At 36.1% G+C, this 140,670-nt stretch overlaps 13 protein-coding genes across 30 annotated transcripts; 7 read left to right on the top strand and 6 right to left on the bottom strand.

The window, feature by feature from the left end:
• Positions 1–25,529: 25,529 nt before the first annotated feature.
• Positions 25,530–31,493, top strand: LOC112289065 (uncharacterized). Of its 2 annotated transcripts, none has more exons than XM_024534018.3 (17): positions 25,530–26,106; positions 26,582–26,699; positions 26,789–26,976; positions 27,089–27,196; positions 27,331–27,395; positions 27,602–27,707; positions 27,841–28,071; positions 28,207–28,335; positions 28,479–28,546; positions 28,817–28,850; positions 28,991–29,075; positions 29,471–29,538; positions 29,723–29,836; positions 30,097–30,132; positions 30,257–30,343; positions 30,626–30,717; positions 30,963–31,493. In XM_024534018.3, exons 1-17 carry the CDS (start codon positions 25,837–25,839, stop codon positions 31,057–31,059), a joined length of 1,896 nt encoding a protein of 631 aa, XP_024389786.1. In that variant the 5' UTR covers positions 25,530–25,836; the 3' UTR covers positions 31,060–31,493. The 2 variants fall into 2 exon arrangements, with proteins under 2 accessions (XP_024389786.1, XP_024389785.1); XM_024534017.2 differs by having other exon boundaries at positions 25,547–26,106; positions 27,086–27,196.
• Positions 31,494–41,856: 10,363 nt separating this feature from the next.
• LOC112289107 (uncharacterized) lies at positions 41,857–45,576 on the bottom strand. Of its 2 annotated transcripts, none has more exons than XM_073537099.2 (6): positions 45,486–45,576; positions 44,394–44,661; positions 43,723–44,008; positions 43,299–43,492; positions 42,911–43,098; positions 41,857–42,745 (listed from the first exon to the last, which is right to left on the bottom strand). In XM_073537099.2, the coding sequence occupies exons 2-6, from the start codon at positions 44,498–44,500 to the stop codon at positions 42,414–42,416; spliced, it is 1,107 nt and encodes a 368-aa protein (XP_073393200.1). In that variant the 5' UTR covers positions 44,501–44,661; positions 45,486–45,576; the 3' UTR covers positions 41,857–42,413. The 2 variants fall into 2 exon arrangements, with proteins under 2 accessions (XP_073393200.1, XP_073393199.1); XM_073537098.2 differs by having other exon boundaries at positions 44,394–44,645.
• A 2,263-nt stretch (positions 45,577–47,839) lies between these two features.
• Positions 47,840–51,023, bottom strand: LOC112288609 (uncharacterized). 2 transcript variants are annotated; one of them, XM_024532973.3, is made up of 6 exons: positions 50,891–51,023; positions 50,606–50,789; positions 50,274–50,407; positions 49,038–49,088; positions 48,472–48,566; positions 47,840–48,220 (listed from the first exon to the last, which is right to left on the bottom strand). In XM_024532973.3, exons 2-6 carry the CDS (start codon positions 50,748–50,750, stop codon positions 48,130–48,132), a joined length of 516 nt encoding a protein of 171 aa, XP_024388741.1. In that variant the 5' UTR covers positions 50,751–50,789; positions 50,891–51,023; the 3' UTR covers positions 47,840–48,129. The 2 variants fall into 2 exon arrangements, with proteins under 2 accessions (XP_024388741.1, XP_024388744.1); XM_024532976.3 differs by lacking the exon at positions 49,038–49,088.
• Positions 51,024–57,430: 6,407 nt separating this feature from the next.
• On the top strand, positions 57,431–65,280 carry LOC112288251 (fatty acyl-CoA reductase 2, chloroplastic). 3 transcript variants are annotated; one of them, XM_090254404.1, is made up of 12 exons: positions 57,435–57,782; positions 58,344–59,789; positions 59,980–60,083; positions 60,505–60,704; positions 60,948–61,048; positions 61,344–61,578; positions 61,744–61,905; positions 62,008–62,089; positions 62,310–62,576; positions 62,871–63,001; positions 63,734–63,913; positions 64,581–65,280. In XM_090254404.1, the coding sequence occupies exons 2-11, from the start codon at positions 58,763–58,765 to the stop codon at positions 63,897–63,899; spliced, it is 2,475 nt and encodes an 824-aa protein (XP_090110530.1). In that variant the 5' UTR covers positions 57,435–57,782; positions 58,344–58,762; the 3' UTR covers positions 63,900–63,913; positions 64,581–65,280. The 3 variants fall into 3 exon arrangements, with proteins under 3 accessions (XP_024388030.1, XP_090110530.1, XP_024388031.1); XM_024532262.3 differs by lacking the exon at positions 64,581–65,280 and having other exon boundaries at positions 57,431–57,782; positions 58,360–59,789; positions 63,734–64,482; XM_024532263.3 differs by lacking the exon at positions 64,581–65,280 and having other exon boundaries at positions 63,734–64,482.
• Positions 65,281–66,641: 1,361 nt separating this feature from the next.
• Positions 66,642–68,398, top strand: LOC112288241 (small ribosomal subunit protein uS3x). The gene is made up of 6 exons (XM_024532236.3): positions 66,642–66,749; positions 66,899–67,046; positions 67,174–67,345; positions 67,482–67,536; positions 67,875–68,006; positions 68,142–68,398. Exons 1-6 carry the CDS (start codon positions 66,720–66,722, stop codon positions 68,295–68,297), a joined length of 693 nt encoding a protein of 230 aa, XP_024388004.1. The 5' UTR covers positions 66,642–66,719; the 3' UTR covers positions 68,298–68,398.
• A 5,493-nt stretch (positions 68,399–73,891) lies between these two features.
• Positions 73,892–79,140, bottom strand: LOC112289056 (uncharacterized). 5 transcript variants are annotated; one of them, XR_016505609.1, is made up of 5 exons: positions 78,872–79,140; positions 76,934–77,319; positions 74,910–76,772; positions 74,619–74,699; positions 73,892–74,520 (listed from the first exon to the last, which is right to left on the bottom strand). XR_016505609.1 is itself a non-coding variant. In XM_090254403.1 (5 exons), the coding sequence occupies exons 2-4, from the start codon at positions 77,246–77,248 to the stop codon at positions 74,648–74,650; spliced, it is 2,184 nt and encodes a 727-aa protein (XP_090110529.1). In that variant the 5' UTR covers positions 77,249–77,319; positions 78,872–79,140; the 3' UTR covers positions 73,892–74,520; positions 74,619–74,647. The 5 variants fall into 5 exon arrangements, 4 of the variants coding, with proteins under 4 accessions (XP_090110529.1, XP_024389761.1, XP_024389762.1 ...); XM_090254403.1 differs by having other exon boundaries at positions 74,619–74,653; XM_024533993.3 differs by lacking the exon at positions 73,892–74,520 and having other exon boundaries at positions 74,543–74,699.
• Positions 79,141–79,687: 547 nt separating this feature from the next.
• On the top strand, positions 79,688–87,872 carry LOC112288464 (uncharacterized). Of its 2 annotated transcripts, none has more exons than XM_024532651.3 (14): positions 79,688–80,696; positions 80,905–81,026; positions 81,158–81,414; positions 81,669–81,795; positions 82,259–82,327; positions 82,702–82,851; positions 83,041–83,142; positions 83,484–83,851; positions 83,995–84,132; positions 84,323–85,489; positions 85,705–85,990; positions 86,143–86,484; positions 86,632–87,065; positions 87,429–87,872. In XM_024532651.3, exons 1-14 carry the CDS (start codon positions 79,829–79,831, stop codon positions 87,478–87,480), a joined length of 4,482 nt encoding a protein of 1,493 aa, XP_024388419.1. In that variant the 5' UTR covers positions 79,688–79,828; the 3' UTR covers positions 87,481–87,872. The 2 variants fall into 2 exon arrangements, with proteins under 2 accessions (XP_024388419.1, XP_024388420.1); XM_024532652.3 differs by having other exon boundaries at positions 87,282–87,872.
• Positions 87,873–88,691: 819 nt separating this feature from the next.
• Positions 88,692–94,539, bottom strand: LOC112288465 (sodium-dependent phosphate transport protein 1, chloroplastic). The gene is made up of 11 exons (XM_024532653.3): positions 94,316–94,539; positions 92,937–93,460; positions 92,438–92,545; positions 91,784–91,939; positions 91,312–91,527; positions 90,819–91,028; positions 90,488–90,625; positions 90,170–90,271; positions 89,895–89,960; positions 89,548–89,632; positions 88,692–89,003 (listed from the first exon to the last, which is right to left on the bottom strand). Exons 1-11 carry the CDS (start codon positions 94,377–94,379, stop codon positions 88,906–88,908), a joined length of 1,767 nt encoding a protein of 588 aa, XP_024388421.1. The 5' UTR covers positions 94,380–94,539; the 3' UTR covers positions 88,692–88,905.
• A 939-nt stretch (positions 94,540–95,478) lies between these two features.
• LOC112288466 (mediator of RNA polymerase II transcription subunit 6) lies at positions 95,479–98,706 on the bottom strand. Of its 6 annotated transcripts, none has more exons than XM_024532661.3 (6): positions 98,464–98,706; positions 97,170–97,418; positions 96,805–96,979; positions 96,601–96,670; positions 96,085–96,221; positions 95,479–95,797 (listed from the first exon to the last, which is right to left on the bottom strand). In XM_024532661.3, exons 2-6 carry the CDS (start codon positions 97,367–97,369, stop codon positions 95,618–95,620), a joined length of 762 nt encoding a protein of 253 aa, XP_024388429.1. In that variant the 5' UTR covers positions 97,370–97,418; positions 98,464–98,706; the 3' UTR covers positions 95,479–95,617. The 6 variants fall into 6 exon arrangements, with proteins under 6 accessions (XP_024388429.1, XP_024388426.1, XP_024388425.1 ...); XM_024532658.2 differs by having other exon boundaries at positions 98,460–98,596; XM_024532657.3 differs by lacking the exon at positions 98,464–98,706 and adding an exon at positions 97,968–98,321.
• Positions 98,707–102,414: 3,708 nt separating this feature from the next.
• LOC112288551 (uncharacterized) lies at positions 102,415–110,529 on the top strand. Of its 2 annotated transcripts, XM_024532822.3 has the most exons (4): positions 102,415–102,547; positions 102,765–103,229; positions 104,363–104,734; positions 105,274–110,529. In XM_024532822.3, the coding sequence occupies exons 2-4, from the start codon at positions 103,110–103,112 to the stop codon at positions 109,783–109,785; spliced, it is 5,004 nt and encodes a 1,667-aa protein (XP_024388590.1). In that variant the 5' UTR covers positions 102,415–102,547; positions 102,765–103,109; the 3' UTR covers positions 109,786–110,529. The 2 variants fall into 2 exon arrangements, with proteins under 2 accessions (XP_024388590.1, XP_090110527.1); XM_090254401.1 differs by lacking the exon at positions 102,765–103,229 and having other exon boundaries at positions 102,428–102,547.
• A 999-nt stretch (positions 110,530–111,528) lies between these two features.
• LOC112288552 (uncharacterized) lies at positions 111,529–114,608 on the top strand. Its single transcript, XM_024532823.3, has 7 exons — positions 111,529–112,027; positions 112,241–112,330; positions 112,662–112,742; positions 113,176–113,307; positions 113,432–113,653; positions 113,880–113,972; positions 114,268–114,608. The coding sequence occupies exons 1-7, from the start codon at positions 111,692–111,694 to the stop codon at positions 114,427–114,429; spliced, it is 1,116 nt and encodes a 371-aa protein (XP_024388591.1). The 5' UTR covers positions 111,529–111,691; the 3' UTR covers positions 114,430–114,608.
• Positions 114,609–131,105: 16,497 nt separating this feature from the next.
• Positions 131,106–134,525, bottom strand: LOC112288892 (SUN domain-containing protein 2). The gene is made up of 3 exons (XM_024533601.3): positions 133,193–134,525; positions 132,283–132,867; positions 131,106–131,970 (listed from the first exon to the last, which is right to left on the bottom strand). Exons 1-3 carry the CDS (start codon positions 133,778–133,780, stop codon positions 131,674–131,676), a joined length of 1,470 nt encoding a protein of 489 aa, XP_024389369.1. The 5' UTR covers positions 133,781–134,525; the 3' UTR covers positions 131,106–131,673.
• Positions 134,526–135,526: 1,001 nt separating this feature from the next.
• Positions 135,527–137,769, top strand: LOC112288274 (gamma carbonic anhydrase 2, mitochondrial). Of its 2 annotated transcripts, XM_024532303.3 has the most exons (6): positions 135,527–135,692; positions 135,836–135,877; positions 136,045–136,188; positions 136,761–136,886; positions 137,096–137,247; positions 137,413–137,769. In XM_024532303.3, the coding sequence occupies exons 1-6, from the start codon at positions 135,578–135,580 to the stop codon at positions 137,680–137,682; spliced, it is 849 nt and encodes a 282-aa protein (XP_024388071.1). In that variant the 5' UTR covers positions 135,527–135,577; the 3' UTR covers positions 137,683–137,769. The 2 variants fall into 2 exon arrangements, with proteins under 2 accessions (XP_024388071.1, XP_024388072.1); XM_024532304.3 differs by lacking the exon at positions 135,836–135,877.
• The last annotated feature ends 2,901 nt before the right edge of the window (positions 137,770–140,670 follow it).

Raw genomic sequence — 140,670 nt, 5'->3', positions numbered from 1 at the left:
AAAAACTTCTCGAGAAGCGTAGATTTTGATTTAAAATAATGACACGAGGTAATCCATAGTGATGAAAGATAATATCAAAGAAGACTTATATAAATATTAGAGTATTAATATCCAAGCACATCGCAACCAAGTGAAGTTGCTTTGAGAGTCCATTCACAAAGACGGTAACTATGGTATGATTATGAGGCATCTTTGGCAAGTATGTAATGAGATCTATAGTCACCTGCTTCGAACATGCCACATGTAGCAGAATTGGCTGCAATAGTTCAAGAAATGTTACATTATGTACTTTATTATATTGACATGATTTATAGGAGCGTACAAAGGCTCAAACATCATGATTCAACCTTATCCAAAATCATGTCCTTGAGATCCATTCTAGAGTCTTCTCTTGTCTTAGATGTCCAAATATTGGGATGTCATGTCACTCTTGAAGTATGCGTGTTTGAAATTTAGCATTATCATGTATATAAATTTGCTTCTTAAAATAAAATAAGTCAACATTAAGAGTGTAATTTTAATATAGTATATTATCCACCTTTAGGTGATCACTAATCATCTTAAAATAAGCATCCTAATGTATAGCTTCTTTCCATTTTGCCTCTTTGGTTAGATTTGAAATGACATTACTAATAGTAGTGACTTTTGCCTTATCTCTCAATTTGTCCTTCAAGTCTGGTCTCTGCGATAAGTTGTCTAACTCACTATGTTGTCACCTTTGCTTGTACTTAAGTTAGATATCAAAAGCTGCAACTGTTCTTCTCAATGATGATGTCGTAATTTCATATTTTTTCAGATATAAATCATGTAACAAGGATCAATGGTCAGTCTGAATAACCACTAGCTTCTCCAATAGATAGTGTTGCCACACCTTTGTGGCATGTACAATTGTTAATTGCTCTTGAACATATGCAGAGTAATTACAGTCTATTCTTTTGAGCTTGCATGATTCATTCATTACAAGTTGAAGGCTTCTACCAAAGTCTTGTTGAAGGACCGCTCCAATAGCAAAGTCTGAAGCATCAATGTTAAGCGTATAAGAAAGATTAGGATCATATGATTGGAATATTGAAGTACTAATGAGTGCCTCCCTCAACTTCTCAAACTCGTTTTGTTGCTCCAGTTTCAATTTAAATGGAACACCTTTCTTTAATAGATCTATCAATGAGGGAGCAATGTGAACAAATTGTTGAACAAAATGGTGATAATATCTAATAAGGCCTAAAAACAAGAAAACTTAGAAGCATCTTTAGAGGTTGGTCAATCCTCTACTGCTTTTATTTTATCTTGTTCTATATGTATGCCTTTGAAGGACACCACGTACTCCAAAAAGGTGACTTCCGACTTTCAAAGTTCATATTTTGATTGCTTGTAATAGAAGTGACTATTTTGTAGCCAACATAGCACATCTCGTAGGTTTTGCTTATGCTCTTAAGAAATTTTACTATATACTAGAATATTATCAATAAAGGCAACTTCTCACGGCCATAATCATGTAAGCTAATAATTACATATAGAAATAGGTAGAAGTAAGTAAAAGTAGATAAAAGTAAGTTAATTCTATAATATTTAATATAGAAGCTTCCTAGAAACTTCCTAGATGCTGCTTTGACTTCATAGGTGTCTTTAATTGACTTTTTGGATTAGAAACATAGTCAACAAGTTGGCCATGTACCACACATGTTGTTAGCTTGAAGATCAAGCTAACTATGTGGCCCACACGTAGAAAAACTTACCTTGTAAGTCAAGGCATGTGTCCTACAAAGTCAACACATATTAAAGGTCCTATAGAACGTCGCCACGTAGCCCCTAGTTAGATAGTATATATAGAGACAAGAGTGAAGGCTTCTTCACTCTTGTCAACTCCTTTCTTGCTTCTAGTCCAAGTTCAAGAGTCTTTAGTTTCTTGTCTTGTGGCAATAGCCATTCTAGTTTCCTTTTAATATACCTACTTGTTTATATTTTGACTTATTATATCGAGATAGCCTTTTGGTGTATATTTTCTCTCATCGAGTCTTTGTCCTTGACAGATTCACAAGAGTACACTTACAATATCAGAGCTTTGTTTTTTCTTAAGTAAGAGTGGATTACCCCTTTCTCTTGACAAGACATAAGCGTATTAGAAGTTTGCGGATTACCCACTTCTAAACTGATATTGTTCTTAGTATCTTCTTTGTTATCAAGTCTTTCTTTTCTTTTGTCTTGAGCAATATCAAACAAATTTTTCTTCTTAGTGTCATTATGGCAGTGCTTATTGAAATGAAGAGTACAATGGCACAAATGCAAGAGCAAATGAGGGAGTTAATGCTTGCGATGCATCAACTCAATTCACCAACACAGGAAAGAACAAGAATAGCAGAAAGTGGAGATATAGAGATGATCGGAGCTGCTTCAACATCTACAACAAATCACGTTCCTTCTCCAATTGTACAACACCCTATAAGCACTAGAGAACCAAGAATTGCCTTACCTGAGAAATTTGATGGTACGAGATCAAAGTTTCGAGGGTTCATCAATCAAGTACAATTGGCAATTGAACTTCAACTGCAAAGCTATCCAACTCCAGGATCACAAGTCAGATTTATTGGCACTCTACTTTCTGGTTTTGCATTATCGTGGTTTTCGTCTTTTCTTGAACAACGAAATCCAATATTGGACAATTTGGAAGCTTTTTTAGCGGAGTTTCGATCTATGTATGGTGAACACGATGCAACTCGTGTTGCAACAAATAAGATCCGAATTCTGCGACAAGAAAATCGCTCAGTAACAGTATATGCTTCACAATTTCGACAACTTGCAATTGACATCAAGTGGGATGATGCTGCACTCATCAGTCAATTTCTTTATGGATTGTAATACGAAGTAAAGAAATTGATGCTCAACTTACCTGATCCTCAAACTTTGAGTCAAGTAATCGATTTTGCGGTAAAATGTGATAATCAACTTTTCGAATTTCGATCCGAGAATCATTCACAGGAACCTCAACGTTATTACTCAATGGCAACATCAATATCTTTGCCAAACGTACATTCAGAAGTAGAAGACATGCAAATTGACGCGGTACGTTTTAAACCCCTAACTGAGCAAGAAAAGATTCGTCGTCGTCAAGAAGGATTATGTTTATATTGCGGAGAACCTAAGCACACTGCTCAACATTGTCCAAAGAAATGACGCAACTATAAAATGAGGGGTATGACGATCAAAGAAGACAACATGTCGGAAAACGGATTCGTCCAGCTACAATAGGGACCGTGCAGCTGGAACCTTGTACAATTCCTAATGAAGGTCCTATCCTCTCCTCAAAACTCCTCCTTGTTTTATAATAGACTTATATTTAGGACCTAAGAATTACAAAGCCTCTGCTTTATTAGATTCGGGAGCCTCAGCATGTTTTTTAGATGAACAATTTGTTAAAAGTCGTAAAATACCCTTTGTACAGAAACCTAAACCAGTACATGTAGAAGTCATAGATGGTCGTCCTTTGTCTTCTGGAGATGTCACTCATGAAACTCATCCTATAAAAGTAACAATAGACGGTCATGATAGCTACATAGCTTTTAACATAATTAAATCTCCGTCCAATCCAGTTATTTTAGGTTTATCCTGGCTAGAAAAATATAACCCTCGAATAGATTGGAATTCACGTAAACTTGACTTTTTCCAAAGCGTTATTAATAGTTCTACCAACCAAGTAAAAAATTATAAGTCTAGTATAGTAAAACCCGTACTGATAGGTGCAAAAGCATTTATACACGCAGCAAAAGAAGGATCAACTTTTGCTATTTATGCTGCACCTATTTCTGAAAACGTAAAGACTTCAATTGGCATTCCAAGTCAATATCAGGAGTATCAAGACGTTTTTGAGAAAAAGAATGCAGATATTCTTCCTGAGCATCGCCCATATGATTATTCAATCGACCTCAAGGAAGGAACTCAGCCACCATTTGGACCAATTTACAGTTTATTGCAAGATGAGATGGCTGAACTCAAGACATATATTGATGAGAATTTAGCGAAGAATTTTATACGCCATTCAAAATCTCCAGCAGGAGCTCCAATTCTATTCGTAAAGAAAAAAGATGGATCTTTACGAATGTGTGTTGATTATCGAGGACTCAACAAGATCACAATCAAGAACAGGTATCCATTACCTTTGATATCAGGACTCCTTGACCAGTTGAATCAAGCTAAGATCTATACAAAAATAGATCTAAGAGGAGCATATAATCTAGTACGGATCAAAGAAGGAGATGAATGGAAGACTGCGTTTCGAACCAGGTATGGACTTTTCGAATATAATGTCATGCCCTTTGGACTCACGAATGCACCAGCTGCTTTTCAACATCTCATGAATGATGTATTTCGTGAATTCTTAGACAATTTTGTCGTCTGCTACCTAGACGATATCCTGATCTATTCTAAGAACGTCGAAGAACATGAAATACATGTTTGTCAAGTATTACAAAAACTTAGAGATGCAGGATTGTACGCCAAGATGGAAAAGTGTGTATTTCACACTACTCAAGTTGACTTTTTAGGATACATCATTTCAAATGATGGTCTCATGATGGATTCTAAGAAAGTCCAAACAATCATGGATTGGAAGATTCCAAGGACAGTAAGAGATGTCCAATGTTTCTTGGGATTTGCCAATTACTATCGGATCTTCATCAAAGATTTCTCACGAGTTGCAGATCCACTTACACGCTTGACTAGTAAAGATAAATTCCAATGGAATCAAAAAGCGGAAGCAGCATTTGAAGCCTTGAAGACATCGTTTGTCTTTGCACCAGTCTTATATCGTGTTGATTTTTCCAAGGCATTTTTTATGGAAACAGATGCATCAGATTTTGCCTTGGGTGCAGTTTTATCACAAATGGGAATAGATGACAAACTTCATCCGATAGCTTTTCATTCAAGAAAATTCTCAGCAGCCGAGATCAATTATGAGATCCACGATAAAGAACTTCTTGCGATCGTGGATTCCTTTCAAGAATGGCGTCATTATCTAGAAGGTGCTTCTAGTCCAGTCACTGTGTATACAGATCACAAGAACCTCGAGTATTTCATGTCAGCACGCGTGTTGAATCGTCGTCAAGCTCATTGGAGTATGTCTTTGTTAAGATTCGAGTTCATTATCACTTATCGGCCAGGAAAACAACAAGGTTTGTCTGATGCCCTATCTAGACGTTCTTATTTTGCACCAAAAGAAGGAGATGCAGCTTTTGAGCAATAAAGAACGGTCCTCTTGAAACCAGAGCAATTTCATCTCCGAGCAATGAAATCAACATTGACTGTTAATTCAACTTTTCTCAAGCAAATCCAGTCCAGTATGTCCTCAGACCCTCTTATTTATGATATCGAGAATAATTCTTCCAAGTCTCATGATCCTTCTAAGTTCGAGTTCAAGAATAATCTATTATATTTTGAAGGACGCCTATATGTTCCAGAAGGAGAAGCACGTTTACGTGTTCTTCAAGCACGTCATGACTTTCCAGCAGCAGGGCACTTTGGATATAATAAGACTTTGGAACTCATATCAAGAGATTTTTGGTGGCCACAAATGTGGAAGTCAGTCAAAGACTTTGTACAATCATGTGATATTTGTTCAAGATCAAAAATTCTTATCATCGACCTTACGGACTTCTTCAGCCATTACCTATACCAGAACAACCATAGTCTTCTGTTTCTATGGATTTCATCACAGATCTTCCAAGCTCAAGATCTTATGATTCTATATTTCTGATAGTAGATCGTTTCACCAAGATGGCACATTTTGTGCCATGTACAAAATCTATCACAGGTGAAGAAACAGCTAAGCTTTTCATTGATAATATCTATCGCTATCATGGATTACCTAAAGATATCATATCGGATAGGGGAACTCAATTTGTGTCAAGATTTTGGAGGACCCTTTTCAAGATTTTAAAAGTGGACATAAAGCTATCTTTGGCTTTCCATTCTCAAACTAATGGACAAATAGAGTGCGTAAACCAAGTCTTGGAGCAATATTTAAGGTGTACTATCAACTACCAACAAGATGATTGGACAACCCTTCTGCCATTGGCAGAGTTTGCTTATAATAATACGGTACATTCTTCCATGCAACAAACACCTTTCTTTGCCAATTATGGCTATCATCCACGACTTGATACTTTTGATTTTTCAAAAGTTGATAATCCTGCAGCAGAAGATATGGCAAATCGGTTGTCAGAGTTACATGCAATAATGAAGACGCAATTGAAGGAAGCTCAAGAATGGCAAAAGATAAATGCAGATCTATATCGTAAGGAGCAACCACAACTCAACGTGGGTGATAAGGTATGGCTACTTCATCGCAATATCAAGACTACTCGACCTTGTGACAAGTTGGACTATCGTAGGCTTGGCTCCTTTTCTGTTTCTGAACAGATCAACCCAGTTGCATATCTGTTACATCTACCGGAGTCAATGAAGATCCATCCTGTATTCCACGTGTCTCTTCTTGAACCATATAAGACAGTGGATATACAAGGAAGAAGACAAATGCCACCGCCTCCTATAGAAGTAGATAATAATGAAGAATTTGAGGTGGAAGAGATATTAGACTCAAGGCGACGCCGAAATAAGTTGAAATATCTTGTTCATTGGCGTGGATATGATATTAGTGAACGCACATGGGAGCCATCCAGAAATCTAGGAAATGCATCAGCTAAAGTCAAAGTTTTTCATCAATGACATCCATCAAAACCAAGATGAAAATCTTTCTTATAAAAGAGACAAGATTTAGGCAAGATAACATTCAATTTCCTATCCTTGTTTGTAACTTCTTTGCATTTGTGACGCTAATTAGATGGAGAGCCAACAACCAGCGGATTCAACTCAAGAACCTTCGTTTGCTGACCTATCGGACGAGACTTTACGATTGTCACAACCTTCAAGACGACGCAATCGAGATGAAGATCTTCAAGAACGACATGTTCTTCCTCGAACAGATGGTGAAATACAACGCGTTTGGTATCACGATTTGGGAAGGGACTCTCGATGTTTGGTGATTTTGCTAGAGGTAGGAACAACTCCTGATGGTGTTCCGAATATTCTATTCGAAGGAAGTTACGAAGGCCTCAACAATGATCAAATAACTGGGTGGTCTTCCCGCCCTGGTATGGGACACTACCGATGGTTGAGAGGCCCTATCAATCATCTTCGAAGAGAACAGAGATCAGAGTATGTGGCGAATACAATTCGTCGCATCATAGATTTCCTCAACATATGATGACCGCTCCTCGTGGAACTCGTCTCTAGAAGGGGGGGTAATGTCACGGCCATAATCATGTAAGCTAATAATTACATATAGAAATAGGTAGAAGTAAGTAAAAATAGATAAAAGTAAGTTAATTCTATAATATTTAATATAGAAGCTTCCTAGAAACTTCCTAGATGCTACTTTGATTTCATAGGTGTCTTTAATTGAATTTTTGGATTAAAAACGTGGTCAACAAGTTGGCCATGTGCCACACATGTTGTTAGCTTGAAGATCAAGCTAACTATGTGGCCCACACGTAGAAAAACTTGCCTTGTAAGTCAAGGCATGTGTCCTACAAAGTCAACACATATTAGAGGTCCTATAGAACGTCGCCACGTAGCCCCTAGTTAGATAGTATATATAGAGACAAGAGTGAAGGCTTCTTCACTCTTGTCAACTCCTTTCTTGCTTCTAGTCCAAGTTCAAGAGTCTTTAGTTTCTTGTCTTGTGGCAATAGCCATTCCAGTTTCCTTTTAATATACCTACTTGTTTATATTTTGACTTATTATATCGAGATAGCCTTTTGGTGTATATTTTCCCTCATCGAGTCTTTGTCCTTGACACAACTACATACTTATCCAAAAGGTCTTGAAACAATCTATTCATGTGACTTATGAAAGAAGTTGGAGCATTGATCAAGCCAAAGGATAAAATCAGCCATTCAAAATCTCTATAGCACATACAAAATGCTATCTTTTTCACATTCTCTTTTGCAGTAGGTATTTGCAAATAGCCATTTCAAAGTTTCTATTTAGTAAAGATGGTCACACCTCAAAGTTCGTCAAAAAGATCATCCATGTGTGAAAATAGATATGCATTTTCAATAGTCTGCTTATTCAGACCCAAATCATCAATGCAAAAGCAAAGTCCGCCATCTTTCTTAGGTGCAAAGAGTACAAGTGCTCTCTATAGTGATGTACTTTTTCAAATGAGGCCTCTCTCCAAGAATTTGTCTAATATCTTCCATAGTTCTTCAAGTTCTTTTGGTGCTAGGCGATAAATTGGTCAATTTGTTGATTTGACTCCAAGCAATAGTTCTATTTAAAAAGAGGGACCTTAATTGGGAGGTATGCTATTAGGTAGGTCAGTTAAAAAGACATCTTGATATTCTTGTATGAGTTGTTCTACCTATTCTATTCTTTTGATTGTCTTTTCTACCACTGACGCAGGATTTGGAACTACCATATATACCGATTACTCATGTTATAGTTGCTTCTTTATAAAAGTCGTCCCTATAAGTAAGTCTTTAATTATAGGCTGTCTTTCCTCTTCACTTGATGTAGAGGTACAAAGTGTCATCTTGCATCTTCTATCTTTAAAAAAGATTGTCCTTGTTATTTAATTAACTTTTTTATTTTCCGTCTCTAAGCATGGTATATCAAAGATAATATCATACCTTAGCTTTGTTATCTTGAATCTCTCTTAAGATATAGGTGTTTGTCAATCTCAAGGTTTTTTCTTCACATGTCTCACTCAATATGTTCTCTCAGTCATTTGCAAGATATATATTTCCTCCTTTAATTTCCTTTGTTTTAATTCCAAGCCAATTGGTAATTTTAGTTGAGATGCAATTTTCTATAAAGCCACAATCTATAAGCACTCGATATAGTTGTTCTCTTAATAGTCCTATTAGATGCATCGATTGACTCTTTTTATAGTTATCCAAGGCTATACCATTTGTCTCTGAGAGATAGAAGCTATCTCTAATATTAACCCTTGGCACCTTTATTGAGGAGCCTTATTTTTTTACTCTGACTCATTATTGGCTTGGTGAGTTTCAAGACTATAAACCCACCTTATCTTGCAAGTACTTGAAATTTAAAATTTTGAACAACCTCCAATCTGATGGCCCGGCTTCCAACAATAGAAATATAATCATTTTTGTACCAATATTTGTCGTCTTTGTAGTGTCAATGATCCTTATAAGGCATAAATCTCTATTGGCATTGGTTGTTGTGCCAGAATATTAGATAGCAACATAAGACTTTGTGCTATAGGTTGTGCTCTATGATTTTTGAAATCTATAGCATTGACCCTCTTTGTAATCCAAATTACCTCTGCAAATATTTGTGATTCCTTAACTCTACCTATCGCTAGACTCCAAATTTCAAACCTTATAGAAATCGATCCATCATCTTTGCCTCTCAAAAATATTGTTAATTTAAAAACATAAGGACTTCAATCTGAAAACATAATCTTGCATTGATCTAGCTTATGTAAGATTTTCTAATTGATTGCATCCTATCTTTTCTACATTGATGGATCAAAATTGATTCTTAAATTTGGTCTCAAATTCCTCACAATTACAAAATCCACCTTGAGCTCGACAACTTCGAACTTGATGTCACCACCAAATGGCTGCTGCATCTCTCAAATAGCTAGCTGTATATATAATTCTTTTAGTAGTATTTGCCCTACATAGTTGAAGCTATTGTCGAATGTTGAAGAGCCATTGACATACATCTTCTTATTTTGAAGTTTTGGAATATGTACTAGACTTATTCAATTTCAACCTAGCACATTTCGACTCCCTTGTCTTCAAGGCTTCTATTTGCCCTTGCAAAATAACTATCTGGCCTAATAGATGCTATATTTGAGCCTCCATCTAGGATTACTCTACCATATCTCCCATCCTCTAATTCCTCTGCTGGACTCTACTATTCTAATGTCTTTTCACCTCCTAGTTGACTTTTTAAGAATAGCTTATAGTAGCATTGATACAATATCCACTGTAACCACAACAACTGACCTTGGACAAGATATTGACTATTGATACACTATCAAAAGTAAATAGTCAAACACTTCCTCTCATACCAATAAAACAAGAATAGACTATCTCAAAAAATCCAAGATCATTCAATCTATAACAACATAAAGCCTCATCACAAAATAAGACAAAACAGACAAGAACAAAATTGAACAAAATTAAACAGAGTAGGACATGGAAGACAAAACTGAGTTAAAAAAAAAACAGAATAGAATGGATCTAAATAGAAAGATGCAAAACCAAATTTTTCTAAGAAAAAAGGTCCAAAGCCATATTTGACCATATGCTCCAAATACCCTGGCCAGTCTTATTTGTACTTTGTCTTACCATCCTAGACTTTCTAGAATATTCTTAGGTAGTACGTTTCACTTAGATAACTACCTTAAATTCTTTTTTAGAAGATTCTATGGTAAATCCTATTAAAATAACTGACCTAAATTCTTTCTAGAATATTCTATAATGAATCCTACTTAGTCTATTTATTTAACTCCAATTCTAGAAACTTCCATGGTTTTAATATTGATATAATTACCTTATCTATATCATATTACAAATAGCCATTCTAGTTTCTTTTTAATATATATATATATATATATATATATATATATATCTTTTATTTCTATTTTATCATCTTTCTTTGAAAAAAAATATCATTTGTTTATTTGCCTTCATTGAATTTTTATCTTTGATATTATTTTAGATTTATTATAATTAAAAAATTATTTTAAAGATTATACTTTTCTAATAATTCATACAAAAATAGATTTATGAAGAGCTCTAATCATAGATTGCAAAGAGGTCGCTTAACTATATGCAGTGCCCACTATACCATGCTATTGCATTTGAATCCTAAGCCAAAGGCAATTTATCACATGCAATTGCCACTTTTTATCCTCTCTTTGGCTTTTATGTAAGACAACTTGTACTATAGGGAGCTGCTGGATGTGTTGCTGAATTTGTCAAAACATCATGTTCTGAGGGATTGTAGGTTAGAGATTTGTAGAATGATGGTGGATACATTTTGGATGAGATGGGTGTATTAATTATAGAGAGTCATTTGGAAAAACTCCATGTATAATTTTGAGAGGTTGAGGTTCTTTTCTAGATGAATCCGTATTGTTGTCATGGAAAGTGTGAGCCAAATGAAGCTATTTTTGTAAATCAAAGAATATTTTTTAAATTCAAATATAATACAATACAATATAATACAAATAAAAAGAAATATAATACATAATAGAACTTTTAGGTATGAAGTAAAATAAGTGAATCCATGCTATTTTCACAAATAATATACAAAAAATAGTTAATTTTATTTAAGGAAGTACTTGTGAAAATATTTAAAAAATATTAAATTATAATAAAAAATCATAAAAGTATGTTAAAACATTCAAAGATATATTAAATTCAATAAATAAATAAATTAAAATACAAAATCCAAAAAATAAATTACTAATATTTATCTAATTAAAAATTTTGGAAAAATAATATTTAGCATGGAATTTAAATTTTTATTTTTAAAAAAAAGAATCTTAAGAGAATGGAAAGAAGTACATTAAGAGAGTGCTACATAAAGATGACTATGGAAAAAATGAATTGTTGTAAATCCAAACTAACATGCTTCATTGATTGTCATTGAAATTTTTTTATTGTTATTGTAAATGTAAGACAAATTGGAAATTTCTTTTTCTTTAGAATAAACAAAAGTTTTTTTTTTGTAGAAGTTAATGTAATCTCTAGAATAAACACCAAGTTTCTACAAAATTTTCCTCCAAGAATTCTTGCTTCAAGAACTTAATCCATTAGTTGTATAATTACTAATTTGATTCCATTGCAAAGTCCTTCGCAAGGAATAATATTTCTTAGTAGTATCACCATAGTCTCAATCTTAAGACAAAGCCTTCATTTGGGTATTTTAGATGAATTAAGCGATTTGATGAATTCGATTAGATAAATATTATTGTTATTGATACCATCTTCAATAACAACTTCATTAGCACTTAGATATTCTTATTTTTCTTTGAAAAATATGTCTATAATTTTCTCATTAATATCCTCTATATCATCATTTTGTACAGATATAATAATTTTATTTCTAAAAAAAGTATCATTTGCTACACTATCTTCTACCAATTTTGGATGAACAACATCCACTAAGGACATAAATTGTTGATAAAAAATCATGTGATGAAGAAGCATAACTATATTATCAAGCAATAAGTTTGTACCATTTTCAATTTGATAATTGAAAAATAAAAATATTATTCAATAATAATACAACCACAAAGAATTCAAATGCACCACCATCTATATAGATAATGTGTGTGTGCATTTTATACCTAAAGAAGCAAATTGACAAACTAAATATCTGCTTGAAGTACTCTTGAATTTACCTTCATGTTTTCTTTTAATATATAGATTTTTATTTGAGGCCAAAGTGTTGAACATAGAAAAGATGTTGCTAATATTTCTTCTCAAGTTCCTTTCAAAATTACTTGCAATATTTAGCAAAAATCTCTACCAAAAACTATTGTAGTTCTTCTAAATAGGTGATCAATATCACAAATGTCTCTAAAGGAACAATCAATTGCCTTAAGACAATAATGATGTTGTAGTGAAAGTTCATTCCAAATAATAAGCAAAGTTTGGCAAATAAATTTAGCATATTTGAAATTCTTAGTAATTAAATGAAAAGAGTCTTTATTAAAATTTAGTAGAATTTTGAATGTAGAAAGGACAAGTCTTCCTTTTTTAAGTAGCAATGTGATAATTCTCGATGATGCAACACATATAACAATCTTTTGTATCAATCAAAGTGTAGTTGCCAAAGTATTGTAGACAAATATCTTATTAATTCCTGCATGTACATTTAGAAAAAACATGCATCCATGTTCTTCCATTATAAAAGCCACAATATCATCATATGCATTTTTTTTTTCCAAGTTTTAATTGTAGAACATATTTCTCCAAATTTGCTTCTAATTATTAAATTTCTTATGTTCTTTTTTCAGCAATAAATTGATTTCCATTAACTATTACATTCCAATTGTTTCTTGATAATGGCATTAAAAGAAACTATGTAAGCATTCTATAGGAGTCTTGCGAAATCTTATCTAGTAAAAAGAGTCCAAAATCTTTAATCTATTCTTTTGTTGGATTACTAATTCCATGTTTTCTTTGCAAACAAGCATTGAGATCATCCAAGATGCTTATCCAAAATATTTTTTATAAATTTAATGAATTTAGAATATTTTTATATAATAGAAAAATAAAAAATAACAACCTCAATTAAGATCTATTTTCTATTCTTGATGCTTCTTCCAAACATTGTTGCTACTTTCTATCATCTTCAAATAATTCTAAAGCTGCACATATACTTTTAAATGTTGGATGGAAAATTCTATGAATAGACTTTAAGTACTCAAATGATTGTGGACTTTTAATATGGATTAATAGAAGTATTAAATAATATCTTCCTTTCATTTTAGGATTTGTAAAATATAATCTTTCAATAGCAAATCCACATTTTTTTAGCGCAGTCGTATTACGTATTGTTTTGCTCAGGAATGCACCAGGCACTTAGCTGTGGAAGGTGAGATTATGTTTCACAAGTAGCTAAAAAATCCTAATAGGTTTCATCCATGCGAGAAGAATATAATCTGAATTTCAATTCAAAAGTGCTTAAAACACTCTTCTTAGTAGTCTTAACCATACATAAATCCCAATTACCTTGTTACTTTCATATTTAAGCAATTTAGATTTTTTCTTGTAAACCCCAATCCTAATCAGTGAGCTTTAAGAAGCTGTAATATCCAATCCAACTGTCCACTTGATGTGGAATTTTGCATGCAATTGTCAATGCAAGTCTTCTAAATTCTCAAGAATTTTTAGCCCAATCCAACTTACAGATTATGAGAAAACCTCCAAAAATTGCACCAATGTTACTTGGATGCTAACTTGAAAAGTAAAGCAAATTATTTCTCCTTCTCCAACCATTAACTTTGTCTCAAAATTTGTGTGTAGCTTGATCTTTAAGTCTTCTAACACCATGTTAATTTTCACTATAATCCGACTGATAGATCTTTAGATATCATAGAAACCCTACCCAACCTCAAACTGCCACCTTCTGAAACCCTCTTGTCCTAAAAACTAGATATCTCTAAACCACTTCATTAGATTATCACAAATTTTTTTTAACACTTAGAAAATCTAATAATCCAAACAATATCAAATTTTTCAACTATAGATGTCATGCCAATTGCATGAACTAGCCAAAATTGCAAGCCCTAATTATATTATATAAAACCCAAATCACTGATACAAACCTTGACTTTGAACATCAATTGCTAATCCTTCCAAAACCTTCTCATAACAATTCTTATGTCTTTAGAAAGAACTTCAAGCTAGCTCTCAAACCCTAACCTCGGATCATTGATTGAAACCTTATTTTGCCCTAGGCCATCATTTTAGTGGTCAGAGGTCTGATTTCAACCATATCTCACAAACGGTCGACCCCTGGGTATCAATCTATCTTATCTTAAGGATTTTTTAGCCCAACCCTACTCTCAACTTAATCTTAGTACCAACTATACTAATTATTTACCTTTTCTAACTTGATTTCATCAATTTATGATCTTTCTAAGGTAGTAGAAGAGTCTCTACAACCTAGAAGGTAAAATTACTAACTAACCTTCAACCTTCTAATTATTAAGATAAGAAAATAACCTAAGAGGCTTTTATAAAGGCCATGTTTAGATACCTCAAATTATAATTAAACTAAGATAATTAGATATTAATTAGAAATCCAATTTTAATTGTAATTTCTTTATATAGTCATATTACATCACGACAGTGCCTACATCCTTCTTGTCTTATGCCAAACAAAATATTATAGAAATTTCTAGTATATGTATTTTCTTGCCACTGCAATTGCTATACATGTCTCAAAAAATGAATTTAATATTGTCTTAGGTCTTTCAACATGTTTTCAAATTCCAGATGCTTTATTATTTGGATTATATACTATTTGATATATTTTTGGAAGATGAACACTTAAATAAATAATATTTGGTATTTCTTCATGGATCTACATGCTAAAAAGTTTCCAAGTTGCCTCCGAAGATGTAATGTATCTTTCATCCAAATATTGTTTGATCTCATCTTATTGGTTTTTAAATTACATTGTAATATAATCATGGTCTTAATAGATGTATTTGTAGATATACTTGACAGTACAAATAGATGCACATATCTAAGTATTAATATGACAATTATACTTTTGAGATAGTTTTGGACAAAATGAAACAACATCCTTGTTATCAACAACCATTCTTTGAACTTCAAATGTTCTTCTATCATTTTTTTGTTGATATTGAAGATATCCATTGGCATCCATTGTTGTTTCTTTCACAAATATCTTTAGATACCTTTATGTAGAACAATTGTCTTCCATGCAAGATACTTGAGGATTTTGCATTCTATATGGACCAAGTACCATGCATTGTAGAATAACTTCAAATAGCTCTTCATCATTGATTTTATCTGAAAATTCTATAAAACCATACAATTTACATTTCCAGTGCATCTAATCTTCTTTTTTCTATCCAAAGAAATCAAGATGTGCATATGAGGTAGACTTCTCTTTTAAAACTTAATAGTATAAATATATATAATAAGATGACCAAAGACAACTCCTTTCTTTATATCTTCCATAATTACATGTCTCTTAATCTCAAATGTATAGGCAATCAAATTTAGCCAATCACTTTCTTGTTTTCCTTGAAGCAATTCATTTTGGATTTTGGACCATCTTGGATTTATTGTCACTATCATAAAAATATCAGAATGTTGATAAAACCTTATAATTGCCATAGAATCTTGAAGTATTTGTATTATATGTCTTGTAATTCTAATATGTGATGATGGAATTAAGATTCTATGTCCTAAATTATTTAATTCATATCATCCTTTTTCATGTCCAATACTTTAATGACTTATAATAGCATCTACCAATCCTTGGTATAAATCAGCACATAAATTTCTTTAATTGTAACATAAATATTGCAAACGTGATTGCTCAGTTGTGGCCCATCCATAATCATAAATTCTTGTAATAGCTTTTTTTCATGCAAAATTGTGAAATACTTGGTAGGCCTTAAAAAAAGTTGATAAGCAAAATAATCCATTTATGTAAGGCTATTGCCATTCTAATTCTCTCATCTAACACCACTTCTTTCTTCAATAATATCCACCACTATATTTTGTGCTATTAGATAAAGACACTATCTAAGGATTCTATGTAGAAAAAAAAGAACATAGTAGAGGAACAAATAAGCAAGATGAGCATCATAAATTCTTTCTAATAGTCTATTACTACATAGGCAAATAATAATATCACAAAGTGCATTATGCTCCAATCCATCTCTAAGAAATATAATAGTAATTTCTTCAAAAGTAGTAGAAAGATTATATTGACGTCTATGACTTTCATTCATGAAGTGCAAAAAAACAACAAGATTTACTTCTATTACTCCTTCATTCTACGCTTGAGATAGTATTTCATGTGCTTGCCCATATAATTCAATAAATGGATTACTTTTCTTCAAAACTTTTCTAATTTTTTACATAGTTTGATTTAATAAATCACAATTACAATCCATTCTTTTATCTTGTGTAAATGATGCATTGTGGATATAGAATTGTGCATAAGTTGGATCGATGCCTTCTTTTAGTAAGAATACTCTAGCTAAATGGTGCAACTCTCTATTTATTCTAAAACTACATGGAGCATTTCTTTGAAGTACAAATCAATCAATATTTGCACCTAACAATGTAAATGCATATGCAGTATTGTACTAATAGATATTTTCTTGGAACTCCCTTGCTCTTGCATCTTGGTTCTCAAATAAGTATCTCAAAAGCAAAGGTGGAGAAGGTAGAGATGGTAAAGAAACTTTTCTTTGATGACAACATTATCCAAATAATGGCAACTTCTTTAGTAACAAGGCTAAATGATCATCAAACCAATATAATGTGTTACAATGAGGATACGAAACATTCATCCTTCCTAAATTATGTATGGCTTCAATACTTGTAATTATTTTAGCTTGTCTTTGTATTCTCTCATGTTTCCTACATTGTTATTAAGCAATTGCTCTTTGATTCATTCTTAAAGTTGGACAATTCTTAACATTACAGGCTCCACCAAACAATTGGAATAAGCTTATAAGTATAAAAATTGTACCTCCATAAAATTCCAATAAAATCTTGGTACTTAAGTATTTTAGCAAAATTTGATAGTACTTGTAAAATAAAATTGAGACCATATAGCTTAATTAATCAAATTATAATACCTTAATACTTTAAAAAAAATATTCTAAATCTAAGCACCCCTAAAAATTATAATTAGATAAATTTTTTACAACTTGCTATAACAAAAAGCTTAAATTTTCCAAATTTTTATATTTTCTAAATCAAAATAAAGAAATAAAATAATAAAAATTTAATTATTTATTAAAAATATATAATTATTTATTTATTTTATTTGTATACATAAATAGATAAATATATATATATTTATACATATTAAATTGAATATAAAAATTTTCATATAAAAACAAGAAATGAAATTCCTACAATTTCATTTTTATACAACAATTCTTGTTGTAGTTGACAATACTCCTATAATTCTAAGAAAAATTAGTTGCTTAAGAATTTTGTTTAAAATGAAGATATAATATGAAATGTAATATAATAAATATAATATAAAAACTATAAAAACTATAAAAATTATAAATATGACTATAAAGATAAAAAAAACTATAAAAAAATTAACTATAAAGATAAGAACTATTAATATAAAACTATAAAATGATAAAATGATTTTGAAATTCTTTTATAAACCTATGTTTAACAATGATATCCTAGCTTTTGTTATAGAAAAGAGAAAGATGATAGACAAAGGATGTGAAATTCGTGTAATATAGAATCAAAAAAGTCAAATACAAAATTCTTCTATTTATAATGGCTTGTGAAAAGTTGTCATTGTTTCTTTTTAGTCTTTATGCCTATACTTAAGAGTACTAAAAAATAAATATTGCTCAAATTTTTCTTGCTTTGGAGGCAAGACGACTCAAAATATCCAACCTACAATGAAACTTGATGTTGATTGTAATAAAGACAAAGCCCAAATTTGAGTGTTTGATCTTACAATCATCAAATCAAAGGCAGTGTAAAAGTAGCTTTGGGCATAACAACGGTTTTGGATGTATGCCAGATCCCATGTACTATGCAAGTATCATTTAGACTAACTTGCTTTGATTCCTAGTTACTAAAAAATCCTTTAAAACAAAAAACTAAAACTGAAATAAAAATAAAAATAAAAACTAAAAATAATAACTTATAAACTTTAAAAAATAATAAAAAAAAATTAATTTTAATATTATCTTAAAAATAAAATAATAAATAGTTTTTGAAAATAAAAAATTTAAAAATCTAGTTTTATGCAAAAAACTTTAGTTCAATCCACATTTCACCAGTCCAACAACAAATCCAAACATCAAACCAAAAAAAAGAAAAAACAAAGAACACACAAACAAACAAACAAACTCAAAAAGCTAAACAAAAAAAAAAAAAAAAAAAAAAAAAAAAACACTATATCATAAAAACAACTGATTCAATGCAACATCATTGTTGAAAGCATTACAAAAAAATAAAATTACATTTTGCATTCATGCAAGTTCTAAAACAAAATCCTACAAACAATTCAGTTTTACACACATACATACAATCCAACAATATACAGATAGATTATGTCAATATAGATTATGTCATAGAAGTATGGAATCTTTTTATAAATGTGGCTTGAGCACCATGCTTTCTCAATTGGATTTGATTGTCTGCTTCAATAAAGCTCAGGAAATGGGCTACAATCACTAAACTACATATCAATTTCACTTGTTATTATATACAATGTGCTTACAAAAACCAGGTCTAGGTTTTTTGCTATTCACCCCAGTATTTCAGCAATATCTTAGCAATATATTTCACTGCAATACTCACCCCAATATTTCATTGAAATATTTCAGCAATATATTTCAGCAGTATTTTTACCACATCATATGATAATATTCTTGGGATGAGTACCAAGGATATCATAAAATCTCTTGTTTAATACAATGCTCTTTTAGTCCATCACGAATCCAAGCATTAATATCATAAAATATTTGTTGATTTGTTAGATAGAATTAGAACTCCAGCCTCCTCAAAGAAATATGCGTGCAATTTAAAGTTGATTATAGTTCCTGATCCCCAATATTTTGAAGCAGCAAGATTATAAGCCCACACTAATGCTTCTTCCTCGTCGTAAGCCCCTGGTGGGATAACAAAAAAACTTTAGTGCACAATTACAACCTTCCAAAAGCATTTCAAGCTAATCCAAAATGAAATTCTTTTGAAATTTTGAATGCAAAGCACAATGATATTTTGTAATTCATAAATTCAACAAAACACCAAAGTTCAAAAAAAAAAAAAAAAAAAAAAAAAAAGAAAAAGAAAAAAAGAAACAAAAAATAAATAAATAAATAAAAAATGACAAACTTTTGTGCTGTCCATAGGATTATAATAATTTGTATATAGCATAAATTCAAACAACTTGCTGAGCCTTCTCCTATGTACTATACTCGCACAGGCTAGATGCGGATTGAAAATTATCAGGATACACAGAATACATTGCTCTTATCCGAAACACAAAACTTAAACACATGCTGAGCCTCCCTCGATGTATTTGCCTTCCCAGTGCCTATATGATTACAATATGAAGTGCATAAATTCGAGGAGGAAAAAATCAGTGTAAAATGCCATGATAAATGCCATGTAGAATTCCTTGATCAACTATAAAATGAAGTGATGAATTCTAAAAGAGGTTGTGAACTCCACAAAACATGAACCTTTTTGATGAAAACAAAGAGGGGTGCATGCAATGAAGAAAAGCCACCACTTGTCTCCTTGAGCGATCTTAATGTATAGATTATATTCAAAGGCAAAGGCTTCCAAAAATTGGCTTTTCTTCACAAAGTAGGGAGACTTTAAGAAGGCTTTTAAACTATGGATTTTCAAAAAGGGTTTCTAGGTAAAAAGCCATCTTAATGGTTTATTCTTTAAATGCATTATAAGATGATTAAAGCACCTTTTAAAAAAACATTTATCTCCATGTAGTAAATACAATTAACAAAAAATTCCTAGTCTAGACATTAAGAGACTTCAAAAAAATAAAATAACTTTAAGAAAATTATTCAAGTGATAGAAAAGCCAATGAGATAGAACCAACATAGAATTTAGTAGGAAATATCTTAAGCTAGTAGAAGAAGAAGAAAAAGATGTATCATACTTTTAAGAGAACTTTAAATGAAGGCATGAAGTATGAATCCAAAAGTCATGAGATCCACCTAAAGTTTTTAATTTTAATTGCCTTCTTGTAGTTTTAATAGAAAAAAAAAATTATAAAAAATAAAAAATTATAAAATAATAAAATAGTAAAGATAAGTATTATAAAATAATAATAATCATAATAATAATAATAATTATTATTATTATTATTATTATTCAATTCTTTCTATAATCATTAATTTACATAGATTTTTTTTAAATAATTTATTATTATTTATTTAATTACTCTTTTATTTTTTAATGTTATATGGATGTAGAATTCTAAGTTTTTGTTAAGAGTGGTATTTAGGATTTTATAGTCAAGATTTAAATTGCAAAACTCTTTAGAAAAAATTCAAACTTCTTAAGTCTAACTTGTCATAATAGAATATTTTATGTTTAGTGCAAATCTATTTTCTAATATATCATCCATAATTATTTCAAAACCAATCAAAGTAGAAGCACTAGATCTAAAAAAGGTAGATAGAAGAATAAACATTTAAAGTCATAAAAAATATAGAGAAATAAGAATTTTAGAAACAACTAAGAATAATAAATGAGAGACAACTAAATTACAAAGTTAAGACCTAAAGAATATAAAGCATATTTTAACACAATAAGAGAATCCATTATGTATAGAAAACTAATTAGTATTCTAAATAATTATTATCCATTGTTACAACTAATTTTGATGTAATATAAAAAATAAAAAATAAAAAACTCCATTGCTAGAACAAAGATCTTTAATTGAATCACACTAAAATAAAATATAAATATTTATCATATTATTATTCTAATTTAGCCACAAGTTGCTTCTTAATCTTTTAGTGATAGCTTATATAAATATATTTTTTAAAAACTAAAAATAGATTTTATATACTTAATTAATTATTTTTATGTATCTAAATCTTAAAAAATACAAATTCTTTTAACATAATAAAATTTTAGATTAGACAATAGATGGTTTTTAATAGGAAAATAATAAAAATAAAATTACTAAAAAAATAGAAAAGTAAATAAGAAATTTTTAACATTAAAGCTATCAAAGGATGCATCAATTAAGAAAATAGAGTGAAGATAAAGTTTATGAGAAAAAAAACACTCTAAGGCATTGGAGGTGGATTTAAGGTTCATAGGTTCTACCTCTTCTACTTTATTGCATTATAATTATATTAAAAAATTGTACATAGACAAATATTATAATTTTAAAAAAAATATATTATTATATTTTCTTTAAGAAAATTATTTCTAACTGTATGTATCCTAAGAGTTTTCTATTAAAGTGTGTAATCATTTTCTTCTAACTAGGCTACAATTGTCATAGAAAATTTCATTTTTTTTAAAAAAAATAATGAACTATAGATGCATATATGCAAAATATAAGTTTTACTTATTTATTTAAAACATAAAATTTAAAGATAAAATCTTATTATAAATAATAAATTTTAATTTAGAATGAAATTTTCTATTTTTTTTTTAAAATAAAAAAATTATAAATTGGTAGAAAATTAAAAAATATATAACTGACAGTAGAAATTTTGGTATGTTACAATGCAAGTAACTTTATTGATTTTATTAGAATATGACTAAACTTTAAATTATGACTACATAGTTGCTTTTACTTATTTAATTTCTAACTTATGTCTTATTTGATTAAAGATAATCATTCTATTAAAAAATAAATTATTATAATCTAATATTAGAATTTTATTTTATTTTCTAGATAAATCCTTAATTACTTATTTATACTAATTAAATGCAAAAAATTTGTATTGGTATTAGATGTTTTTTGTGATTAATAAAAATATCTAAAATAATTTATTTAGTGGTATTATATGTTGAATAAATTTTTCCATTTTTTTTTTTTTTAATGTGATTTATGTTTAGTATCAATATTATCTTGTGGTTTGATAATATTACACATAATAATATATACTTGATTCATGCAATTTCTGATATACTTGGACCTATATATATTTAAAAAATAAAAAAACAAAAAAACAAAAAAATAAAAAATTATAAAACATGTACTGTATTACAACACATATATATATATATATATATATATATATTTTATAAATTTTCCATAAGATATTTTTTATAGTTAAACTTGCAATATATATTTTTGGAATTTCTCTCTTTATTCTAAGGACACCTATACTTGGAATATATGAGTTTTATAACAATATGTATATAAAAATTTATCTATCTCTAATTTCATATAGTTTTAGGACTTCTTCGTCTTTTTCTTTTAAAGATATCTTCTATTTGTAATTGTAATAGATGTGTTTTTACATATAAAAATCTTATAATAAAGAATAAAATATTATAGCATACTTGATACATAAAATTGAACCTAAACTCAATAGAAGCAAAAATACGATATAAAAGATGGGATGTTTAATCACACTTTGATTTATTAATTCATCTTAAAAAATAAATTATATTTCATACAGAAATAAAAGATAAAAAAGACAACAAAGTATTTTCTTAAGTTCTCTGAAAAAAAAAAAAAAAAAAAAAAAAAAAATCAAAATCAAAATCAAAATCAAGTGTTGTTTTCTATCTTTACATTATATATATATATATATATATATATATATATACTATAAAAAATTCACATTATATTTATTAGATGTATTAAAATAATTTTGATGATATGTTAACTCAACATAATTAGAAGTATATATATTTTTATATTAAATAAATAAAAATATTTTAAATACTCATAAATTATAAGAAACATCATGTTATTTATGGCCCATAAAAACAACTTGTTTCAATTGCTAAACATATGAAAATTTAAGTCATTTTAAATAATATAATTTTAATCTTTTATATAATAAATTATATATATATATATATATATATATATATATATATATATATAAGAATTATGGTGGATTTTCTTGGCATGCTTGGTTACAACATTATTCTAACCCTTTTCCTAGTAGAAAATGATGAAAGTAAGGAATTTTGCTTCTTATAGCCAAAATTTAAATCTTATTTGGTAGATGCTTAAAATTCTTTTTAATTGGTTCTTAGGAGTTCCAATTGCTCCTATGCTCATCTTGTTAGAACCATAATTATGTATATATGTTATTTAGATATTAATAAAATAGTTATAATTTGTTATTATTTTTTGTGTGTAATAGATTTCCTATCTATTTTCTTAATAATTGGTATTAAGCATAGTTAAAGTGATGTAATGGCAAGAAATATCTTAATTTAAAAAATTTAGGTAGAAAAATTTGATAAGAAATATAATTTTAGATTATGATAATTTAAGGCAAAGTATTTGCTTGTACAATAAAGTGTGTACAAAGTTTTGGAAAATAACTTGCAAACAAGTGTAATAGATACATATATTACCTAAGTAAATAGAAGTAAAATATAAGTAAGTAGGAATAAGTAGAAATGTTTTGGTCACATATTGGCTACTTAACTTGGCAAACACTTGACCTTTCTAGTTCTAGTATACGTAGAAAATAGGGTGAGACCTTCAATCTTGTCAGTACCTTTCTTATGTTCTAATCTTAGTTTACAAGCTATCTATTATCTTTATATTTGACAATAGCCATTCTGGTCTTTTTTGTCTTATAACTACCTCTCTTTATTATATGTTCTCTTTTCTTTAGTGGTATATGAGTGTATTGCCCCTTAAAATTTTTGTTGTGATTTATGTCCTTGACAACAAGAGTAATGAAGAGTGAGAAGAAATTAGCCATAAAGTGATAAACCCAATTCTTTTAAGACTTGCAAATAACGTATTGTATAATATCATGAAAAAGATTTCAAGACAAGAATTATGAACAAAATTAGAGAACTTTTATGTGACGAAGTAATAGAGAAATAGAGCATACTTAAAGCAACAATTGTATATTTTTCACATAAAAAAATATACAAGTGTATTAAATCACTCTTATACCTTCAACTAGATTCTTCATGAATTAATAAGTACTAATATCAAATTAGAAGATGAAGATAACACTTTATTACTACTAGTTTTGTTGCCTCCATCATTTGAGTATTTGGTCACTACTTTAATATATAATAAGCATATAATAAATTTTAAAAAAGTAACATAATATTCTTTATTTATATAAAATCATGAATTAAATCATAACTAATATAATTTATTATTCAATTTTTCATTAAAATAGCTAAAATTATTAATTCTTGAACCACATAATATCAATGTAAAAATTTCAATAAAAACTACTAACTAGCACAATTACCAAATATAAACTTACATAATATAGTTACTGAATATGGTCTTACATAATCTCCAATAACATAACAAAGGTACCAATTCTAAAAATAAACCTTAATATGTTGTTACTCATATACATATGGTGCAATTAATAGTATACTTGTCAAATGAATTGCTCAATTCTAATCTCTAGAAATACAACACAAACACTAGTTCTTGAAATGAGACATGTTATGTTGGGAATGTCTTGCATATGGTGCAATAGAAGATATACTTGTTAAATAAACTGCTAAATATTAGTCTAAATATTAGTCTCCAACAATACAAACACAAACCAATATTCTATTGTTGTAGTAAATGGCACCTCTAAGGAAAATAGAGTACCTTTAGCAAATATAGACCACACACCCTTATCATCTTCTATTTTATACTACGTGTATTTCACAGAGCATCAATTGGCTCATGCACAATTTTTTGATCCCTAACATTTTTCTTCACAGCTTTTTCTCACGCTACAATTCTCAGACCGTGACATGTAATCAATCCCCTATCACCGACCCACCTATATCCGAGGCACTGTTGCTGCCACGTCCTCCGCTCAAGCCAGTTGGCCTCCTCAGTCCATCCATTCCCTTTCCACATGTCGGCATGCGAACCTTTGTTCCCCTCCACAGGCACATGTTCCCCACAGTGATCGTTGTTTCCAGGAATGGGCCCAAGTAACGAAAAAGGTGCCGAACTGTGGAGACAGAGCTCCGCTTCTCTGGTCTGGTTTCGAGGTCGATGTGCGCTTTCTCCATCCGCGCCATAGCTTCCACACAAATCAAAACCCAAAAGCGAAGAGAGAAATCAAGCCACGACAATGCCTACACTGCTCTCAATTACATCCCTGCTTGCTCCAGATTGGTGGGTTGTAGCCAACGTCGCAGCATTTTGGGTTGCGGAGAGACTTTTTGCTCGGTAGCTGCGAGAAAAAGTTCATGGGTGGAGCGAATTCTTGTCGCAGGGGAATCAATTAGCTGCTCTGCTACACATTTGTGATTGTACTTTGGTTTTGGAGGGTGGTTGCGTATTAGGTCGCACTCGCAGTGCGTATCGCAACCGTATCCTGACACGCGACTGCGATTTCGGACCCGAATCGCAGCCACGATGATGGGTGTTGTGAGTGCGTCGACGATGCAGCGCAGCGCAGCGGTCTCTGTGAAGAATGGTCATCTCTTAGCCCCGCCCGCAGAAAATTCTTTCAATGTAGGATTTCGGAGTAGCTCGAGGTTTCCGCAGCAGCTCATTGTTGTGAAATGGAAGAAGAGTTGTTGTGGAAGGTGGTGCACGCGCCGCGTCCAGTGCTCAGCTGGTTCTACTCCTGTCACGAGCAACCCCACGGTCCCTCCACCGACGACGCCAAAGACACGGACACAAGTATGCATGGTCTTTCTTTTTATTGTTCGATAGGCTGTAATCTTTTTTTTTACCAATCTTGTCTGGATTACTTGTTTGGAGATCTGGTCTTTGGTGGAACTTCTAGTCTAGATTTTTGTCAATTTTGTTCAGACGTGAGAGATACAAGCGAAGCTGTGCATTTTCTGCCTCGTTAATTTTCCAGTAAATTTGAGCTAGAGCCACATGCATGCTAAATTGCACCTTTGTTTTGCAAACATTGCAATTAAGTGGGTGTGTCTGCAGGCTACCATTACTTTGGTCCCCATGTCTTCCGTCTTGCCGGAAAGGGCTTTAGAAATCATAAGTACTGCCCATGAAATTTCCGAATGGAACATAGTGAATGTGACGAATCGTTGGATAGGTATTCTCCGTGTGTAGGGAGGAGTGAAGTTATCAGAGACATGAATTCTTTCACATTGCAACTAGTGTGTTTGTTCAATCTTGATTGTTGCAGAGGATTATGGAAAACATTCCAGGAAGTGCGGAAGCTGGAGGAGCTGGTGGGGCAATGTCTTACCAAGCTTTAAAGCGGCTGGATGAACATTGGCGGAAATTGAAAGCCAGAACTCCCAGTAATCTACCACGTCTCTGAAGCCTTATCTGATGGCACTGAATAATCAAACATTATGCAAGTCAACCCTGACTGTTGTCGTTGTTGCAGTGACTGGACCAGCCCCGGAGGTGGTAACGCGGCGCCAAGGAAAATGGGCTGACTCTGGTCTTGCTGATAGAAGTCAAGCAGTGTTTGATGTGGTGGTTTGCGGTGGAACGTTGGGTGTGTTTCTTGCCACAGCTCTTGCGCTTCGAGGATTGAAGGTGGCCATTATTGAAAGGGGACCGCTTCGAGGGGTATGTTGGTGATCCCAACTAATTTGCGAACCTGGTTCTGAATTCCACAGTTCAATTATCAACGAAGCAGGTTTGTAGGTACCAATTTTGTGGGTGTGGCGTTGGATAGCAGCGTGTGCAGGATTGGAATGTATCGAGAAAGGAACTGAAAGAGCTTGTATATGCTGGAGTGTTGACCGAAGATGAGATTGAGGAAGTCATCTCAATTGAGTTCAATCCTGTGAGTCAAGTTTATGACCTTGCCTTCCCTAATTGTCTGCTGTCACTACTAGGTCCTTCTTTTTCTTTTTCTTTTGTTGATTTCGTGTACAGTATGTGTTTCGACGTGTAATCGCTTAATTCATTGTTTACCAGAGCAGAGTTGGTTTTGCGGGAGGAACGGAGCTCTGGGTGAATGACATCCTTAATCTTGGGGTCTCGTAAGTTGCGTTTTCCCATTGTTTGTTTTAGATGGATTTCTTGATTTCCGGAAGACTCGTGCCAAAGCAGATTTAATCATTTGGAGGCTTGGGTTAATTTCGTTTAAGATATCTGGATGTGTTCACTAGTATCTTGGAATAATCAGTGTGTAATTTAAGCTCTCGACAATTAATACTTCCTTGTTTGACACGGTCTGTGACGGCAGCCCAGCAAAGCTGATCGAAGTATGTAAGAAAAGGTTCGTGGACGTTGGAGGCGAGGTGCTTGAATTTACGGGTTTGTCGAAATTGGATGTATTCAACGACGGTGCTGTAAGTTTCTAATTCTTCTCAAGTTTGAACTTGGTTTCTCATTACGCGCCAGTACTTTCTGAAGTTGGCTCTAGCTCCACGTGTGTATTTTTTAGTACAATCGGTTTTCATTTCCGATTCATGTAACGTGCAGGTTGTGTCACTTGACAATGGAAAAACTCTTGTTGGGCGTCTTCTTTTGGATGTGATGGGGAATCAGTCTCCTATTGTGCGCCAGATTCGGTGGGGGCAGCATCCGGATGGAGTGTGTCTTGTGGTTGGTGCTTGTGCTCGTGGCTTTGAGAATAACTCGACCAGTGACCTCATTTACACCAACACTCAAGTGACTCAAGTGGGAAGCTCCAAGACGCAGTACTTTTGGGAGGTATGCAAATAATTCTGTCAGTAAATAACGTATCATTCATTCAAAATGAAACATTTCTCACTCTGGAGTAGTATTTTTGCGGTGGAAGACCAATTTATATGAGAAGATTATGCAATTTGGCCACTTGGTTTGCAGGCTTTCCCAGCTGGGTCAGGACCCACAGATCGTACAACTTACATGTTTAGCTACTTGGACGCTACTCCCTCTCGTCCCTTGCTTGAGGAGATGCTCGAGGATTACTGGGACCTAATGCCAGATTATCAGGTAGAATTTAGTATTTATCCATGTTGTCCTCATTTTCAAATTTTAATTAGATTTTTTTTCATGTTTAACGCAGATGAAGTCAGATGGCTGAATTGATCTTTACAAATAGTCACTCAGTTTCTAAGGTTTGCTGTCACCGACAGGGCGTTAAATTGGAGGATCTGGAAATACGAAGAGTGCTTTTCGGTTGCTTTCCCACATACCGAGCCAGGTTAGCTGTCATCTGTATAATGTATTCCATTATTTCGTTTGTAGTAACTGCAGCTAAGTTTTGTTGCTCATATTTTTCATGCTGAAGTAGTTCATCCATGCTTACCAGCTAGATACATTCTTATTCTTCATGGTATTCTTTGGATGACTTCGTCGAGATGAAGTATTCAAAATGTAGCCACTCCGACGAGTCTGAAATTGTTAAATTTGGAGGATTAGTGATGAAAATCAGTTGCCACGATGTATTCACTGGTTTTTTTCATTTCTGCAGCCCACTACCTTCAGCTTTCGATCGGGTGTTGCAGGTACTTGATTCTTTTTCACTAGAGTAATTTATGACTCGTCTACATTGCTTGGTTACTTCTGATTTTAATTTGAAGTATTCAGGTCGAGTCACGTCATGCATCGTCTGATCAAACAAACCTGTATGGTATGCTTGTTACAGATTGGTGACGCAAGTGGAATTCAATCACCGATCTCATTTGGCGGATTCGGCGCTATCACCAGGCATATTGGTCGCCTGTCTAATGGTAAAAAAATTTCTTGGCCTGTGATATCTTATTTCTCTCTTATTCAAGTCCATTTCATCTACTCCCGGGCTGCTTCGAGCCTTAACTGCATTCTTAAACCTATAGTCCTAACAAATGTCTGCAATCAGTTAGTGACTTCATTTTAAATTGTAGGTATCAACGTGTTCTGTCTTATAATGGAGGCAAATTCAAACCACCGCTTATTCTGAATAAATTTGACAGTAAAAGTAGCTCCATGTGTTTCTGTCTCCAATTCGTAAACGGCAATACTCTTAAAAGGACATGGATCCTTATGGTAGTCGTGGAGATTGATTTCACTACATTCGGTTGCTTATTCCGGAGTTACTGCCCTAACTTGAATTGGATTCCTAAAAAATATAACTGATGCATTGCAGGTCTTTACGACGCATTACAAGCGGATTTGCTCGACAAGAATAACCTAGCTTTATTAAATCCTTATCTGGTATATTTCTGGAATCACAACTCAACAGCACATATTCAGTTAATTCCCTGGTTTATAAGAACCTTGCTGTGCGTGGATTAATTGAACTTGTCTTTCTTTGTTTATTCATCCCTTTTTTCGCTTCAACCTATGAACATGGCTGACAAATAGCCTTTTGTCGTTATTTGTCTCGTGGGGTTGCCAGCCCAACCTGAGTGGGGTATGGATGTACCAGCGAGCAATGTCGGTGCGGCTTGATATTGAGTCACCCCCAGATTTTATTAACAACTTGCTCTCCATCAACTTTGAGTGCATGGAGGTTTATGCCACTTTCAATCCTTGCAATACTACTCTCAACAAGTTTCTACTGTCGTTGCGTTGAATTTTAAGAAGTACCACTACTTTGTGCATATTACGTTCATTTCAAACACTAAAGGAGGATTCCAATTTAGAGCACAGTGGGCTTGGCTGCTTCAATCGGTTCTAGTGCGTCGATTTCGCTGTATTATTGAGCTTCATTGTTTGAGAAGCTTTGTGATACCAGAATTAACCTTGTTCTACGTGGTCTTTATTTTGCAGAGACTTGGGGATCCAGTTGTTCGGCCTTTCTTGCAGGTGCGGTGTGCTCTTTTCACATTAGCCAGAAATATTTGTATTGGCTTAAGCACATTCCTTTTACTTGCATAATATTTTATCTTCTGATCCAACTTGTGTTTCTTTTTGTCACTGGTGAGTGCAGGATGTAGTTCAATTCTGGCCACAAGTGCGGTTGTTGTCATTAATCATGTTGACGAAACCTCTCTTTATACCTCAGATATTTCGTCAGGTACTTAACCACGCCATTCTTTTGTTGACCGTCACCACCTTACATGTCCTCTATTAGGTTATTTTTCCTAAGAATTAGCTAGTTTTCTTCATTTTTTCCATTCATGCGGCAAGTAAGAAATTAGACTACATCCTGGATCCGGTCTGTGTGCTTTCAACATCTTTTATATGATGAAGTGGGCAGATACATGTAGATCTATCCATGGAAAGGTTAAGCACACGATACTTGTCCGGAAATTAACCGTCACTTATGGGTCTCTTGGGCTGTATTAAATTTGTTCAGGTGGGCTTTTTCCCGCTTATTGACTGGTTTCGGCATTTCATAGCCCTGGCGATGTACACACTTCTTTGGCTGGCATTGTCTGGAAGCCCGAGGTTGGTTGATTGAGGCCTGACTGCAACTATGCAGCGTTTCTTATACTTTCTGGTTGCTGTTGTTGGGGCTTATTTTATTTTAGTTTTATTTTTCCGTCAGGAATGCTGTGAGTCCTTATGCAGATGGAGCGTGGTTGAGAATTATCCTGAAATCGAATGTCGGATCATTCTTTTTTACTACGCAAATGAATTTGAAGGGAACCACGTTGTGAATATATTTTCATCTTTTTTATGTACCACTGCAGGACTTGGGTGAACAGTTTACCAAAAGAGAAACAGTTTGTTTGGAGGCGACGTTTTGAAGCGTGGCAATATGGATCTGGGCTTGATTATCACCCCTGAACTGTAGCAGTGCCTTGTCGGACCTGAGACAACCATCAATGGATCCGGTATATGCAGCATTGTTCAATAATTTGAAAATCAAGTCAAGGCTTCATGATGAAATAGAATATCCTGTATATTGAGACATCCGAGGTTAGTCGTGTACAGAACTTCATACCTTCGGCACTGTAATTACTCTACCCGTTCTTAGATATGTACTAGGCTTTGTAGCAGCAGTTGTAGAAGAATTGGGTAGTGGAAACTGGCTCTGGATGGTGCAGTGTGCAGATGCAGAAATTGTAATTAATTATTCCTGCTGAAGAGTGAGTGGCGTAATGGAATCCGTTTTAAGTACAGTTTGGGGGTGGCTAGCAGGATAATAAAGTGAAGAATATAATACATTTGTTTTACATTTCTATCAAAAATATATCATTCCTATTTTTCTTTTCTTTTTATTTACATGATTTACAAAAAACATTATTACAATATATTCTGAATAAGTAAAGGTAACATGAATATGTGATATAGGTATAGACCAAGTATCGTAGTACCTTCAAGTACCTTCCCAAAGGTCCAATGGTTGGGTCGATCCTAGATCTGAGATTTTTGGATAATTCCTAATTACTCGTTTGCCTAAATTTTTTGAATGTATTAATCAATATATCAATTGCAACCTCTTAAAGAATACATTGCAATTAGTTTGAATCAATTTGTAGAAGTATGGAACAAAGAATAGTTGGTCAAGTCAAAGCATAAAGCAAAGACAAGTATCCATTGCCTCTTATTGAAGCAAGATCATCTAGTATGCTTAAAATTCCAAGTACACCAATAAAAGGAGTAGACAACTAACACAATACATGGAGCTGCAAGATCATATACGGAAGAACAAAAACTACTCTATTCAAGGAAAGAATGGTAACAATTAGGAGCAAATTGAAATCACACAATAGAGCAAGCCTTGTACTCCTAGACTTTTCCAACTACTTCCATATTGACCAATACTTCCATATTGACAATCAACCAACACAAATCCATAGGGGATGAGGTAAGTACATTTAACAATGCCTATTATTTTACAATAGCTAAGCTTGATGAACTACCAAACAAAATACTATACTGAAAACTTGAGATAGTGGCATACAAAACCAAATTCAATTCTTTATTGGACTATATGGACAAAGATATCTTTTTTTTATTCAAAAAATATATGTAGGAGAAATATACATAAAGAGATCTGATTTTACAACAATACCTCAATATTGGACTAGCACATATGATAGAAATAAAAGACTTATAAGAATTACTTATAAAGGCATCTCCAAGCTTAGAATATTTCCTTCTAGAGAAATACCAAACTCATGAGATTTTAGAGATAACATTAGAACAAATAGTTACCAATACTATAGCCAAAATCCTTCAAAAGGAATTGCTATCACTTGACTTACAAGCACCAATTCTTCCAAAAATGTAAAAATATCCAAAACCAAAAGAGATACTAAAGATAGTATAACCTTTGGTATTCAAGTCACTAGCCAAATAAGAACAACTAGCCATAAATAAAACATCATATGAAATAGCCCTCCAAATTTGCAATGAAGAAGAAAGGTTAAAATCAGATTCCACACCTAAAAATTCATATCCTAGAAGAAGCAAAAAATCAACATATAGAATAATTCTAAAGGTAGAAAAACTAAATACATATAAAGTATTATTATCATAAGTAGAGGATTTCATGGCATTAAAACAGATGGTAGACAAAAACCTACAAGTATGGCGATTAATTCTATAGGCTTGGCAAAAACTCCATATCTCCTTCTTGATCTTATTAATACAATCCAATAACTATTTTGAGATGAAATTTGTACAAAAAGAAGGTAGAAATATTATCATTTCAAAACAATTATTCTTAGAAGGACAAGAGATTCAAGTGACTATACAAATACCTTACTTTGACATGGACAATATTCTCAAATCAATATGCACAAAAACAACACTATCAGCCCAAATCATAATTCTTTCACCAATTGCAGACAAAGGCTTACTTTATCAACATACTATCTAATTTTTGTAAGGTCTTTTTAATATACAATAAAAAAAAACTACAGAACAAAGTTCTATGGCTCTAGAATTAGAATCCTTACAAATAATGAAGAAGAACTACCTAAAGTCATAATCCTACAACAATTAGATGTCAATAGGAAGATACAATTCAAAATGGAATATAGTGGTTTTTTACTTTAATGTATAAGTTGTAGATCTAAATTCTATATGGTAAAAGAATGTCCATCAAGTAAATCAATTGAAGAAAGAAGGCATGTCACAAAAAGAAATAGATTATACTCAATACCACAAGAAGTAGTCAACCAACTGACCAAATTAGCCGCATAAGAACTTAAAAGGAAGCAATACCAATCAAGCTCTCAACTTATCACAAGCCAATTCAAAGGACAAAATTTATATGACAATATATTAGCAAGACCACTTACACATATTTAAATTTACATAGCCACCTTCTACCTAATACAAAATATGAATATTATAAAATAGTCAAAAGAAAAGGCCCAAATTCACTTAATAAATGAAACTATACTCCACCAATGGCCAATACTTATTTTAAAAATAAAAAGAATCAATCCAATTTGATACTAAGAGGATGCCATTTTTTGCTCAGCAATAACCTATCGTAGACATTACTTGCAGATTCTATTCAATTTGTAGCAGATATAATATTTGATAATAAAGAAAATAATGACTCAAGCCTTGTAATTACATTAGATTCAATATATGATTAATATCCATCTTACAATTGCATCACTAAATATTTAAGAACTAAAAAAAGATATTATGGAAATTATAAAGCTTTGTAAATTAAAATACATATTTTATTATGCAATTCCTAAATCAAACATCATCTTTATTAAAAAAAACATAACTTTTCTTATAATGAAAGCTTTCGAAAAACTAAAACAATTAGACTTTTCAAGCAGTGCTTCATTTTAAAATGAAGCAATCTATACAGCACTATAAAATAGATTCAAGGGAGGAATAAGAATTCTAATATCAAATAAGTTTGCAAATAATATTAGTGACCATGAAGTTATAGTACCAAGGAGATTGTAATATACCATAATCCAATGAGTACCAATTATCAAAGTTGGTATTATCAACATATACATACACACACATATATATATATATATATATATATATATATATATATAAGTACACTAGCTCTAAATCATGATTATGGAAGAAAATACAAACTTGCAATCTATTAGTGGCTCAATGGATGGTTACAGGCGACTTTAACATGATCAAATTCCTAGACAATAAGCAAAGAGGATCATGCATAACATGTAGGTTACAAAGTGAAATTATAGCCCAAAGCAATTTAGTAATCTAATTAGGGCTTTAAGTTAGCTTCTTTACCAACTCATTCTAAAAACTTGCAATTAAGAAGTTTACTTAGAACAAAAAAGGATGCTTCTTATGTAACATATGTACAAGAATTGACAAGGCATACGTATGCTCAGATTTGATGATATAGAAGGATATATAAGAATTTGGAAGATCCTCTTTAATGTCTCTAATTGCACATTGATATTTTTGAAATTGAGAAGATTAAATATACTACACAAAAAGTCAATACCATTCAATAGACAACTAATCAAACCAATGAGGGATGGACTTTGTTGTTAAGCAAATAAAAAGAGACCATATTCATATAGAAGCATGAAAAGTGAAATTCTATGATTGTTGCAACAATAGCAATTAATAAAAAAGAAAGTGATAATGAAGACAAGTAGCAAAAAGACACATAGATAGATAAATTTAAGTATATCTTTTTAGATGTCTATTCTATTAAAATCCAATTTCAAAAAAATTAAAAAAATAAACTTTTCCAAGTCAATTTAGATGCTATAGAAGCAGCCATTTAAAGGATTCAATAAAGCTAATTTAAATGTAAATATGATAGATATCAAGCCAAATAGACAAGCATTAGAGATTGATGGACAAAAGAATTCTTCATCCATTACATTGGCTATAAAAAAAATAATTTTAATTAAAGAACTTAATGATAATAACAAAATACTAACACATGAAGCAAATAAACAAGCTCATGTCAATAACTATTATACCAAACTTTATATTAGAGATGACAAAGTTGAAACTAATGATGCTGCACAATTGAACTACTTTACTAGCATTTGCTGTAAAGCCACAAAAGAACAAAACTTAAAACTTACAACCATTCCCTCATTACAAGAATTACAAGAAGCCATCAAAGATCTTCCAACTGAAAAGGCAATTAGAGTCAACAGCGTCTCCATCAAAAAAATTTATAAATTATTTGATAATATTAAAGAAGACCTCTTAACACTAATCATAGAGGTAATATACACCTGAATGCTATGCCACTCACTGAATACTAGTAAAATATGCCTCCTACCAAAAATTAGAAACTTAATCTTGATAACCAATTATTGATCCATCTTTCAACTTGGATTATTATATAAAATTATCTCTAAATTAATTGTAAATAATACAATCTTTTTTCTACTTGAATGGATCAAAAAATCACAAATTACCTTTGTACAAAGCAATTATATTTTTAATAATTTATACATGGCTCTTTAGGCCATGAACTAGGAAAAAACAAGCAACAAAAAATTAATTGCACTCTTCCTTAACTTTGATAAGGCCTATCATTGCATTTTACAAAAAAAAAAAATAGAACATGTTATTCTATCATTGGGATTTCCAAGACAATATATAGAAATGATAGTAGCTTTATATTCACAAATCATTGCCAATGTATCTCTCAATGGCCTAGTAAACACATACTTTGAGTTACAAAGTTTTGTAAAACAAGGTTGTCCATTAGCTCTTTATTTGTATCTTCTAGTAAGAGAAATCTTTGGCAGCATGCTAGACAACTTTAATAGAAGATTTGAAGGATTCACATTACTCGATGATACCATTATTACAACCTAAATGTTTGTTGACAGCTTTGCACTATATCAAGATGGAATAGAATCAAATTTCAATAAAGCAATGAACATCTTCAATACATTTTGCAAAGCAAGTAGAACAAAAATTAACTAGGCAAAATTTATTAGCATATGGATAGCCACAAATCTAAGAGATTAGAAATTGCAAGATAATCCCAAGATGATATAGTTAGAAGAAGGTAAGAGCATCAAATACCTAAGCTTCTTTATTGGATTAAGAATGCATGAAGAAAAAGTCAAAAACAAAATCATTCAACAAATTGACAATTGTCTTATATACTAGAACTTACACAATTTATTTGTAGCAAGTAGAGTATTTATGAAAAATTAAGTTATCATGGCATCTATCTAGTACCTATTTTCTTGCTCTTCTATAGCCAAATTTCTATTCAAATAAATCAAAGGTACCATTAAAAACCTCCTGTAAGAAATAGCCATTTGTAAATCCATTAGAACTAAAGTAGCATGAAAATACATGATCTAAATCATAATTAGTAGAAATCTCAATGTACTTGATTCAACTATCTAAGCAAAAGAAATGTAAATTAAATTAATAATTTGAAGACTTAAACTCAATCACAAGTTATAGAAAGAACTCTTATGATGATTTAAGATTACAAGACCATGTCAATAGCCACAACATTAACATTGGCTTATACACAATCAAAAAGAAACTCACATTGCATCATCATTATGAAAAGCCACAATCCAAGCATGGTTGCACATACAAAATAAGATTAAAAGAAATAGAATTAGCCACTTTTAAGGACATATTACAACAAATATTCTTTAAAAACTTCTTTATTATTAAAGAAAATGGAGATCCAATAGAAGCAAAAAATAATTATACATTTTTTACATAGGCTAATAGATGTATTTTCACAATCAATAAATTTTGATTAGTAGAGAGGCAAGATTAAGAAATAGAAGACAAATTGTGCTACCTTCAATTCCAAATATTACTTCAAAAATATTTACTACTTATTCACATCATTTCTTAGCACTCTATTCACTGGCTTCTATCAAAATTAGATGAATGAAGTACTTCACCACCAAAAGATCTTATTTAATACACATATCATATAATTGAAGTTAGATCCAAATTCCTACTAGAAAATAGATACTAAATAGAATTTTAGTGTGGCTTCTTCTACTAGTGCACTACCTCTTTTGAGAGACCTTCTTCCCTTATTAGCATTCATTCCACCATTTCTTAATCTTTGGCCAACTACAACTAGCTTATATACTTTGACAATGAATAAAATGAAAGAATTTTAGGAAATAGAAGTAAATTATTCAATTATATTTTTTGGCTAAAATCTTAAAAAGTTGTAGTTTATTTGTATAAATTTTGTACTTATGTAAATTCTTATAATATAGTTTTTTGTTAAATATAATTTTTGAAATCAAAACTTTAGTGACTAATTGATTTATAAGTAATTGATGGTTTAGTTTATTTTTAAGCATATGTCATTTTATTATAATAATCATGATTTGGATTCAATCAATTACAAGGTTGTGTAATATCAAATATATGTGGTTCTTGAAATCTGTAACTATTACTTTAGAGATGTCATTGCCATTGACTTATGGTACAATTTTGGACATTAAATTTTAAAGTAGAAGAAGAGAGGCATGGAAAATAAAAAAAAAACTCTTTGGCCTTGCTTATAAATTAGGCTACAAGATAGGGCTCGACTTCCAATCAATACTCATGCAAGGAATTAAAAAAATGGCAAGCGTGGATTTCAACCTTAAGCAATGCAAATTGTTTATCCAACAACTTTGGCATCTATAGTTGTTAAAAAAAAATAGCAACAATGCATAAGGTGATAAGGATTGAAAGCCTACCAGTTGATAGATGGCATCATAAGGAAAGCTAGAAAAATAACTATTAGCTATATAATAGCTTAGAGATTGAAACCTCCAAGGATGTAATATTTAAGTGTTTGGTGGTCTCCAAAGCTTAAACAAGGCTCAACCAACTACAATTATTTGTCAACTTTTATTTCATATATTGTACATAGAATATTATCATTATGAAAATACATCAAATATACTAACAAGATACAATCTAAAGAACTTTCCAATAAATTGGCAACAAAACAATTAGTACCAACACAATTTGGAAGATAATCAAAGATACATTAGTATGGAACCTATGGATGAAAAACACAATCTAGAACTAAATAATATCATGTTCAACCTAAACAAAGTATTATACAACTCTTCAAAAATAACTATATAAATTGGCGTAGGAGCATGACAAGACATATACCAATACAAAAAATCCAACAAATAATTAAGAAGACTTTAACAAACCTTCTCTACAATTTAGATAGCATATAGAATATTTGTAACTACAAATAAGAGAGAACCAAAATAAATAAATAAATAAATAAAATAAGACTAATAATGGCTTTTCTATCTTTCTACCTAGCTACATATGCTCCACCTAACCTCTTTAAAATCCCACTTCAACAATCTCCCAAACAAGACCATGATTTGTATAATTTTAAAGAAATTGACTTAGATATCAATATGAATGTGGAAGGTGCTATTGTATAGCTTTTTGTAGACATTATACATAAAATCAAAAACTAAATAAGTTCAATGTTAGAAGAAACAAAAATAGTAGGTATAATAAATAATAGTTCCAATAAACAATATCCACCTCTGTATCTAGCATACGCAACATTGGCATACAATCCTTAACTATAATACTTACAATAATATCAAGAATTGCTTAATCTTTGTGTAGATGGGGTCACCATCAACCACATTATTAGACGATCAAGTATCTAAATAAGAGCTTTCATCAATAAATCCTAATATTTGAGATAGAAGAGTTTATAAATATATCTACACCATAGGACTTGGAAACAAAACCACCAATGACAAAAGTAACAATATAGATGCTATAATGAAGAAATGAGCAAATTACAAAAGTCACAAATTATATATTTAATATGACATTTGAATTCTAAGATGTTCCTAAATTACTTGTAGACAAGAATATTTGAAGGCCAAATAGCTTTGAATGTGTATGCATTCACAACACAACATTTGTGAAGAAAAGACTATAACTACTAGATGAGTGATGGCCTCACATATTTCAATCTTGGCAAAAGACATTTATAAAAGAATATACACACTAAAAAAAATACAACAATAGAATAGATATAAAGAGACAAAATAAATAAGAAATATGTATGAATAGGATTTGATGTATATATGTCAAGTCTAAGTTCAACATAGCTACTAGACCATTGGTCATTTAAGTCCTAACATGTATTTGTAGATACAAGTATCCATTCAATTTGTAATAAAATCTTATTTCCATAGACATTCATAGATATAAATATAGACTGAAGCAAGTAATTATTAGGAAAGAAAGCCATGTATCAACATTTTCATCATTTTATATAATAGATATTTTGATACCTAAATTTTGTTAGTATTGATAAAAGTTATTATAAATTTTACTGATATATGGTGCAAAGCAATAATAAATTATTTTATTATTATCTACATTATAAAAAAAATATTGCAACTATGACATATGTGAATCTACTACTATTAATACAATGGAAATTTTAAGCATATGTTGTTTGATTGTTTTGTACTATAGTAAATACATGTCAAGGACATGAAACTTGAAAAAAGAAAATCTTCAATACACTCTTGTGTCACTCAAAGGAACTAGAAAGTCACTCAATGATGATATAGTATTTAACTAAAATCGCTATTGCTAAAAACAAGAAGACTAGAAAGTTTTGAAACAAGATTAAAGACTAAAAAAGCATTGACAAGATTGAAGAAGGCTTCACTCTTGCCTTCATATATACTCTTAACTAGAAACTACGTAGTGATGTCCTATAGGACCTCCAAAATATGTTGACTTTGCAAAATATGTATCTTAACTTATAAGGCAAGTTTTCTATATATGCACCACATAGTTAGCTTGTTCTGCAAGCTATCAATACGTGATTAACTTGTTGACCAAGTTTTTAACCTACCAATCAATTACAAATACATGTGAAGTCAAAGCAACGTCTATGAAGCTTCTATGAAGCTTTTCTAAGAGATTTTATGAAATTAATCTACTTTTATTTATTTTTATGTACTTCTATCTAATCATATACATATTTCCAAGAATACCTATGTATATTTGTGATAGTACATCCAAAAGATTTTTGAATATAAACTATGTATACTTACAAAAATAACTAAATAATCCACTTTTCATTCACTAAAATTCCATAAAGTGCATATATTATGTCTTGTTAGAATTTTTTTTAATAATATTGGTCATTTAAAACCATTTTTTTGAAGATTTGACTTTTTTTTTAAAACATTGTTGCTATTATACAAATAAGTTTATTTTCAAATTATACTTCATTTCAAATCTAATATCTACACATTTGTTAATTATATGATTAAATTTAATTTAAAATTTATACCTTCTATAAAATTTAAGGCTATCTTATAAATATATCAAATTATTGATTTTATTTAAAAATCAAGAAGTATTTTTTTAAATGTTCTTTAAACAAAGATATTCTAACATAATTTATAATTCTTGCAAAAAATAAATATAAGAATAAAATAGTTCTTCAATTGAATTTTGAAGATAAATTCTAATAATAAAAAATACAAAAATAGAACTATTATTGCAATTCCCATTTGACTTTTAATTTTGCTACTAAATTTTTGTTAATTTTCAAGCAATTCAAGAAGATGTATTGTATTTCTATATTATAATCTTAATATTCTATATTATTGTTAGTTGTAATTTTTTTCAATTGTATCAGAAGTAATATTAGTATGAAAATTATTTATTTCATGAACAATATATACAACAAAAAAAAAAACTTCAACTTTTATTTTCAAAAGATGTAAATTAGACCAAGAATTATTGCAAACCGCTTCATTTTCTTAAAAGGGAATATTTTAGAACAATTATGTACTGAGTTTTAATACATTTGTTATATCACATATATTATAATGTAGAAAAAATAATGATGTATCAACATTTAGCAAAAATAAGAATTTTAAACAAAAATAAGATTGAAAACACTTATTAAAATACATACATTAAATTCATATATTGATTATATCATAATAACTTAATATATTAACATAGTAATATTAAAATAAAAAAATAAAAAACAAACAAACAAGCAAATATTATATAAATGATGAAAAATAATTATCTAATATCAAATTAAATTCTTCACTTATATTGATAATACTTGTAATGAAGTGCCTAAATCATCTTCTCTTATTATACCATACACAACTTCCTTACAATAAATATTTTAATAGTAGAAAATACAAAACACATACAAAACCTTGAATAAGGTTACTTTGTTCCACACTACTATCCAAGTCTTAGAATCACTTCAGAAGACGTGTGAACGATATATTTTCTTAATTCCTATTACACACGGTCTCAAATTATTATCATGTAGAGATTCCTCCTATATTCCCAAATTCTCCAACAACAAAACAAACAGAATGGAAAAAAATAAAAACTTCTTTACAATCTGTAATCATCCGAATATTGCAACTGACAAATTCCATGAACCTAACTATGCAAGTACTATAAATAACCTCAATTGAAGGAAATGACGCAGCTGGGCATTTGGCAGAAACTGCAGAATCACTAGAATGGTAGAAAGGTGTTTACAAAAACTAATCGCAAGGTTGATTGAACTAGCTGGAGGAGGAAATGCAAGAGGTTGTGACGGCCATTAACGGAAAAGGTTAGTCACAATGAATCATGTCACGACAAAGGGTAATATTGATCCACAATCACAACAATAATTGAATTGATTTTACACGAAATGGGAGTTCTTATCAAAATATTGAGGACATTAGTCCCACTACTGATCGACCCACTCGGAGGAAGAGGGAAAGAGAAAAAGAGGAAAAACAGAAGGCGTGAGGAAAAAGACTACGAAATCACCACAACCATCACAGGTGATCAGACGCACTCTGAACTGAAAAATTCTACCAACTTGAATGTTGCACTGTTACCCCAAATCCGGCAGAACGGAGTGGAAAATCAATAAATCAATGCAACTAGACAGTGCTAAAAAAAACAATCTGGAAGCTGGCCTAGTATCTACAACAGCAGATGATGACGTATTGCGTAGATTATGAGGCGATCTGCAGAGTGCCGACGACAAGATCCCTTCGTTCCATAGCATTACCACAATCATGCCACGCCTGCCCGCATCTTTACTGCAAGTCAATCCAGGGTATAATTATTTCGTCACTCAACATAAGAACTCCAAACTGCTTATCGAAAGTGTGCTGTTCCAGCTACTTTGAAGGTTGCTGCCGTTTCCACAAAGCTTACTGCGTTTTCCTTGACTCAGATTCTGCAAAAGGGTCTGAAGCTGATTGGCTCTTCTTAACCAGCATTTCAGTTCTGAATATAGCATCGTCCTTGATGAAGCTCCACCACAAGTACGTGATGGGAAGAGTAGCAGCATGCCACATGGCGTGGGCGTCGAAAATACCCCACAGAGGTGGGAAGTCGAAGATTTCCAAGAGCATAGCAAAAGCAGCTCCAAATACTACACCCCAGAGTTTGAAACGAGCTGGGTGTCTCGAGATAAACCCCCACGTTGACCATATCAAAAGTTGGGCAACGCCTATCACCACGCAGACGATCATATTCAACCCTGTCGTTTGACGAGTAAATTCACACGAATGATCAGAAACAAAGTCGTAAATAGAGACATTATCACGTCACAGACATTATCAACGTGATGCGAAACAATGACGCCAAATTCTCAGCAGGAAATTTCACGTTGAAGAGAAATCAACTGTTCCAAAAAGGATCGTACCATAGTCGAATTTATAAAGATTGAGGTATAAAATATGAGTGGTGATAAAGGCAATTATAGGGGCTGCCACCATCACTCGAGGCGCTTCAGCTCGCAGGTTTAAAGTTCGAATGATAGCTAGCATCAAAGAGTAACCAATCAAAGCAACAGCTGATGAATAGTCCAGCATCTCAGTGAAGGTCATATCCCTGGGGTCACACAAACCACGAAGGTGATAAGTACCCTTACTACCAGCATGGACTGGAGTCCTTAAAATAATATAGTTAGTCCTTAGGAACTGAGTTCAGAATGGAAACTAATGCTAAAAGATACGTTATTTCCTGATACAAGGATAAGAATGACGTTCTGAGCTCAATGGAGCAAAAAATAAAAATAAACAAATACTCACCTCGAATGAAAGACTGTACTCCAAATCCAGCTATTCATGGATAGCAGACCATAGATAGTCCAAAGCCCCACATATTCATAATAAGGGCCCCTGGCACGAGAAGGAAGCTTGTAGTACAGGAGAACCAGAAACGACGAAAACCCTTGGAAGTGCACCAGCAGGTTCATGACAGAGAACGCTACAGAAGCAGGTTCCTGAATTAATTGCACATGACGATCATTCCACAACAATTACTATATGTCAAGACTACACAAATGAAGAGAAGATATTCCTGTGAAACTATAGCAGAGCCCAGATCCAGCAAAGCTTCCAAAATTAACACCCCATTATTGACTGCTAGAGTTCACAGCTGTACATTGACGGAATAATAATAATTGTCAATTCGATTAGGTGATCGAAAAAAGCATAAATTGAAAATACAGACCTGCAAGCTAAATATGCGAACAAATGGCCATTTGCCGTGATACTTGACCGGAAATTCTGAACCTGCTTCTTCACGAAGCATGCATTGGTAGCGGCATTCACTGATGCAGTCCCACTTCTTCCATCGTAGGTACAATGGTTCCTCAAGGAACTTCTCATGGGGGGAATTGAGCTGAGCCTTTTTAGGAAGAATGTTACCCTCCAAGTCGACGTTCACAGGGAAGTTGCAGCTGTTGTAGCACTGTCCATCGACACACCCAGTCTGTTCACAGACTTTTACGCATTCCCTGCAGGGCAGTGGCCATTCGATCCCGCAAAATCAGCATTCTTCGTTCAGAAACTAGTACAAGACTCGTCCCTCAACAAAATTAAAAATACAGTTAATATCTTTTCCATTGGTTTTTTATTTCCCATTAAAAAACGTATCTGATCGCCGAGTTTTTAAGATGAAAATATGTATTAACAGAAAAAATAGCCCCTAGAAAGTTGGCAAATAAAACTTAGGATGATATGATATGATAAGACAAGACAATCTTAAAAAGACTGGGCTCCTTCTCTACAAAGTTGGATCAACACTCTGTGTACGTATCTTGGTCCCAGTAACCTGTAAAAAACACATAAAAAACTGACATAAAACCGACACCCGAAGCTGGGAGGGAAGCAAAGAATCACCTGTAACTAGGGCGCTCGTCACCATCACTGCTTTCGCAAACTAGCACAAGAGAAGACACAAGAACCACCAGCAGGAGGCACTGTCGCAACATCTGCCTCCCACACATCTTTGAATCTCTGAATGCCGCGGATTTTTGCTGTCAACTTCTATGTTTATCTTCTTCACATGGTTGTGGAGAAAAAAAGGCTATTGAAGCTTAAAAGTAGCAGCAGCAGCAACATCACTTCATTTGCTGCCGAAAAGCTTACGTCCTTCAGCATGTATCCACTACAGAATTTGTTAGAAGAATTAATAAGGCGACATCGTACTCATTGACTGAAGCAACAAATCCCATGGCTCAATACAGGAACGCCACAGCGTGATGCATTTCCATTTGCACACACACCCGTAAAACGCGAACATCAAATGCGGAAAAAATGAAATCAAGCTGAAAAGGTTGTGGAGCTTTTCAGTTTGAAAATGAAGGAGAGGCAATCCCTGCTACAGACGCCCAAAGCATACTATCAGCACTCATTTCTATCTCCACCTAGAACGCGCCATTTGAAAAAACCAGAAAATGTCACTATTATCGATAAAAATACGTAGTAGAGCCCCTACTGGAGAGTACATTAGGGATCAAGCACGGATACTAGGGTTTGAGCATTTCCAACCGCAAAGCGTAACCACAACCTCAGCCTCCCCCAATCTAAGTCAGTCACCACGCACGGATCACAGTTCACTAATCTGCTGACATCTCTTCGACATGATCTTGCACACTACCAACTCATTCTCATCTGCAGCAATCGGCATGTTGCATAAAATAAAAGAACGCAAATTACAGAACTACGACACTGCATCTCCCTCCTACACAAGGTCAACTCCTTCCTATCTCTGAAAAATTCACTCACATTCCACAACAAAACAAACATCCCTATAAAAAATAAATAAATAAATAAAAATAAAAACTCCACTCCTGATTAGCCTGCCTCCCCCTGATAGTCACCCCTGATCCTCCAAAGACTCCTAGAAGCACGCATAGAGACAGACGAAGCGGCAACGCAAGACTGTCGGACAAACACAAGGAATAACGATGGAATGACCCTGCAACGCACCAATTCGGGATAGCTCCGGTGCGGCGCAACAACAACAGCAGCAGCAGATTAAATCGGGACGAATCGCCGAGAGCTCCTGAGTCTCAAACTCCAACACAACAACAACACTAGGCGATGGGCCAAGTGAGATTGCGGAGACTACCCCACCCTCGCTCCATCGGGTATACACAGGTTATATGCATTAATTCACCAGATATCAAGAGGGTATGGACTCCGGCGCTTAAAACTTAATGAGGACGACAACTCCGCAAGGGGCTCGGCGAGCTTGAGGGTGATACCCGACATTGGTTACACCGGGTGTTTGAAGGGTATATGTACGTATCTACGGGATATCAACTAGAGTTTGAGTCGCGGTTGCGGAGGAAGTTGAGATGCCGGAGAGTGGCCATGGCGAACACCTCCTCCAGCTTATTTTCCTGCATTCGTCGGTAGCTCGCAGCGTCAGATCTGATGCCCAATGCAGGCCACCGCAGGAGGAATCCTACCTGTCATTATGAATTCCCTGCGTCAGCTCCTCCATTTCTTGCGACACCATCGAGAATCGGCAGAATTTAGGCGGGGGTGTGCTACGGGTTGCACCAAAACACAGAGACCAAGTCTCGTCGAGGTCGCGTCAACTCCGCTATCTCGCTATAAATGTAGAGCTGTACTGTGATCGTACACCCTAAACCCTCAGCCCTAAACTCTAAACCTAAAAACCCTAAACCTCTTTAATTGATTCTATTATTGATTTGGTAAATCGGTACATGGCTGAAAGATAAATAGTTGAAACGTACTGAATAAACAAATTGTTACGCGAAGAGCATGTCACAACATACGACATATACCGCATTACATCTTGCAATCTTCCATTGTTGATGTTGGCTAATTGGGAAAATATATATTTCAGTCATGCGGTTCAAATACTAAATAGTATGTAATACTGCCTTTGTAATTCCATAAACAACACTGTGGGGCACATTGCTAACAAGAGGCAAGGCTATTATTAATTGTTAAGATTCATATAATTAATCCATCCACTATGTGTGGATTCTTGGTATGGATTCCTTGGCATGGCAATAAACTACTTCTGATCAGGACAAGCTTCTGACCTTCCCAACGCTCTATTTGTGAAAATAAAGACGGGAAGCTCTAACCCTCAGACATCATCAAAATATATATATATATATATATATATATATATATAGAAAAAAAGAGTCCTATCAGAGATTCAGAAGAGCAAAAATTTCTGAATTGCCAGTTAAAAACAAAAGGATGCTGTTGCTTGAGCAGACAAGTATAATGACTCGTCCTATTGGGTCAGGCCCTCTGATACACGTCATGCGTTCATGGTATCTCACATTATTAATTTTACGATCGGCTGTGCACAACCTGAAAGTACATTTCAGACCGTCAAAATGCAGAGAATGGTCTGCGTTGCCCACTCACTTAATTGCAAACATCGGCAAAATCTGGTACACTACGCTTCGGCACGAATGAAGCACTCCTGGAAGTATTCCTAAAATTGCGTCCCAATAAATGTTACCTTATTCACTCATTTCTCATCACGATCCCAGTTCCGTCCCAGACCACCTTCGAGCAAAGATTGAGGACCCAGGAAAAGTATCCGACCAAAATTGTTAATTAAGTCATCATTCGTGAAAAGGTGCCTCACAAATTAAACCCCAAATCGTCAGAGAAAGAGTAAAAACGAATCAAACCGGAAGACTAAAACATCACTACTCGCTAAACATTGCCAACAATTATGCTGAATAATCTCTCAGTAAATACTGCACTAGGTCCGCAAACCTATCAACTGCGTTTTCATTTGTAATGCACTGTGCAGCAGATGGCATAATCCATCAAACACACAACACATGATGATCCCAAATTTGGATTCATAATTGAAGTTTTGAAAGCTCAACTAAGATTTTAAGTCTATTGGACCACTCACATCGCAAATATATCTCAAAAAACTAAGGATCAAAAAACTATTTATCTATGAAAGAAAACATGTGACTATCAACACAGGCACTCAATAAGCATAAGAGAAAAATCGCTGGGTTTTTTCCTTGAACCTGAATGCATACCTGAGATAATGATTTTACATCCAAGACATCAATCAACCGAACACCTTTTGCCTGATAAATGTCTTCATTATGCTCATATATTAGGGTCTCTGACCAACTATTCATCTGAGAATTCAACGACCAGTCTCAACAGGCAAATGGCTATTAGAATGTTTCAGAAGAATTAAAGACAAGAGACAACCATAAAGAAGAGGAACAAGAGTTGCAATGATTTCTAGAGTTAAACCACACCAATACCTTGTTGGGATCAAGAGCACCATCACATACTACCGCAACAGAGGAAAGTTCAGGAACGTGGACATGGTAATTATGGTTGTACGGTGCAAAAGTACATTTATCCTTCACGATAGCGAACCTGGGAATAAATTGTAAATCCTACACTCACATTATTGTAAGGGTCGGTACGGTCAACTACGAAGGACAAAGTTACTACATCCGACTTTCCAGAAATCTACCCAAAACTTCGTTAAGGATGTGTGTACATTACCAGCTGATAGAATTTTACGATTGGCACAACCGTATCCCTAAGTCTTAATGAATGCGTAAGATTAACTCATTTCTAATACCTGAGTGTCTCACTGCATTATGTAATTACCATAGTCAGCACATGCCTCATTGTACTCAAGTCCAGAACTTCCCGTGCCATGCATTCCGTGGTCTTCCACTCTGCAACGGAGAAAAACAAAGCGTTTACTATCCCACTTAACAAACACAACTACTCCCATTTATGAGGATGCTGGGGTTTCTCTCACAACAAAAACAAATCTGCAAAGCCTTCAATCCATTCTGCGACAGACTGCTAAAACCTAGTATCGGTGTCACACCCCTAAGGCATCCACAGTGTGACAGTGCAAATCAATCGAAAGGATCGCTTCCATTCATCGTACATTTCTACATCTCTGTAACCATGCACAAACCTTTCCAGATCAAACCCCCCACCAACTCTTATAATTTGGTCCAAGTCCACCTTCGCCAACCTCGCCATGCGCAATTGAGCCAGCCTGTTCATCCGCTGCAAGAATTAGGACCCCCAAATGTATCATATCCAGTGAGATATTACCCAGGCGATAACTCAAAGATCTACGATGGCACAAGTTTAACGCTAAAACATAAAGGACCCTATACATCCGCTCTAAATTTATCTTAAGGATCCATAAACAATAGCAGGTCTTCCTGGATCATAATTTACACATTAATAATGTCCGTTCAGTGTATTCTTATAAAAATGCAAATTTTACAAATACGCATTTAGGATTGTCACAAATTCTAACTGAATAAATTCTTCTGAAACATTGAATTTGTGACAATCCTAAATGCGTATTTGTAAAATTTGCACAAAAAGCTTCGAAAAACGTTTAGTGACCAAGCCCCAAAACATCCCACTATGACATACATGTGTAGGTGACAACACCGTGACATAACTCGTACGTCACACTAAGTTCACCAACATGATGACATGAAAGCACGAACTAAAGCTACTTACCATTATCTGACACATCATTACCTCCACATCAGCTACTTTCGCAAGATAGATCTGTTACCAAATACACGACTCAGGGAAGAACAAGTAGGTAACAAGTATGCACAAAGCTCAATTCAAAATGGAATCGTCCTAGGATATCAATATTGCAGTTACTGAAACAATCTCCAACCAAACTTAACCTTAAATCAGAACTCCACAATCAACTTAGCAAGAAACTCTAAAACCCAATCCACCTAGGATACCTGTTATTGATTATGGATTCTTAAGATTACCGTCAAAGTAAAACGTTTAAATGATTGAGGCGAAATTTGCAAGCCCTGAACACGAACATTATAAAGCTTTCTTTTCTCACATTATTCACCATTCCACCGTTAAAACAAGATATGTAGCAGGACGAAGAACATCACCGAGCACTTCTTTGGTCCTGCTTCGGCAAAGGAAGGAAACGAAATTTTTTATGCGCTTCGCTGTTCAATATGTTAGAGGTTGGGGCTCAGCAACAACAGCTTTTAATCAGAATTAGTTGTTACTTTACACATGGGAAAATTATGCAGAAAACAGATGTTTCAATCTGCAAACTCCAAGACTGCATGCTGAATGTCAGACCACACACACGGGAAAGGTTCGGCGGTTTTGAGTCCTTCGATTGAAAGGCTAGCAAAATAGTGATCAAGAGTTTCGCTTAGCGGTAGTCTCAATGATGATATGATCAGACTTGTCCACCTTGTCCTGAAGAAGGTGACTCCATCTGAAAACCAATAAAGGATCAAATGTGGTACTTTGATATCACTATATCAGATTACGTTCAAACTGCTGTAACAGTTCATTGTAACAGCATGTCGCAGAGTTGTTGGAGACGCTAAAATCGAAGGCTATGATCAATGTCACAACATTGGTCGACAGTTTAAAGCCGTTGGTAAATTGAGGTTGACCAAAGCCATGACATTGAACGACTAGCATTTGATACTTGAACCTTCAAGAGGGCCATAAATGTCTGTCTGCCTCAACACCAATGTAACATGATAATGCTCGAGCCATAAGGTACTCTCTAACATGGCTTCATCAACGAGAGGCTTCGGAAATACAGTGGCAACATAGAAGAATAACTTCAGAAGACAACAAATGATGAAACAAGAAACAATGTAATTGGTGAATCAAACGTAGGCTACTCGATTGAACCAGAGTTGATCCAGAGCAAAATCAAACCCGCCGGAATGAGAAATTTACAGTTAATACCTTACTAAACGACGGATTCTCGATGACAGCGATCCGCTTAGTTGACGGCATTCCAGTGAGAACATGATTCAGCAGTGTCATCTGGACAGAATATCGACATTGTTCAACGTCAAGCAAGACTTCTCTCATTTCGTCTGCAAATGGCGATGTGAATCAAGGGGGAGTCCGTCCAGATATCATGCACTCTAACCATAACATAAATTCAAAAAAACAGCTGATCACATTCAACCTCCAAACTCACCACATTGCGTAAGAAAATCACACATCCTCAAAAATAAAGTAAAATAAAATCATATCAGTAATGCCGCCCTTCTGCTCCATCTAATTCGTACCTTCCGGAGCCAACAAAACTAGTGATAATCCTAATTCCAACGCGTCGATCGCGACCACAAGATTTCTCTCCACCTGCAACGGTCCCGTTTGAGCGCTCCTCCAGATGATCGACCGACCGACCCCGCCAACAATCGTCACCGACATCCCCCTCCCAGCTCGAGCATCAAATGCGAATCCCTAATTCTGGTAAGAATAGCAAATTGCCTCAAACCCTCAAATCCCACATGACTATCCATTAGCTGCTGGCTATAATAAGTAAATAAATAAACCCCCGACGCACGCACCAACGCGCTGCAGCAAGCGACGACGAAAACAGGATCCCCTGCTCCAGTGCACGGGCTTCACGACCGCAGAGCTTCGACATCCACAAAGCCATGGCGAGAAACTGGCTATGGCGACGGCACGAGCTCGCAGACTGCAAAATTGTAATAAACCTTCGCGAGAGTGTATGTGTGTGTTTTTTGTTTTTCTCCCTGCTGTATGAACGGGACCCCAGTAGCGCGAACGTGCACAGAGATATATCCAATTCCGGGCTGGCAGGTGTGAACGGGAGCCCTGTGCGTGGTAGTCCTTTGGGGTTGTAGAGTTTGAGGTTCTAAGTGGGGATACCATCTTTTTCTGGTCTATTAGTGAGAGGTCTATTATGACATGAGTGGGAAGGATGAGGAGGAGGGAAAAAAAACTTGGTGGGTATCATTTGGAAAAATGTGAAAGAATGAAAGGGATTTTTCAAGTACTACTTAGTCCATCCATCCCAAGTAGTAGTGCTAATGCATTCCATGCTTGTCTCTAGTGCTTAAAACAATTCCATATTATTTTGATTACTTGAAAGTTGTGCGTGTGTCTACATGTGCATATAATCAAACAAAAATCTATAGAAACAAAAAATAATAAATATATAAAATAAGTGATAGCAACACAAGTAGTTGTTTCTTAAGATTACTTGATTGTTTTTATAAGTACTTTGAAATATAGTAAGTAATAGATTGTTGATGCTACTTGAGCCTAAATAATATATTTAAGAATTTAGAAAGTTTTTTTTATTTGTAATAAACATGTTTTATAAAATATAGAAGTTTTATTATTTATGATAAAAAATGAAACAATTAATACCATAAATAATATATGTAATTCAAAAATACACTTAAGATCAAATAACTTCTACTATTTAAAAATAAAAATACAGATCTATTATTAATGCAATTGAAATATTTCAACTTTCATAAAAATAATAATAATAATAATAATTTAATATATCTAATTTATTATTAATTATACAAGCAAATTTTATTTTGGAAGTGTGTACATTATTGTAATAACCAAAACACATATAAAAGTACAAAATTTATAAAACAAGAAAAAAAACAAAAAAAAAACTTTAATATTATAATGTATTTCTAAAATAAATAAATATATATATATATATATATATATTAAAAACATAAAATATAATTTTTATTATTTTCAAAAAATATAAATATAAATCATTCAATAAATCAAATAATTTATTAGTATTTTTATTGTATAAAAATTATTAGTGAAGTACAATGTGTGAATATGTCATATCAACTTAACATTACCTTTACTTTTCAAATATCATACAAACAAATTTATGCATCTACACAATTATTGCAAAATAACTATATTTTACTAACATTCAAACAATCTGTTGTACATGTACATAGTAGATTTTTTTATTAGTATAATCAAATCAAACAAATTTTCAAATAAATGTATAAAATATAGATTTTTTTTAAATATAATATATATTTTTTAAGTAATATCAATATAAATATAAAAGCTGCAAGAAATATAATCGTATGCTTAACTATCAATATTATATAAAAACAAGCATTGAAGTTTAAAAGCCTTCTTAACTCTACCACTATCTTCTCATGTTACCACATCTATTTTTCAAATAATTCCATTGTGTTAAGAATGTCTTGATTATATTCACAATTGATTATTTTGAATCAAATATTTCTCTTGACATTATTATTTTCCTTTTTCTTTTTCTTTTTTGTGTGTGAGCAACTCAATATAACTCATATTAAATCATTTGCTTTAATTTAGATTGTGCCAACTTTATGAAAAAATATCTTTTATATATATATATATATATATATATATATATTACTGCTAGAAACTTAATTTCGTCTAAAACAAATAAATATATATTTTATCATTAAAAAATTCAATCAAAATATGTATAGTATAGTTCTACAAACACATAAGGAATTTAAAATATACCTAAATATTAGTCTTGTTTCAAAGTAATATTATTACCATGTATTTTTTTTTTTTTTAAATTACAAGAATTTTTTATTCAGTGAAATTTTATATTTATTTTATCGCAAGCATTAAGAATTTTAAAAGTGTGTCAAAAATTATATTAAAGCAAACATTTAAATTCTAATGTTCTTTATTCTCGCCCATAATAGTCATATGCATATAAAACTGATTGAAATCTTGATAAATGTAAACTTATTTAAATAACTTAAAATTAATTTCTAATATTATTATCTTTTGTATCACTATAATCAAAATATTTTTAATGTTATTTTGTAAATCTTGAAGGTGATTATCAATGGCAGATACTGAAGCACAAACACTACCAAGCATATTTAGATTGTTAAATGAATGAGTGTATTCTTTAAAAAATATAAATAAGTCAAATATAGGTATGTAATGAGGAGCAAGTTAATTTATATACTTTTTTAAGGTAAAATTTTAATTTCATAGTGAATAATGGTTAACCAAATGAAATTAAAAATTTAGTTTTATAACTTTAAATACCAATTTCTTAAACAATATAAAACATTTACATATACAAATACAATAATATATATATATATATATATATATATATATATAGATATATATATATATTTCCCAATTAAAAGCACCCAATTTTTTATCTACGCATATTTACATACAAAAAAATTTACACAAAAACTTATTTTATTTATTTATACACTTTCATTCACCCATATTCAACTAAACTCCAAGACATCAAATTTTCTGTGCACAATACATATTTGTACATACATATACACATACACATAACACACTTATACATATGCATGTAACACATGTATATACATACATCTAATACACTTATAATATATACATAATACACTTATACAAATACCTATAATACACATATGCTTGAACTTACAAATACATGTAGCACATATACACATGCACGTACACAAATGAATAGACATCTCAACAGCAACAACACCAAAAAGCAAAACAATGGACATAGCCGACATGCTTCAAAAACTAGGACCTTTAGGGTAGTTGGGGCAGTCAGCAGGGTAGAGGATTTCTTGACCCTCCCATCAATATGCACCCTCCACTCCTCCTTCTCTTGGCTTTCAAGTATCCTATGTTGGATTCCCACGCACAAAACTCAATAGAGTGCACGGATTTTGATGTGCCCACTTGTTGCTGCCCAGTAGGCACAACCCCACTTCACAGACTGCCCTGCTGGCACCCACTAAAATTGAACGGCTTGGGGTGTGGGGAGCGAGAGTGCCATGGTGTGGAAAGAGATTTTCAATAGAAGTGGAAAGGGGGGTGGGGATTGGGGGTGGCCGTGAAAGTGCACTGGGCTGATGGCTCTCTGGCACCATTGACAAAACAGGGAAGCATGATGAGCGGGTGTCGCAGGGAGTTGAAAGGAAATGGAAGGAAGGATTGTCCTCAATCCATAAGCCTTGTATGGTGTTGGATATCCTTTGGCCATCTATCTCTATCATTCCATATCCCCTTGGTACCTCATTCATCAATCAGTCATGCTTATTTCACATTCCTTTTAGTGTGTGTGTGTGTGTGTGAATGCACATGATTGTGTGCATTTTCATTTTGGAATGTGTTATTCTGTATCTTGGTTCTTTGTTTTTTTCTCTTTCTGCTTCTGAAATGTGCATGTGAGGCTTTCTTTTCAAGAAGATACTTTGAGTGATATTTTGAGTGATGTTTTGGTTTTTTCATACATTGACACCAGATTTTATTTTTTATTTTTTATTTTTTATAACCAACTCAGTGTTTCTTAATATGTGGCATTTTATTGTAATTTTATAAAAAATCTTTAAAATAAATTTTGATATTATTAAATTTGTTGTTGCTGATCTATCTAAAATGAAAAAGTTGCATAAAAAACAAGTTTGCATTTAGGTGATTTAAAGTTTGTGATGAAAAAAAAAAGAAGCATATATCTATATATATATATACAAACATACATACAATTTTTTTTGAAGAATAAAATATAATCAAAAAATGTGTAAACAAGTACATCTATGATACTATAAGTAGGATATCAAAGGCAAACTTTGCCAATTTTGTGTTATGTTGAATGAACACCCTGTCACCATTATTGAATGCAATCTAGTTTTAAATATGATTTTATAATTAAAAAAATATTTTCATTGCTGAAGTAATAATAGGAATACAAGGAAATCTTCTCATGAGCATTATTTAATGCCAATTAAGTCTCAAGACACTTCTGTGTGAGTACAACCACCCCCTTCGGCTTATAAATATGGAAGTTATCAGTAGTAAATCCTCAAATATTGTAACATTACCAAGTATTTTCACCAAAATATCAATAACTATTACAGACCAGTGATTCTATATATACTACCTTTTTCTTAAAATAGATACACAATCAACAATCAATTTTAATTTCTTGTATCATGCATTCCAAAACATCAAATTATAAGTATAGTTTCAGTATAGGTGGATAAATTTTACTCATATATAATACATTACAATTTCAGCATTTAATTGTATGACCTAATCATAACTACTCCAGCAATCAACACGCATAACAAATCTCAAAAAAAAAAAAAAAACAAAACAAAACAACAACAACAACAACTTTTAGGATAAGAATGGTAACACCAGAATAATCCCTTTAGAAACATTTTTATTACTAACTAAAATCCAATAGACTTTGTAAGAGGTTGGGTACTTTTATGAAAATCCATAGAAGTAAAAGTAAAATATTACTTATTATTGTGGGATTTTTTCACAAAAATAAAAAGAAATTAATGAGATGTGATAGAACACTTGATTGTTTGATTGATTTGTAAAGAAAGCAGTTTGAAAAAATTATTCAAATGGATAATGTTTTCTTTACACTGTTTTGAGTGAGCTTTTGGTACATATGAAACTTGGATTTTGAACAAAACACTTTTCACACTTATACAAAAATAAATAAATGAATAAATAAAAGGTTGAAACCCATTTTTGAGCCATTCTAGAACATTGGAGTTTGGATAGGCAACTAATTACGTCATCTAGTATGCCAATTAAGGAAAAATAACTAAGTCTCAATTCCTTCTTTTGCAAAAATAAAAAATAAAAAAATAAACACCAAGTTGGTAAAAGAAATAAAAGAGTTATGGCTTAGTATCATATTTTAATAAATGACTGATGTTCGCTTTCACATCTACCAAAGATTCAAAGAATGAGGGATAAGAGTATGCACTATTTCTACCTACAAGATGGACTATTACCAACCTTGGTTTTCAACAACATCCTTGACTTTTACTTACAAAAAACTTCTTGAAAACGGTTTGCTATTAGTTAATATGGTTCAACTTTGGACTATCATCTCTATTTTTTGATCAAATTTTCATGATTTTTTAATATTAATTCCATAAGAATTTGTCAAAAAATAAAATAAAATAGTGTTCATACTGAATAAAGATGTTTAAAGTATGTTTTTATAGTATTTTGATCAAATAGTGAAGAAAAATTTAAACAAGATTTGAAAAAAAGATAAATTACAAATTACACAACAAAATTAGAAAAATATTGCATTTGTAAAATCATCTTAACAAATAGAATGTTTCTAAATATAAATTATAATAAAATTTCTATTTTACCAAGTATAAATCTAATTATACCACAATATTAGAGCCAATGTTGTAAAATCTAAGCATTATTATATAATAAGAAATAAAAATCAATGTTACAAGAATTTAAACTTAATCTCTTCTAAACAAATTTATTAGTAAACCTTTGGTAAGAACAAAAACACAATGTGAAAACACTACAATAGTCCATTAAAAAAACAAATGTATAAATCAATGCTAAATAATCATACATGTTTTACGAAAAAACCCCCCCAAAAAATAAACTCAAAATTAAACCCAAAAAGTGAGCACAACTTTGCAAGGAAAAGACAAAGGAAATAGAAATAGGAACTTAGGTTTAGAAAATCCCGCGGTCATGAAGGAGGAAGATGGGGAAAAGAAAAGGTAAAGGAAGGAAAAGAAACGGAGGAAGAGCAAGAGTAGGAAAGGATGGATCGAAGTCGGGAAAGAAAGAAAGGGAGAGCAGATCTTTTACGGAGGGGGGGACTTGGGGGAGGGATGAAGGTTGGCGGGTCTTGAGGGAGGGATGGGGGGAATTGTCAGAGAGAGGTTAGTCGTGCCTCAACGATCTATTAGTGCATGAGCTTCCCCCAAATGGATGAATCTAACTTCAAGGGTCCTTCTTCAACTGGCGGCTAATTAAGTCCCCCCCCCCCCCCCCCAGTCCCTCAGTCCCTGCCTCCTGCGCACTCTCACTGGGCATCATGTGATGCATGGCACCATTATGTTTACTCTGAGAAGATACGGCGATGGGTACAGGCGGTAGAAGGCACGGTGATGGGTCGGGGGAGCGACCGAGGCAGGTTGGTAGGTGGGTAAGGAGTGATGAAGCCGCTGGAAAGTGGGCACTGAAAGGGAGAGCTGGGACTGGGGAAACAACTATCCCGCCGTGGCTTCAAATGCCAATGCCAATAGCGGGAGCGATGGCATTGGATGGTCCTCGCCTGGATTTATCATGAAACTTTGCAGCTCGCGCTCGACGCATTGAATTGTGTATTCACACCCTCTGCCCTGGTCGTCTGCTTGCACAGAACCCCTCGGGTCTGTTGTCGTCCGCTCAGCCTGCCGTTGCCACGCCATTTGCGTCTGCTGCTGCAACTACCACCATAACTAGCACCAACAACCGAGGAGGCCCTGCATTTCCGAGTGCTTGATTTTTGAGTAGTGAAGTGATGCTATCTATTGTCAGCGAGGGTGTGCCGCAGAGCTAGTTGTTGGAAGCAGCTGGAGAGACTCGGGCGTTTGCTGCATGTTGATGTTGCTGGTTGTTAGTTCGGGTGGAGGAAAGGTAAATTTGGATCCAGACATGAGCGAGAGAGTGGGAGAGGGGGACTGTGAGTGGAACGGCGGCTTGTTGAGGTGGACATCGAGCACCTGAAGAGTTGTTAGGAAATAGTAGCACTGGCCCGGTTTAGCTTTGAGCTGTTTGTTGCCCGCCTCAGTCGAAAAGAAGTGCAGATGATGAGTACCAGTGTGAGTGTGTGGCATTGGTGTGAAGGATAGGGTAGTAAGAGAGATAGGGAGAGACAGAGATTCCTGAGACTGCGAGTATAGTTCTGTAAGACGAGGGATACAGAAAGTGGCTCCCTGGTTCGTGGTGACCTCGAAAAAGCTGCATGTTAACTGATGGTTGTGGTAATCTAGTGGTCAATGTTTAGATTCTTATGTGTATCGGAGTGATTGTACTGAGTAGGGGTTGTGGTTTGCAATTTATAGACGGGCTGGCGTGAAATGCGCTGCAGGTAAGCGAGAGAAGGTATTATCTGAGTTGAGGTACCAAGCTGGTGAAAGTTAGAGTTAGATTAATGTCGTCAATGTTGGAAAGAACACGCGAATGACATTCACTCAGGTTGGTGTATGAACAGGTACGAGCTGAGCATGTGGAGGTTAAGCTGCCAGCATCCTAGACCTTTTCCGATCTGTAGAGCCTCAACGACCGTCAGCGTTGGCACATAGAAATATTCAGCCTCTGGGATTGTTGTAGAAGTTCCAGCTATTTGCCACTTTCGTTTCCATATTCTAAGTGGATTTCTCAAATTAGGAGGTCTAGTTCTTGCTCAGCGCTGGTGCACACTTATAGAGGCAATTGCATGCACTTAAAGGCAGCGGTACAATTTCGCACTGCCACGCATTGTCTATTTACGGTCTTGTGGATGATAGGTTGATGGTAGTTGGTGCACGCTCACAAGAGATTTTCGAGTGATTAACTGGACAGGTCTCTAAAAAGGTAAAATTATAATTCAGTGAAGGAGTAATACATTCCTCTAAATGGAAGCAGCGTGGAAAGCTCCTGTGTCAGTTATGAATTGCAGCTCGACCCTTTCGCATCACTTGAACTCGGTTAAGACAAGGATCTCAGAATGCCGCTTAGCAGGTGAACTCGGACGCCAACATCTGGCATGCAAAACTAAGACAATCTCATTGAAGCGCCTGAAATCGATTAAGAGAGGAGGTCAGCTTTGGAGCCTCGATTTTCACAGTGAAGGTACGGCAGGTGTTGAGGATTCTCTTCCCAATAAGAGTAACACTGATGTTAGAAAAGTCCCTGTGGAAATGGCTGCGAATGATGGTCACCGTAGCAATTTAAACGGATTCCCCATTGATTCGAAAGACGTTGACAAGGGAGATGCAGTGAATGGTGACGTGGCAAATGAGGTTTGCCACACGTTTTCTGGTGACGCAAGCTGTCCAGTGGTGTACACTTCTGTCCATGGAGTCTCTAGAAAAGGATCGACAAATGGGAGCACTGTGAGAAAAACTTCACGAACTGACTCCGCGAATGGACGTGCGACCTTCTCTGGTGTTTCGCCACTTAATGGATCAACCAACGGTTCTGTGGGGAACGGTGATTCAATTTGTGCTGGACAGGGGGACGCGGTCAACGTACGTTCTACCTATGGAACGCTTTTAAATGGTAGTTCCGTAAAACATTTGTCGAAGAATGGAACTCTTAATGAATACTCCAAGACTACCTCTGCTGACAATTCCGTTACCAAGGTTCCAGAATTGGAGAGGCTTGTTCAAGCTCCCTTGAACGCGCCTTCGGAACAGGTTGACAACGAAGCTGCGGTGGATCGCGTCCACCAATTAGAGGATCCATTGGTGCTAGCTTTGGGTTTGACGCCCGTTAAGCCGGAAACCACAGCTACCGTCGCAAATGATGTAGGTCAGCGCGTGGGCAATGCTGCAGTCGAGAAATTCAGGGATGCTGGAGCTGGTGGTGGACTGGGCATAGTGGAATTTCTGAAGGGGAAAAATCTCCTTGTTACAGGAGCAACGGGATTCTTGGCAAAGGGTACTAATTCTCGTATCTAATTCTCCTTTCTGCTCAATTATGTATCAGAGTCTTCCACGCGAAAGCTTGGCTCCGCTAGAATCACACGATCTTTCTCTTGTCATTTTTTTGGTGTTGCTTCACCCGAAGTATAGCTCATGACAAGCCACTTGTCTCTCTGCTCACGGACTCCATCATTCTTTGCATACAGTCATGGTGGAGAAGATTTTGAGAGTCCAACCCGACGTTGGACAACTGTACCTGCTCATCCAACCACAGAAAGACGTCACAGTCGAGGAGAGACTCAAGAATAATGTAAGTGTGCTCTCTTCGCTTGCGCATGTCCTCCGTTAATGGTTATATCAAGCTGATTTCATTTAAAATTAGGTGGATATGGGATTAAAAAAAATGAAAAAATGAAAAAAATATCATCTCGGATTCGGTCCTGATGTAATTTTCACTTAGCCAAGTGAAACCACAACAGCAATGAATCGTGATGATCGCCACAGACGCATAGAGGAGTCCTTGGTCTAGTCCTTGAGTACACACGGGTGTCTATGCGAAGGAATTAAGAAATATGGACCAAATAATAGTTCAATACAATTCATTAGTAGCGCTTCAACGGAATAAGTGAAATGCCTGCCCTAGCACTTGTGTGAATTGTAGTTCTTGTGGAGTTTATAACTCAGAGTTTCCAAGAATGTCAATTTAACACAATTTTGGGAACAATTTGTAGGTTATCAATTCTCCGCTGTTTAAAGTGCTCAAGCAGATCTACGGAGATGACTACGAGGAATTTATGAATAAAAAGCTTACCGCAGTCAGCGGCACCATTTCCACTGACGGTCTTGGGATCGAAAATATTGTGTCGGAGGATATTTCCAAACAAGTACAAGTTATAGTAAATTCAGCAGCGATAACCACTTTCGATGAGAGGTAAAGAAGGGAAAACTTCCAACATCAGGTCGGTGTCTTGCCATTGATATTTGGTGTCCGCTCTGCGTGTAGTAGAAACGGTGCTATCATCAGGTGGATTATTCTAAGACACTTGTTATGTGCATAGTTTCAGACTTGATAACTTGTGAACCGTCTGGTTCTTTCAAATTCTGCAATTTGTGTCTTAAGCATCAGTCCCATCCATGTTAATTTATTCATAAATATGATCATTGTCATCCGCAGGTACGATATCGCACTGAACGTCAACACACAGGGTCCTCGACGCATCATCGAATTCGCAAGGGGCTGCCCCAATTTGCAACTCTTCCTCCACATCTCCACTGGTAAGGCAAATCCATTCAATTGATTTGTACGCGGTCTTCTAAATAAAGAAGATGTGATGTCCTCAATCCACTTGTGCATCTGATCTATAAATTTCACTGACTGGAAGTTTCCGACACTGTGCTACCGGAAATTCTACAATCAGATGTTTTCCATAAATTCAACATTCCACTTAATATTGTCATTTTTGAAGCACATTGGCAGCCTAAAAAAATCTGTTTCATCTACTTCTTCGCATCGTTGTGGGCTTGGGTTAGGGGAAGTTTAATGTTCTGTTCATTCATCTCCTAATTGCAGCGTTCGTTAACGGCCAAAGGCAGGGCGCCACTCCTGAGAAGCCTTTTAAGATGGGTGACAGCATCGCCAAGGAGATGTCCCATGACCGCATTCCAGAGCTCAACGTTGCAGCCGAGCTTGAGCTCTGTGCGAAAACGTTACAAGATGCGACGGCTGAAGTGAGCCTAACTAACTTATCAGCGGACAAGAAGCTGCAAGTTGTGGGCAAAAAAATGAAAGAGTTGGGCATGACTAGGTAAATTTCTTCAGAAATTTTGAAAATACATCTGGCACCCGCACTATTGGTTCAGTTAAATGTGTGTGCTGATGATTTGCTCCCCGACATGATCCAAGACGTGGATCATCACAAGTTTTCATCAGGGTCTCGTGCTAAAGTCCCTACCTTGGCAATCTCTTGCAGAGCTAAACTTTTTGGGTGGCAAGATACATATGTCTTCTCAAAGGCTATGGGTGAAATGCTGGTTGAATCTCTACGTGGTAATATGCCAGTGGTTGTCTTACGACCTAGTGTGGTGGAGAGCACGCTCTCTCAACCTTTTCCCGGTTGGATGGAAGGACTTCGGTAAGTCCAGATCTTGGAGAGAAAGAGTAACAATTTTTGAAAATAAATAGCACACTAATCGAATTTAAACGGATATTTTAACAACTTGACTCCTGTCTGCAGAATGATGGATCCTATTGTGGTGGCTTATGCGAAAGGTCAGATGACTGGGTTCCTTGCAGATCCTCGAGGGGTATTGGACGTGGTTAGTATCTCATTGCATGACTCGTACAGTTTTGAAATGTATTAAATATCTTTGCTGCAAGAATTTTGTCATGAGATTGTTGTGAGATCAATGGAGAGTTAGTGTACCTGTATATTTTAGGTGCTGAGCATATTTGGACGGCCTCAATATGTCCTTTGAAGTATGTTAGCTCAATCTACTTCATCACCCCATTTTAAGAAATTGTAATATGTTTGAACAGATCCCAGCCGACTTAGTTGTCAATGCCCTTTTGGCAGCCATGACGAAACATGCTCAAACACCACGACTTAAAGTGTATCAAGTGGCATCGTCTGTGGTGAATCCTATGAGTTTCAACATTTTGGCAGATGTATCACTGGAGCTGTTTACAAAAGATCCCATGATGGACAAAAATGGCCAACCGATAAGAGTTCAGCGAATGAATTTTGTGCAAAGCATGACTGCATTTAACCTTTACTTGTGGTTTGTCTATCAGCTACCTCTGAAGGTACGCCCTGCATGTACAACCTGTGTTTTTTCAAGACTGGCAAGCGTGTGTAGTGTTGGTGCTGGTCTAACACCCGAAAGCCCTGAGTCAGTTTGGAAGGCTTTTGCGAATGTTCTGAATGAGATTCTCCGACTTGGGTCTCATAATGTGTTGTAAATTTGAATGAAGGAATGGCACTTTACGACAATTTAATGCAGCATTAGACCCTCTTTGTATTCTGTTGTGATCGACTGTGTATTTTATATATAGAGAGACCTATGTTACAAAACTTAATAAACCTTTGCTCTCGTGCAGCTGTCAAAGCTGTTTCCTTGGCAGAGAAAGGGGAAGTCATTTGCAAGGCAGGAACTCATTGTTAAAAAAACACTTGAGCAATTTAAGTACTTAGCATATATTTACAAACCTTATACGTTCTATTCTGGCAGGTATGTGCTGTTCTTTCACACTTGATATGCTATTCTATTTTTCTATAGTTTACGGTCTCTTTTGTAGTGTTTACAACATGCACTAGCGTCAATAGAGTCTACGATGAGCTCATGGACTTAGTGGACTCTCTGCAGTAGCAACTGTCATCCTGTATGTTATGAGTGAGTCCAACCGCTAGATGAATTGTGATTATTCACCGTGAATGACAAACAAGAATTATAAAGTGAAAGAAATTGAACTTCGTAATCATTCACCAGTTATTTTGATTTTCCTATGTGTAACATATGTACTAAAGTAAATGATAAGAATTCAATCATCGTTCTGCCTTTTAAGATTAAGTTAGGTAATTCGTTGTAGGATAACAGGATAAATTATAATGAATTATATGCTAGAGGTTATCGGATTCATCTCCTCATAGTATGAATATTTTAGATTCATCCTCGTATTAACTGAGATATATATATATATATATATATATATAGATAATTGTTTTTCGTTATTCGTTTCTCTTGAAAGAAAGGTTTTTAAAACTCTCAAAAAGGCATGCATATTGGACCGATACCTTCGTACTTGCCAAGACACACTTAACGATGGTTTTCAGATTTCATGATGGAGAACATGAGATTTACCGCCCTTGAGCCCTCGTAATGTGCAATTACAGTTTGCCCTTATGAAGGCTGTAAAGAGTTCAACCTGTTTAATTGAGAGTTATCCTTGCGTGTTTTATCCAGGTTCGGAATAGAGAACACTGAATCTCTGTTGAAGGAGCTGTCCGAGGAAGAACTCGAATCGTTTGCTTTCAATGTTCGACAAATCGACTGGGCAGATTACCTCTATAATATCCATATTCCTGGATTGCGTAATTATGTGCTGAAAGGACGTGGAACAACAAACTGAAGCTGAAAATGCAGGTCAGGCCCAGAATGGTGTGCTGATTGTTTAGATCGTAGACAGGAGACTCAGGTTGATATGTACGGAATACTATAGATTGAAATTCATCCCCTTGGAAGTGTCTCTAATGCATGAGGCCATCCCCTTCCTCAATAACTTTATAAGCTAGAGCCACTGCCTAGAAACTGTCAACAATGTGGTATGAGGTCCCATGAAATTAGAGACTTGCAGCCTCGCTGCGAAAGCAATCGGAGCAAAGCTTTGGAGGTGCCAGCTTGGTGATAATCATAAACCTTAGTTTGCACTATATATATATATCTATATATATATATCTATATATATATATCTATATATATATGTATCATCTATATATATACATATATATAGATATAGATATCCCAGTTATGTGGGTGTGAATGGAAGGAGATATCAGAATCTCTACTCTAGGGTTCAAGTCCTCCAGCAGGAAGTCCGCTTGCCCTCTGTAAATTGGTAGGTAGGGGTGAGACGACTTTTGTCAGACCAGCTCAATAATTACCTTTCAAATTGGAAAGTAGCAGCTGTACTTTTGAACAGCTATTTTATACGAGTTCGAGGGTGATTGCGATGCCCATTGTTGAGCCCAGTCTCACAATCTCGTTGCGTAACCATACTGCACTTACAATGCTAATGATGACGATGTTCCAGAGAGGGTGGACACAGTCATTGTCAATGCAGGCATCCTGAGCTCTCTGGTCCAGTTGTCCCCCCTAATGCAACTTGGAGCTTGTTGACGATATTGCTGAGCTGGTTCGTGACTCCCAATTCCATCTCCAAGAGGATTATTGGAGGCCATCATGATCGTACCGTCGTCCAGTGAGGAAGGGAGAGCGAGAGCTGTGGTGGACTTCTCTGTGGATTGATTTGGTTTCCAACGCGTCGCCTACTATCCCCTTGTTCATGCAGGAGGCAGTTCTACTCTTAGCTAGCAAGAATTCATGGTGAAAACGTAATGCCGATAAGAAGATTCGAAAGAAGCTCATGCGTCGTTAAAACATGTCTGAAATTAATTGCAATGTGCAGGTTTGATAGGACTCATTCATAGTTGATTGTGTAGTTTGGTTGTTTATATGTGTGTACATTTATGTATTTCTCTCTCAAGTGTCTATAGATAGATGGATAGATCCCTTCTCCAATATACAGGTGTGAGACATTATTTTATTTTTGTTAATATTTCAGATATGTTAAAATATAAGTTTGATATAAGATGGATTAGTAGGAATGAAGACGTGGAATTAGATGAAATTTCAAAACATTACGAAAACATCAATATAGAGGAACTTGCCACCAATATCTTAAAAGAGACAAATTTGCCTTTGTATAATGAAATCCAATTATATTTTGTTGTGTTGTATTTGCCTTTTAATTGTGTTAATTTTGACTTGTGATAATGTTAAAATTATGTAAAGTAACTAGATAAACTGAATGATGTTCACAAATTGTCGATGATTGATTTGGTAGAAGTGGATACAAAGTAAACTATTGGGTATATTTCTGATGGAATGAAACAATGAAAATGAAAACATGTTTCTTTCCACAGATAAATAAACATGTACACCTAAACACATATACGTATATATAATCACCATTAACATAATTTTTTCTACCTTTGTTGAGTTATTTCTCTTTGCTGAAATTTTTAAGATGAAGTAAATCAAGCAATTGAAAAGAATGTAACTATTTTGTGTAATTTGCACAAATCTCATTTCATGATGATATCTTACAGTGAAAATAAATGATTAAAAGGAAATGTAGATTGTGATTGCAAGTTGTGAAAAGAATGCATGTATTCAATACAAATACTATTCAAACTCACATGCCGATTTAGAGCTTATACAAAAAAGCCTGAAGTCACTTTTTACCCAAAAAAACAAAAAAAAAAAAAAAAACTTTTCGTATGAATTTTCACGAAGTAACTCATTCTGTAATTATACCATTAGAAGTATAAGTATTCGATGTAATAAAATTCTAGACGTGTGCATGTACCTATATATATATATATATATATATATCTACATACATATAGTTGGCTATTTTGATGTATCAAAGTATTTTTATACAGATGCAATGTTGTTAAATAATATGAAAACAACACGTTAGGTACTATCTAGCTTTCTCAAAAATAATTATGTGGGTTTTAGATATCGTTTTTTTTTTTTTTTTTTTTTTTTTTGTGTGTGTTATATTTTGTACAAAAAATATAAAATATTAAGAAATTGACTCTTCCAATAAGTCTGTATATTCCTCAGCTTGCTTTGTGTATGAAATACAATATATGATTATTTTTCACAGTTATTTGATGAGTAATATATATAAATGTGTGTGTGTGTATGTGTGTTTGTGTGTAATTACTTCCAATGATTTTGCATAAATAAATTCGAATAAATAGAATCCACAATCTTTTTTTCAAATAGGTAAAAAATTCAATACAGTCTACTGAAAAACTAATACGTGTCAAGTTGACATGAATCAATTAAACATAACTTCCTTTAGAATGTACAAATAGAAAACATCAACTCCAACAAAAACATTGAAAGCATGGTTCTGCAGGACAACCGGACTATTTATCCGACTGAGAACCGGATTCGTGCAGCTAGGTATTGAAGACCCTGCTTGATTACCGGGTATCAATCGGACGATTAGGGTTCCAAGGTACGGGTTCTGCGTGTTAAACCTGCGACAGACTAGGGTGTAATTCTTTTCGCGCTCGCGCTCGCGCTTCGTCGCCCCAGCTCTTCTGTAGCCTCGAATTTTTGCAGTTTAGGCGGTGCGAACCTCTCTTTCAACATGGCAACTCAGATGAGCAAGAAGCGGAAGGTGGAATTCTTCGCTTGTGAACAAGTTTTTGAGACTTTGGCTGTTTTTTTTTTTAAATGATTTTTAATTGTTTTTTTTGCTGAAAACTCACTAGGGCACATTTCGAGTAGATCACAGCACTCATGTTTGTTTTATCTCTTTTCTCACAGTTTGTAGCAGACGGTGTTTTCTTCGCCGAGCTCAATGAGCTTCTCACCCGCGAGCTCGCCGAAGATGGCTATTCTGGAGTGGAAGTGCGCGTCACTCCCATGCGGACCGAGATCATCATCCGCGCTACCCGCACACAGAATGTTTTGGGTAGGTAACCAGCTCTGTCAAGTTCATCGGTGACGTCGTGTTCTAGAACGAAGAAAGATCAGGGCTTTTAGGCGGAATTTTTTATCGTATGAGTTCAGAGGATTAAGGTAGGGCGTGTTGTCTGCAGGTGAGAAGGGACGCAGGATCAGGGAATTGACTTCCGTGGTTCAGAAACGGTTCCAGTTTCCTGAGGGCACAGTGGAGTTGTACGCTGAGAAGGTGAACAACCGTGGTCTGTGCGCTATTGCGCAAGCTGAGTCTCTTCGATACAAGCTTCTCGGAGGTCTTGCTGTACGCAGGTTTGTGCTTCTACACAAAATATACTTTTAAATGGCAATTAAATTTATTCAATTAAATGGTAATTGAATGTATGAATTGTTTTAGCCAAATTGGAAAAAAGGGATACTATAAGTTCTTGAACCTGCGGTTTTTTAGGGCTTGCTATGGAGTGCTGAGGTTCATCATGGAGAGCGGTGCCAAGGGTTGTGAGGTATGGTAACCTCTACTGGATGTAGTTTGAGCCATTGAAACGTTTTGTTTAACTGATGGACCTAGTGGACAGTCGTATGAATGTATTTTTGCGAAATATCAACTACATATGTCATGCTGTATTTACTCTCATTATAAAATCTCGAAGAAAGGTGGTTTGCGTTGTATGAGCAACCGCCTTACATGCGTTTATAAGATTGCATTTAACTCGCGGTCTCACGTCTGAATCTGAACATTGCAATTGAGCTTTAGCACTGCTTCACTGTTACATCTGGAAGATTGCAGGATATTGTATGTAGATTCATCTTTGTCTAATTAGTTTGTGGGTGGCGGTCACAGGTGATAGTGAGTGGAAAGCTTCGTGCAGCTCGTGCAAAGTCCATGAAGTTCAAGGACGGATACATGATATCATCTGGAAGCCCTGTCAACGACTACATTGATAGTGCTGTAAGACACGTCATGTTGCGACAGGTATTCTTGACAGCTTTTTAATCTTGTTAGTCTCAACCGTTCACTGAGTTTCTTCAATTATTGTGATTTCATTCGGAAGGCTCGTTTATTAGTTTTTTACTACGAATCTCAGGTTTTGGATGTATGTTTTTGCAGGGAGTGTTGGGCATCAAGGTTAAAATCATGCTTGACTGGGACCCGAAGGGCAAGCAAGGACCTATGACTCCCCTTCCAGATGTGGTTACCATCCATATGCCAAAGGAGGAGGAGGAATTTGCTCACAAGCCTCATGTAGGAAAGGAAGAGTTGTAGAGCAGAGAACTGCGAATGTCATTTTCATTGGAATCGAATGTAAAAATCAATTCTGTGCTCCTTTGCTTAACCATCTAAACGGATTGTTTTCGTAGCTTTTATATCTTCTTCGATAAATGGTCTCATGTGCTTACTTGATAATGTATGGTGCATTTTAGATTTAAGCTAATGGAATTAAGCAATTGATTTTTCTGGTAGATATTTGACATCCTCGTTCATATTTAGCTTCATGATTACAAAATATCAGTAAAAATCTTGGTTGTTGAGTATATATTGTCAAATAACGCTACAGAACTGAATACCTTAAGTACGAAGTAGAATTTGGGTTTTTGCAAGTTATTTGTCCTTGATTGAATTGCATGCAAAGACCTGTTCATAAGGGACAACAAGCCGTCGTTGCGATCGATCACTACATGCGAATTGCAAGATTGATAGTAGTTGCACGAGGTGAAAGCAATAGCGTAACACGGAAAACTCCGTATTGGCGATGTTACTTAATAATTTCCAATCACACCTGAAATTCAGGCAATTGCTGTCAGTTCTAATGAGAATAAGTCAAGTAGAACACAAATTTCGTACACTTTTCATGAGACCAGTTTTGACACTCTTATGGTTGGGTTTAAGTTTACATTGTTTTTGATCATGGAAAAATGTTGCAAGATAAAGTGGCTGTGTTTCAATTTAGGTGGTATTTTATTGGTTGGGGTGGAATTCAAGTTCAGCATAAGCTGGTTGAATTTTGGTTACCTCATCCACATATTAACATCCATAGGTAGCACAAAATTATGTGAAGCTTGATAGCATAATTAGGTGCCATAATTCTTGATTATGAGAAAGCAAGATTTTCAATTTTGTAACCCACCACCAATTGGAGTTAGGTTTGTCTATGTGTCAGATTTGGGTCATAGAGTATCTTTAGCTAAAACATTTATATGAATTCTGTTTTTGGGCCAAATTGTGTGAAACCACTTGGAATCTTCTTGATATCTATTACCCTATATGGGGATATTTTTCTTTCATTTTTACACTTACTGCATATATGTTGAAATGCTTAAGTTATCGAAAATGGATCAACAACTTTAATGGTATTAAGATTCTCTGCTCATTCACCTTTCAAGTTAACAAAATTAACTTCTTATAAGCATACTTGGGACATGTGCAAAGTTTGCTTTGTAGAATTGTTTATTCATCAATTGTAAGAGTTTTTTAAGGCAGTATAAATACAAAATAGAAAATTTTCTTGGATGTTTACTTTGTTTTCTCTCATTTATTGTGATGCACTACAATCAATATTAAGTCATTTTTCTTTTCATTAAGCTGTGATATACTAAAAGTTATAATTTATAACAAATAGATGCAAACAAATTATTTATTAACTTTCTTTATTAGTTGTAAAACTTTTTCTATTTTCATTTTTGTAAGTACAATAGTCATTTTATACTCTTTAGAATAATTGTATGCATTATCTTCTATTATATTCATTTTGTTTTTTTTCAAAGTTTGGTTCAATATCATGTGTGCAACACACATATAAAAAAAATTATAAAAAATCAATTAGTCACCAATTTTAAAATTAAAAAGTACCAATCTCTTTTGAAACATTTATATTGATAATAAACTTAATTGAGACAATAAAACTTTTTTTTTTGTTAGTTTGCTAATAAATTGTCTTAATAAACATCCAAATTTTATTATAATAAAAATACTTATTTTATTTTTGAAAAACTTATATTATTATCTTACATATCTAATATATTCTAAAATAATAAAAATATTTATTATACTTAATTTCATGTATAATTTTCATAGTTATTTTTTATTTGTACAATAATATCTAACATCAAAGATCAAATTTAGTAACCTTAATATAAATATTATATATTTTTATTAATTTTTATAATAATAATACTTTATTCACAAAACATTTTACACAACGTTTTATACAACAAACAACTATTGTAATACTTATAGTACTAATAAAAAGAAGATAGATTATTAATATATTATACATTTTATTATATATATATACATATACATATAAGGGAATGTTGAATAGACCTAGTCCTTTACTAAATTGACTCATCTATTCTAACTATCATGAAAAAAAAAATGACATCTAGATTCATTTTTCTATTACTAGATCCAAAATCAATGAAAACCAACTACATTCATTATAATTACCATATTCTTCATCATGAGTAGTTTAATTTAGTAAAAACCTGGATCTATTTAACATTCTCAAATATATATATACATATAAAATAATTAACAATAAAATATTTTATTTTTCTCATAGTTACTTCTATGGTAGTTTTGAAACATGGTTATAATATTAATGCTTTAAATCAATGAGAAATTATATTATTTTTTTCTTAATTATAGTTTTTTTTTTGATATATTTATATTATTATTTTAAAAATATTTTTATAAAGATATACATGATATAAAATAAAATAAATTTAAAGATTATACTTAATTTTTGTATGTATAAATCTACAAAAATACATATGTAAGATAATGATAAGGATTAGTATGTATTATTAAATTTAAATTATTAATAATACATACTAATCCTAATAATGCATACTAATCTTAGAAATATCTTTAAGATATATTACATAAAATCAAATGAAAATAATTGCTAATCACAAAAAAAACTAAACAATGGCTAGAATTTAGATGATGGCTAAGATTTGTAGAAGCTATAACTTTACAAACACTACTGTAAGAACATCTTGTGTTTAAAAAATCATTCATATTTATTTGTCTTATGTATTTGTAAAAAAAGATGTTAAAAAAATAGAAATTATCATACTTTATATATTTTCTCATATATATTTTGGTTTGATTTATGTTACTTTTACCTCATACTATCATGTTTCTTTAACATCATATAGACCTATATATGCTAAGATTTAAAAACACAAAATATTATTTTTGTAATTGCATTTTGTTGAAACATAAATCACATACTTGTTTGTGGGTTTTGAAATTCAAGAGTACAATCTTTAAGTTTTAAATGTCTTTGGAGTTCAATTTTGTCAAAGAAGGTTTAGTTTTTCTTAAAAGATGATTATTTATCATTGGATAAACTTAATATTATGTACTTGTGTAGTTTAAAGAACAAGAGGTTCTATTAGTATAACTGCTTGAAATAATCATTGTATGTGATACATATGTTTTTTTGCACATCTCATTAAAAATAATTAGTACATGATGAGAACAAACTATTCAATGTATTTTTAAATTACTGATATAGTAACCAAAGATTTAAGAATGTTAGTAATCTTTTTAAATCTTGATGGATCTTTTAAAGATTTTGTACTGCCTTTAAACTTTGTTAAGTATTTCAAAATTTTAAAAAACTTATCATTAAAAAAATGTTGTGATTATCAAAGCCATGTAGCAATTATTAAGAATGTTTGCAAGAAAAAGTAACCATTTGGTATTCTAAGACAATTTTTTGGGTTTTTTTAAAAGATAACACACTTAATAAATGAGCAATAAGTAACTAATTGAAAAAAAAGAAAACTTCAAAATTAATATTTTAATCTACTTTATTATTAAAGCAAAAAAATAATTCTAATAGACTATCTAATGTGAGATTTTTTTATTTATATAAATTTTGACTATATTATATTAAAAAATAAAAATAAAAAGCTAAAGAAATATATCATAATAATATAAGGTAATAATATGGAGATAATATTTAATTATAACAAAAATAAATAAATTCTATAGTCTTACATCCTAGCCATTATTGATTTGGATGCTACCAAGTATGTTATATTATTTAAATTTTTATCTAAAATATATCAATACATGTATCATCTTATTTCTTTTTGCATCAATTCTATCTAATAAAAAGGTAAAAAACCATAAATTATGTATATAGACTTTAGATGTAATAGTTATTCAAAGACATTAAATTAAATTAATTTAAAATTTGGTACAAAAAGTATCAAGTGTATGTTTCTTAGATGTTGTATATGAATTAAGATTTAAAGCTATATATATACATATATATATATATATACATATATATATATATATATACATATATATATATATATATATAAATATATAAAATTAAAAGTTAAGAAAATAATTAAATCTTAAAATATCAAGGTTTTGAAGCATATAAGTATTATCAATATTCAAAATTTTATTTAAATATTTTATAAAATAATAAAATTGTACTTATTTATTTATTACTTAGTAAATAATAATAATAATAAATTGACACAAAAATCAAGATTACAATATTGTAGATAATAATAGCATATCACTTCTATAGACTAACAAATGCATTAGAAAGAAGACACAACATACAAAATTTGTGCACAAAGAAGACATGAGTCCTAGTAGGCATAATTATTATGTAAGTGAATAGTGAGCACTTGAAAATAGGTAGAAGAGTAAAATATTATAAAGAGATAATAATAATAATAATAATAATAATAATAAAGAAATTAAAATTTTAACAATGTAGCTTTATTTGTTGATTTATAGACATTATATAAATGATTTTTTTTGCAAACATAATTAAGTAAAATAAAACTATAGAAGGATTTGAATTCTTTATAAATAATAGAATATTATTTATCTAAAAAGTTTTAAGGATGTTTTTTAGATGTGGATTAGATATTTAGATTCTTATAGATAAACCATGTGCTTATTACAACTTATTCTATAAGTTTCTTGTCTTTAGAAAGTTGCGTTGATAACAACTTATAACTTGATACTTGGACCACAAGCCTTGTGGTTCTTAGAAAGCTTCCAAAAGACTTTCTTTATAAATAGTATATATAAAAGAAAAAATAAGTCCATTTAAAGTCTTGTAAATACCTTTCTTATATCTTAGTCTTGATTGAAGACTTTATATTATCTTTGTGATTGGCAATAGTTATTTTATTTTTTTTTCTTTAGTTTTTATTTTATTTATTTTTATTTATTTTTATTTTATATTCATTTCTTATTTCTTAACTTTCTTTTTTTTGATGATACAAGAGTGTATTGTCCTTGACAATTAATCATGTGTAAGTGTTTTGTACCAAAAAAAATACAATGTACTAGATTCTAAGATATATAACAAAATTGCTTGTTAAAGTGTATTTTCTAGTGTAAGGTGTATGTTACAATAAGACATTTATATTTTTTGCTAAATCTCTACTATGACAACTATAATAACAACTACAAAAAAATGCATTTAAAAATACATCAAATAGATGTGAAAAAAACTCTTTCGGATAGAAAATTGAAAGAAGAAATCTACATAAACTAATTGAATGGATTTATACAAAACAACAAAGGTCATCTTATTTACATGTTCTAAAAACACATATATGGCCTCAAAGAGTTAACAAGGGCACAATACCAATTCGTTGACATATTTTTTTGTTTTGATAAATAAATAAATGTGTAATTTATGAAATTATTATTAGTTAATTTTTATATATAAATGATTTGATCATCTTAATAAGAAATAAAGATGATCAAATGTAGAGGGTTGAAAATAATGATAAGAATTACCACATAATGTAAAGTCTGGTTTTGTTAAGACAAAAGTCCCTACACAAAATAAGTTGTTTGTAAAAAAAAAAAAAAAAAAAAAAAAGAATAAATGGGCAAAGGTTTATGAAGTCTTCAAAAATATTATATCAGTTTTTTTGTTAGTACAAAATTTCAAAGTGTTATATGAGTCAAAGTAGAAAGTGCTTTTCAAGTTCTTTTGTTGCAATTCCAAGCCTGCAAAGTTATCTTGTATTTATGTATATGTATATGTGCAAACTGTAACAATTAAACATGCATTAATATTGTATAACTTTTCTTGTTACAACATATAATGAAAATTGTCATTTGCAGTTGATCATTCTGAGAGTACTTGCAAACTGATCATTTACAAAATTTCATTAACAATTTTTTTATCACAATGGTCTGATACCTCAAATATAACATCTTCTCAATTTGTAGTAAATTATTGCAGGCTTTTTGGATTTTTTTTATTGAAACTAGCATCATTTTGGTAAACACATGTATTTTTTATGTCTGAACATGAACTGTTTATAACTTCTACGAATGTGTTCAATTACCAAGGGCTAAATTTAAAAAACAAGTCGTTCTAAACAGATTATTTTATAGGATATACTGTTATGTGATGCTAACTACCATATCTTCTTAACAGTCTTTACTGTAAAACACTGACTATCCTAGAGCACTGCACCTGACACACCATACACAACTGCTGGATATAAGACACCTCATCAACAAATCCTGACAAGGCACAAGAATTCATCAAAAGTTCATAGGTAGAAGATGCACCTGATTATGAGCCACCCGCATATCCATTCCTAAGCCTGGTGTTTGACAACATGGAATGGGAGAAGCTCAAGACATATATTTCTAAACAACGAGCAACAAGGTTTGCATGTTACACCCCATGTGATGTGTACCTAACCTACTGTTGCAGGTAGCAAAACAGATATTTGTACAGAATTATGGTCAGCCGTTACAAGCTAGAAGCGCTTTTAATAAAGAGTAGAAATTGATGGATGCATATGGGCATCACAGAAGGTGCTCAATCATCCAAATGAGTTTCCTGCGAGGGCCTACCGCCTGAACTCCTGAGATCTCCTTCAGAGAGCCCATGGTCAAATGCAACAGATCTCTTTCTTGAACCTTCCTCTCTTGGAACAAATCAACAAACACTCCCAAGCCCCCGCTGATGAGCCACTCAGTTAAGCCCCCAACTTCCTCCAGCTTGGATCGTATAACGGCAGCCAGATCTACAGAGGGGTTAATCCTCTTGAAGCCGGAAGGTTTCAATGAAAGTAATCGACATCCCAAGCCTCCACGGCGTGATTTTGAGTCCCTCGAGACCTTGTATTGCTGTTTGATCAATTCAACCGAATGCCTGTTGGTTTTAAATCCTTTCACATTATATCCGTTCACATGGTTTCGGAAAGAATGAGAAGCAACCCTGGCCCCCAACCGGCTGCAACCATTATCATGATCTCTAATCCTAGAACCTGACGTAGTTACGTTGTTCGCATGAGAATGAGCGAATTCTTTGGACATAAGAGAACGTTGCAAATATGCTCTCTTCAATGGATCCTCCTCTTCCATAAATCCACCTGCGTTCCTGCCTAGGAAGCTAATTCTCCTGCTTCTTGAATTGAGAGCCATTGCATTATTACTACTGGTGACAACATCAGACTCATGGTGATGATGCATCAAATGATCCCTGGTGGATCCATGTAACAACGGCACCCTAGCACCACTCTCACTGCTGCGCGCCTCGGTTGAACTAGGCACGCTCCCCAACCCTGAAACCATCGTGGCCTTGCAATTATCCAACGCAGCCAATGACGAAGCTTTCATTTTCTTTGTAAACAAAGCAGTGGAAGCACTATTTTTCCCCTTGACCGGCGTTAGCACTCTCTTCCTGATTCGCAACACTGATGTGTGCAATGGCGCCAGTTCGTCCTGCTTCTCAAGAGCGGCTGACGATCTCCTCAGCAATTTCGCTTTCACCACTGGAGAAGATGCATTATTAATCATCTTAGAAGGCAAAGTTGACCTGTCTGCCACGGTCTTTCCTTCCCGGTGGCTTGGGCTGTCAGCAAAACGAGCTAACTCTAGGCTATCATTTGTTGGCGATTGTTCTGTCCCAATCCCTATTACAGTCATGCTTCTCGCAAATTTTGATGGCTTCTTTTTCGGTGCGGTTTCCTTTTTCGATGCAGACTCTGCGGAGGCACCTCTGACGCCACCACCAGATAATGATTCTGAGATATCATTCGTCATCTCTTCCACCGATCGTAACTTTCGTTTATTATCAGCAACTTCAAGTGCTGTAACTTGTGCGTCAGCTCTAACTAAGGTCTTTTCATGCTGTGGTCGAGTGTCTCTCAACAATTTGGATTTCCGCCGCTTGGATGCGGGAGATGTTATCTGTTGTGTCCCCGTCGTTCCTAAAGTAGGGTCTGCTTCCTTCTCGGAGGCAATTACGAACTTCGTCGTGGGATTGAGTATCATTTTCCTATTCGTTATTGCCTCATCTTGCTCATTCCTCAACTTCTGAGGCGCTGGTTTGGCATATACCAAGTCGCTGTATGAGACAGGCTTCCTCGTCCTCAAGCTGAGCCTCCTCGAATATTGAGACGAGGATGATTCTCTAGCGATAGTGTCGCCTGAAGCAAAACCATTTGCGTTTTCCCCAACATCGGCAGAGAGACTTCCAGGTAGATGCTCATCTTTCTCCTCGGCTGTTGTCTTCTTGCACACTTGCACTGATGGGCTTGCAGGACTGTTGTCGTTGACTGTCAGTGCAGATAGCATTTTTTCCTTAGTCAAAATGCGAGTACCGGGTTTCCTCCTCTGATATGCTCTCCCTGCATTAAGAGGGGATGCATTGGATGGAGGCAAGGCATCGACGCCTTTCTCTAAGTTACGCTTATCAAGTTTGAGAATAATCTGTAACAAAGCAAATGATTGTAGAGTTCAGATGGTATACGAGTTTCACAAAACAATATTGGTTCAGAATCGTCAGAAAAGTACAACATGTACAAGCTTGTACACCAAATTTAATAGATTCCACAGCTATCTGAAAAACCAGGATTCTCAACGAAGGCTACCTTTGCGTATTTTTGGTATACATGCCCTTCTTCACCATCCGAAGAAGAATATTCTTCTCCATCATTGTTGGACCGTTTCCGCTTCCTGGAAACTGCGCCACTAACTCTAAAACTCCTAGAGCTTGCCAGCCGCGGAGATGGATCTGAAGGAGGAATCCAAAAAATAATTCGCTGCTGTCGAACTTCAAGAGAAGCTGAATTTTTATCAGGACAATGACCGTCCTGGTGTCCTCCTGCAATATTCTTCGGTGTCTCAGAGGAGGTTAAATCCAGACCTGCCAATGCTGCCAATTGCTTACGCTTCGTTTTTGCCATTGTAAGTGCAGCTAGTTACTTTTTCTTTCTCTAAAATTTGCGTACGCTTCACATTCTTACATGAATTGATCCTATGATCAAAAACAAAAGAAAACTAGTATTAGGGCACAGAGCATGTTAGCGAACTTTTGAATAGATACAAGTACAAACGCTAAACAAACAGAAGTAGATAGCCTATGGAATAGAGCTAAATCTCAATTGCGATGTGATATGTTTCTGGTTAACAATACAGAGAGCTATGGCAAGCATTATTTGAACTCTATCCTTAATCGATAATTAATTGCTCTATAAAAAATATGCAGCAGAATTTCTGCAGTGATATACTATGCTATCTGCTTCAATCCCGTTATAAACTATGTCCATGACGTATGACAAACACACTAGGCATTGGGGTTAAGTCCACACAAACCGGGTTCTAAGCTTTAGAGTTTAAGTTCGTGCTAAAATTATAAGATCAAGACAGCATGCGTAAGTATACTTTGATGTAAGAATCAGACTCAAAGAGGCAATCGCCATTCAATTTTGTACATCCAGTGCCTGTATACGTCTACTACCTTCACAATAAGCATAATTGATTCATATCGGCGTACGCAGAGACCAGGCCATAGCCTTTAGCTTACACCTGGACATTTGTGGTCCGTTGCAAAAGCAATTCCACAATGAAACGTAGTCCATAGGACCTACATTTAATCAATTACAAATTTCCTCGGACTGAGAAATAGGCAAAGTGCAATCACGAAGTCACGCCACTAAACCACAGCCAGTGCATCTGCGTTTTCAGATGCGTCTGCGACACTTACCTCGTGTAAATTTGCATCCAGTGAGAACATCTAAGAAGATCGCGGCTGTCGCAAATGAGTAAAAAAAAGAAAAAAAGGTAGATTCGCAAAAATATACAATAAGATTCACCAGTGAGCACTAAGCTGGAAACAAGTATCCAGGTCAAACTGCTGTAGGTTTTCTTGATAGGGTTGACACTATCCCGGAGCCACAAAAAGGATTCCAAAGAAATCATTCCGGAATCCACATTTCGCTTGCAAGACTATCCCTAGCATAATTGAGTATTTTCAGAATCTGCATACACAGAGCTACAACAACTGCTCATACACTGTTGTCGATATGAGCTCGTCACCACGGCTGTTATCTCTACCTTCGCCTGTTGACCTAACAAAAACTAGCAGATGCATGTAAATGTTAGCAACGAAAAAAAGAATACAAAGAAAATCAAAATCCTTCACTAGGAATCTCAAATTATTTCTATATGAACGGTAAAGTAACACTAATTGCTGATGTGCCTGTTTCGCCTCCGAATCGCCCTCGAATAATGCACATAGGTGCCGAATGGAAATCTCTACCATCAGTTCTCACAATGTCGGCGATAGTGCTGAAAGCGTCTAAACCTATGCCGTAAGCGCCTAAACGTCGATTGATCTACATACAGCTGCCTACACGATCGACTGGGAGACCTCCATTCCAAAATTTTAACACCGCATTCGTTTCTACTCCACGACGGGGACAAACGCGAAATGATTAACCAAACGATACTCAGCTTGAATGTAGCATCTCCGCGCGATAGATGGAAAGCAATAGTGCGCAAATGCAATGACAGGAATAGAATCCTACCTTTTTGCTCTCTCTATTTCTCTCTCGCTGAGTCCCGGACATCCTGCGTAGAATTCTTTCGTCGATCGCGAAGCACGCCTTGGGCGACAAGGCGATGTCTGGTATACTCACGTCGCTCGACCTCTACTCTCCTCCCCTCCCCTGCCGATGCCAACCCTTCCTTTCTTCCTCTCCTCCCCTTCAGCTCACTAGGCTTTTGCCACAAGCTTGCAAGAGGCGTCGATGTTCCTTCCAAATACAATATGGGCAGTGATGGTGCGACGCCTTCGCTGCGAAAAAATCCCAAGAAAAGTTCCCAAGTGCCTTTTGTCCGGGAACGCTGTCTTGAGCACGTATTCTCCAGAAGTGACGTAGGATTTGGTCACTCACGGAATCGAGACGCCGAGGCTAATGAAAGTCGTCAATATACATATATAATTATCTATCTTTCTCATATTTTTTAATGTAGATATGAAATTGAAGAATCTAGATTTTTATTCTTGCTCAGTTGTGGATGCCACAAATGACGAATGAATGACGCAACTGTCGTTCAGATAACGAATGAGGAAATAGTTTCATCTTCCCGAGGGTTGTCGTCGTCTTGGATGGGGGGGAGGAGATGCGAAGAGAGGGGGAGGCGACACAGGAGAGTGAAGCTGGAGTGGCGTCCTCGTGAAGGGGGATGCGAACACTGACGAGTAAACAATGGCGAGGCTCGTTGGCTTGATTTCTCGCTTCCGCAAGAAATAGTAGACTGCACTGGGATGGAGCAGATGTTGTCCCCCTTTCGAGGTGGTCTTTTTGCGTGACCGGTGATTGTGACCTAGTGGTGTAATAGATTTTTGATTTTTTTGATTTTTTTCGCGGTTATTGGCGTGCCGGGGGCGTTAGCGATGGTGTAGGGTTTCGGAGTTGATTGGTGGTTTGATTCATTTGTTTGGTTTAGCGTGGAGGAAGTTGTCTTTGGAGGGCGTCGACATGAATGACGATGACGATTTTGGGGATCTGTATGCTGAGGACGTGGGACGGGGTGGGACTGGGACCTTGTATGAGGCTTCCAAGGATGTCGGGGTGGAGAGGAGGCGGAGGTTCGAAGATGGAGACGACGAGGAGCAGCTCCTCTACGGCACCTCCTCCTCTTCTGCGGTGGTGCCGGCTGTTGCAGGAGGATTGATGGCAGGGTTTGAGGTTGGGGGAAAGGATGTGGACAACGAGGAGACATTCCTGTATGGAGAGCTGTATGGGAGTGCTGTGACGACGATGTCGTCGAAAGCGGAGGAATTGCAGTCCGCTTCCATTGAGGATTTTAGGGGAATAGAAACGGGCTCAGCAGCTGGATTGGGAAATGGGCATTCTGGTGGAATTGAAGCAGGAGCCAACGCGGGACTTGGTCGGGTGCAACAGGAGAATGCTGGTTCGACGTCTTTCGAGAACCCTAGAAGCGTTGGAGAGAGTGTAGTCGCGCCGGGTCTTGCCCCATCCGGGTCTACTGGTTTACGCGAAGCCGAGGATGTGGCAGTAGGAGATAGAGCTGATGAGAGCGCGCCCGCAGCCAAAGTAGCAGTAGCTGGAGAAGGGGAGGATTGGGACAGTGATAGCGATGACGGCCTACAGATTGTGTTGAACGACGACGCATTGGGTTATGACAATCCGACAATTGAGGCGAAGAGTGAATTTTACGTTGGTAGTGATGACGAGGACGAAGAAGACCTCATAATTGTGGCAGGGGATGAGCCTCGTGACGGTCAAGAGAACTGGGGAGAGGAAGGAGGGCTCCTGTCAGAACCACCTCTTCCAGGTCCTCCGAGTGGAGGTCCACTGGGGGCACTCGAGAGGGTCACATCGGGTGAGAATCAGGCTCTGTTGTCGTCTAGCAAATGGTTTCAATTGTAGGACGAATTGCATGCGTAGAATTTTACTGCAGTGCTTAAATTAGCTTACACATGAAGTGAGCGCTGTTTTACTTATGAGAGCTCCAAATGCCATAACCCAAGTATCTAAACCCTAGTTCTAGTGGAATCTGACACGTTATATTTAATGTTCTGTGAATGTAGGTGGTGACGATCGTGGGCCGCCGGTTAAACCTGGTGGACAAGGGCCAAATCTAGCTGGCCCTCGCATTGGCTATAGTGGTCAGGGTTACTACAATGGGCAACCTCATCATGCACAATATAAGGTTCATCCTTTACCTTGGTTTCAGTAATGGCAGCACCTGCGTAGATTAGTGTTGGATTATGAGGCGATTATGAGGCTACTTTGGCACGTTTTATTGCCGCAAAAGGTTTTGAAGTTTATTTCGAATTTCAGTATGTGAGACCAGGCTCGGGAGCATCCGGTGCACCTGCATCTAGCCAGGCAGGAGAACCCCAGCCAGGTGAAAGAGGTGCCGGGAGAGTGGATTGGATAGCTGGCCGAGGTGCGGACGGTGGGAAAGGAGATTGGGCAGGTAGGGGGCGTGGTGGTTCTAATGGTCAACGGGGTTCACAAAGTGGTTCCGCGTCATGGGGCGGTTCTGGTGGTCGTGGATACTCAGGTGGCATGGAGTTCACTCTACCTCCGACGAAGTACGTTTTTGTTTACTTTTTATTTTACTGCCATATCACCTGATAACTTAAAGTTTATTAGTTATTGGTGATGATTTTCAAACGACTCTGTTTTTGTTTTTGTTTGTTTGTTTGTTTGTTTTGTTTTTGTTTTTGTTTTTTTTTTTTTTTTTGATTTTTTGTCTTGTTTATTTTAGTAATCAGTATTCAAAACACAAGTGATTTATGTTGAGTATTAAGTGATTATTATTCTGATGGTTGTACAAATGTTACAGGACAGTATTTGATATTGACCTCGATGAACTAGAAGAGAAGCCTTGGCAACGCCCTGGTGCGGATGTTACAGACTACTTTAATTTTGGCTTCACCGAGAGTAGCTGGAAAAATTACTGTCTACAACTGGTATTTCCGTTAACTCTTTTATTTTGTATTTTATAATGGTTTCTTTTTAATCACATGGGCTTTCTGCATTTGGTCGTCCTTAGAGTCCCTTCTATTGATATCCCTGGTTTTATTTGTCTATTTATCAGCATTATCCCTAGGTTTCTCTGTCCTGTAGTGAGTTTTTTCAGGCAATTTCTCTGAAATTGTGTTCTGTGATACTTCATCTTACTCAAGCAAAGCATTGAACAGTTCCAGACATGCTTGATGTGTTTCGAACATGGAAATAAAATGCATCAACTCACTTCTGCTAGATTTGTGAAGATCTGTGGAATACAACAGTTCGTTGAAGTTAAGGTGTTAACCCATAAAGTGGGGTGTATCCGTGGTCGCTAACCTTGCAGGTCCGGGATCTTGGGGTTTAAGGGGCGATTGCAGTCTTTTGGGTTAACTAAAGGGTTCTTTCCGGACATGAATTTTGCAGTCACAAGTTCGATTAGAAGCAACAATGCAAAGTAAGATTCGAGTTTATGAAAGTGGGCGCACAGAGCAGGTATATTTGCAGCTGTTGGTGCTTATTGTAGCCTCTATAGTTGGACATTATGTTTGGGAGTAAGTGTTTGAAGTCTTTGATGCTTTGATTGCTGTGATTTCCTGTACTAATGTTTTAACGAGTTTGACTGTAGGCATTTTGTGTGTATGTAGTGTTTTTACGTCTACTTGGACTAATTGAAACGAATGTAGCACTATTTGAGATGTGCCTGAATTCCAGAGAGTCCTACTTGCTGAATTCCAAGCTCACATCAGTGTGGATTATATAATATGCATTACTATTGAATCTGCCGAAGAGGAATCCTAGATAATTGTATGGAACGGTTACTTGTCTCTTGATCATTTGACAAATTATACGGTTCATGACTGAGACAGGAGTATGATCCAGATTTGCCACCAGAGCTAATGGCAGCTCAAGGTTTGCAAGATGCGTCGGGTGATAATGGCAACCATCAGCGTCAGTCCGACCACGGCGGTCACTCAGCTTGTCGTGGGCGTGGAGCAGGACGAGGTCGACCTGTCATGGTATAAGTGCTTTATATCCGATTAATTGCTTCGTACGCTTCTTTTGTTTCCCTATTCAATTATTGAGACCGAAATCCTGAGACTTTGGCATTTGACATCTATGGAGTATTGACAATCTCATGTTTCTGAAAGAAACGGTCTAGCCAATCAAAGCTTTTACTCAGACTATTTCTTGTTTTCTTTTTGCAGCCTACAGGGCGGGCTATACAGGTTGAAGGGGGAGGGGGAGAAAGACGTCCTTCAGCCGATATTCGTAGACAGAGAACACGAGATTCCGACGCTGTTATTCAGGTGAGAAAGCACGTTACCATCTCGTGGAATGAGTCTGAGAAGCTTTTTAGTTATTTCTATTCCTTTCCATTCATACATCTGCTCTGTTCATAATTCCTTTTGTCTAATGATCTCCGTTGTTGAGACTGCATGAAGCAGCTAGAATGTTGGATATGTTTCGTAAGAGTTCACAAGTTTTTTGGGTGATGGTTGTAGAAGAAACCTATGCCTAATTATTTCATGTGTAATTGTAAATGGTCTATTAGAGATACTGAGGCGGACTTTGATATTTCAGTCATTGAAGTCACATCTGCTATGCTTTTTCTTTTCTTTTCTTTTCTTTTTTTTTTTTTTTTGTGAAGATTGTTTTGCAAGATGCTTCTGAAGATGAGCCAGACCCAGCAACAGGTGTTGATTTTGATACGGAGTACACAGAGGATGAGGCTAAAGGTGGGAGGCATATGGAGCAGTATTCGAATTACCATCACGAAGAGGATGTCCGTGATCTTGGACATGGAGGGCCAAGACCATGGATGGATTATTACCCATATAACGAGCCTTGGGATCAAGGGAATATGATGGACATGTCAGGTGAACACATGCATGGCCCCATGCGTCATGGTGTTGAAGGGCACGGACCTATAGGCCCTGGCATGCCCATGCATCCACCTGGTGCTGGGGCTGATTTTGGCATGTTCCCTGGACCTTTTGGAATGGCACCATACGAAAGGTGCGCAGCAGCTCCGAATGATGTCCTGTACTGTTGCTAGTCGTTTGCCTGAATTTTGAAGTATTGAAGATTTGTATCAAATATTGAACAACGTTCATCCGGAATGTCGGAGTTCATCCTAACTCGTTTTGTGCGATCTTCAGGGGCGGAGCTGTGAGACCTCCTATGTATGGGGGACCAAGAATGGGAGGAGGACCTATGTCTGGCCCTGGACCTGATGGTTATCCTTCGGATCATTTTACCTTACAGCCACCTCCTGTTGGGTTTACAGAACCTCAGTGGTAGGTCGTGGTTGCACTAAAGTCTTATGAACTTTCCATGCACAGCCTGTTTGTCGAACCAAGGCTGTAATGCTTTGCTTGTAATGCTTGTATAACGATCACTTGATAGCCAGGATTTCCATCATCACTGAGTATTTGCATGACGATGGTGGATTGTGAAGTTGATTGAATATGTATTTGGTTGTATCAGGCGCCGAACACCGCCGAGGTTGGCACATTCTAATCGTGCGGCTCCTCCTGGCGGGGAATGGGAGGAAGAGTTGAGCAACGGGAGTGGAGCAAATCGATCAGGACACGAACATCATAGCACTCATGGGAATAGAGACCCAGGAAGTCTCAGTCGTGAGTTTGATGCGGATACAAGGCTCGAGCCGAGGTCCTGGTCTGTACTAGTTGAGAAAGGTGCTGATGAGCCTTCACTTGGGCAGGTTTCTGGAGGTTACAAGAGGACTAAATCTAAGGATGGCGCTGAAGGTGAAGATTCAGAATTAGGTGACAAATTAAGACCTGTGAAGAGGAATAAAGTTGCTTCTAGTACAAAGAGAGGTGGTACTAGTCATTTGAATTCATCAGGTGCATCATCCTCTGACGAAATTTCAGATTCAAGCTTAGGCAATAGCAACGAACCTGCGCCTAGTAGAGTGAAAGCTGTGAATGTACATGAGAAAGTACCAACGAACAACGATGCGTCAGAGAATCATCAGTATAGGGACGATTCTGGGACTAGGAGACGGGTTGCGGAAAATAATGAACGAGAAGGTTTGCACAGTAGTGAACGTTCACAAGGTCATCGAGGGAAAGATGAGCCTGCTTATGATCGCAGAGTCCGTGAAGACAGGGACAGAGACAGAGACAGGGAGAGGGAGAGAGAGAGGCGAGAACACGATGTAGTTCGTCATTTCCGGAAGGACAGAGGGGACGAAAGAAATGATGAAGTTAGAAAGCGTGGAAGGCCCGATTATGATGGGGAGAGGGAGGAGAGAGGTTGGCGAAGAGAGCAAGAAGAATTTGGACATCGTCAAAGGTCAGCTGATCTTCGAGGTCAAAAAGCGTGGGTGGGAAAAAAAAAGAATGAAGATCGTTCTCGTCATGGAGATAAAGAGAAAGACTTAAGGCCTTATGATAGAGATCGGGAAAGAAGTCGAGGACGGGAAGAAGCGAGGTCTCATCAGAGAGAAAGACGTCGTCCACGTGAGGAGATTTCGAAGATAGATCAAGAAGAGGAACGTCACAGGGATAGGGATAGGGATAGATATCGGCGGGAGGATCGACCAGACCGCCGGGATGATGCATGCTCAAGGGCAGTCGATCGCTCTGAAGAGAACAGAGATAGGGAGCTAAGAAACCGTCGGCACATGTAAGACTGCTATACTTATTCTTCGGCTGAGTTGGAAACATGCTCATTACCGAATAGATTGTTGCAGTTTGCTTGGACAAGATTCATCATAGTTTCATCATGCGTTTTCAAAACTTAGAATCTCAGGTTTTACTGACAAGGTTAAAACTTGCCTCTAATCTCTCAACAGCCAAACCACTGGTATCTGTATTTAACTCCTCGGGACAATTGTGCAGAGAGGACAGAAGAAAAGGTGAAGACCGAAGGAATGATTTGCATCGAAAATCAGTGGTAAATGGTCGAGAGGCGGGAGATGATGCTCGTATGCAGATGCGAAGGCGTGATGGATCAGAGGAGAGGGAAGCTGATGTTATGCGTAATGATTCCCTTGTCAAGGAGAGAAGTCATCATGGTTGCGGTGAACTGAAGAGAGACAAAGACAATGTCCGATCGGGTTCTCATCACGACAGTGAAAGTAGACGGGACAAAGATGGTTATCATTTAAGTTATCAGCAAGACAAAGTATGGCTAGTTTCGAGGACTGTCTTCTCAGCAAAGATGGGTTCTATTCAGATGTGGTGCAACTCTCTTGTTGTGTTTAGTATTTTATACATTTTTTTATTGAGCCTTGTCGGTGTGCACGTGCTGAATTTTTCTCTGGAGTATGTATTCAGGAGCATGGTTCAGAGATTGTTCAATATGGGGACCGTGGTTCTACGGTATCGAAAAGATCACAGACAATCAGTCGAAGGTTAGAGAACGAAGATGTGTCTGCGCACTTCATAAAAGAGTCAGAGCGTGAGTCTGCAGTAGACGAAGCAAGTTCAGGGGAAGACGATGGGCAGGGGAGACAAGATCGTAGTAAAATTGAACGTTGGAATAGTCGGAAAGAAAGGGAAATCCCGTCAACATTAGCAGGAGATGAGAAAAGGCACAGGCGGCAGTCTCATGCACGGGAGGCTGATGCGACGAACGATGCACGAGATGTTGATCAGCACACAAGTGAAAATTTACAGGTGTTATTTTGATTCATGTTTTTCAACTATTCGAATATTTGCCGCCGGGATCGAGACAATACATTTGATGATGACTATTCATCGTATCAGGACTCAAATATAAGCAATTATCGTGCTACTTTAACGTATGCAATCTTATCTTAACAGGACCAAGGAAGGCATCAGAATCCTCACCGGGACGTAGAGAACAATTCCAGGAGTGAGCACAGGAATAGGCAGCAGAGGAGTAGTACTGCCAAACGTTATAATAACGCTGACGCAGAAGGTGAGGAACCTGCCAATTCCAAGGTAAAGGAAATTCGAAGCGGCTTGGTTTCAATGAAAGGGAACAAGTACAGAGATTTATCTTTACAAAACCCCAATCGGCTATCTGATGCGGAGGATCATGTACAGCAGTCTGAGGAAGTAACAGCTAAGCTTGAACGTCGAAAAGAGCGCTTTGGGAAACCGAGACCAAAGAAACCAAGTGAGGAGATACCAGCTGGTCGAGGTGGGTCTTTTTACGTTAGTGAGGTTCAGGCAAATACTGTGGAGGTTAAACAGGAAAGACCAGCTCGGAAAAGGAGATGGGCTGCCAGCGGGTAAATGCTGCTTCTAATTTTTCTTGACCTGCTCAATAGCTTTTAGTTCATCAAAATTGAGTTGTAGATTTCCTGTCGTCTCGTACGAGTAATTATCTTCTCCTAATTATGGAGTGCCCGTCTTGACTCTGGACTGCATATAATCTGTATTTGCCCATGTTAGAGAGTTCATGAGGATTCTAGGCAACCTCATTACAGTATATGTTCGAATGCTAGGTTTCTCCGGTAGCTTTAAGTTGCTTCTTTCTGCGATTGCGGCATATCCTTCCCAGGCTTGAATAAAGTGAAAGCGTCGCCGTTATCCAGTGACGAAGGCTCAGTAATCCAAAGCTTCCGAATTGAACGAAGCAGTTGTGCTTGCAGGGGACTGAATGGGTCCAAATGCAAGTGTACACATCGTTTCGCGGCTCCCTGACCATTTTGTTCAACCGAGGAAATGGAGTTGTACTCCTTTCAACCCTTTTTGCTCAATATCTTACTATAAAGTTATTTAGAATTAGTTATTCAACGATTTTAAGATAACCTTCTTTATTTTGTGCTTATAGAAAGGTTGAGACTTGATGCAACATTGGAGCATCCCATTGCAGTTGTACTTTAGTAGGCAGTGTAGTATATTTCCAAGGGTTGTATTCATTCTATCAGCTTGACCTTAAATTTCAAATGTATGTAGACAGCAGCTTGAATAGAAGGTGTCGTGCCATCCAAGATTCTTTACCACCAGCGCATACCAACACCAATTGTAAACTTAAGAAGGCCCAGCCAAGAAATGTATCTGAGCTCCAGCACTGGTGGAGTTCTTTTCACATGTATCAGGTGTTGAATATCCATTGCAAGATGAGTTCAGAAATCATTGCAGGTTGTAATGTAGGCAATAAAGTGTTATAATAATTGAACATGGCTATAGAGTCTCCTATTGCTATTTATGAAAAAGGTACTCTAGGTGTTCCACTCATGTTGGGCTCAAATTTATGTCCATGAGGGCAAGGCATGTGTCTACTTTATGTTCAAATTTGGATATGACTTATCAGAGATCTGTGACTGAAAAGGCAGAACAGTACCAAATCTATTGAATGCGATGAAAATTTGAAAAGTTGCTTTATTGTAATCAATTTCCATCTCAGAATCTGGAACTCTACCTCTCAAGACCCTGAATGACGAGCGTTTTGGCGTTTTTTGATAATTTTTAATCACATTTATAGTAGTAACGATATGTTGTAGGTTTGGAGCCAATAAGAGATTTCAAATACATATGCAATTAAATACAAATTGTAAAGTGGATGTTAGACAAAACCTTAAAAAATCCTGACTTTTAATACAAAAGACACTTTGAGAACGAGTACTCTGAAGGAAAGTAGTCTTTGAATCTGCGAAAAAGTGTATCTGCAATTAAAGCAAATGTAAGCTGCTATCCGGAATTGGAAGCTTGCCAATTGCAATGCACCAGTCAATTGACAACCCTAACCATGTTGACTCAAATGATGTTTTTGAATTGTTAACTGCTCTCCAACATTCCTATCCATCTAAAGAACTCTAAACAAGGTTTGATTTCGCTGGTTGGACAATCAAACATCCAGTGTACACCAGTTCCCACATCTAAGTAGTACATCAATAGAAATACACAAAATGGAACTTCTCCAAGCAATTTTTTTTCTTTTTTCTTTTTTCTTTTTTCTTTTAAAAATCAAAATCGAGTCTACAAGTCCATAGAAGCGCCCAAAGAGTGATCCACAATTGCTGGCAGTAGTATTACAAGTGACGCGGTCAAAATTCAACATCCAGTTTCTTAAATAAATGTAACATATTCTTGAAGCGGTCGTAGATTTGAGATCCCTCATCAGGCTTAATCAAAGATTTTCTCCCCAGATGAAAATACGTTCCAGATGACGGTCCCAATCAAGTAAAGAGCCACTGCAACTTTGAAGACGTCGTCCCAGGATCCTGCATTGAGCTCGGAATAAGTCGTTAGTAAAGTGTTCTCTTTCCAAGTCACAGGATCGACCAAGCTGTAGTTGCAAACAAACGGTACTTTTTTCTTGAAGCTTTTCCTGACTTAGTCTTCGGTTTGGTTCTCTAACTCATATGCATGTGAACCAAGCTAGGCACTACCCTCAGCACTTCCAACCCCAAAAAAGTAATCTCTTATCTTTACTTGAATTAATCATAGAACTGTGAGTTTGACGACCTAGAGTTCGAGTTAATTAACCTCGTCCCCAGTTCCAGGTAATTCATTACAGAGAATTTGCAGAGACCAACCTTACATAGAACTTCTGCGCGCTGACCATGAAGTTGGACTGAGCAACAAGACCTACTTAGAATGAGGATATCATTCTTGTTCTCTATATTCGTACCATACGACTAGGTATTCAACCGAGTATTGATATCTTTCTTACTATTCCAAGTTCTTAAATTCGACAGGAATGAAAAGCCCCCAACTATCAGTACAACTATTAGTACATGACAACCAATATATGTTAATACTTACCGTTCTGTAGAATGTAACCAGTCGCTGCCGTACCAAGGACTCCAGCAAGAACTCCTGCTGTGTTTGACATACCCAGCAACACACCCTGCATTGGTTCATCAGGAAAGAGTTTACTTTGTCAGTAAGTACCAGAACAATTTTAACACCGTAGTACTGTAACCAATCAATGGGAACATTTTTACCAGCAACAAAGTGTCATAGAAAAGAAATTCATGATCAGGTCGAATCGTTATTTACTGCTTACTCATACTACACAAATCCCTGCTTCTCATGATATCAACTTCAGAAAAAGAGCACTAAGTAATGCATCAACAATAATAACTGCCCAATTTGTTTAGAGGGCATACTGAGTATCGTGGTCCGATATCTTGGTGGTTAGAATACAAGCCTGATTGCGAGAATGCGTCGAAACCCTGTGCCAGCAAAAGGAAATCAGCCACTCAACTCGCCCATGACCATGAACTAATTGATTACCCAGAATCGAAATCTAGCATCCAACACTGGACGCAACAGAAAACTATGTAAACCTGGATGAAGTAATGATAACACTTGTAAAAACTAAAGTTGTGAGGGATATATTCTAACTCGAGAAAGAAAGTTAAGTAAAGTAAGAAGTACAGGCCTGTGAGCACATCATGCAAGCAACAGCCATTGCAGGTGATTTGACATGGCTGAGCTGCGAAAGGAAAAACGCAGGGCCAAGGAATCCAATACTTTGCATGATCTGCAGTCGACTTAGGCACAAATGAATCAATGCAAGTAATTTCGCGCTAGGATTGAACGTATTGAAACTATTTGAAACAGTATTGAGTATCACCATCTACTTTACATTGCTTCGAAAGTAATTGAATCAGTGACTGCAAGAAATAGTTAAATAGCGAGGTTAAATGAAGTAGCTGGCAGCTACTTCGACAGGAGTAAGGGAGCATGATTAGGGTACCTTTCGAACTAGACCTACAGAAACGCCGCGACTAACGAGTGTATCAGCAATCCATCCTCCAACGTTAGAAGATATGGCCATGGTAAGCCACGGCAATACCGAGAAAAGTCCCGACTCCATCAGGTTAAAACCTAGTACCTGTAATAGTATGCACTTTTCAAACTAAATTAAGCAGTTCCTCGTAATGAATCACAGACCCCTAGAGCAGTAACCATATATTGAATAATCAAAAAATAAAATGATGTAAGCTACAAATAATAAAATAGTATCAAAAAGAGAATAAACATTAATTATGTACTTCTCGACGTAAATCATACAACGCATATTGTACCTGGTTGTAGTATGTGGGCATCCAAGTAAGGAGGATAAATGTTCCCCAATTATGACAGAAGTGGCATATAATAAGCGCCCACACAGGAGCTTTGGACAATAATAGTTTCCATGGAATGTTGTCAACAGGAGCTTGAGGTTCGGTGTCCCCCATAATTAATTTCTTCTCCTCTTCCGATATTTTCGGGTCATCCGCAGGAGAGCTGTAAGCCTATTTCCCATCACACAAAAACTCACTTTTAGTTCCTTAAGCAATCACGTAATCCAGAAGTTTTACTTACAAACTCAGCATAAACTATCATGTAAAATGTTAATACTTCCAACTACATTAATATATGTTCCTTAAAGAGCAAATAAATTTCACAATACAGCGAAGACATTTCATAACATAAGACCATGTTGGCCAGAGCTAATGCTGAGAATATTGCAAGCAAATAAAAGAAATCGAATTATTCGAATCCGATTCGAACCTAAAACGAGTCCATCCAACTTACCAATTGCTGCCAGGTAGCAAACCAAAATGCTCCCAGTGATCCAAAGGAAAAGAAAACTGACGGCCAATTAAACCGGTGGATCAGACCAGGAGAAAATGCCAGTCCAGTTACCGATCCCAAGTACATACCACTGTACACTAAAGCTAACGATCTGCTCCTCTCCTTAACAGGCACCCAGCGTGAGAGCAAATTATTCATTGCAGGCATCGCAACACCCTGTCCAAGAAATCAAGATTTAAAAGGATGAGATTGGAATGAGGTAACACAGAATAGCTTACTCTCAATCTTAGACTAGAGTAATACACGATTCATCAATCCACGTTCAAATTGCCTTCCCTTTTTTGAAAACGTACAGAAACTTCAAAGATCACAACGTAGACTCCAGACACTACATTCATCCTGATTTAACGGTCCTAAATTGCTCATTGCACAAGATTCGCAAAACATAGATGCAAGGATACAAGTAACTAACCTCTCCAACACCCATGCAGGCTCGAACGAAAAGAAGAGCAGGAAGCCCAAGTTTAGCAGCAATTGGTGTAAGCATGGTTGCAGCCGACCACCATATGACACCAAAGCCCAGGACTTGCTTCCCACCTATGCGATCTGCCCAAATTCCTCCGGCAATCTGCGAGACCATTTGTACTTCTTGAAACAAACTAACAACAGAAACCATGTTTAACCTGTAATTCAAGCGCACTCCGGAGAAATTAAATTGTTCTTATCTTGAACTCAAGAGGTTGGTAAAATCATAAGATTGTAAACACTAATCATTTCATGCTCTAAAGGAACAGCTATCATGTAGACCTCAGACATATAACAGGATTTTCTAAGTTACAGAAATGAAGCCAAAACTTGGATAGAGAAAACACCTAATAATTCGGTATGTTACCTCAGATGTTCATCCGACACTTTATTATGTAATTGTAGATTTTCGTACTTAGCCTTCACTAAAGTATACGCACGCATCAAGGATTTGATCCCCACAATTATGTTTCTTCAACCTGAATCGTCGGACTTCTAAGCTGGCTGGTAAATTGTAAATGTACTTGTTCTAAAAAACACTTCTATTAATTTGATTAGAAAAAAAGGTGAAAAGCAAGTGCAAAGCGTAGATGAAGTATACCTGAGTTAGAAGGTAACCCCAGAAAAAAGACGATTGGACCAAGCCGACGGTTGTGGGGCTCCACTGAAAATCCGCTGACATTGGCAAGATGGCGATACTCATGTTAACCTGATCGCACGCCGTAGAGTTTCTCTCAGTCGCACAATTATGCGGGTAATGTAATTTTTAGCAGGAGAAAATGCAGTTATGAAACTCTAAAATCTCCTCCAAAGTTTATTTCTTCTACAGGGGTTTAGTAGTTGGAAAAATAATAAACTTCAACAGTGAATACGACGAATTTGAAAACTACTAAATTAGCCCCGTCTTGGGAGCCTCTGGAAATGAACTGGACATTATTTTTCGAGAATTTAACTCTGAAACAGAGGCAATTAAGACCTGAAAAGCATGCATTGCCACCGCAACACCTACCATCATTGCATAAGCCACGAATCTCAGAGGTAATTACACAAATGGTCTAGCTTGTACGTCGTGAATACAAGAGGGGGTAAAAGCCACACACCCTGTCCATATTGCAAAGAAGGAAGGCAACAAAACACAGCCCCACGATAATGTAACGCCGAGGAATGCTGTCCCACCAGGTGAGACTCGCTGTGGCGTCCTCCTCCTCAGGGATACCGGTGCTGCCATTCACTGAAACGGTTGCTCCATTTGTTGCTGCAGCGCCCGCCAAGTTAGGGGCCATCTTCTCTGGCAGCCCATTGCTTTCGACTTCTTTATTCACGTTCTTTGAGTCTGGGAGGTTGCCTAAGTCTGTGTTGTCAGCACCTCGGGGGTTCTGACTCCTGCATGTAAATGGCCGCTGAACACTAAATCTAGCCCCAAAATTTCTTCGGTGAAGAGGAGTTCCGTAAGGTTGACATTCAACGTTGATCTTTTGTAGAGCAACGCTTTCCTTACCGGCTTGATACTTCCAGCTTGGCAATGCTCGGGACACGATCCTCTTGATACTTCGTTTCCTAAAATCCTGGGACGATAATCCCAACCCCAAGGGATGTGTAGGCATCTCATTCTGCCAACCGGTGTCTGCAGCAACACTCAAAATCTCTCAGTTTGTTCCCATTCACTACAAGAGATTGTATAGCCTACAATCTAACACCGCCACTCTCTGAAAAACTTAAATTTGTGTGAATCGTTCAGCCAAGACAATCTGAACAGAGGAAGACACAAACGACCCATTTCTTTCTGGCAGTCGAACAACTTAGAGTGCGTAACTGAATTGTAATTCGCATTCTGAATTCAATTTCTGATTTACAAACGCCACTAGTTTCTCACAAACTGACAGTTAAAACAAGCTCCTTAGAGATGTACTTTCGCAAGGTCAACGGCGAGAAAATAAAATAAAATAAAATAAAAAGCCTCGCCTCCTACCACTCCAACTAACACAACCTCACTACGTCAACTACAGATGAGCGTCGCACATTTTGCTTGTTCCAACCCCAAACCCACAGGTCTGCACAAAGCCCAACTTCCTCTAAACCATTCTACTTTCTGCTCCATCTACCAAAGAAGCTCCGCACTTATATACCTCAACCCACGCAAAGTTCACAGTATCAGCTAAGAGCCAAATGAAAAGGTACTCTCCTGTCTTCGAGTAAATTTCTGCAACCTGCAAAAAATTCAAACAAAAATACACCACCACTTCTGACTGTAGGGACATGTACACGAAGCCCACAAAAGAATCAACGGTTGAACCACTCTCGGGCATTGGAAACGAGCTTATCCCAATGCTCCTCCCGCTCAGCCTGCTTTCTCAATTCATGCAACAGAATGTCGCAGGAGACCACAACTTCCATAGTCCAAACCTCGAACACCCAAACAAGCACGCCGGCAACACCACACATTGCCGGAAGCCGAGTGGGAGAAGCTCTCATCTCTTACCCGGAGTCTGTAGGAGGCGATGAGCTGAGACGGAAGAAGAGTAGGCGAGCACAGCTCCTGCCATGGCTGCGATCCTCTCTCCTCGGCTAGGCGGCCACCGAATTCCCAAAGCCTCTCAGACGCATTCAAGCGACCGATTTCCAGTCGCAGTACGACTCAAGCGACGCTATTGTGGGGTGCAAATTGCACAGGGAGGGAGAGGGAGAGGGAGGGAGGAGGCCTTCCAAGCAAGCCAGAAGAATCACCATATCCTGAGGCTCCTGTTATCCGTCACCCCTTTGCTTCTGTGTCATGAAAACTCCGCCAGCGTTTCAGGATGGGCTCCTTTTTTCCTTTTTTCCGTTTTTCTTTTTCTCATTTCTGGGTTTTCTTCAATATTACTTACTGTGTGTTGTGTGTACAGAGGATTGTTCTGCGCAAGGGCGAGCTTCTTCCTTCTCACGGGAGCTGGTGAAGGAGACACGTCGCTCGCTAAAGATCGAAGATCTCTCCATGGAAAGTGATTGCGGCGTGACAATGGTACCACTCCCGCCTGCTGGGGATGACAGCCCTCGGTCACTCATTCCCGTCTCCCTACCCCTACGACCGAGTCCTCTCCCTCTATGACCGCTCTCCCTCTCCTATGCCCGGCTTACCTCCCCTTCGACCGTTGATCACCACCTGTGCCCGAGTCCGAATGAGATGTGAAGTTCTGCGTTGTGACCTAACCTGGCTGTTGATGCCTGGGCACGGCTTTAGGTGCCAGTCTCTTGCTGGAACGCTGTTTCTGCAATCGCTTTCGCATTCCTTTTTTCTTCTTTTTTGAAATCAGGGTTGAGTTTGATGTGGAATTGCATGCAATTATTTGTGCACTTTAGAAAGCTGTGTGTATACACCTTTTATGCTTATCGAATCGAGATACATACCAATTGATGTAGTACTGCAAACGATGGTTCTCGTTGCCAACACACCTCCATCGCAATTAACTCCTGCGAGTTACTGGCGTTTTCAAAACACAGCAGACCGTTTAGAATGCAGTGTGCATTCAGCAATCCTCCTCAGCGATTTCAAATGTGGACTTGCGGCCATAGGCGGCATTGAGGGGCAAGGTTGATCCGTTTCAAAAGTACATACCCTGTTCATGTAAAGATCAAGTACCTAAAGGACGATAGTTCTAAACAAACTTGAGTAAATTTCTCCTTCGTTTGAAGGAATTGAATTTAAAGATGATCTCATGAACGGGAATTTAATTGGAAGCAGGCGATAATGCACAATGGTAACGATCAAAGATGGGGTGTGCCAATCACACAACTGGAGACTACTTTAGTATCTTTCTATCTTTAATCTCTTTGTGGCACCCCCTTCAATGTTTGATTGCTTTCCTCCTGCTGAAGTCTGTTCTTGCTTGACCTCTGCAGCTGCCGGCGTCTGAGCAGTCTCTGTTCCTGGTGCCGCATTGTTCACTGGAACCAGCGGTGCAGGAGGAGGAGGAGCGGGTGGCAACTGCAGAGTTGATCCCAGTTGAGGTTAGACATGTCAAAGCAAACTAACAGTTTCACTGACTCGCAACAGGACCTATTAAGCAGCTCAAGTCTATTGGTAATTCAATAAATCGTATTCTCATTGCCGGGTAAATCTTAACATATAACAACCTGATCACAAGCACATTACGATCTACCCTAAAATACGGCAAGCGAAATGCTCAAAGTTTGTATCCATTTCACAAGAGTCTAAACCCTCATATTATATCTTGTTCTTGTCGAGTTTATAGCAGGGTCCATATTCATTACCTTGCGCATGATGCCTGCAAGAATTGAATCCACGCGCATGACTTCCTTCATATCCACAAACTTTGTTGTTGATTGCTTTACTTGCACATCAGCAGGATCGGCCTCGCCTACTACCTTCTCATTTTCATTATCCGTACCTGGATAATCACAAAACAATGTTTCTTTCTAAGCGGCTTGAGATTAAATTAAAAAAAAAAAAAAAAAAAAAAAAAAAAACCCAGAGAGGATCAAAGGGTCATACCGACATAACTAAGTCGGATTAAACCAATATGCCAATAGGATCGAAGAAGTATTCTTGTGTGACGAAGTGACAGTTCAGAATGTTGTCTTTACTAAGTTACATCAGCGTATTGGAGTAGCTACTCCTAGAATAGAGCAATAAAAATGATTACATTCAAGTTTTTGACAACACATTTTCGCTTTAGTTCAGAAGTACTCTCGTTTAAACATCCTACGCCATGAATCTAAATTGACTGCCTGCCTGCACATTAGACGTAGGCTCGTAAAGCTAGCTACCAGTGCCAATCTTCTCCAATTTTGCCGAGGCTTGCGCGAACGCGTTCGTAATATGATACAATGATCGCACCTGCAGTGTCCATCACGTTTAGCTCCACAAAATACTTTCTATCATCGTCATCATCGTCATCATCGTCATCATCATCATCAACGACATCATCATCGTTTTGATAGCTGATTGCGGCTTTCGTGGCAAGAACTTACAACACGCGAGCCAATAACGTTGTAGAGATGAGGTGCCTGATAGATAGAACCATCTAAAACATAATATGCAGCTTGTGCAGATACTTTTTCAGGACCATCACGCTTCTGCTTGCGAATCACAAAGAGGTGCGGCTCCTGAGCCTCGTGTAATATGTACTCCATACCTGTTTTCTTCCTGCAACAAATTAGATAATGATATCTTATCAACAGACCCAATGGAATGAAGTATATATTCTTTAGTTTCGCAGGAATTAAACGAGTTCTGTGACCTCCCAATAAAAGCAGTAGTGAACTTGAATCCCGATATCATAAACGTCATCCGCACTCGAACAAGCACAATGGAAGTCGGAAAGCAAGTCACGTACGAGAGATGCGTCATGTCCAAAGGATGAATAGCCTCCATCCTCAGCTGCTCGTTGTTACAAGTGCGGTCATAAAACGGGGACAAGGCGAAGTAATCGAACACCAGGTTTCGGTCCAAAGGATAAGCACTAAGCCATAGTTGGTCCCTAAAGCTGATGCTAGTCATCTCTGTCCCGGGAAGGCCATCTGTTGGCGTCGCCATGGCTACTTGTAAACCAATCTGCTATCCTCCTGCTCAATTCGCCAAAAACCTTGCAAAAACCAGCCGCAAGAAATGGCATACGTCAAAAACAACTGAGGACAAACTAATAACGACTTCAGATAAACACAGACTGATGCAAAGACCGTGCATGTAAAGTCAATGAAGTCTAGATATAAACATGTTAATCATGCGCGTGGAGTCGCACGAAAGCAAAATGAAAGCATATTATATACAAACCGCCATAAAGGGCAGCAAATGCTAGAGTCCAGGTAGAATGGCCCCGGCGGTCAGATAAATTTAAAGCGAATTTCACCCGGGCGTAGCAATTGCAGGACCACTAAAACTCCTTCATAAATCTAGAAGTTGGCCACAACGGCACAGTTTTCTAGACACTGCTGGCCTTTATTGAAATCAGAGGCACAGATTTTCATGAAGCATAAATCAATTCGTATGTGGAAAAAAACCAGAGTAAATCTGCACTTTGACTGTTTAAAAACATCGACCCTACACGTGTGCACCATTGAACATTACAGGAAAAATAGAATCCAAAACAAAACAAACAAACAAAACAACTGTGCTAAATGTGCTAGTCACGGACTTCATGGCCACCACAGCTTGCGCAGGAGAATTCTTCGGTTTCCTACGCAGCAGGGGCACCCTGGGATCTGCTTTCAAAAGAAATAAAGAAAGAAATCTACGAGAGCTAATCTCAAAGAACTAAACATCACTACATTAGCCTTCCGATCACGAAGAACGAACAAGGGATTAGAGGACCCGTGCAGAAAAACCAACACCACGAGCAAAACCCTAGGAAAAGCAAAATCAACTACATACAACCTCCGAACCACTTGAACAAACCGACTCGTGGCGATGGCCGGAGCATGCGACAAAGGCTTCTCGGACCTACTACACCAGATTCCTACGCCAAAACTCGCCCTGCTACCAACCGAGTACTAAACACCAACAAAGATCGCGACACTCCCCCCCCGCGCTAAAGTTCGATTGCCGAAAAGGTGGTGTGAACTGTCCCGTCCCAATATTATAATAAATAATATATTGCGAAATCCGACACTGGTGCCAGAATGTCGACCTACGATCACATGCATCGGGTCCGAATAGCCTTCGAATCGCTTCTTCCTCCCACTGCTTTCGTCCCCGACCACGCTGCCGCCTGCTTCCCCTCGCTCGCTCGCTCTTCGTCGCCGCGGCATTTGTTCCCATTCCCTGTTCCCCTGCGTTCCTATGTCCTGCCTTGCGGCCTTCTCACCTGAGCCCAGCAACCCCACTTAGTTCCCCTACCCTAAGGTTCTGGGAACACGTACTCCTCACATCTTCCCCCTATTGCTGCGCACTACGGTGCTCCAGTTCCCCTCAATTAGCCCTCAGTACATATTACAGTGGGAATTGTGTTGACACCTTCGCGTCCCATTGGCCCGCTCTGGGACGGGCAGGGCAATCCCTTTTGCCCATTCCCTCGGGCAGCTTCGAAAGCATTATTATTATTATTAGTTTCCCCCACTTGTGACATCTCTTTCTTTCTTTTTTTTGTCTTTTCGTATTAAAACCCAAAATAAATACTTGAATAAAATATGAAACATTCACCTGTTGCATGACTTTAATGACCATGTCGTTCTAGAACAAAAAGTTTAACCACTTTTTTTTCTTTTTTTCTTTTTTTTCTTACTTGAATTGGGAAGCATGATGTTGCATGTTTGTTGGGGTTCGTTTCCATAACATTGGATAGTTATTGAATGTTTTATCCTCAATCCATTTTTGTTATTTCTAAGATTTAAATAGTGGATTCAAGCAAAAGGCATAACAATTAAGATTTTTTGTGGATTCAATGGTTTCTATGAATACAATTTCTTTATCCCAAACTCAAATGATGTAGAAAACCACTTTATTAATCAATCATTCGTTGGTTAATGACCAAGATACTACACAAACACAGTGCAAAAAAGAATGATAAAACTTTATCTTTTACACACATTTCTTAACTTGTAGATTTGTATTTCAGTTATATTAATGTCCAGATAATTTTATGGTGATAAACTTTTGCAGTTCTTAGAATTTGGCATTTGGATCTTTGACAGAGACTGTTTTAATTAATTTACTACAAAATTGTCAAAATCATTACTTTGGTATTGAAAATAAACTCTATTACAGCAAGGATAGGAAAAATAAATTTAAAAGTAATATAATGCATATTTTCTATAAAATACATCACTAAATTGTAGTTTTATTAAATGTGAAACCATCATAGTTATCTATTATATTTTAAAATTTTACAATACATTAAAAAAATTAACATCAAAACTTATTTTTATTTTTATGGTTCGAATATAAGAGTATGAAAAAATGTAAGATCACGAAAAATTGATAAAAAAATTATGAATCTAATCGTATGATTGGTACGTTTTTTCTACAAGAAACCTTGAAACTTTTTACATATTTTGATTTGTAATGCTTCAAAAGTACCACTGGTCATTAATTTTTAAACCATGAAACATTATAAGTTAAATTTAAAACCTCCAAATTTTAACCTTTTCTTCTTTAATCTATATCCTGAGCTTCCAAAAAAGAATTAAAAGAAAGAAGGTAGAACATTCGAGGTTTTATTTTTTATAACTGGTTTGTATGTAAGAATTGATAAAGTTTTTAATTTTAAAAATACTGATTGATTTTGATTTTGATTTGAAAAGGCTACTTATATATTTTGACAACCACTATTTCTAAGGATCTCACATTACACATGGTAAAAAATAATTTGATACCATGATTTTATTTGTAATAATTTGTGACCAACGCATTCAAAGATTATAAATTTCTGAAGCAGTCACTTATTTTGTCGAGACATTATTCATTCATGTTCAATATTTTGAAACGACATTATACTTTTATTCTTTATGTGCACTTTGTGGTGTTATTTACTGTGCTTGTGGATCACATGTCCTCTTCAAAGAAAAAAAACAATAAAAATAATAAAGTAAATTATACCTTTCTTTCAAGTAATCAAAAACAATTGTGTGCCATCAATTTAAAATACGCCATTTTTATTTTTATTTAGTGCACAAAAAATACTCCATTTGTAATATATTATACGTGGTATTATTATGTTTTAAGTTTCTAATATTTATAGTTTATTTCTTTATATGAATACAAAATTTTATTTGCACATAAGGTTTTAGAACTACAAATAATTATTATCTTCCATCTACTTCAAATTGAGTGTCATCTCTCTCCTCATAGATACAATTTTTTATGTTTAAATAGTACAATTTTATAACAAATTTTAGTTGCTTTGTGAAGATATTTCTTTACTACTATTGTCTACTTTAAGAAAAAAGCACAGTTGTCTTTTGTATTAAAAACTTATGTTAATTTACATGTATAAAGTACCTTTTTTTTGTAAATGTTTTGATTTTTTTAAACTAAAAAAAAAAAAGTATTATAAACCATGAAAGTAAAGATAAAGACTGCTGCTTTTTATATTGCTCTTTGCAACAATTACCATTTTTTATTCTTCTTTCATAATATAGTATTGTGAAAGAAGAATAATGAATGAATAATGTCTCTCCCACAACCTATTAAATATTAAAAATCTCTTTACTTAATGCACATTCAAAATTATTGAATGCTCATATCATCTAATTATTTTGACATTACATGGCATTTATTTATTTTTCACTATACTAAAGTCTCTTACTTGATTAAAAAAGTTATAATAAATGATATTTTAACAAGCATTTTGAATAAAAAATTTATAGATTTAAAATTATAAAAAGTGTAATTAAAAATATTCAAAATTTGTCTTTCATGGTAATATTACAAATTGTACACTTGATTGGTAGAATAGTATGTATGCTATATTAACATAAGAATCATGCAAAACATCAAATCTATATTTATGATACATTGCAACAGAATTATAGAGGATTTCATAGCTTTTTTAAATTTTTTGAATAAAGACCCTTAATTATCCAATACTCGATATCTAACAATCTTGGATCACTTTAAATACCATTATTAGTCAATATTTGTTCTTAAAGACTTTGGTTGAAACCATATATTGTCAAATTATGGATTGGTTCCCATGACAATGAATTTTGGATGTGGTTGTCACATTGTAGCAAGTCAAAAAAACCTTGAAATGCATCCATATTACTGTCAAATAATCAGAATTTCCATATGATAAAAACATCATGGACATAGAAAAGAAAAAGAAAAGGGAACAATTCACTTTCTACACAAACAATTAGCAAGATTTTAAAATAGCATTCTCATCACAACACAACCAAAAAAAGGAACTACTCCGAGACACACAATTTTGCACACGAAACAAAACCAATAATTTTTTATAATTTTTACAAAAACTTTTGTATTTGAAAAAAATAAAAAGTTTACAAAAAAAAGTTTGCACAACTTAAACACAATGAAATAGGCCTTAAACAACACGCACACTGATACATACATAACCAATCAACGGTAAACGTTCAAAATTCCAACGAGAACACGGAAGTAGGTCTTGTTCATCAAATTGGGGGCTCTAGAATAGAAGTGTATCCATAAAAAACAAATAATTGTGGACCAAAGCGGAGAAGGAGAGGGGTCCTGGAGTTGTATGTTTTTTTGGGGGGCAAGGGTGCCCGGGGCAGCGGGCAGGGGAAGTGGGGTGGGGTTCATTATTAGGTGGGAGCCCACGCCAGTACAGAGAAAACGTCATTTCCGGGTGGGGGATGCTATTTATAACTCGTACCCGCTTCCTGCCTCGAAGCCAGGTTTGACTGACAATGCCCTCTCTAAAAGGGCTCTCTGCCCGTGGCACCCTGAATTGGCTGCCAGCCCTATCACCACCACTCCACCCCTACCCCCCCCCCCCCCCCCCCCCCCCCCGAGACTCCTGGATCGCGGGCCGTGTGATGGCTAGGACCAAATCCGACCTCACCTGACTTGGGGCGACCAAACCCGGCCCCGCCCAGCCCAGCTGGACCCGGCTAGACCCGGCAGGACTCGATCACCGCGGGCATTGAGAGCATTTGGCTTCTCGGAGGGCTCCTTTCTGCGATTTCGGTGCCCCTTTGACCACTCCATCGCTCTCGCTCTCTCTATCCTTCCCTCTGTGTGTCTGTCTGGCTATGGCGTTTTTTCTTCCTCAACCTTTCTCTCGTCGCTGTTAAGGTGGTTTTGCTATTGCCCTTTTTATTTATTTTTTCTCGCGAGCTTGCGGTGCTGGTTGTGAGAGGATTTTCTAATTCGCCGCCGTTGATGTAAAATTTTTGGTAGTTGTTTTGGTAGTATGTAGTATATTGTATATGTATATATATATATATATATATATATATATTTTTGGTTTTGTTGTTATTTGTTTGACGTGAGTGAGGGCCATTTCTGGTAGGATATGGTGGCTGCGGCTACCAGTGGCCTCGTGCCTGCGAGGATCTGGGAGTGGAGTGGGACTGTGCTGCGGCATGGTTTAGCAGCGTAGAATATGTTCTTGTGCGGTGGAAGGGCGGAGAGTGTGATGAGAGGGAAGTGGTGGTTGCGGCGACGTGGAGTTGATTTTGATGTTGGAGGCCGGTGGTTGTTTCCTAGAGCGGAGAAGAAGCACGCGTGAGGGCTTAGAGGATAGGGAGAAGGTGTAGCGGGTGACGGAAAAGTGAAGCAGAGCGGAGAGGTGAGAGGAGGAAAGGACGGCGGGATTAGAGGGATCGAGGAACTTAAGATCAGAGGAGGAAATGTCATGCATGAGTCTCAAAACGAGGAGAGGCAGCAGCAGCAGCATCAGGAGCAGCACATGTGTTCTCCCCCCTCACAACGCTCATCTGTTGAGAACCCCGCCGACCAAAGAGTATTTACTAAGGTTGCTACTTGCTATTTTATCATGATTGCAAACCCCATCCTCCAACTATTCGGTGTCGCTGTTGAGACTATCATTCGGTAGAAGGTTGTGTTGGAGTAACATTTTTAGAAGCGCAATTTTGCTCGTGGTGACTGTTGTCACTGGGGGCTGCATCTTCCTATCACCGTGTTGTACGGCAGTGAGCTGCGTTTAGTCGTGTATTTAAGAGCGGGTTTTCGCCGTTTATTGTCATATGTTGTTGGGCGCCGGCAAGTTGCGTTTGTGTGACCTGCCTCTGCCACACCCGAAGTGAACAGTGTCTTGAAAGGAAGTTACATCCTGGAATCTTATCTCCTAGATTTTGCTCGAGGGCGTAGTCTGCAGTGGATCTGGGTCTCGTTGTCTTGCCCTTTGGTTGTGTTTGTTGCTTACGAGTGTATGGAAGTGTGTCTTTGCACTTGTCTATAAGAAGAGTCTCGTCGGATGTCGGCTTCTTTTAAAGCGACTGCTGTAACGCCTCGTCCTTGTTTTGCTCTGATTACGTATGCCGGAGTAAAGCTTTCTTTGTTTCTGCTTCTCTTCGCTCTATAACCTGGCTGATTCTTTGTTTATCTTCGGAGAAGCTCCGAAAGTCGAGCAAATTTTAGTTATTTAGACGTTTTGAGTGTCAGTTGTTCTAATTATGTTCAGGATGGGTTGCCTTCACCTTTGCCTTTGCTTTCGCTTAGTTTCACTGGTTTCATTGGTCGCTCCTCCCCTGCTGGTACGCAGAGGTGCGTTAGTTCCTGTTGCGAGTTTCAATTGCAAGCACAAATTGTCTGGTCGCTACTGAGAAATGTTTCTTTTGTAGTGTCCGTTACGTATTCACAAGATACCGGCCTGTTCTAGTAGTATGTCGACGTTGGTGCTTCTCTTCTGGCACATTATTCTGCTATTTTGCAGAACCTAGTTCAATATGTAATGCCGTAAATGTTTCATACTTTTGACTCGGAGTCACGAGGATGTACCTCCCTGTTGCTGTCGGTGTCATAATGCAGTAGGCATTGGTTGGGATAACTTCCGTACATGTACACGGCTACGCCACATGTTTTGCATTGTACGACGCTCTGTTCAAGTTTAAACTAAATTATGATGCGCTTTGGTGAATTCCCCAGGACGGACGAGCTCTCAACATTGGAGATTGCGCACTTTTCCAGTCAGGGAATGATCTCCCGTTCATCGGGATATTACGTAAAGTGACCCTTGAGACAGTTGACCAAGTAAAATTGACTGTTAATTGGTTGTATCGAGAGAAGGACATAAAGCTAGCTAAAGGATCAGTGCCTGAAGCAGAGCCAAACGAAATATTTTACTCGTTTCACAGGGATGTTATTCCAGAAGCGACGCTGCTGCATCCTTGTAGAGTCGCATTTTTACAGGAAGGAGTTGAAGTACCTACCGGAGTTTCTTTTGGATTCGCCTGTCGAAGAGTCTACGATACCGCAAACAAGCGTTTGTATTGGCTTTCAGATCGAGATTACACCAATGTGAGTTTTATATTTCTCTTCGTAAGGTGATCGCTGTTGCAAAGTATGGGTATCTGAAGTAGTATTACCAGCGACTGTGTGCTTTTCTAAGACCTGACTGCTTCCTGGCAGGCTCACCTTAATCTACATTCGCATAAAAACATGTGAAGTCGCACATTGAGCACGTTTTAGTACCTGTGTTCAAGGAGCATTTTTTTGTCGATGGTTTGACATGAGCAGCTTGTTTTTATTTTTTTTATTTATTTTAGCCCCTCATTGGTACAGGTGCTTGTCAAGTAGTCCTTATTTGTGTCAATGTGGGTTTGTATTGATCGGTCTGCTCCTTAGGTTTTTGGCCATGTTTTCCAGCATTCTAAACTGCATGCCCTACCTCGCTGCCTAGAAATGTAACAGAACATGTAACGGCTATATCAGTTAGCAGAGGCTACCTATTTGACGGTTTATGAGGGAATTCTTTTTCTCCTGGATGCACCTGAGTGCTTGTTCTTGGCAGTTCCAACCTTTATCTCATGCACGTAGATACTTTATGTCACCCTCAGGAACACCAGGAGGAGGTAGATGAACTCTTGGATAGAACAAAGCTGGAGATGCAGGCAGCTACACAGACAGGGGGGCCTTCTCCAAGGAATTTAACAGGATCTGCAACAGTCCAACTATTGAAAGGTGTGAGCGAATCCGTGCAAAATGGTTCCTACTCAGCAGCTGGGAAGTGCAAGAAACGGGAACGTTCTGATCAAAATGTTGACCTCACTAAGCGGGAACGGAATTTGAAGCCTGAGGATGCAGAGGGCAGTCCCTTGAAGCGCGAGCGCAGCATGAAGCCTGAAGAGATCATTACTAATCTGGATAAGGATGGGGGCCTCGTAGATTTGACTGGTGTGGAATCTTTAGTCCAGCAAATGCAGCAAGATCAGAATGATGGTAGCAAGAAAGTGGCAGATGTTACTAATCGTCGTACCAAGTTAGCAAATATAATTGCTGCAACTGAGAAAGAAGAGTGCCTCACCGGGTTCTTAAAATTAGGAGGATTACGGTTACTTGACGAATGGTTACAAGAAGCTCATAAAGGCAAAGTAGGAGATGTCGGTAGTCCGAGGGAAGGAGACAAGAGTGTTGAGGAATTGCTGTTAGGCCTTCTTCGAGCTCTGGACAAGCTCCCTGTAGATTTGAATGCGTTGAAGACATGTGTTGTTGGTAAATCTGTGAATCACTTGCGAGGTCACAAAAACGTGGAAATCCAGAAGAAGGCCAGAAAGTTGGTAGATGTTTGGAAGAAGCGTGTGGATTCAGAAATGAAGCTGTCAGGTGAAGGAAAGCCGACTGGAGGAAATGGGATTTGGTCGTCATGTAAGCTGCCACAATCTGAGCCAGTTCATAATATATCAATGAAGGATTCGTCGGGTCCTCTTGAGGTAGTCGTGAAAACATCTGTAGCCACTGCAGGTAATGCGAAAGACGTACAGAATGGTCCAAGCAGCGGAGATGGTCCTGCTAAAACCCCAGAAGTATCTGGAAAAGTTGGTTCTCCTCCTCTACCTGCTGGTAAAGATAGTAGTTCAAAGCTTCCTGCAGTGAATTTTGGTTCTGATGTGCATGCAGACATGGTAAAAGATGAGAAGAGTAGTTGTTCGAGTCATTCTCTTAGCAATGGGCATTATTTGGTCAGTGGAACAGAGAAGAGCGCTACCACGCCTCGGAAAGAGGAGGTTAAGAATGGTGTTGTGGTTTCTGGAAAATCTGGTGGTAGTAGCTCAGGGCTGCCGAGCTTGGGGCAATCTGGAGTAAATGCGTCAGGTGGTTTGAAGGAGGCTGGTTCTGATAAACCTACTGTCTGGAGTAAGAATACAGCGTCTGAGAAAGCAGGCAGTCCAGTGGGAGGTGCAGAGAAAGATGTGGAGTCAGGAGGTTCTCAGCAGCGCCTCATCGTGCGAATACCAAATCCTGCGCGTAGTCCTGCACCGACGAGCGGTGGAACGGATGATGATCATGTTAGCAGAAGCTCTTCTCCAAGCGCTTCGGAACTTCAAACGTCCGCTAATTTTGATAAGTCGCAACAAAATGAGGCCACAGAAATTACAAATCCCTCAGCAAGGCCGTCAAGACCTGCTCCCATGGATACAGCCGATGGAGCAATGGGCTTGTTAGCTACCGTTGCAGCTGCTGCTGAGGAGTCGGGAGGAGAATTTCTTAACAATGTTGACAGCACAGGTCAGGCAGACACGAGGATGGATGCCATTGTTCAGAGGACAAAACATGAAGATACAGGAGCAACGCAAAGCTACGCAGATCATGATCCCTCACCAAGTGTCGGTCCTGGAGATGGAAAGAGCGTTCGAAAGGAACAGCAGATTGCTAGTGTCGCACCTGAGCAGTCTGCTGTAGCTGAGAAGACTGTGGAAAGGCACAGTTTGCGTAGAGATGCGGCTAGTGGGGAAGGGATACGAATGGATAGCTCTAGTGCAAAGTTGACGGTGGATCATCCTTGTTTGAAAGAGCATAAGGTGAAAGACATAAATGGTCTGGAGAGTAAGCCTGCTGGTTTTGATGGGCAACTTAGTAGTAAGTTTGGGACAAGGACGGGAGAAAGGGGGTTGTCACGCACTCACTCAATGGTTTCCAAGTCTGCTATTGAACTCTGCAATGGTATAGGCGTCGGATTGGGAGATTTCAGGTCTCCCTTTGGAGTAGCATCTGTAGAGCATCTGAAGGATGAAAGGCCGGGCAGAAAGAGAGGTCAAGAAGTAGGTCAGTTGTTTGGGAGAAGAAGCGAGTCTGATGCGCATCGAATCGCGGACCTGGGGTTCCCGGAGGAGGACGTACTAGAAGTCGCTAGGCAGGCTGCAGACGAGGTGGAGCAGATGGAAAAATACGGAAAACCTGTATCTAGCTCATTATCGGACAGAGATGCACATGAGAATAGACACGTGGGCATTTCTTCAGCAACTGAAACGAGAGATCTAGGTGTTGCCGACGCAGCTGGTAGGGACAGAATGCCCTCTGTGGTACTTGACAATGCAAAAAATGCCAAGGCCAGTACCCTGGATCAGCGCTATTCTGAGATAAACGTGCGGATGCATTTCGATGATACCAGAGAGGACACGGAACATAAGATAGGTGGCACTGCAGAAGCTACAGCTGGTTCATTGGAGGGTCACGAGCCGGATGCGTCAATTTCTGGGCAGAGGGGCGTTGTGGTCTCTGCTTCTTCACCCATAGCACAGGAATCATACGTGTCGCTGGAAACTAGCCCACAAGATTCAAGAGGGGTAAATCCAAACACACCACAACAAGCTGTAGAAAGTTGTGGTCCCGTTGAAGGTCCAGTAGGAAGGAGTGAGGTGGCTGAGCGCCCTATTTTTGATTTGAACGAGGGTTTTATGGGAGATGACAGTCCTCAGGATGACGCTGCCACACCTCTACCTGTTTCAGGGCCCTCTACTTTGGTCCATCCTATAGCTTCTGGAGCCTCAGCAAGTGCAGTTGCTGCTCCCATTGCTGTCCTTGTTGCCACTAAAGGAGCTTTTATCCCTCCTGCGAGCCCTTTGAGGATTGAAGGAGATCGTGGGTGGAAAGGTTCTGCGGCAACTAGTGCTTTCCGTCCAGCAGAGCCTCGTCGTACACCCGAGAGGCTCAATTCTAATGGAGAAAGCATGGCCTCGGATGGGAGCCTAGCCATGACGGCCATCTCGCAGAAGCGGGCCAGGCCGCTTTTGGAATTTGACCTAAATGTGGCGGATGAGAGGGTCACCCATGATGCTGTGATTTCAGCAACCACCTTGTCCTCTCAGGGTTCAGTCTTAGGGATGTCTTTGCATAGCAATTCCGTACCATCTAGCTTGGTGTCAGGCTTAACTTGCGTAAAGCCAGAGAGTTCACGTGTGGCATTTTTGAAACCGGAGAGTTCTAGTTCAGCGTATCCCCTCTCTAACGGTGGCAGTGGACCGCTGCGGAGCAGTCAAGGGCAAGTCCCTCCTACTATTGGACAAGGCGTTATGCGGTCCACCTTGGACTTAGATTTGAATCGAATGGATGATAGTGAAGATAACTGCGTGCCTTTGTCTGTAGACCCGCGAGGAATTATGGAGGGGATTGGCTCGTCGGCACGGAGCAACAACAGCACAACACAACAGCAATCACAACCTCCACCACAACCACCGAGGAGGCCGATGGATTTTGATCTGAATGACGGCCCATCGTTGGAGGAGAGTGGTAGTGAAGAGCCTGCCGTACACCCCTTTATGTTACGAAAGCCTCCAGCTGGAATTGTAGGGTCCTCGGTAATGACACTTACAGGCCTGAGGATGGGAGGTGGTGATACTATGAGCTTGTCACCGTGGGCGTTCACTGTTTCTGGTAATGGTAATCCTGGGGTTGCTGTTCCCCATTCGGGATTTGCAGTTGCTAATGCGCCTGCTCCTCATTCATTTTTGAACTCCAGTGCTGGCGCTGGCCCTTTTCCAGCCTCTGCTGCCGCAGGAAGTGGTGTCAGTGGCGAGATGTTCGGGGCTGGTGGTTTAGGGTTCGCACCCCCTACAGTGGTGTATCCTGGATCAGAAAGGATGACATTTGGAGGGCCTCATGTGCCTTATCCAATGCTAGGAAATTCTCCAGGTTTTCTTTCATCTTCTGCTCCTTTTCCGGTGACGTCCACACCATTCGGTGAGATGCCTAATTCGCTCCCTTTTACATCGATGAGTTCCCAACCCTTGGTGACCCCCGGGACTATGACTTCTCCATATTTGATGGGCATGACAGAGATGGGTCCCGTAGGAAATGTTGGACCAGAACACGCCTGGAGCAGGCTTAGTTTGGACTTGAACTCAGGTCCTGAGGCAGGTGAGAGTGAGGGCACGAGGGAGGATGTCTTGCACGGGAGATTACCGCCGCTGCATCCAGGGGCGCCACCGTTCTCAGATTTTAGTGCCACTCTTGCCCAAGTAGCAGCATCAAGCAATACCCCGCTCCCTCCACCAGTGAAGCGGAAGGAACCAGAGGGAGGATGGAACCTCCACTCAGGGGTAGGAATATATAAGCAATCAACGTGGCGGTGATTGATATATACACGAGTATTTATTTATTTATTTATTTGTGTACAGTCAAACTGAGACAGCTCTCAGGCATCCGGTGGAGTCCCGCAGGCAAATTTTCTTTGTGAACGACTCCAGCTAGCCTAACGGTGAGCGGTTCTTGGCTTTTCTTTTCACCGAAGGACACCTCTTCCTTGTTCTTTAAGCTGGCAAGGTGGCAGGCCATTGGGCGAATCGAGTGTGAATTTGGGCTCCATCAAATCGACAGTTTGATGACGTTTGGCATGAGGACTGACAGTTATTGATTTTAGAACATAAGAATTGGGTCAGAACGAGATGTGAGCGCACAGCCTTGATTGCTCGTGCATGCTCTGAAGATGGCATCTTAGCCGATGTTCACTCTCGGGGAGGTCGTGTGGTCCTTCTGCCCTGGCAGAACAATTTGTTAATATCTGTCAGTTGGGGCCTCCAGGACAGTTTATTTTTTTATTTTTTTATTTTTTATCTCCTTTTCCTTTTTTTTCCTTTTTTCCTTAAAAATTTGAATGTTAAATCTGTATCTGTAGTTGCCTAGATCTTTAGTGGTCCTAGAGTATCTTTATTATCCTAAGTCCAGGGCCATGTTATCATGGTTGCATACCCCCTGATAGTCGTGCTTTGGCGATGTGCAGTCATGGTTTGTGTATCTGTGAAAGAGTATGGTCACCATCTGACAATTTTTGGTTTGTTATTACGTGTTCATGGAATCCAATCCCTTTTCAAAACCTATTTCGTATGTACGCATGCATGGTGATCTGACAATTTTCTTTCGGTTATTGGTGCTCTGGTCAATGTTCACACCTAGTGAAATGAACCAGAGTTTAAGCGGCATAATGTTTTATGCCATTCTTGGGTAGCTTATTCATTCACGTTAGTACAGCAATAATTATTTTCAGACCTGCTTTTGATAGTTAATGATGCCTGTATTACTCCATCACAAGGATATTTGCAATTCAGCTGGCCTTTGTGGTCCTGTTGGCATCATGTGCATCTTGTTTTTAGTAACTTCTCTTTGAATCACTTATCAAACAAAACATCTTGAATATGTTAAAGTTGGAAGAGGTCTTGGAGGATATCTTGTGCATTTTTGTTCAAATATAAACACTGAAATACATAATAAATTACGTACAGGTGCAATTCTTACAAATATCAACTAATGTTACTCTGATGGTTAGTATAATTGTGTGCATTCTAAAACATGTATATATATGTTGTTATCATTTTTGTTACTAATCATAGACTTTTATTCTCATTCTAGGGTTTTACACTACAGATTTTCATGAATGGTTTTAGATATACTCACATTAAATAAGCAATGGTAAAACGTGTTCTAGAATTTTTAATTTATTCTTGAAATTTTGAGTACATTGCATCGAAACCCAACATTCATTCAACCAACAACCAAATCTCCTGAAACAAAATCCAAAAAACACAACCAAAGAAAGGTACACAACAAAATAAAAAAAATTGGGTTCACAACGATCAAGTTCACAACACTAATCAAAACAAAACACAGAATTTCTAAAAGCCAACTGGAGGTGGACAAAAACGTGGAGCAGAAGACTGTGGACGACGTGGCAACACAACTAGAGGGGACCGCCACGTCACCCGAGCCAAGAACCGGAACCACGTTTCTTATTGGACGAAACCAGGTGCCACGTAGATGAGAAAAAAAAGCCCAAGGCACAAACCACAGGACGGGCACCACGCCAGTCTCCACTCCCTCTCTATCCATTCCTCTTCCTCTTTCTGCCCCTTCGCCGCACTTCGCCTCTTTTGCCTTCACGCCATCGCCGCACTCTCTCTCTCTCTCACACTCTCTCGCATGCTGCCGTTATAGCTTGTGAACTGAGAGAGAGTGAGCGAGAGATTTGGTTTGTGAAGGGGAGGCATGGTGGCCATGGCGCTTACGCAGCCCGTGGCCGTGCAAGGAGCTATTTGCGCGGCAGCGCAAGCTGCCGCGCAGGCGAACGCGGGGTCAGGATTGTGTGTGTGGCGACCGTGGGGGATGCGGCAGCAGCAGCTGCGGGGGAAATTGGGATGTGTTGTGGTAGGGGGCGGTGTGTCGAAGTTGGGGATGCGAGAGGTAAATCGGAGAAGAGTGGTGGTGGTGGCTGCTATGGTGGATGACGAAGGAGGGGAGAATGGTAGCGTGGACGGAGCTGCGAGTAGGGGGGACGAGGTGGCGCCGGTGGAGGGTGGCGCTGCTGCTAATGTGGATGCGGCGGTGAGTGCTTGTGCTTTTTATTTGGGGGTTGTGAATTTTGGGACAATTCTCGGGAATTGGGAGTGTTGTTGAGGTGTGGAGTAGCTGGAGGAGATTGATGGAATACTTTTTTTTGTGGTTGTGAGGTTGCTGCATTCGCTTTCGTGAAAAGCTCAGGGTTTTTTTGGGAGGGATACTGAATGTGTGTGGCTTGAGTTTGTCAATTGATTGCAGTTCCAGAACCGGAGAGACGTACTTCTTGAGTATGTGAAGAATGTGCAACCCGATTTTATGGAGCGCTTCGTTCAAAAAGCCCCCGCTCAGGTAGGCTTTTTCTTGTGTGGGGTTTTTGGACTGCACTACTTGCTTGCCTGAGAATGTTCTCTCATTCTTACGTATTTTGATATTTTGCTCTCCAGCTTGTATTCTTATTCTGCTAGAGTTCATGCGTGCATCTTTGTTTACAGCAATACATTGCAGACTTCATTGCATGTCTCAGTGTCATACTAGACTTCATTTAAGCAGCTTATGGATCCTCTTGAGAGGGAGAAGTGACTTTGGAGTTTGAATCGGCAGTTTGCATTTTTCGAGTCACGTTCGAAGTCTCCAGTACGAGTTTTTCATTCATACAATCTATTTTTGAAGTTGCTGACAGGTAGTGGATGCCATGCGGCAAACTGTGACCAATATGCTGGGTTCTCTCCCACCGCAATTTTTCAATATTCATGTTTCTACAGTTAAGCTTCGCACGCAATTACCTTCAAACTACCTTTCTCTGAGCTTGTAGTTGAGGTGGATACAGTTGGCAATCTTGTGTGCTCCAACATCTGAGTAAAGTTAGAAGAACATGCCTTGAATGGTGCATCTAGGAGATCCTACAAATTTCTACTGATGACTGAGTATTTATTTTATCGAATTAGACTATGCTATTATTAGAATAACAAAGCTAATCGTACAGAAGACTCTAGTACGGGGACTAATTTTCAAGAATTATGTGTTTGGTTCAACGTGTTTTAATGTCGGAAAGATACGGCCTGCCCCTTGAGGACGATAACTAAATGAGAAGCTTATGGCAAGGTATGCACATTAAATCTAGTCACATATGCACATGCACGAAGCTGTTGTTTTCTGGTTCTAAGAGGAGTTTGCTGGGTTACAATACTCTGCAGATAGCCGAGAATCTGGCGCAGCTCATGTACAGCGTGATGATGACTGGATACATGTTCAGGAATGCCCAGTATCGACTAGAATTGCAGCAGAGCTTGAACCAGGTCGCTCCTCCGGTTGCAAGCAATGCTCTGGTAGGTTGTTTCTACAATATGCTGATTCGGTGTTGTGTTATCATCCTCTATGATACCGCTGATATGTAAAAGGTCGCTCTTGTCCTTAATTTAGCACGGCAACTCGGTGACTCGTGTTGTTTAGACCGACTCCAGGTATGCACCAGGAACTCAAAAATCAACGGTGAGTGGAGAGGTGTTGAGATGGCATAAGGACGAAGAAAGGCCAGAGAGTGTGGATGCAGTTGAGTACATCGAGTTGCTCGAAAACGAAGTCGAGCAGCTGAGGAAACAGCTTGAATTGAGAGGGCGGGGCAAAAATGAACTTTTGGAGTACTTGAAGTCTTTGCAACCTCAGAATTTGCAGGTTATCTTCTGATATTATCTCTGAACATTGATGTATCTAGCTTAGCTGAGTGACGTTCACTTGCATGCATCCATTGAATTGGATATAATTGATTGGGATTTCCAATAGCATGAGCAACTTGGTCCACTCGTAAAGGGCATTGGAACAAAGTCAGACTTCTTGGCACTGTAATGTGTGTTGCATGTTTCTCAGCTGATTGCCAAGCTTGTGTTGTTTGCATAATCAGGAGCTGACAACAAGTGCCGGAGAAGATGCACTTGAGGCAATGAATACTTTTATAACCCGCTTGATTGGAGTTGCTGAACCAGACCAGCTGAAGGTTAGGCACTACATTATTTCGTGCTGAGTGTCATCTCGTGTCAAAAAGACAGTATTTTGCCTTAATTTTTGACACATACCCAAGACTTTTTTATTTTATTTTATTTTATTTTATTTTTTATGAACACTTCTTACCACGTGGTTTTAGTGGATCACTAACGCGCTGTTTTGAGTAGTATTCCAGAGGATTCCTTTGTAGAGATGACTATTACATCCCCAGAATGTGTATTCAGTCTCCTCATTGAACTGAGATTTCATGCTCACATGCTGTCTACGTTATTTCATGTTTGGAGCAGAAGACAGCAACACAAACCACTACAGCTGAATTAGCAAGGATACTTTACTGGCTGATGGTAGTAGGCTACAGTATCCGAAGTATTGAAGTGCGATACGACATGGAACGTGTTCTGGGTGTTCCTCCCAAGCTTGCCGAGCTGCCACCGGGAGAGACCTTGTAAACCTGCATCGACTATGCTTAAACTGTGTGATAGAACTGTGCTAGTGGTTTTTACTTAGAACATCCCTTCAGCTCTAGCTGGACCTTCAACGTCTGACATGTAGGCTATTGACCTCCACTTGAGAACTGATCAAGTTTGGAAATTATGGCTATTTTCATTAAATTGAGTATGGTTGGAAATTCGTAGCGCAGTAGTGTAATCAAATCCTTTCAGAGCTGAGTGTTCTGTCTTGTGCAAATATTTGAATTTCTAAACTGCAAATGGTGTGTTGTTTATGATTCTAAATGCTATACCGTGTTGTTTCCCATATGATACACTGCTACTATTTCTAAAAAATTATTGCTCTGTGTCCATTCCGTTGGCTATCTTCATCAAATTTTGGGGCCTGTACAGATGTTGACCAAGACAAAAAAAAGTTCATGGAGACAACAGACTGTTCTCAAGATTTGTATGATAACTAAGCAAAGACAGTCTGATTTGTCTGTACATGGACAAATGTTTTTGATTGCTAAGGTGGTGTTGCAACATTCATCAATTTTACCATTGCTCTTCAATTGTCATTGTGTATTCCACCTATGCAAAAATAATAATATGTATATTATTCAATCAATGTTACTTATTCCATTATTGTTGCATGCAACATATTGCACAACATAATTCATCTAACAAACTTGTTTAGGGTGTAGTATCTTGTTATATTCTATATATCAAGCTAATATTATTCTATGTCATAACCTAAGAAAATTTTATGGCATTATTGTCTAAACATTCTTTACAAATAGTAATCTTATAAGTTGTAATTCATAATACTTATGACTAATAATACTTTTAAAATCTTATTTACGATTATCTAGCACCAATCATATGTGTCACATTTATGTAGACATAATATTTAGATAAGATATCCATTTCTTATTTTGTTTCTAATCTTGTATTGGACATCTTACTTTTATCTAATAAATTAAATTACTTATAATTACAAACATGTCTTATTTTAAATTCAAATTCATGCAATAGCTTTATTGTGTTGCAAATCCATTAACCGCAAGTAGTACTTCTTTGTAATAAATTTTCTTCAATAATTCTATGATCTTGTTTAGAATTGCAAATCTAAAGTTCAAACATTTAAAGTAAAGACACTAAATTATAAATTATAAGTAATAAAAACACTAAGCTATAAATAAATCATGTAAGTGTCAAGGACATAAATCTCAAAGAAGGAGAATCTCAATACACTCTTGTGTCACTCAAAAAGACTAAGAAATCACTCAAAGATAGTAATATATTGAACTAGATTGGCTATTGTTAAAAATAAAAAGACTAAAAAGTTTTGCAACAAGATTTAAGACTAAAAAAGCATTGACAAGAGTGAAGAAGGTTTTATTCTTCCCTCCATATATATTATTTAACTAGGAGCTATGTGATGATATTCTATAGGACCTCCAACACATGTTGACTTTGCAAGACACATATCTTAATTTATAAGGCAAGTTTTCTATATGTATACTACATAGTTAGCTTATTCCACAAGGTACCAATACATATGATATGTAATTAACTTCTTGACCAAGTTTTTAACCTACCAATCAATTACAAACATGTGTAAAGTCAAAATTACATCATGAAGGTTTTAGAAAGCTTCTCTAGAAGATATCACAAAATTAATTTACTTTTACCTACTTCTATCTAATCATATAAGTAATTATTAGAGTAAATACATATATCGATGACATTACTTTTCTTTCTAGAGACAAGTTCCACAAGAAGCGGTTATTATCTTTTATGGATCTTGCTTTTCTTCATCTTCATTTTGATGTATGTCATCAATAAAAAATCTCAACTCTCTTTACTACTTTTGCAAGATTTATTGTTGACTTCCATATGCATTCACTAATATCATATTACACCAATGAAGAAGATATTTTAATCTATTTTGGTGGTGCCTTGAATCTAAGACTTCCATCTTGAACTCTTAATTCTTATCTATTTCTATAAGAAGAGGTGGTATTTGTCTTCTTTTCGAGATATTCAATGTCTTACATAGCTCAAGAAGAGATATATGAAATATAGGATGGATCTTCATAGACTTTGGTAGATATAATAGATAAGTAAGAAGATTGATTTATTCACAAATAAGAAAAGTTCTAAGCCTACAATATTCTAACTTGTCACAATGATGAATAGTCTTAATATTGCCACAAAGTATTCATATCTTTTCACCCACATTGAAATGTGGTTATTTCTTGCAATAAGCATTTATACTGAATTTTTTATCATTCTTAAGCTTCTTTTAATTGTGCATTTATTATTATATATAGCTTTGCGAAATGATTTGCCAAAAATTTTACTACAAGATTATCAAATTTGAAAAGTAAAAAATGTTAAATCATGGATGATAATCATAATTGGTAAAAATAAAAATAAAAATAAATAATAATTATTGAGTAAAAAAAAATCAAATTATTGTACGTAAACTCTGCCAATGGCAAAAGAGTTGTTCAATTATCTTAATAATAGTTGATGGTACACCTCAAATACTGCTCTAGAATTTAATTCACCATTTTGTTTGTCCATCAATTTAAAGATGAAAGATCAAAGATTGTTTTATATCTACCTTCAATATCTTAAAAAGGATTCTCCGAAAGCTTGATACAAATTGTGTCCTTCTATTTGATATAATATCTTTTGGCAATCCATAATAGCAATGGATGTTCTTAAAGAAAAGCTTAGTTGTATCTTCACCTAAAATAGATTTTATATATGATGCAAAATGTGCCATTTTAGTGAAGCTATCTACAATCACAAATATAGAGTCATATAAACTTGAACTTAAAAGATCCATAATAAAATCCATAGAAATAAAAAATCATGGTTGTTCCATTATAGGCAATGGTTGGAGAAGTCCATAGGATTGATAATGAAGAATTTTTGACCTTGAACAAACATCACATGATTATACAAAGTCTTTCACAATCTTTTAAATTTGTGATTATCAAGAATCTCTAGATAAAAGCTCCAAAGTCTTGTTGTATCTAAAATGTCCTACTGCTGAAAAGTCATGATGTGCTTAAAAAACACAAAAACATACTTTTATTTTTGGAATATATAGGTGACTTTTAAAATACAGTAGGTTGTTTTTGAACTCAAAATTAAAAGTTTCATGAAACTTAGAAGAAATATTCTTGATATCATAAACAAGAGAATAACAAAACATATTTAATTGAATTTGCTTAATAAAAGTTGAATCAATAGTTAATATTGATTTTATTGTTCAAAGGTAAAATTGCTTAAGCCTCAAGAAAATTGTTCTTTATTGATCAAAAGCTACATCTTCCTCTTTTACTATAAGATAAGAATGTCTAGAAAGTTCATTTGACAAACCTTATTATTTTCTAGATTGATATATGATCTTAAAATTAAATCTTGATAATGACATGTTTCAATAATCCTGACAACTATTCACCCCATGTGCCATCATCAAGTACTTGAGGTTCTTATAATCTATATACACAATGTTATATTATAATTATTTATAATATGTAAAAATCAATTGAAATAAACAATACATTTATAAATATTAAAATACTTTAGAATGGTTAATAGATTAATTTAATAAAAGTTGATGTAAGAAAATTTATTTTGAAGTTTATTTATGTTGATTATAGTATTTAAAACATCTAAGATTTATATATTTAATATAAAATTTAAGGAAAAGATTAGGACTTAAAGATGAAGATTCAAACCTCTAAGAAGCTTATTTGGAAGAATGAAAGTAAAATATGGATGGATGAAGGCTAAAAATAAAGATATTTATTCCTATTGGTCAAAGGCCATGTCAAATAAGTATTCAACAAGTTGTTTGTAATCATAACAAGAATTTTTTTAAAGTATCAAATAATGCTTTGGCTTCTTAATTCTATTGAAGTTTTCTTTATAATTTAAACATGTAAGTGGGGCTACAACTTGATAAAAGTTCTTAATAAAGATCTAATAATAATTGCAAAAGTTTAAAAAATATTGTATATTTTTTACTATTCATAAAATCTTCCAATCTATGATAATTTGGACCTTCTTCAAATCTATCATTAGCCCTTTGTTGGGAATAATGTACTCTAGAAAGTCAACTTGAATAGTGTAGAATATATACTTTTCCATCTTAGCATATAATCCTAGATCTCTAAGTTTTTGTAACACAAGACAAATATGAAGTTTATATTTTTTTGTATTCTTAGAGTAGATTAGAATGTTTTCTAAATAGTAGACAGTAAAATCATTTGTAAGATGTTGAAAAGCAGTTGGTATGTTTGTAAGTCCAAAAGGCATGACATTATATTTGAAATGTCCATACCTAGTTTGAAAAGCAGTTTAACCATGATAATCCTAAAATAATCAAATTGAAGGGAGATCTTATTATATTAAATATTACTACACTATTATGATCTTTAATTGCTACATTTAAAAGAATAGTCTTATAAATAATCTCTCTTAAAGATAACAAACAACCATCTATGACTTCTACATATATGGATTTAATTTTCTTGATTAATAATAATTTTTTTTGACAAAGTCTTTGTCTATAAAAGAAGCTGAGGCTCTTGAATCTAATAAGAAAAATATTTTATGATTTTTAGGTCTTAAATATATATCTATTATAAAATAAGATAAAAGATCTAAAAATAGAATAAAATCTTTATTAGGTATTTTATATGATTTTAGCCACATGATTCCTATTATAGTTGGAAAAAATTGTTTTCTTACACATTGTCTTCTTTGGCAACCATGCTCTTCATTTTGTAATTACCTTGCTTCTTTGGATAATATTGAGCAATATGCTTAGCTACTCCATAATATAAGTACAAATGCTTTTGATAATATCAAGTCATTTTTTACTCAATGAAAGGTTCAAAATGTACTATATCAATTTGAATTGATTACTTGACTTGTTCTTCTCCAATCAAATCTTTGTTCTTGATATTTTTTTAAAAATTCAATTATTACATGTAATAACTTGATCAATAAATTATTTCAAAAAAAATATTTTTATATTATTAATAATAAATCTTTGACATTAACTTTTAGTCCATATCAAAATTTATTGATATGGGCTTTGTCATTCCAATCCACATTAGAAGCAAGGTTTTGGAATTCAATAGCATATATAGTGGCTAATTGTGATTCTTATCACAAAAATAAGAGCTTGGTCTTTTTTATTCTTTTTCAATCATTTTATCCAAATATGATTGTAAACACTTCTAAGAATTAATTCAAATCATAAAGAAATCATGAATCTTTTTAAATCAACAATACAAACAAAAAGAGAGTACTTTCAAATAAAAGTGTGTTGATAAATTCAACTTGAATAAATTTATTGGAATATTGGAAAAGATGCAACTTTAAATAGAGCTAAACTTATTGCAAAAATCCTTGAAAATATGATCTAGTTTTATTAAACTTCTCAGATATATTAATCTTTGCTCTCCTTATCCTTGTAATAGCAAGATTTCTTGAATTTGGTTGTGAGGCTGAACTACTTATTTCCCTCAATTACACAACTTCTTAGTAAAAATTCTAGAATTCTCCCATAGGTATAAAAATAATACTTTTATAGTTGGCATTGGTAATATATGAAATTTCTACCTTAAGAATATGCATAAGATAGTTGAAATATGACAAGACTATCTCAAAAATCCAAGATCCTTCTAATCTATAAGAACATAAAGCTTCATCACAAAATAAGATAAAATAGACCAAAACAAAATTGAACGGAACTAAATAGAATAGAACATGAAAGTTAAAACTAAGCAAATAAAAAACAGAATAAAATAGAACTGAATAAAAAGATGCAAAATCAAATTTTATTAAGAAAATGGATCTGAAGCCATACTTGATCAGATGCCTAAAAAGGCCCTGGCCAATCCTATTTATACATTGTCCTACTATCGTGGAGTTTCTAGAATGTTCTTAGGTGGTAGATCCCACATAGATAATTGTCCTAAATTTCTTTTCTAGAAGGTTCTATGGTAGGTCCTATCTAAATAACCATCCTACACTCTTTCTAGAATATTCTATAGTGGATCCTACTTAGTCCACTAACCTAATCCCAATTCTAGAAACTTCCATGGTTCTAACTATCTATATAATTATCTTATCTATACCGTGTTACAATTAATTCCCTTCTACTAATGTAAAACGTCCTTGTTTTGCTCCTAATGGTATCTCCAAATTATCTCTTGACAATGGATGAGGTTTTGTGTAGGTTTCTACATTGCATTGTGAATAGGATAATCTTTCTAAAGAATTTTGTATTGAAATTGTAGACATCCATTGCCACAACAAAGGTAGCAATATTCCAAAATACTATCCACTTCATATTCTTGTTGATTATCAATTATAACTGGTAGTGGTGGTGGTTGATGTTGATTTGAAAAGCGCTTTGGCTCAGTATGAAATTCATTCAATTGCAAAATATGGAAGACTTGATAGACTCAAATATGTGGTAGAAGCTTGAAGCAATATGCAACGTTAGAAATCATTGCAGAAATGCAGAAAGTTTGAAGCTATCGAGGTGCTAAATTACGAATTTGAATTGATGTAGCAAGTGGCAAGTTGGTATTGGAGAGTAATCCTCTCAAAAGGTCTTGTATTATCGATGGTTATCTACATATTGCTTTTGTTGATTTTGTATAGGAAGGAGGTGGTGTCGTGCTTCTTATAAGACCATTGTAAGTTGATGTATAAATTCTTCCATTGTCGGATTGTTGATGTCGATGGAATAATGAAAAGTTGGTTGTATAATTGAATATTAACTGGTCTTAAGAAAAAATAGTAAATGGCTGATATTTTTTTAAATACTATCATTGTAAGTAAATTCTAAAGGTGTCAAGTATTCATCCCAATCATTGTGATGAATCAATAGAAATGTGTGCAACATATCTTCTAAGGTCTAATTTGCATGCTTTGTTTGTCCATCTATTTGAGAATGGAAGGTTGTAGACATGATAAGTTGTGTGCCTAGTAGCTTGAATAATGCTTGCCAAAAACTTCTCGTAAAGCATGGATTCCAATCTAAAATGATGACATGAGATAATCCATAATGACAAAAGATAATATCAAAAAAGACTCTTATAAGCATTGGGGCATCAATATTTGAGTGCACCACAGTCAAGTTAAGTTACTTCAAGAGTTGATCCACAAAAATAGCAACCGCGGTATGATTATGAAGCGTCTCTGGCAAACATGTAATGAGATCTATAGTCATCTATTTCCAACATGCCATAAGTAGCAAAATTAGTTGTATTAGTCTAGGAGACGCTGCATTGCATGCTTTATTACATTGACTTGACTTGCAAGAGCATTCAAAGGCTTGAACATCACGATCCAAATCTATCCAAAATCATGTCCTTGAGCTCAGTTTTAGAATCTTCTCTCATCTTAGTTTTCATGTCCCTCCTTAAGTATACACGTCCAAAGTTTAGGATTGTTGAGTACATAAATTTGCTTCTTAAAATAGAGTAAGCCATCACTAAGAGTGTAATCTTAATATTATATAATACCCACCTTTAGCCAATCTCTAGCCATCTTGAAATAAACATCCCATTCTATAGCTTTCTTCTATTCTGCCTCTTTGGTTAGATCTAAAATGATACTACTAATAGTAGCAACTTTTGCTTTATCTCCTGATTTGTCTTTCAAGTCTTGTCTCTATAATAAGGTATCTAGTGCAGTATGTTATTGCTCTTATTTGTATTCAAGTTGGATATGAAAAAAGTGCAACTGTTCTTTTCAACAATAATGTCACAATTTCATATTTTTCAGATGTAAATCATGTAGAAAGGCTCAATGGTCAGTCCAAACAACCACTAGCTTTTCCAATAGAGAGTGTCACCACACCTTTGTGGCATATACAATCGGTTATTGCTCTCAATCACATGTAGAGTAATTGTGCCCTATCCTTCTGAGCATGCATAATTCATACGCTACAAATTAAGGCCCTTACAAAAATCTTGTTGAAAGACTGCTCCAATAGCAAAGTCAAAAGCATCAATATCAAGTATATAATAAAGATTACAATGATATGGTTGGAATATTTGAGCAATAATAAGTGCCTCCTTCAACTTATCAAAGGCATTTTGCTACTCCAGTTTCCATTCAAATGGAACACTCTTCTCCAATAGGTTTGTCAATGAAGCAACAATGTGAGCAATTTATCAAATAAAATAATGATAGTATGTAGCCAGGTCTAAAAATGAGCAAGCTTTAAAAGCATCCTTGGAGGTTGGCCAATCCTCCACTGCTTTCACCTTATTTTGTTCCATATGCACGCCTTTGGACAATACCACATATCCCAAAAAGGTGACTTCTGACTTCCAAAATTCACATTTTGATTACTTGCAATAGAAGCAACTATCTTGTAGCTGGCATAGTACTTTTCATAGGTATTGCTCATAATTTTTAGGAATTTTCTTATATACAAGGATATCATTAATGAAAACAACTACATACTTATTCAAAAAGTCTCAAAACAATCTATTCATCTAATTCATAAAAGAGGCTGGACCATTAGTGAGGCCAAAAGATAAAACCAGCCATTCAAAATATCTATAGCAAGTATAGAATGCCGTCTTTTTGACATTCTTTCTTGCAATAGGTATTTGCCAATAGTTGCTTCAAAGATCCAATTTACTAAAGATGGTCACTCTTCGAAGTTACTTAAGAAGATCATCTATATATAGAAAAGCATATGTATTTTTAATAGTCTACTTATTGAGGCCTCAATAGTCAATGTAAAGGCAAAGTCCACCATCTTTCTTAGGTGCAAAGAGTACATGTGCTTCCCATAGTGATGTACTTTCTCAAAAAATTTGTCTAATGTCTTTTATAGCTCTTCAAGTTCTTTTGGAATTAGGCAATAAATTGCTTGACTTGTTGGTTTGGCTTTAGGCAATAGTTATATTTAAAAGAAGGCACCTTGATTAGGAGCCAAGCTACTAGGTAGGTCAATTGAAAAGACATCTTAATATTTTTGTATGAGTTGTTTTGCCTATTCTATCATTTGACTATCTTTTCTATTACTAACATAAGATTTGGAACCACCATATATATATATATCGATTATTCATGTTATATTTGCTTCTTCATAAAGGTCGTTCCTATGATTAAGTCTTTGGTTGGAGATTGTCTTTTCTCTTCACTTGATGTGGATGTGCAAAGAATCACCTTGCATCTTCTATCTTTAAAAGAGATTGTCCTTGTTATCCAATCAACTTATTTATTTCTTATCTCTAGCTATGGCAAATCAATGATAACATCATATCTTAGCTTTGTCACCTTAAATCTCTTTTTTAAAACGTATGCATTTATCCATTTGAAGGTTTTTTTTTCACATGTTTTACTCAATACGTTCTCTTAGTCATCTGTAAGATATATACTTCCTACCTTAATTGCCTTAGTTTTAATTTTAAGTCAGTTGGGAATTTCAATTGACATGCAATTTTTTGTAGAACCACAATCTACAAGTACTCAACATGATTGTCATCTTAATAGTCCCATTAGGTGCACTAATTGACTCTTTTCATAGTTATCTAAAGCCATGCCATTTGTCTCTAAGAGACAATAGCTATCCTTAGTATTGACCCTCGGTGCCTTTATTAGAGAGTCTCATTTTCTTACTCTAACTCATTATCGACTTGATGAGTTTTAAGACTGTAAATCCAACTTATCTTGCTTGTCTTTGAATTTTGATATTTTTGACAACCTCTAATCTAATGGCATAGCTTTTAAAAATAGAAATATAATTCTTTTTGTACCAATATTTGTCATCTTTTAGATGTCAATGATCCTTGTAGGATATCAATCTTGATTAGCGTTGGTTGTTGTACCATAGTATTAGATAGTGGCATAGGACTTTGTACTATAGATTGTGCTCTACAATTTCTAAAATCTATAATATCGACCTTCTCTACAATTTGAATTACTTCTTCAAATGTTTATAGATCCCATAGTTCCACCTCTTATTTGACCTCAAGTTTCAAATCTCTTAAGAATCGATCCATCATCTTTGCTTCTGAAACATTACTAATTTGGAGACATAGAGACTTGAATTGAGAAACATAATCTTGCATCGATCTAGCTTATGTAAGTTTTATCAACTAATTGCATCATATTTTCTTCACATTGATGGGCCAAAATTGATTCCTAAACTTGGTCTCAAACTCCTTCCAATCAAAAAATCTACCTTGAGCTCTATAGCTTTGAATTCAATGTCACCACCAAATGGCTGCCGCATGTCTTAACTAGTTGGTTGCATATATAATTCCTTTAGTGGTATTTGACTAAGATAGTTGGAGGTATTGTTGCATGTTGAAGAGCCATTGACATACATCTTCTTGTCTTGAAGTCCCAGAGTATGTACTAGGCTTATTCAATTTTAACCTAGCAGATGTCAACTTCTTTATCTTTGAGGCTTCTATTTATCCTTTCAAAGTAGCTATCTGGTCTAAAAAGTGTTGTATTTGAGACTCCATATGGGATTGCTCTGCCATATCTCCCATAATATAATTTTTCCACTAGATTCTACTATTATAATGCCTTTTCACTTTCCGATTGACCTTTTAAGAGTAGCTCCTCATAGCTTCAATATAGTACCTAGTGTGACCACAATAATTGACCTTGGATTAGATGATGAGTATTGATATGCTACCAAAAGTAAACAGTCTAATACTCATTCAAATATCAATAAAACAGGATGAAACTATTTCAAAAATCCAAAAACCTTCTAATCCACAAGAATATAAAGCCTCATCACAAAATAAGACAAAAAAAACTAGAAGAAAAGTGAATGGAACTAAACAGAATAGGACATGAAAGACAAAACTGAGCAAAAAAAAAAAAAAAAAAAAAAAAACAGAACTGAACAGAAAGATACAAAACCAAATTTTATTAAGAAAAAAGATTTGAGACTATACCTAACTAAATGCCCCAAAAGGCCATAGCCAATTCTATTTATATCTTATTTTACCACCGTAGACTTTCTAAAATCTTCTTAGGTGATGGATCCACCTAAATAATCGCCTTAATTATTTTTTTTAGAAGGTTCTATAGTAGGCTCTACCTAAATAACCATTTTTAACTCTTTTTAGAATATTCTATAATGGATCCTATCTGATTTATTAATTTCATCCAAATTCTAGAAACTTACATGATTCTAATTATTCATATAATTATCTTATCTATACCATATTATACTAGTGAAGATTTGCAATAGTTGCAAATCTATTTTCACTTTTGCTAAGTATAGCATCTATGATTTTTTCTCCGATTTTAAATAACTCAATAAATCCACAAGTCAAATTAGATAAGGATAATATGCAACCTCTAATATCAAATGAAAATTTCTACAAAGAGAGATGATTTGATCTCTTTAAGAAAAAATCAATATTAAAAAAATAAATTGTTTGTTTGAAGGTAGATAATTTGCATCCTTCAAAATACAACAATAGAAGTAGAATAATTCACTTACTTCTAAAACAACACAAGAACAATGAATTAGCATTCTTGTCAAACTATCAAGGACATGAATCTTAAAGAAAGAAAATCTCAATACACTCTTGTGTCATTCAAAAAGACTAAGAAATTATTCAAAGATGATAATATATTGAACTAAAATGGCTATTGTTAAAAATAAGAAGACTAAAAAGTCTTACAACAAGACTTAAGACTAGAAAGGCATTGACAAGATTGAAAAAGGCTTCACTCATGTCTCTATATATACTATTTAACTAGGAGCTACATAACAATATTTTGTAGGGCATCCAATATGAATTGACTTTACAAAGCATATATCTTAACTTGCAAGGCAATTTTTTTATATATGCATTATATAGTTAGCTTGTTTGACGAGCTACAAACACCTGTAATATGTACTTAACTTGTTGACCAAGTTTCTAACCTACCAATCAACTACAAACATGTGTAAAGTCAAAAGTGTATCTATGAAGCTTTTAGAAAGCTTTTTTAGAAGATATTATGAAATGAATCTATTTTTATCTACTTCTATCTAATCAAATAAGGAATTATTGGAATAAATACTTATGTATATGATAGTAAGTCTTATCAAAAAAAAAATTATCTTTATAATCAAATTATTTATTTTCTTATATTCTATAAAAATAATATTATAAAGATAAACAATATAATTTTTTTCCATAAGCTTTTATAAGAGAATCTAAAAAATCTTAAAAAAAAGAAATCACATCAAATTATTTTAAATGTAATTGCTAAAATATTATTGGTACGTAAAATTTATTAATCTATAACCAATGATAGAATCTAATACATTATTTTTAATTGCATAGTTGCCTATTTAGAATTACAAAAATAATTTAAAGATTAACATGCAATATGTGTTTTAATTTTTTTTTTAAAGTTATTATATCAGTTGTAGTACTTAAGTAAATGAATTCTAATGTAAATAAATAGAATTTTAAAAAATAAAAAGATAAAAATTCTTTAATTGATAATATTCTTATTGTTAAATATTGTATTAAATTCTTGGATATGGAATGGTCTAAAATTGATATATACACCATGTACAATAACAAGATTTGTTCTATATATTTTTAATAATAATTTGAATAATTAAGAAAATATGTATACATAATTTTTTTATTAGACTAACATTTAGATTATAACGTTATTTTGTAAAAAAAATATGATTTGTGTATTAAACTCTTTCAAATAATTTTAAGTTTTATAAATGTTTGTAACAGATAATAGATTTATTTACTACAGGTTTATCTTTGAAAACTTATCTCTAATATGTTATCAACTCGAACAATTTTTTTGATGTATTTATCATTTGGTTTCTTGTATTAAACTACATTATGTCAATTAATTCTTTACTAGAATGTTAATATTTTTTCTTAAGTAACTAAGTCATATATATATATATATATATATATATATAAATATATATTTCATTTATGGATTTAATTTTTCTTATTTGATGTTTTTTTTATGGCTTCCAAATAATTAATCTTCTTGATATAACTCTTTTATTCTTTTATGATTTAATAAGGAGATCAAATCCTAATACTTCTCAAAAACTTTAATATATAATATAATGAATTAATCCCTATTTTTAATCAATGATAATGAAATAATTCTTCTGCCTTACTAATTCTTGATAATTGCTGCATTTATTACGATATAATTTCCAACCAATACTTCTAAGTAATACTTTATTAGAGATTCTACATTAACAAAGATAAAATAAATGAATAAATAAATAAAATACATATTTGTATGTCTTAATTTATTTATATATTAAAAGTCTATTGCGTTTCAATAATATCATTTTTTTTTATATTTGTATCATTATTTCATAATTTTTTGATTAAATTATATAGTCCAATCAACATAGAACTTGATTACGTAACATGTTCTGTTTTTTAGATTGTCAACTTATTCAAGCCTTAGTTGGGGCCATGGTAAGATCTTGCTTAAAATATAGTTTGAACTATGGTTTAAGGTGACCATATAATAGTACTAAAAAATTAATAATCAAATATGATTCTATATATTATATTTGGTGCTTACAATAAAATATTAATTTTTTTAAAATTTATAAATTTTCCATAAAAATTAAAAAGTTTTAAAAAAGTAATTTTAAAATTATATATATATATATATATATATATATATATACATACATACATACATACATACATACACACACACACACACACACATATATATATATATATATATATATATATACATGTTCTTGTAACATTAAGATAATATAGATATTTAAAAATTATTTACTAAAAATATTTTTTCAATATTAAAATTAAAAAATTAACCTTATACAAGTTTTATATTCATATATGGTTAGCTATAGTTATTTAAAGAATAAATTAATAACTGTGTCTGGAATAGATACAAGGTTTCTGAAAATAAAATTTGTATGATTTGTAAAATGTTTTAAATTAAGATTATAAAATCAATAAATTGTAATGACAAGTATAAAAAATAAGGTCATCAATTATATTGCAATAAAAAAGCATCCATTTGTAATTCATAATCAGAATAATTAAAAACCATGTTAAATAAAATACTTTATTAATACTTCAGCCATGTAAAATATAGGTCCAAATCTTGTTATTCATGTAAGCCATCATCATCAGAATAATAATAATAATAATAATATATTTTTTTTAGTATAAATAATTAGATTATTTATCTTATACTTTTAAATTATGTTGAAATAGTTAAAATTTAGATAATTTTTAAGTCTTAGGTTTCTTGTATCATTAGATTTTTTTTTTTTTTTTTTTTTTTTTGGGAAAATTACAGCATGTTTTTTTATCAAAGTTGAACCTCTGTCTCAAAGTATTTTTACAATTCATTTGAAATTTTCTCCATACCTTTTGTAATGAATTTTATGTCGAATTCTCTTGTAAATGTCTTTTCAAAATCTTCACTTATGTTTCATTTCTTTAATTTTTTCAGGTTGTCCAATACTCTTTTTATTTTCGAAATCATAAAAATTTCTTGTGATAAAATAAAATATTAAACTTCTTAACTTTTAACTTAGCACCATAGTATATTCCACATAACACTATTAGAATAATTTTACAACAATGAACTAGTAAATAAGTAAAAAGATCAACTTGGCATTTGTGCCTATTAACTTGTTTACAAGAATTTTGCATGTTTACAAGAATAAGATGCATAGGGATCAAAAGAACTAGAGATTTTATTCGATTTTTTTTTAAATATTAAAAAATTTAACCACTACCCATAAGGGATATATGCATCATGATTGGTCTTAAAATATTTATTTAAAAATATTCAAAGTTTTAAACTTTAATTTTTAATTATTAATTTTTTTATCATCTTGTTAGGAACAAAATCATTCTATTTGAAATCATATTACACATATAAAATCTTTCAAAAATCATATTATGTAAAAAGTATATAGTGTTTAACTAAATATTTTATTTAAATTTTTTGTGAAGAACCTATTAAAAAATAAACTAAATTTTGGCAAGACATTAACATGTATTAACAAGATATTAACAAGATATTAACAAGACTTATTGCACACATGACATTGATTACAAATGGGGGTTCTAATTCATGAGGCATAATCTTATTCAAGGAAGATTGTTGCTTACACCATTAATAAGATTCAATAGCAACTTTTACATTATAAATTATTGAGTATGGTATGCAACAGTAGCATTGTTGGAATTATTTTCTAACATATTATGAAATTTTAATTGCATCAATATCGATAGCATGATACAATTAATATTTATGTGTTGGTTGTAATTTAACCTAAAAGTAATTGTAGTAATTGACAATAGCCATTAGATAAAAGAACTTAATGCAAGTTCAGTAGTAATTATGAGGCAAGAGAATGACATTAATTATTTGGATAATCATGGAAATTCACAAATTCTTAGTGCTTCATGTGCACTCTTAGATATCTCTATCATATGCCCATCTACTCTAGATAAATAGTGATAGTGATTAGTATCAGTTTTTGCGGTTTAGTACTAGTTTTGACTTGCAATTGAGAAGGTATTATTGTGTTTAAGATGGTAGCAAAGGAGTGTTTAATTGCAGAAGATAACCAGCAATCAATCGTCTCCCTATACCACCAACAGAAAGTTGGCACTGTGTTCTACTCTGTGTGCAGTAATGGCTTTTTTTTGGATTTCACAAGTTGATTGCAAGTACCCACTAATTAATAATTGCATTGAAGTGGTGTACAGAAAGCATTAGGAATCAAAGGCAAACACAAGATGGCAACGACTAGGAGGCCATGGAGTCAATCACGCAACTGTTTAACAATCAATCACGTAGATACTGGAATAGAAAAATCACATAACTTCCGTAATCCACAACACATGGTACAAGATTTTGAAATGCAACCAAAGTTGTAGCAACCACGCCATACGTGTTGTTACGCTTGGAAGAAATATCAGACACAAGAAATCCATCAACAATAGGATCACGAGGTCAGTGGTCAGCAGTGGCTTGGATGCGAATCAAATGGCCTGCATGGTAAAGACAAAGACGGAGGCAAGACAGAGAAGATGTGTGAATAACTGGGCTGCACAAAACCAAGTACAGCACAAACTCAAAGATGAGAAGGGTAGGAGGAGAAGGCCGCATAGGCATGAAAGACTGCCCAGACCAGACACAGCACTAACTCAGAAAGACGGGAAGGCCGCGAAGGCAAGTAGGCAGCAAAGACAATCTAGAATGAAAGGCACAACACCACACAAATAAGAAAGCAAGTACAGCACACACCGCGAGCGCTGCATAGGTGAGGAGCCAAAGAAAAGAGCGTTTAAGTTCACAACTCACCAAAGCCAAGAACGATGAGACCGCTAAGGCAATCCCAATTGAAAGTAGCAGAACACATTTTTATCAATACATTATCCAGGCAAAGCAAAATGACAAGAACCAAAGCAACCACAAACAAACCTTGGCAAGGTCATTACAAAGAGGAACCCCGCCAAATCAAGATGGAGCGCAATGGAGCAGAGCAAATCGGCACCTGGAGGTCTGAACACAAATGGCGAAAGTAGGATCAAATTGAAATATTATTGCAAGACCCATGATAGATTTTTAACCGCATTTAACGCCCACTTGAATGCAAGTTTAAAAAGTGAATTGCTGCACATCATAAAAAACCACCCACAAAGTAAAGTTACTTATATGGAGCACAGTTTGAGAGGATGACATCCCATAGATTGAGACAACTGAGTCTTCCAAGTAGGTTTTTACAGGTTCGCACTGATTCTCAGAACAATCCTCCCCTACCTGGAAATTGTATCACATTTATTCACTCTGAATCTCCAGAACTACTCTTCATTTAGCTCTGTCTCAACCAAAACTGCACTAACCATATCGTACACCATCAGCATAGATTGTCTCACGCTTTCTACAAATCCTCAAGTACATTAGCAACGAGTCACATCTTAGACAGCTTGCATAAGCAATGAGTTCAGGCACGATTGGCATGGCGGCCACCATGCTTCCGATAGCTCAACTAGGTCGACGATGTAGAAACCTCATTCCTCTACTGCCGCAAATGCTACCTTTCCTGAAAAAGAAAAATGCTAAGATGAAAACTATCTCCACCATCTGCCACTTTTTTCAACTTGAAGTACATTTTCACAGATGAGAATTAATAGATACAAATGTTGAAACTCTCCATGAACTTCTTCATAGAGTTGCCTGGGGGTCTACACCGTGAACTCGAATTCGGTAGATGCAAGTGTGCAGAGGACTTCCGTGATTGGACAATACTTGAAGTCGGACCATATTTATCGGTTCGTCACCAACATCATCTTTGGAAAGCTGAAACGTCTGAACATTGCTAGGACCATCTGAGTTGTAGATGAATTGCCCCAGCAACTTGTGTTCTGGTGAAGGTTGAGCAATTCCATCAGTTGGTCGCATTTCTCGCCAACCATACAGTTGAAACTCTTTAGGTGCGCTCGACAAATCATAAGCAACACTCTGTCGTACACATAGTCATTGTCAGTATGTGAAAAGCCAACTCCACGATTTTACTTAAAAAGTAAACCAGCAGATAATTGTTGAAATATTAAATGACTACAATGACGTCAGAACTCATGCATTAGAGGAAGCCTCAGTAATAATGCACTCCGGCACTGATTGATATTTCCGCATCATGTTCAACCCACGGGTAAGACTTAAATAGATCACAATATACATGACCCCACAGTGACGAAATAAAGTCTGGTTACTGTCAACATACTTGGCTTCATTGTGATAGAAAGTAGGGGAGACAGGGGATTGATATATTACCTTAGCCACATGCTCAAGAGTAACGGCATCAGGACGAATGGCTGTCCGAAGAGAAATCTCCAAAAAGACGTTACTTCCCCTCAGAGGCAGGCATTCTCCTGGTTGACCAAAACTGGGTTGAAGTACCTTCTGCGCTAGTGGATGCTTCCTCGTACCACCTGGAACGATGTGACCAAACATCAAGCTGGACCACTGCTGACCTCGCCCTAGAAACACTCCCTCGGAATGATCCACAACCCGTCCACCCCCACTAGCCAGAGCGTAATCCGTACGCCCGATACCATCGGCAGCATGCTTTTCAAGCTCACTCATAACTATTTTCCGTGCAACTGATCGGACGTCTTCAAGACTAAACGATTTGCTGGTACTCTCGGAGGCGCGCTGTTCCACAACATTCTTAACAAGCTCCATGACTTCATGACGATTCAACGGAACTCCACTCTCATAAAGCTGGTCAACTTGAGCCCTCAGACCCCTTACTCCAGATGCGACTTCCGCCACTTGAGTATCAAGCTTCTGCGCAAATTCGTTCCGTACTTCATTTGTTTCTTTCTCGATCTTCATATCAAGAACCTCCAGTTGTACCTGCAAGTATGTGAAAGACATGAAACTGAATATCAAATATCCGCCCTAATTTCAGCAGAACAATATCGAAACCATCAGCTAGATAACATTACAACTACATACATTAAATTGGAACGAAATGTCGAATCAAACTGTGAAAAAATCATGAGAAATTAAATAACTCCCCGTATCAACATGTAAGATTCTACAATGCTTCAACAGTTTGAGCACAGTGATATTAAACCTTGGAGGTAGCCAAAATGGCTTCAATTTGAGTGTATAGATTCCAATTCAGGGAAAAATTAAATTCCTTCTTTAAAAACGCACACTGAGAGTAAAGACTAACCTGCATCCATTTCGTTGTCTTGGTCACAAAATCCTCCAATTTCTCAACTTCAATAGAGGAGACATCCCGCTGCAGCACTGCTGGCTTGGAAGTAAAATGCGAGTATGTTCCCCATAGCCCAAAGATAATGAGGATGAACAAAAAAGGTAGGGAAATCAAATGTCCCATCGCATCCCATATCGTATTTTTCTCTTCCGTAACCTTCGAATGCGCCATCCTCGTTGTCCTATGTTTCGGGGGCGATGCCTTGCCAGCTGCAACATCAGCCGTATGCGAAGACATCTTTTTCGTCGGTGTCGCGGCAGGAGTAACATATTCATGATGCACAGCAGCAGGTCCATCCTCCTCCGCAATAGTCTGATCCCTCGAGAATGCATACTCTTCCAACGCCGTTTTCTGCTCTCGACCTCGCCTTGCCCGAGTCCCAGCTGTTGCATTTGCGGTGGCCAAAAGAGGCGCTTCGGCGCCCTCTGGCGTGCCTTTCGACAACGTGGTCCTCCTTCGGGGCTTGGCGATGACTCTTTCAGGCGCCACACCACCGGTAAGTGCAGTGCCGGTGGCAGTTGATGGGGCTGTTGCAGCAGACATTTTGGGCCCTGATACTCTCGACACAACCCTCTCAATGTTCTCTCCAAATCTTCAAATATGGTTCGGCAAAAGATTGACGACCTCAACCACAACAAAACGTGAGGAAAAGATGAATAACTCAACTATGTCCGAAAATGCTCACTACCTATTTTGATTCATTTCAGAGGCTCTAACCACTCAACATCTCCCCAGCGCACTCGATCGCCTCCCATAGCATACAACCACAAACAAAACCGCCACAGCTACACAAAACAACCGATTCTTCCAATTTAGGAGGTCATCCGCAGCAGCAGCACGCTGAGATATTAAGTCACGATAGTTATTAGCCACGATAAACCAAAACCAATCAAATGCAATCAATCCGCGTCAAAAAACTCCTCTAAACGGCACCACATCATCATGTAGCCTGTGTGTTGAATCCGGTAATACCACCTCCGAGCTCACACACGAAACCCTAAAGCCATACCCCGCAGCGTCACACAAAACCTCCACCCACCTCCTACACCTCCGTCACGCTCGCCCAAACTATCTCCCTCCAAATCCCGCGCGCACAAAACGATATTAAACTCAAATTCCACCAATCAACCCCGACCTCCAGTTCTTTGAATTCACCGCCAACTTACGTCCCTTCCTCATCCGTAGCCAAACATAAAAACACGCCAAATCGTCGGAGCAAACACGAATAAAAACCCGTGCGCACCACTTGTCGGGGACAAGCGAAGCGACGGAGCACGGCGAAGTTTGTTCACAGGGTTTGTTTGGATCGGCGATGAGTCCCGCGACAAGCAAGGCTCTCGAGGGAGGGACGGACGGAGACGACGAACTACCGACGAACGAACGAAATTCACGGATAGACCGACGGAGCCGGCGATAAAGACGACGAGTATGAAGCTCATGACGTGGCTAGTACCGTTGGAATCCGATGGGGTTTGAAGCACGCGACTTTTCACACCTGGCTAAACCTCTGTCCCAGTTCGGGCTTGGATTACGTTTGTGGATGAACAGTTCGTCTGGAACAGGGCTTCTTCATTCATCCATACATCCATCGTTTTACGTCCATGTGCTTTATTATTGACTACTCTTTTTCTCTTGTCCCACGTTTTTCTTATTGAAGGTGTGTGTGTGTGTTTTTTTTTTTTTTTTTTTTTTTTTTCACAATGATTAGGTTTGGTGGATTCATTTAGTATGAATTTGGGTTTATTTAAAATTCCCCTCAATTAATTCCAAGTTCTCTCTTGTTTATCTTTTTTCAATGCATTCTAACTTGATGCTCATCTTTCATTCATTTGCATACCAGATGTAAGTGTTCCACCACAAAGTAGCAACATGCTATTGTTATTATGTAGCAATCTAACGATCTTGAATCTAAGTACCTAGTGTTGTTTGTTTTAATAATTAATACTTTTTGTTGTCGACAACAGATGGTATTAGGTATGGGGGAAAATAACTGTATTAACATTACATTTACTGAGCAGTAATTGGATCACATCGTTTGATCGAGAGCGTCCAATCTGTAATTTCATCCGAGGGACACACGTGCACGTGCCACGGTGGCCATCAGGAACTGAGATTGGGAGCTGATTGGGAAAGACGGCAGGGGTTACGATTGGGCAGGACCCCTCCTGTGCTTCCACGGAGGTTCCACCTCATCGCACATGTGGCCTAGGAGACGAAATTAGGGCTTGGAGCTCAGTCTCTGTTGTTCCTTTGTATCAGTTTTGTTGTCGTTTTTGTTGTTTTTGTTTTCCTCTTGAGGAGGACTCATTGCTCTGCGGGAAGGGCTACCAGAATTGCATCATGGGGACACTGGGCAGAGTGGTGTTCTCGCTGGGCAAGGCTGCCCGCTCTACCGGCCAAGCCCTCGATCGACTTGGCTCCCGCTTGCAAGGCGGCTACGTGTTCAAAGACGAAGGTAAAGCTTCGGGTAGCTCCTACTGTGGGTTGGAGATTGGAATTGCTAGAGTGAGAGGCGTTTGTTTTAACACATTTTTCTCGTTGGGTTCGAATCTGTTCATATTAACGCATGATCCTGTTTCCTTTTTCGATTTCGCAAAGATTGGGTGAGGGCTGATGTGTACCAGGCGGGGAGCGAATTTCGTGGGGAGTCCAGTTTACCTTTTTTTTTTTTTGAATTCTGGATTTTCGTTTGAATTAGGTTACTAGTTTCTGAAAGTGGTTTCAGTTCAGAACTCCGACTCGAAGTACATCGAAGTTGATCTATACGTTCTGCAATGCATTTATTTTGCTCCAATTATGATCTGCAGTTTCCAAGCATCAAACTATATTGGGCATATTTAACAAGAAGCCTGTCATTGAGGAGTCTGCATTTGTGGCTCCCGGTGCTTCTGTTGTTGGAGAAGTGCAAATTGGGGAGAATTCTTCAATCTGGTACGGGTGCGTTCTACGAGGTAAGGCGCATATTCGTCCAGTCTCTATACTTTTCCAAACCTATTCTTCATGTACTCGATAAACCCATTTTCTGTCATGTCGTTCATCTCAGTACCAGCGTCTCTGTGCTATAATACCCCTGGTATTTACAATGTGCATATTCCTCGAATGATGATTTTAGTTGGAATATTCAGATCTCAAAATTAAAACTGCAAACCGTATGTGAACTTAATTTGACGTGATTGAGCTGGTAGCGGATCTAAACGATCACTTCAAACTGCTTTCGAATTAGACTCAGTATATTTCTACAGTCTAGAATTCATCCCACTTTAACTTTTCAATGTCCGATCCCTCCAGTCGGGCATCTGGTAGTCTAGATGCAACATAATTCTGATTTCATTGTTTGAAGTAATCAGTACATTTGCCGCGTAGAGCTCTATTTCAAGAAGAGGACAGTAGGATGATGAAGGTTTTTAATTAAACGGGGACGAAGATGGGCACCGTATTGCAATTCCAGGGTCCAGTTTTGATGTCTTCTTGCGTGTCAGCTTTTCGCGCCTTATTCTCATATGGAGATGTGACCGCGTGGCAGGTGATGTTCATCAGATCAAAGTGGGTGCTGAGTCAAATATTCAAGACAACACTGTGGTTAATGTGCCGAAAACCAATGTGAGCAGCAGTATTGAGCCTACCATCATTGGCAACAGAGTCACTATCGGTAAGTCTATCATACAGAGGCTCATGTGCTAGTTATGCTTGCATGTAGCTGTGCACCGCCCATTAGTGTGACGTTATTCCTTAAGTCTGTTCTTATTATGAAGTGAAAGTACGTTTTTTCATTATTATTAATCTACGCTGCTATAGTTCTGAGCTGGACTTGACTGTTTGTAATCATACGCTTATCTCGTTGGGTGAGCTGGCTTGCAGGACACAATTCAGTGCTTCATGCGTGCACTGTAGAGGACGAGTCTTTTGTTGGCATGGGCTCCACCATTCTGGACGGAGCCGTCGTGGAGAAGGGCGCTATGGTGGCTGCTGGTTCTGTAGTCGCAGAAAAAACTCGCGTTCCTTCTGGCCAGGTCAGTTAAGCTCCTCTGACACCTCCTGACCTATTGTACTTTTAAAACTTATGCTTCAATAAATGACTTAGTGAAGGAATGACCTAGAATTCTACTTGTCAGAAGATGTTGAAGTCTTTGCAATTCTGTGTAACCTCGTGTATGTGGACCGGTTGATGATTTCAGATTTGGGCGGGTAGCCCTGCCAAATTTTTGAGGGATCTCACAGCCGAAGAGCGGTCATCCCTTACAGTAAATGCCAGTATTTATACAGATTTGGCGGAGGTTCATGCTTTTGAGAATCGGAAGACAGCTGGGGACATTGAGGCTGACAAGGCTCTGAGGAGGAAGTGGGAAATTCAGTCTGATGACTATGACTCTCACTTGGGTATTGTCCGCTCCAAGAAGCCGGACATTGCGTTTCCCAACAATATGATTTCAAAGGGTGCTCATTAACTCGTGTTAGTTTTCATTGTTTTATTTGTTCTCTCATTGAGTGGAAGTGTTTTGTGGTCATTAATAAAACTTGGACCCATACGTTAACCTCCTCGTTTATCGATGGTCTTGGCTTGATGGAGTTAGTTACTTTCAGGGCTTCACACTGTTCTATCTGTTTCTGAAGTGGTTTGTCCATCTTATCAAAGTTATCCAACTCATAAAAGTTATTTGCATATCAAATGAACGGGATTATGGGGTGCTCTTCAGCTCCTTATCAGTATGTATTTGATACTCAGGAATTTAGGAGAAAAGTCATTCACTGTCTTCTGTTAATTATTTTATTTCACTTGTTTTTCGTTTTGTTTTTTGAACTGGATGGATAAGGGTTAGTTAAGGTAGCGCAATAATAGTTGTATCGAATCTTAGTGTGCTGTGCATCGAAATCAATGCACACGCATTGATTTTATCAACACAAGCCAATTTGTATGCGATGGACGCAACAAAATTTGGCAGGAAAGAAATCAAATATCGTTTCAGGTGACATTTGAAGATTTTGGATGGAGTTTTGTACTTTATATCTTATTCTACAATGTTGTTTAAAAATACTGTTGTTACATTGTAATGTATTAGAATATAAATTAGTTTTCTATGTAGTATAAGAATATCTCTGGTACTTTATATTATACAATGATGGCTTACACTTGTGTCTACTTGTAAATAATACAATGATAACTACTGAGTACACTGAAGTTGAGTACATACATACATTCATATACACATACATATATCACTGATTTGTGAAGAAAAAGTTAATGTAAATCGTTATTGTGTATAGTTTGGACAGTCTGTGAAGCACACCATAGAAATCTTAGGCAAATAATGTACATTGAGTATACATGAACCCAAGAAAAGAGTTCAATATTGGAAAACACACATGAATATATGTTAACATTCCCGTCAGGTAAACATAGCAACTTAAAAGAAGAAAGCATTTCAGATATCACAGAGTAATTGAACAATTACATGTGTAATATGCAATGTTTATATGCGAAATTATATGTCAATGTTTAATCATATTAACAACAAATATATATTGTTTTACATTGCTTTAAAGTAACAACAATATGCTTATACTACATAGAAAACTAACTTATATTATAATACATTACATGGTATGTACTGTGTAGTATAATTTTATTATTATTAAACTCTGTGATACAATTACAAATGTAACATTCACTTATGCTTTTTTAGTCAGCAGTTTATAAATATTATGTTGTCTCATTATCATGTTTTAAGATATGATGTAGTTAATGTAAAATTAAAAATATACATGAAGAACATGGTAATCATGATGAATGTGGTTGGTTTTTAATGGTTGCAGACCGAATAATGGAGAAATGAATCTAGAAGTATTTTTTTATTTTTTTATTTTTTATTCTTTTCAGGATGGTTAGGATGGGTGGATCAATTTAGTAAAAACTTGGGTCTATTTAACATTCCCCTAAATAAAACTGTTATTATACAATTATTTATACATTGAATGATTATGAACATTTTATTTAATATTAATAGAGATATTATCTATTGCATACATAGATTTACTATTCTACATAGTAATAATAGCAAGTCAGGTATGAATACAATCCTAATGCATTTGGATGGTATAAATGTACGTAGATGCAAAGCGGATGTACATTCATCCTCGTCGTCAGATCTCTCTTGACAGAGTTGGAGGTCATGAGAACGGACCGTTCCGAGTGGATGAACGCTCGTTCATCCACGGGCAGGACGCGGATAGGTATTCCATGGGGTTAACTTCTAAACCCGTGAACAAGTAGGGGGGTTGACTATGTAAATCTTTTCCTTTAACGAACAAAAGTAGATGCGTACTTTTTGAGAACTTTATAAGGGGATAAGTCAACCGTGTTAGAGGTATGACTTATCCCCTTATAAAGTTCTCTAAAAGTAATTGGCCCCCGTGGTGGTTCCCCTACATCGACTTAGGCCTCGGGCACACATTGCGGACTGTACATCACGTATTCTTGGGCTCTGCAGTCTGTATCAAATGGGGCCACTGTTTGACACAGTTCCTGCATTTAGTCGGGGCTTGAATTGGTTACATCGGACACAGTTTCGATCATGAATCTCTTGCCTCGTTTCCGGTGTTCGCTTGATGCCCCCGCGGGGAAAGCGTCGATAGTACGTGGGGGAGATTGTAACAGTCCCGCATCTTGTGAGTAGATGCGGCGTTGCGCTGAGGGCGAGGGGTGTTCTGCTCCCGGTGGGTAGGGTAGTTGGAATTACTTCATGATATTAATGACTATTAGTCCATGGCATTAACGGTGATTAGTCCATGATATTAATGGTTTTCAGTCCACGGGTGTGGGGTCTATCATATGTGTTGCAGTGACGTTTTCTCCTGCCTTTTGTTTTCACAGGTTTGTGCACAGAAATGTCTCAAGCGGTGGATGGCGTTACTTCCTACCTACATGACTGTGATTATTCGAAACCGAGTAGTCAGCTGAATTTGCAGTTCGATTTGGGTATTGAACGAGGTTAAGTCTTCGCTGGAATGGATTCTATGATCTCGATGATGTTGGATTGTTTTGCGTGGCTACTTTTTAAGTGAGTTAGAAGTCAACTCTCACCGTTCGTTTAGGAGTTTACTATCTGAGCTTTTTTATCATTCCTTCTTTTTGTTACGTTTCAAAATTGCAGTTTCCAAGAATACAGCATGCTGCTTCGCGAACAATCCCACTAGGAAGTGCAGCATAATGCATACATAATCAGATGATCACACTGCAGGGGTTACAATTGAAATAGGAGGGATACCTCATGAATGTATGTAATGGCAATGAAACAGGGTTCTACGAAATGCAGCGATTGTCTGCGGCGTTTAACACTGATTTTAAGAGGAGATTTTTAGCACCTGGTGGGGGCGTAGGTTTACGCTAGCTTGATCACAAGGAAGGGTTTGCTCGTGTCAGGTATTACACGTGGTGC

Source organism: Physcomitrium patens, chromosome 11 (genome assembly GCF_059467195.1).
Source record: "Physcomitrium patens ecotype Gransden chromosome 11, ASM5946719v1, whole genome shotgun sequence".
Classification (NCBI taxonomy): domain Eukaryota; kingdom Viridiplantae; phylum Streptophyta; class Bryopsida; order Funariales; family Funariaceae; genus Physcomitrium; species Physcomitrium patens.
The sequence above is the reverse complement of the archived record's forward strand: the minus strand, read 5'-3'. Positions and strand labels throughout refer to the sequence as shown.

Bases quoted from the DNA above. Each gene is read 5' to 3' on its own strand.
- LOC112288464 (XM_024532651.3), top strand. From the start codon at position 79,829: ATGAATGACGATGACGATTTTGGGGATCTGTATGCTGAGGACGTGGGA. The intron at 84,133-84,322 runs GTAGGTCGTGGT...TGGTTGTATCAG, and splicing joins GGGTTTACAGAACCTCAGTG to GCGCCGAACACCGCCGAGGT. The intron at 86,485-86,631 runs GTGTTATTTTGA...TTATCTTAACAG, and splicing joins ACACAAGTGAAAATTTACAG to GACCAAGGAAGGCATCAGAA.
- LOC112288251 (XM_090254404.1), top strand. From the start codon at position 58,763: ATGGAAGCAGCGTGGAAAGCTCCTGTGTCAGTTATGAATTGCAGCTCG. The intron at 62,090-62,309 runs GTTAGTATCTCA...ATGTTTGAACAG, and splicing joins CTCGAGGGGTATTGGACGTG to ATCCCAGCCGACTTAGTTGT. The intron at 63,002-63,733 runs GTATGTGCTGTT...TGTTTTATCCAG, and splicing joins TATACGTTCTATTCTGGCAG to GTTCGGAATAGAGAACACTG.
- LOC112288466 (XM_024532661.3), bottom strand. From the start codon at position 97,369: ATGGCGACGCCAACAGATGGCCTTCCCGGGACAGAGATGACTAGCATC. The intron at 96,222-96,600 runs GTAGCTAGCTTT...GTGATTATCCAG, and splicing joins ATTGGAGAAGATTGGCACTG to GTACGGATAATGAAAATGAG. The intron at 95,798-96,084 runs GTAATGAATATG...TCAACTCTGCAG, and splicing joins TTGCAGGCATCATGCGCAAG to TTGCCACCCGCTCCTCCTCC.
- LOC112289065 (XM_024534017.2), top strand. From the start codon at position 25,837: ATGATGGGTGTTGTGAGTGCGTCGACGATGCAGCGCAGCGCAGCGGTC. The intron at 26,700-26,788 runs GTAATCTACCAC...TCGTTGTTGCAG, and splicing joins ATTGAAAGCCAGAACTCCCA to TGACTGGACCAGCCCCGGAG. The intron at 26,977-27,085 runs GTATGTTGGTGA...GGCGTTGGATAG, and splicing joins AAAGGGGACCGCTTCGAGGG to CAGCGTGTGCAGGATTGGAA.
- LOC112288274 (XM_024532303.3), top strand. From the start codon at position 135,578: ATGGGGACACTGGGCAGAGTGGTGTTCTCGCTGGGCAAGGCTGCCCGC. The intron at 135,693-135,835 runs GTAAAGCTTCGG...GATTTCGCAAAG, and splicing joins CTACGTGTTCAAAGACGAAG to ATTGGGTGAGGGCTGATGTG. The intron at 136,887-137,095 runs GTAAGTCTATCA...GCTGGCTTGCAG, and splicing joins TGGCAACAGAGTCACTATCG to GACACAATTCAGTGCTTCAT.
- LOC112288609 (XM_024532973.3), bottom strand. From the start codon at position 50,750: ATGTCGGTGACGATTGTTGGCGGGGTCGGTCGGTCGATCATCTGGAGG. The intron at 50,408-50,605 runs GTACGAATTAGA...CGCCATTTGCAG, and splicing joins AGTTTTGTTGGCTCCGGAAG to ACGAAATGAGAGAAGTCTTG. The intron at 49,089-50,273 runs GTATTAACTGTA...ATTTGGTAACAG, and splicing joins AGAATCCGTCGTTTAGTAAG to ATCTATCTTGCGAAAGTAGC.
- LOC112288892 (XM_024533601.3), bottom strand. From the start codon at position 133,780: ATGTCTGCTGCAACAGCCCCATCAACTGCCACCGGCACTGCACTTACC. The intron at 132,868-133,192 runs GTTAGTCTTTAC...ACATACTTGCAG, and splicing joins AGACAACGAAATGGATGCAG to GTACAACTGGAGGTTCTTGA. The intron at 131,971-132,282 runs GTAATATATCAA...TGTGTACGACAG, and splicing joins CTCTTGAGCATGTGGCTAAG to AGTGTTGCTTATGATTTGTC.
- LOC112288241 (XM_024532236.3), top strand. From the start codon at position 66,720: ATGGCAACTCAGATGAGCAAGAAGCGGAAG. The intron at 67,047-67,173 runs GTAGGTAACCAG...TGTTGTCTGCAG, and splicing joins CCGCACACAGAATGTTTTGG to GTGAGAAGGGACGCAGGATC. The intron at 67,537-67,874 runs GTATGGTAACCT...TGGCGGTCACAG, and splicing joins GCGGTGCCAAGGGTTGTGAG to GTGATAGTGAGTGGAAAGCT.
- LOC112289056 (XM_024533991.3), bottom strand. From the start codon at position 77,248: ATGGCAAAAACGAAGCGTAAGCAATTGGCAGCATTGGCAGGTCTGGAT. The intron at 76,773-76,933 runs GTAGCCTTCGTT...GCTTTGTTACAG, and splicing joins TATACCAAAAATACGCAAAG to ATTATTCTCAAACTTGATAA.
- LOC112288465 (XM_024532653.3), bottom strand. From the start codon at position 94,379: ATGGCAGGAGCTGTGCTCGCCTACTCTTCTTCCGTCTCAGCTCATCGC. The intron at 91,528-91,783 runs GTTAGTTACTTG...TTTCTTGGACAG, and splicing joins CCTGCATGGGTGTTGGAGAG to GGTGTTGCGATGCCTGCAAT. The intron at 90,272-90,487 runs GTACCCTAATCA...AGTCGACTGCAG, and splicing joins CTGTAGGTCTAGTTCGAAAG to ATCATGCAAAGTATTGGATT.
- LOC112288552 (XM_024532823.3), top strand. From the start codon at position 111,692: ATGGTGGCCATGGCGCTTACGCAGCCCGTGGCCGTGCAAGGAGCTATT. The intron at 113,308-113,431 runs GTAGGTTGTTTC...CGTGTTGTTTAG, and splicing joins CGGTTGCAAGCAATGCTCTG to ACCGACTCCAGGTATGCACC. The intron at 113,654-113,879 runs GTTATCTTCTGA...TTGCATAATCAG, and splicing joins TGCAACCTCAGAATTTGCAG to GAGCTGACAACAAGTGCCGG.
- LOC112289107 (XM_073537099.2), bottom strand. From the start codon at position 44,500: ATGTGTGGGAGGCAGATGTTGCGACAGTGCCTCCTGCTGGTGGTTCTT. The intron at 43,099-43,298 runs GTGAGTATTTGT...GTGTGACCCCAG, and splicing joins AGTACAGTCTTTCATTCGAG to GGATATGACCTTCACTGAGA. The intron at 42,746-42,910 runs GTACGATCCTTT...GTCAAACGACAG, and splicing joins TCTTTATAAATTCGACTATG to GGTTGAATATGATCGTCTGC.
- LOC112288551 (XM_024532822.3), top strand. From the start codon at position 103,110: ATGCATGAGTCTCAAAACGAGGAGAGGCAGCAGCAGCAGCATCAGGAG. The intron at 103,230-104,362 runs GTTGCTACTTGC...TGAATTCCCCAG, and splicing joins ACCAAAGAGTATTTACTAAG to GACGGACGAGCTCTCAACAT. The intron at 104,735-105,273 runs GTGAGTTTTATA...TGTCACCCTCAG, and splicing joins CAGATCGAGATTACACCAAT to GAACACCAGGAGGAGGTAGA.